The sequence below is a fragment of the Podarcis liolepis genome, assembly GCF_965112155.1.
Source record: "Podarcis liolepis genome assembly, chromosome: 3".
Lineage (NCBI taxonomy): Eukaryota > Metazoa > Chordata > Lepidosauria > Squamata > Lacertidae > Podarcis > Podarcis liolepis.
In genome coordinates, this window is record NC_139557.1 from 63,173,490 (window position 1) to 63,295,385 (window position 121,896).

Below are 121,896 nucleotides of genomic sequence, written 5' to 3' on the forward strand. Positions count from 1 at the left end.
CATTACTTCTGCTAGAACACGTTACTTTTTGCAATTTATTTGTATCAAAAATGGGATTTCAAAACTCGTATAAAAATGTTTACAGGGAGCTCCATTTATCAAGGATAAAATTATATCAGATATTGGGGGTTGGAATAGAAATGCAGCTCTAAAGCTTTCTTCCACCCTCAATTCACAACTGAGAAATGTAAAAGATACAAAATATTTTCCAGTGCTTGGAGATTGATTGACATGGGGCGGGAGGAGATTTATGTAATTAATTTGAAAACCTACAGAATGCCAGTATGCATTATACTTGTGCTTACAAAATGTTGCAATCCTTGCACTTGAATTTACTGTGGAGTAAGTAGTAACTATTTGAGCTCAGTAGTCATACTGGCTGCAACTCTTAAGCACTCTTCTGGCGCAAGCCTCACTGAAACTTTGCTTAGCTTAAAAGATTGTGTGCTAAATGTATAAATATTTATTCTGCACTTTTCCAAAGCATTCTCATAGACACTATCTTGCTGTAACTGCTTTTAGTTTTTTCTAAAATTCACATCAGACTGACATTAGTAGATAAGGATCCTGCAAACCTAGACTCTAAGGGTTGTACTGGTCTTAAAGTGTAAAAGGAATTTACTCAGTAAAATATCAAAACATAGAAATAAGCCACGCAGAGACACATCTTACTTTCTTATGAGGATATTACAAGGAAACTTGTATTAGCCATCAAAATACAATTTATTCTGTCTTCCTTGTAAAAACAGCAGCTGCCAGATCTGAAAACGGATACAAGACTAAAAACGAACTGTGAAATTTGGCTTAGTTATTAGAACAAAGCTAGGAATTCTATGTCAAATGAAAACAGGGCAATATAAGCATGCTCTTTCCCACAAGCCAGAAACGATATAGTTTTCTTTACTGAAAGCGATCTTTTCTATTAACTCCATATCAAACACGTTCGCCACTGCTGTAGATGGGGTAGGGTTTGATGTTGCCCAGGACTTCATCTTCCCAGTTGGGGAGGCAGCAGAAAAAGAAGGCACAGCCTATGGCAATCACAGTGCTTGCCCAACCAAAGCCATAAGCCCAGCTGAACATGTTGCTTCCTGTCAATGGAATGTCCTCCACAAACATCACTGGATAGATGACCAGGCCTATAATTTGGAAAGCAGCTGAATGGGGGAAAAGCGAAGAAAAACAAATTAGGAGTGAAATTAATAACCTTTTGTCCTGAGAAACTTATTTGGAGCTAACTGTATTCTTGTTAAATGTTTCATCAGTTACTACAATTACAGACTGGTTGCAGCACCCTCACGCTGGGCGTTCCAGAATCATTAACTATGTGTTATTTCTGAGCAGATGAAATAAAGAATGTTCAACTCAGTACTTGCCTTGCAAACTGGACACACTTAGCTTATCAACACCACAGACTCAAAGTGGTTTTAACAGTCACTCCCCCTTCCAAGAGAAGCTGGGAATTTTTTTGGGTTCTGTAACAGAGCATTCTTAGCACCTCAATACTACAGTTCCCAGGATTCTTTCTAGGATACTAGGAACTGGTATGGGTTTGCAGGGTCAATAAGTTTCCACAGTAGCAGCGGCGTAGCGTGGGTTATCAGCACCCAGGGCAAGGCAAGTAATTTGCGCCCCCTAGCCCGGGGCAAGGCAAGTAATTTGCGCCCCCTAACACCTAACCATGGTCATTAATACGCCAAGACGCGCGTCTTTGGGCGTCGCGGCGCAGCCTTCTCGGTCTCCCTCCCCGGCCCGGCTAGTCCCGACGCGGCTTCTTTCTGGCGCAGGGAGAGGGCAGCTCTGGGGCCAGTGCGTCGGCCGGCCTCCAGCGCGGGTGGGGGGGCCCCGTCGGGGCAGGTGGGCAGTCTTGGCGCGCAGGCACTAGAGCACCGCCGATGGCGCGTTTGGCGGGCTGCGCGCGTCCAGACAGTGACCCGAGCCTGGGCAGCGTGGCGCTTGGTGCCGGAGCCTCCGCCCGCAGCGCCCCGTCGGGAGACCCGGCCGGAAGGAGCCTCGAGCCGGCTGTCGGACGCGGTTGAAGCAGCCAGGGCGGCATGGCAGGCGGCGGCGACTCCTCGGCGACTCCACGCGGCCAGCCCAGCGCGCTGGCCGAGCCCCGCAGGCGAACGCTGCCCGTCGGTGAGGAGGGGCTGCCTGGCGCGCCCTCCGTGGCCCTGACGCGCGGGGACCGCGGCGAGTGCTGAGAGCCGCTGCCAGCTACAGCCTGCGCCCGAGGCTCTTCGGCGACTCCGGAGGCAGCGAGCGCGCCCCCCCAGAAGTTGCGCCCGGTGTGGCTGGCACCCCTGGCACCCCCCACGCTACGCCACTGCACAGTAGTGCCTGAAGATGCTAACAGTCGTGGAAATTCTTCACATAACTGGGAATTTATCCACACACAAAAACTCTGTATGTTGCAGTATAAAAAGGAAGAAGGAATGATGGGGGTGTACAAAATCAGGAAAATGTGTCAGCTGCCTCCACTTGAGGGTGCTGCATCTCAAGCAATGTCATGTAATGTACATGCATTTCCTGCTTTAGGAACACAATGCATTCCCTGAAAATTGTTTGTTAGGCGAGCATTCATATAATGTGTCCATGATTTCCATTCGCATAGCGAGTCAACAATGTGCATTGATTACTATGGGGAAATTTCTAATATACTCCTGACCCTAGGAATCTTGCACATAGCAAGGTTTGGGTACTAATTCCTGGTGTTCAGATAAGTGAATTTCGCATAGCGAGCGTTCCTAAAGCAGGACCTGTGTTTAAGGACGCTAGCAGCGGCTTCAGCCTGGCATGCAAGTCATCCTGTGAACACTCATGTCTTGAGTCACCTCAACACTAATACCTGAAACACATATAAGACGTATCTGTCACTGAAAATCAAGATAATTTAGTTCCTAGAAACAACAACATTTGACTGCTAAAGTACATAATAGTCTAGTTTGGCTGTAACAGTAAGCAATGGTTTATTAACGCATGCATGAGCCTGGGGTTTATCTATTCACCCTCCTGCTTGCTCCTCCAGGCCAAAGATCAGAAACTTTTACTTTCAGTTTCAAGTAAGCACAGTGAAACATTTGCATCCAAGCCATTTAGTTAAAGCAGCCATTATGTTTTTCAGGCAGATGCCTTTTCTGTAACTAGTCCTAGGCAGCCTGTGAATCTGCAGTGAAAACAAGTTACAAAAATTATCTCTGCTGCTACTTCTGCAATTAAAGAAATCACAGAAACTGTAGCATTATGTACCTGTGTAGCAGTTGTTCACCGTCTTTATTGGCGGTTGGTCAAGATGGATTTGGTGCAGGGGAAAGTAGTTCCTATTTCCCCCAACATGGAAAATGGCTTTCATACAGAGGAGCTCTATAGGTCAGAATCTGACACTAACAGAGGTTGGAAGTCAAAATTAACATAAATGTTGGTGGGAGTTTGGTGCCTTAAAACGTGTGTGTGTGTGTGTGTGTGTGTGTGTGTGTGTGTGTGCTGTTACAAATCTCAGATATGCATCCCTAAATATTACAACCTTGATTACTTCTGGACTAACGCAAGCATAGTCACTACTGATTAGTTTTTGAAATGAAAACAAAGTTTTCTCTAGGATCAAGAAGATTCTGGAAAATAAATCTAAGGAAAGTCACATTGTATTCAGTGTAAGCCCATTGTTTAAAAACAGTTTCTCTTAGCTGCAGTCTTACCAACGACGAAGAGCAAACCTCCAATGCCTCGAACAAAGTTGAACCGTAGAATATCAATGGAAAAGGCTATGACTGCCAGGCAGAAACAGATGCAGAGGATGACAAAGCCAACAAGGTATGTAGCAGCAGAAGCTCTTCCCCAACCTATGATTAGAAATAAAGAAGGGAAGAAAAAGAGAGGATATTATACACACACACACATATGAATTTAGAGCTTAGTGATGCATGCAGAGCACATATTTCACATTTTGCAAAATTTGAATGCAGATCCAAGGTAACACAACTGTGAATAGAATGCACATGATTTTTTTAGAGAAGGAGGACACGAATCCTGTTGGATTTATATACAAGCAGCAACCATTTTGTGTGGGGGTTCCATTCTTGTCCCCCATGTGCATCGGCAGCGAATGCATGACCACACGTTGTCGAGTTGCAGCTCAGCATCCAGAGAAAAATCAGTCTCACACCAAGATAGGTTCCGAATTATGGCTGCTCCTAGGGAAACATGGCAGCTCCTAGGGCTAATGCAGCACAGCTTTTATTGTGTGAAAATCAGAAAGATACAAGCCAAGTAAGGATACAAAAAATACAAGTCAAGCAATTTGTTCTAGCCAGCAGATAAAGACCTTCGTAAACCGTGCGAGCGATCAGGCCATGCTACGTTAGCCAATCATATAGGACAGCACGAGCTGTTCACGCGCTATTCATGCTCCAAGGATGCTTCTAGCTATGAGATCACCCTGTAACAATAAGAACTTTGCTCATGCTCTCATGTACAAGCAATCATTTTCCCACATGTCCCCTTTTCTTATTTATATTATTAGAGGAAAAGAGGGACCATTAGTCCAAATCGTACACTTCATTGCCTAAGCGTCTACACTTTGCAACATAAATTCCTCTTGTAACCCCTGTGGTGGGCCGTGGTCGGTACCACCATGCAGTGCATTGGGAAATCAAAGAGGGTATGCATTGAATGCAACAACATACCATAATAAAACCAACAATACATGCAATTACAATCAATAATACTTTTCTTAACCATAATCCATTAGGTAACCAAGAAGACAACCACTCCCATGGATCAAAACCTTCAGGTGGATTCAAAGGATTATGAGCTATCATCTGTTCCATATAATCAATAGTAGCAGAGATATTGGTCGATTGATCAGTTATATACATGCAGCAATGAGAATGAATTAAGGCACAAATTCCACCTTTAGAAGCAAGGATTACATTTAAAGCATAAAAAGTTTATAAAACAACTTCTCTTATTTCTGACATTTCTGTGTTAATCATTTTTAAAGCCAAGATAGTAAAATTAAACAAGGCTTCAGTGCAATTTGCCAATCTATGCAAATCACGATAATTCATGGCTGCACCTAAAGAAGGCAGAAGGGACCTAGAAATGGCTGTCCCTGTATATTGAGAAATAGGTGATTGTACTTCCCTTCTGTTACGCAAACGAACCTCTGGGAGCTTATCTATCAGGGGTATCAATATTCCTAGAGTGTAGGTTCCAGAAAAGGCAAAAGGGATTACTGCAAGCAACAAAACACAGGTGATAAACTTATACGATTGTCCTTCATATTATTGCTAATCTTAAATGAAGCATTTACTGGAATACTAGAATATCACCACCAAAAAAAAAGATTCAAAGCTTTGAGAAGCTTTTTAAAATCATTTTTCTCAGCAGCTAAAAGGCAATAGCCAAGCATATTTTTTTCGCTTCAAGCATATTCCACTTGCTGTAACTAAAAAGATTGCAACAAGGTCGAGAACAGAGCCCATTGTTCGCAGGCCATGTTAAAGAACCATGTTGCACTTGCTTTCTGTCCGGGAACCATGCCAAAGCACAAAAATGAAACAACTGGAACACACCGAAATTCCCTCACCCCCTCCCTTGCCAAGAGTCCACAATAGTTCCAAGACAGCCCTCTGTACATGCTCAGGGGAACACATCATAGGGCAGGACTCCTGAGGGAGGAGAAAAAAAAAGATGAGATCTGGGGGGTAAAATCCAAGTGATGTCAATAAGGATGAGAATGGTAAATTAGTTCAATGGCCACTTCCGAGCAACCTGTGTGATATTTCTTGGTTCAATTATTGGCATGTAAAAACCACAATCCAGGAGAAGTCACACAACTATTTCTGCAGATACAGGAGCCCATTTGCTGTAAATAAGTCTGATGTATTGCTCCTTGTACTGCTGAGTCAAAAGTCCAAGCTCAACGAAACGTGGTGACACAGATGGGATGGTCGCTATTAGGAGGCAACAAAACTGTAATGATGTTTGGTGGTTGAAGTGGCTTCCCAGGGAAAAGGGGGGCCAATGCAGTAGGGATGAAGATGGCCTTTCAGCGTGCCAGGAAACACTGGAACAGCTGTGGAAGAGCTCTTATAAACAATCTTCCATTGCAGAGGTGACTGTGATCTTGTCTGCTGGATCCTTATGTCCTTTAAGGGCAGAAAATAGTGGAGGCAAAGTGGATGTGGGCAGGTCCAAATAACTCTTTATCCGATTCAGCTGTCCAAGAATTTGTTGTAAATCCACCAGTTTAAGATCAGGAAACTGTAGTTGAGGCGTGACTGGAATGGCTGCAGATGCTGTCAGCTCATGTCCCAGGTACGCAATAGGTAAGGTCCGCTGGATTTTCTCCTTAGCCACTGTCAATCCAACAGGTTGTAGCCTTTGCAGGATTTTGGGACACGGCGGAGGACAAGGCTGTGGCTAGCAGGCCGTGGCTAGCAGTGCCCACTGACTGGCAGGCTGTAAGGATATCAGCAATGGCTATATTTGATGTTGCCATTAGAAGGCGCAGCGCTTGCTCATTTGCATTATCAAACACAAGTTGGCGTACAGTCAGTTCTTGTGCTGCCAGGTCCTGAACTTGCCGCTTGAAGGTATTATACAAGCGATCAACAAATTGTCCATAGGGCTTTGCAGGACCCTGTCTGATGCTTCCCCATCGGCCATCTCGCTCATTCCTGTCATCAGGGACAGAGGCCAGAGCCTCTTGGGCTGAGGCTGTAGTGGCCTCCCAATACTGAGGATGGAGAGTTAGCTGTTGGGCAGCAGTAAGAAAATTGCCTCCTCCCGTTAACCCATCGAGGACATCGGTTTGGGTCAGCATGACGGGGGCTGGGGGTGCAGGAGCAATCACACGAAAGAGATGTGGAGTATCAGAATCAAAAGGCAACAACGGAGCGGCGGCACGGAGAGATTCTTGAAGAGGCGTAGTAGGAGCGGTGCCAAATGCCTTGGGCGGAGGAGGTGGAAGAGCAGGGGGTGCTGCAGAATTTGAAGAATGCAGGGGAGTGACAGGAGGAGGCGGCGGTTTAGGAGGTAGGTTTGAGGCAGGCAAAGCGGGAACCGGGGGGGCGTTTGAAGAAGCTGTTCCAGCAGCCAGAAGAATGTTTGAAGGAGTTAAGCACGACATAGCTTTGTAGACGTTACTCCAGGCATGCAAAACCTTTACATCAATCTGCGGATGATTTTGAAAGAAGTGTCCAATTTTTTTCCAATCGTCTAACTCCCAGTTTCCGTCCTGGGGAAACCACGGACAGTGAGTGTCCAGGGCTTTTATAAGGGACTTAAGGTCAGCTTTCCGAACAGCAAGGTTGTTACTGGCCAAAAGGAATTTAAGGTCTTTTAAAAATTTTTTCTGTGGTGCAGAGAGAGATTTTCCCATGATTGCAAGAGTTGCAAAAAGAGCAGGGAGCACTTACCGAGGGATCCGTAGGAGGATGAGAGAGAGGCGCCTTTTTGCCCTGTCCGGGCGGAGATAAGTGCTGATAAGTCCGTAACGTAGTCCAGAATCACATTCACACGGGAGCTCTCACCGGGGATCCACTACGTGGATGAACGACGCGTCTGCAGCCCTTGCGGGGCGAGGTGAGAGCTGAACGTTGTACACACGGGAGCACTCACCAGGGATCCACTACGTGGATGAACGACGTGTTGGTGAGTGCTGAATAATGAAAAACAGGCAGTCACACGGGAGCACTCACCAGGGATCCACTACGTGGATGAACGACGTGTAGGTGAGTGCTGAATAATGAAAAACAAACAGTCACACGGGAGCACTCACCAGGGATCCACTACGTGGATGAACAACGTGTTGGTGAGTGCTGAAAAACAACGTGAAGTTCGAAGGCAGTCACACGGGGCACCAATTGTCGAGTTGCAGCTCGGCATCCAGAGAAAAATCAGTCTCACACCAAGATAGGTTCCGAATTATGGCTGCTCCTAGGGAAACATGGCGGCTCCTAGGGCTAATGCAGCACAGCTTTTATTGTGTGAAAATCAGAAAGATACAAGCCAAGTAAGGATACAAAAAATACAAGTCAAGCAATTTGTTCTAGCCAGCAGATAAAGACCTTCGTAAACCGTGCGAGCGATCAGGCCATGCTACGTTAGCCAATCATATAGGACAGCACGAGCTGTTCACGCGCTATTCATGCTCCAAGGATGCTTCTAGCTATGAGATCACCCTGTAACAATAAGAACTTTGCTCATGCTCTCATGTACAAGCAATCATTTTCCCACAACACGTCAATCAGACACCTGTAAAATGGTTGCTGCCTGTCTATACTGATATATAGCCTAGAATCCTGTTTCTTCACAGTGACCAACCTATGGAAAAGCCACAAGCAGGACATAATGGCAACAGCCCTCTTGCACCATCGCCCTCCTGCAGCAACTGGTATTCAGATTTGCTTTGATCACACTGCCTCCGATCAAAGAGATAGCATGCAGTCATCATTACTCATAGCCTTATCCTCCATCAGCATCATATCATTATTGTACATTATGTTGCTTCTCTGGGCACTGCTCAACTATCTAGGTGCATCCAGTGTTGCATATACCCTGCCTAAGACAGCCAGATATTGAGAAAAAGGGTGGCTTAGCTGTGCTTTAAGCTGGTAATGTGAACACAGCCTAAGAGTGTGAGACAATGGATTTACATGACACTGGAGGCCAGTGGTAATAACATATTCTATCATTTTATCAAAAGGTATTAAGAGAAGGAATGTATGGATTCAGTAATAATGTGGAAGCCAAAAAAACCTTAACTGCATTGAAAGTCCCAGATTGAAGCTGTTCAGTTTTAATGAGACAGAAAATGCACAAGTCAAGAAATGAGACTAGATCCAGAAGCTTGCTTAAATTAGAGCTGCAAGCTTTAACACAAGCCTTCATGTGCACTGAAGAGTACAATTCTGTGCCCATGTATTTAGAAGCAAGTTCCACAGATAAAGTTAAGTGCTGTACCAACATACCAAATATTCCTTTCCAATGTAACTTGAAAGTTTCCTGCTTGTAGATTGTGTCCTTTTGTTGCTTCTTGTTGAGTTAGACACCAGAATTATTGATGACTAGTCTGTTAATTGGCCCTTGTCAGATTTCATTAAGCCAGGGGCTTTAATTACCAACCTGAAGCACTAAGTTTGCTCTTAACATTTTTATATATTGGGAAACAGCTGACAGGTTCTAGGAGCCACAGGTGAGGTTGGGGGGCCAAAGATGGACAAACTACCCCAGAAAAAGCACCCCCGCCAGAGGTACTCCTCCTCCCCTAACACCACATGCTAAATGTGCTACATCTAAATGTAGAGGGCACAGAAAAGGCTATATAATGCCCAGCTTACACATAATGCTACACCACAGTTTAGCATTATGTCTGAACCCTAAAGTGTAGTTAATCTGACATGCATTTAATAAGGACAAGCCAACTTCATAAGCAACGGTTTGAAGTTGGCTTGTTTCCACTAACCATAATTAAAATTAACTGCAGTTTGTCCAGGTTTGGATATCAGAACAAGCTGCAGTTAGCCAAAACTGGAAGTGGAAGCTTCCAAAACCCTCACAAAGGTGCGCCAGAGGAAGAAAAGGTAGTATTCAAGCCCAGTACTCACTCCTATTATGCTAAGCCATGTGTATTATTACATATGGATTATTATTGTTATCTATATACTGCTTACTGCCAAAATAGGCTTCTAAGGATGGCATAGGAGAGCACACCTTAGCTTGTGTTGTGCATTTCTGTTTACACAACATCTTTAAAGGCATACCGCTTAATTGCATTTGTTCCAAATTGTCTCTAAGGATGATATAACCCTTAACCATTGTTAAATCTGGAAGGGAAAGATAGAAACTAAAAAGAGCTGGAGAGAGGAAGTGACTGATCCCACAGGTTGCCTCCAGTTTCAGTGCTTTAACCATGACCATCAGCTTGAGCAGTCGTTAAATAATCCTGCGTTCTTCCTGCTGTGTCTCAGAATTAAATCAGACGCAAGGGTTAGTAACAGGCAATTATTTAATAAATGAAAGGACAAAAGTAGGTTCAGCTATGTAGGTCTATGATGAATCCACTGATTAGAACAGTTTATAGCTATAAAGATGCTTCACACACAATAATTCAGGAAACTCTTAATTATAAAGCTTCTTTGTACCTCAAATGATTATGAATGCTGTGTCTGTAAGTTTGTGGTCCTGGGGAGATTGGAAAAGCTAATATGAAAACACCCAAGCAGCTGGGCTTGTTAAACTTTGATCCTGATCATAATTGTTACAGTGATGGTGCAACAGTAATAATAGACATAATTATTATCATTCCAGCGAGCAAGCCACTCCTAAAATCTCGATGTCTATTCAGGGCTCAGTCATTTATTTTTATATGATCACATGCCTTTGCCTCTGTACATTTTCCCTACCCTTCTTCGGCTTGAATAACCCTCTTCAGGCAGCATCATGCTTCACTGTAAACTCAATACGTCAGGCAGGAGTGGGGCTGTGCTGAACTGCCCCATGCCGCATCATGTCACCTACAAACTCCCCTGCCTGTGCCTCACATACACTCGTGGTCACATAGGTGGCATGGAAGCCTCCGAGTATTCAGCTGCACATGAGAAAGTCATCTCCCAGCAGAGATCTCCACAGAAATGACTACCTGGCACAGGGCCTTCTCAGCCCTGCTCCTCTTCATGTGCTGAGTATAATGTGCTGAGTACACATAAAAGTATAATGCCTGAATAGTCAAGTGCTAACCATGGTTAACATTATGGTTCTACTCCTTCCTAATCATGGTTTGCTAACCAAACTAGTTAAGAGGGGATACAGTCGTACCTCGGGTTACAGACGCTTCAGGTTACAGACTCCGCTAACCCAGAAACAGTACCTCGGGTTGAGAACAGAAATTGCGCGGCAGTGGCAGCAGGAGGCCCCATTAGCTAAAGTGGTACCTCAGGTTAAGAACAGTTTCAGGTTAAGAATGGACCTCCAGAACGAATTAAGTTCTTAACCCGAGATACCACTGTACTCTTAAGTATTAACTGTGATTAATATTGTTGACATAATGCTTAACCACAGTTTAGAGTTGCCCTGCCCAGCTGCAAGGGAAACAATAGCTATATATATATTTTCTATTGATGGGAGTTAATTTTGAGGGGGAAATACAGCCATACAGGAGAAGAAACTTGCCCGGTTTCTTCCCCATTTCTGCACTCCACGCAAGAAGCTTCCTTGGGCTGTGTTTTCATTACAAAAAAGAAAACCTGGGGAAAGAGATTCATTATTCCAAAGTTAAGTCTAATTTGCTTCTCAGACACATCTGAATTAAGACGCTGGCAATTTAGAAATCATTACAAGCAGAAGTTCCCTCCCATCCCTTCATATGGAGGGTGTGGCTCTTTTCCATACCCTCTGCAACACTCAAAACCAGCAAGTACAAGCTTGATCATGAAGCTGCAGCCAAGGACGGTTTGTATCAACAAGTATTCTTTCTTGAAGTTAAGCTTCTTTATGCTTGGGAAGGGTGGGGAAGAAGCACTAGCAGAGAAGGAGTTCAACCAGAAATCTCTCACACCACCATCATTCTGTGCAACTGCTTCACACGGCGTTCATTGCCATATTTTAACAAAGAAAACATAATGGCAAGCAGCAGGTTTTTGTGGCAATCTTACAAACTAACTTGATTATTCTGACAAGTCAATCTTAGTGAGTAGAGAGATTTGACTCCCATCCAGTTCCAACGAATTTGAAGCACACCACCCTTATTTGGAAAGCAGTATTTCTAAAAATCTACACATGTTCTCAGTCGGTACATAATAGATATGCTGAGGGAAATGACCTGAGAATACGTACCAGTCTCTCTCAAAATCCAATCTACCTGGCTGGCACAACAGCCTAACTTCTTCATTTCATAGCAGCTACCTGTCATGTTTTAAGCATCTCACTATGCATGGTGGGAACTGCTCCCCACCCCATAGTTTTCCCTACCTAGAAAATGGAAGATATTTCCAGTCTACTCTAGGTTACAGTAGACTGGAAATATCTTCCAGTTCTCACCATTTACTTCCACCTTCCTGACCTGTTGAAAGGTGCCAACGCAACATAACATTTCCTATGAAAAATTATCAGCTTCCAAACCACATGGGTGACCCTTGCTAGCAAGTTGTGTTTTGGGGGCTATCTACTTTAAAGAGTAAAAACTGGATCACATGCAATTCCGCTTTCAATACTCTTTGTGCCTGTAAAGGTTACACTGCTTCATTTCTAGTCAGTGCATATACTGTAACTTCTTGGTTAAATCTGGCAACTTTTTAAATCACAAATCTTCTGGTTTATTTTTGTTTCACTTTTGTTACACTATAGTCCCGCTGGATAGCAATAATGTGGTAGTTTGTGGGGACACATCACAGAACAAACTATAGTAGAACAAATCTACAAGTAATGTACTACTATCATGCCAAGAACATGTTGCAGAACACACCCACAATAAAACACCAATCTGGAGGGCCCAGGGTAAATTGGGATGGCAGGAGGAATGGGAAAATCTAGTCTGGTTGTAGCATAACAGCAGCCGGACATCTTCACACATGCCTCTAATAATGTACATGAAAGACTCTAAAAATGTCTTTCTTTAGAAAAGAAGCAAGTTAAGATGATACTTATCCAGCATCATCAAAAAAATTATTTTTATTTTTAAAAAACTTATTTAATATTCAAACTGTAAGCTCCCTATAAAAGGTTCCAACCCAGAACAGTTTTTTAAGCATGAGTGAAAAAGTGCCTCAAGATACGTTTAGGTACAGCTTGCAACTTAAAATAAACGAGGCTCTAATACAAATAAGCTGCTGCAATTAAATCTGCAGTAGTCTGCTTGAGCAGATGGGTTATGGCACACTGTAAAGGCAAAGTGCAGCTGTGACCATTTTTAACTTAGCAACAAAACAGCACAATAGGAGCGGTCTTATCTATGCTTCTCTAGCACTGCTATGGTTGCTTGTCTATAACCGTCAACTGTGTACAGAGAGCCAACAAGTATATAGTTTGCACATCCCTAAGGAGAGTTCTGACCTTCATCTGAACATGTTTAGGGTGGGGCCAGGCTTGCCACTCCCCATGAGTGTCAGTAAGGAGGCAGTTGCTGTGAAAGATGATTCCAGAGTTAATTTAAAAAACAAAGTCTCTAGTCCTTCTACAACCCAAGATAAGATGAAAAACATGGAGGCGGGATTATGGCCATTATTATTATTACCACCCTGCCCATCTGGCTGGGTTTTCCCAGCCACTCTAGGCGGCTTACAGAATATATAAAACATAATAAAGCATCAAGCATTAAAAATTTCCTGATACAGGGCTGCCTTCAGGTGTCTTCTAAAAGTTGTATAGTTCTTTATCTCCTTGACGTCTGAAGCAAGGGCACCCTTTCAGTGGTTTTAAGCAATGAATGAAGTCATGAAAAGGAGTTCTGTTTCCTGATGTTCATTGTTAAAGCTTTTTCTGTCTTGCCTGGTGAATATGTGCCCCTCAGACAACAATTCAGAAATCCAGGATAGCTGTGACTTGGCAGTAGTGTTCTTACACAAAAACAAATTGTGAAGACAATTCATGATCTTTCTAACTCAGCTTTCTATATAAGAGATTTCTAAAACGGGCTTTCCACTCCACACCCCACTACTGAATTTGTAAAGCATTTTAAAATGTCCACCAAAAGCAATTTAAAATGTATCTGCCAATGCAGGAAAAAGTCCATCCTTATTATACCCATATTTGCAGGGAGCAATTGTATGGCTCGGAGTATTGGTCATGGCAGCCTTGTAAAACACCCCAGTGTCGTTATATCCTTTTTGTTGCTGGCGTGGGAACTTTTACCTAGTTTCCTGGCATGCTTCCCCCTTTCACACCCTTCAAGAGAAGTGCAGCAGTAACACAACTAAGGGACCATTTCTTGTTTTCACTCCATTATAAGGATTGACACCTTCCCCCTGCACTTCTTCCACAGCAGCCATTTTCAATGGGCGGAAGGTAAAATCGTGTAAGGAGCCTGTTTTTAAGGGCCACACTAAGTAGCAATAAGGTTTCTCTTTTCCTAAAATCCAAGTGTTCACTGTTATATTAGTTCCTGGGCACCATACACCCCCCCCCCCGCAACAACGTATTACAAAGACTGCAAAATCTGGATTTTATTTTATTTTTAGTTCTTTTTGTTCAGTGGGAGCTGAACTTCTTGCATGACTTCTTCTATGCCCCCAATTTGAAGAATCAGAAACAGCTCTGCAGAGTCTGGCATTCAAAGAAGAAAGTCTCATAGGGCCTCCGTCAATCACACATATACTTGGATTGTGGCCTATGTATACGGCTGACATTTACTGCATTATACCCAAAGGAATAACTGTTACCTACTATTTGTGCCTATTCTGCTGACAGAATGCAGCTTGTCTTTCTTGAATGCTAAATTTTATATTTTTCCAAGACTAATTAGCATGTTCACAGCCAACATATTAAATTCTGAACGTTTTTACATGCTTTGAAAGAGTAATATACTACTTTGTGAGAAAGTGTTGATTTTAGAGCAGAAGTAAACCTGTATATGGAAAGTCACGTTCCAAAATTATTCCAACAGGTCGAGCCACCAAGCAACTCAGAAGTTGCCATGCGAGGATCCCTGTCACACAACGGACATCTTGTGCACTTCAAACAAGCAGGCAACAATGCCGCTGGACAAGTCTTCTCAAAATTAAAGAAAATAGCATTTGATAGCGTGAAGGGTGTGGCCTCATCCAAGGCCCTTTGAAATGAAGAGAATGAACGTACAAGTCACTGGCATAATTGAATAATGTCCTCTTCTTTTGTTGAAGTCTAGTTCTCATTACACATCAAAACAGTTAACTGAGCAATCGGAGAGCATGCAAGGCGTTGCTTTTTTAATTCTCATCCCTGCCTCTCCCGCAGGTCCTAGCAGTTTTTCTTAGTCTTTCCTCTCCCTGTTGCCTAATTCAATGCCAGCCCAGTTCCTATTCTGCCTCCCAGGCTCACCAAGTCCCAAACTTTATTCTACCGGGATCGGATAGTTTTAGTTTTAGTTAAAGGGCACAAATATGCCAACGCTTCTCACAACTCTCACAAGGCCCAGATACGAACAGCATTTCCTTAACAGCAGGCAACGTTAGCAAAGGTGACCTTTGTACAATGCATCCTGGGCCTCTTACCGGTGCATTTTCAGGCACCAGTTTAGCCACTTAGGCCAGAACTGATGATTTAGATTCCGCCCCCTTTCCCCCTCCCCAGTTATTTTAATTGTGCCTGGTTGTGCATGGATGGGTCCAGTCCCTGTGAAGCCCATAACCAGCCCATGCTCCCCATTTCGGATACTCACTATAATCCATCAGGGATCTGCACTCCCAGTTCAAATCATTTTCGTTCGCTTTCATGCAGTCCGACCAGAGAGAGGCTTTGCGCACGTAAGGCTGTTCGGCGGACTCGAGCCACCCCCTGCCAGACAAGGCGATGATGCCCAGGATGATAGCTAAGCCCAAGAGAAGGGGCAGGAGCCACCGGCACCTCCAGCAGGCCAAGCCGCAGCGAACCATCTTGGGCAGAAGAGGGGGAAAAGCGGAGAGGAGGAGAAGTTCCCTTGCACTGGGCCGGTGCGCGCGCGCGAGGCCGCTTTTAGGAGCTGGGCGCCTTTTAATCTCCGCGCAGGGAGGAGAGAGCCGCGCCTAGATTCCAGGCACAGAGGAGAGCAGGGGAAGCGGCGGCGGCGGCAGCAACCTGTTGAGCCAGAGAGAAACTTGGCTGATAAACAAACCTGGCTTCCAAGTACACTCCCAGGTTTTTAACCCTTCGCTGGCAAGCACCGCGGGGCGTGTTGGCTGAAGCGCAGCACGGCGAATGTTGTTCGAGGGGAGGAGATTCGAACTCGCTGCCAAAGCGCTGGTCTTGGTTTGAGGCAGGGGACACCGCCTGGCGGATACACACGGCAGCAGGCCCATTCCGGAACTAAGGCCCGCGGAAAAGCGCACTCTTTTCCTGGAGAAGCACTCCGTTTGCAACCAATATTGACTTCCAGGTAAATGTCACAGAATCATAGAATTGTAGAGTTGGAAGGGACCATCTAGTCCAGTAGTTCCCAACCTTTTTTTGGCCATGCCCCACCTAAGTATCTCTAAAATCCTGATGCGCCCCCCGCCCTGACATATTATTATTCAAAAAATGATCTCCTATTCATGTGGACGAAGCCTAAAAGGCCATTAACTGTTAATAACTTATTCTCGAATTGCCCCCCCCTTAGAAATCAAATTGCCCCCGCCCCACATTGGGAACCACGGATCTTGTCCAACCCACTGCAATGCAAGAATCTTTCACCCAACCCCGGGCTTGAACTCACAACCCTGAGATGCTAAGAGTTTCCTGCTGCACTGACTGAACTATCCTACCTTAAGAGCAAGCTGCATACAGTCGTACCTCAGAAGTTGAACAGAATCCATTCCAGAAGTCCATTCGACTTCCAAAATGTTCGACTTCCAAAGCACAGCTTCTGATTGGCTGCAAGAAGTTCCTGCAGTGAATCGGAAGCTGCAGAAGCCCCTTCAGACATTTGGCTCCAGAAAGAACATTCAAAACCCGGAACACTCCCAGTTTTTGATCATCCAGGTGCCAAAACGTTTGATTCCCAAGGCGTTCAGGAGCCAAGGTACAACTGTATAACCTTTCTCCCCATCTCCTTGTGAATCATTTCATAAATATATGTTCCCCAAGTATACTCATTATTTGAATGGTCCGTATTTCTTAAGCAGTATTGGACTTTTTTGGTCCTGCCTTCTAGGAGTATTGGGGTTGCTTTCATGTGGCTTCCTTGTACCATACATTTTGATATATTTGTCAGAGCATGTAAGGTTGAAGGTGAACAGCCCACGGTGCAAGCTGTGCATCAGGCAGGCAGAGCAAAGGCAGCATCCCCCTTCCCCCACCATTAACAAATCTCTCAGACAGCTTTTGGTAATCTCTCCATCTTTCGTACATTCCTAACCCATGTAGTCACCTTTTCAGCCTGGACTATCCAGCCCATACTCCCTAACCTTTAAAAGGTTTTGGCCTTCCCCCAACCTGGTGCCTTTGATATGTTTTTGGATTACAACTCCAGCCACCTGGGACTGGTGGGAATTGTAGTTCCAAACATCTGGAGCGAACCAGATTTTGGAAGACTTGGCATCTAATTTGAGCTTGTCTGTTTATTGGCCATGTTTGCATGTCCAGCTAAATCCACATTTTACCATGAAGGCAACAAACCTAATCTTTCCCTCTGCTTCTTGCAACCAGTACTGATGCACTCCTTATAGAAGAAATTGGGAACCATCTTTCCCCTTCTAATTCCCTTCACTGCAACTTAGCATGTTGTCTGAACTGTAAACTGTGCTTGATGTTAGCTGGTTTGTTTAAACAAGCCAGCTTCATAACCCATGGTTTCAAATTGGATTGTTTCAAACAAACCATAGTTAACATTAACCAGGGTTTGTCAGTCCAGATAACATGACAAGCCATGTTAAAGGAAGTGAAAGATTTTAAAGTCCTCATGGGCATGTCAGAGGAAGAGAGGGCAAAGGAGAGCTTTGCTAGTACAGTCCTGCCCTGGCACAAGGGCACTTAGGCAAGATTTTATGTAGCTCACAAATCTAGAATTTATTTTTGATCGCATTGCAATGGTCAACTACAAATTATATTTGATAGGGCCTACACCTTAAAATGATTTCCTTAACACCTCTTTTGTGCTTTTTGGACACCTACTGATCTGAATTTCAAGAAGAGAGAAGCATTGCATAGACCAGTACAGAATTTGAAACATTCCAAAATATCAGATGCTGGCTTGCAAATGCCTGTACTAAACATGACTATATTAAATTTTCACACAATACATAAGACTTTGCATATGCTTGTTGTAGCACCTCACGTATTCCTTCTTAAATGGAGATGAACCTAAACAGACTGAAAACAGTGACTCCACACAGAAAAATGCATCTAGAGAACTCACTCCTAAAAATAGGATTCCAGGTGGAAAAATCGAAACTTGAGACAGAGTTGTTAGAACCAAAGACCAAGGTTTTATCGAGAATGTATAACTTGCTGCTTAAGTGGAATACACAGGATGAGACAGTTAAATCAGCCATGATAAAGTGGGCTCAAGACATTGGTCACAATATTATGTCTGAAGACTGGGAAAGGTTATGGACCACCGGTATGAAATTTACGGCATGTAATGCCTTGAAAGAAAACATTATGAAAATGGTATACAGGTGGTACATGACCCCAGTCAAGCTCGCTAAGATATACCATTTGTCTGATAATAAATGTTGGAAGTGCAAGGAGGCTGAAGGAACATTCTTTCACCTTTGGTGGACTTGCCCAAGAGTGAAGGCCTTCTGGGAAATGATTTACAACGAGTTAAAAAAGGTGTTCAAGTACACCTTCCCGAAAAAACCGGAGGCCTTCCTCTTGGGTATGGTCGGCCAAAAGGTCTCAAAGAAGGATAGAACGTTTTTTATGTATGCTACCACTGCAGCAAGAATTCTGATCGCCAAACATTGGAAGACTCAAGATTTACCCACGCTGGAAGAGTGGCAAACGCAACTGATTGACTACATGGAGTTGGCCGAAATGACTGCCAGAATCCGAGACCTGGGAGAAGAAGCAATGGAGGAGGACTGGAAAAAATTTAAGAACTATTTGCAAAAATTTTATAAGTTATATGAACTATAAAATGACGCATAATTTGAAATGCTAGCCCCAGCAATGGGAGTGCAATATTTATGAAATTGGATTAATATTGAAGGGACCAAAGTTTAAATGTTAAAAAGGATAATACATTTTGTTTCTAGAGTAAATGGACAATAAGGGATTTAAACTTAAATTGCAAGTGAAAGTACCAAAGAAACACATGAAACAAGGTTACAATTTGCTGATAAATTTATTGTTGGGAATGCTTTGTGCGGGAGATGTGGGGAAGTCCGATGGAAAGTTGGAATAAGCTGTTGAAGGGGTATGATTCTCTCTATTTTTTTTTCACATCTTTCTTTTTTCTTTTTTTCTCTTTTTGTTCTCTGTCTGTATCTGAAAAAGTGTAATAAAAACTATTTAAAAAAAAAAAATAGCGAACTCACTCCTGTCTGGTCCCTTGTATGGTTCCCTTCATTCCTTGTTCTAAATATCTCAGTCCTACATCCAAAAAACAAAAAACTTCCCTAATTGGGTGGGGGGGACGGACTTCAGTGTAATACAACTATTGAGTAGAAGCATAAGGAAAGTCAGGGAGCAATGAGCACCTGGGAATCAGTGCCAGATCTACAGATATTGCTGTAGGGGGCAAAAGTCTGCACTGCTAGTGGCACCTGCCCTTTCTTGCCCCCCAGCCAACAGTTAGTAGCTCTTGACCTTTTTGTGGATTTTCCTGTCTGATGCCCCCTTCTCCTTCCTGTCTGATTACCCAGCTCCAGATCACTCTGGACCATCCAACCCAACCTGCAGAGATATGTGGCTGTCGCAATTCAATTTGACCGATGCCCAAATCCCTCTGAAGAGGCCCGATTTGGCCTGGGACTTGGCAGAAGACCTACTTAGCTACATTCTACTAATTCAATATTTTATTACTTCATTCTCCTGCACCTTAGGTAAGACCTCGGCATCTTCCAGATGTGGCTATAATCCCAAAGGAGCCTAGGGAGGATTGTCTGCTGCGGAATTTTATCAAGTGGAACCTGCAGCAAAATGTTGCCTTGTGTCTTCGCCACCCACTGATGCCACGAGGGACTTCTTTCCAAGGCTCCTCCAGCCACCAGGGAGTGTGTGCCATCTCCATTCTGAACTTGATAAGGAAGTGAAAGAAGAATTGGGCTCCCCTGAGCCTGTCATTAGGTAAGGAAAAACAAGATACACTGCTGCCTGCGATGCATTTCAGTGTGCGTCAAGTTTGGCCCTCAGGCTCTTTGCGTGCATGAGAAGCACTAACCTTCCTGTAACTGGTTTTTGATAAGCATGCTGGAGTGACACTTATTCAATTCATTATTCTGAATCAGATGCTTTTAAATTTGGTTTTGAAAACGCACGTGACTTGCGATCTTGGAGCGTTTTATCTTTACCTCTTAACACAAATGATGGCTTTGTGGCGTTAAAAATAAAACTGACCCAACTTGCTTACTGTGCAGTGGGTGGGTGCACAATCTCACTTCTGATCAGATCACAGTGGGAGAGTGAAAAGATAAGCCTCCTGTCTGTGTCTCCTTATGGACTGGGTTCCCCAGTATTTGTAATTACTGTGTTTAAGGAATAGCAAGATACATAGCTGCATCTACGTAATTTGTCCCTCAGGAAACCATGAACAAAGAAATGGACCTGCACTAATAATAATAATAACAACAACAACAACAACGGGCTCTGGCACATCAAGCGTCTAAATATCTTTGTCTTAAACCCTTTGCAATGCAAGAATCACAGCTAAAGAGTCTTGGAAAGTTGGCCATTCCAACCTCTCTTTAAAAACCTCCCCAGTTAGTCTGTTCCACTATTGAACAGCTCTTAACCATCAGCAAGTTCTTCCTCATGTTTAGTTGGAATATTTTGTCTTGTACTTTGAAAGCATTGGTTTGGGTTCTACTCTCTAGAGCAGCAGAAAACAAGCTTGCTCCATCTTCCATGTGGCAGCCCTTTAAATATTTGAAGATGGTCGTCGTTGAGCAGCCTCAGGCCCAGGACAGAACCTTGCAGTATCCCACTTGTCACATTTTTTTCCAGGATGGTGAGGAACCAAGCCTCATGAGGAGCAGTTGAGGCAGATGGGTATGTTTAGCCTGGAAAAGAGGAAACTGAGAGGAGATATGGTAGCCATCTTCAAAAATCTCAAGGGAAGATGGAGCAAGCTTGTTTTCTCCTGCTCTGGAGAGTAGGACTAAACATCAGGAAGAACTTTCTGACAGTAAGAGCTGTTTGGCAGTGGAACGAACTTCCTCAGGAGATTGGAGGTTTTTAAGAAGAAGTTGGATGGTCATCTACAATGCATGATCTAGTTGAGATCCCTGCATTCTAGGGCATTGTACTAGATGACCTTTGTGTTCCCTTCTGACTCTACAATTCTATGATTCTAACCACCGGTGAATAATTTCATTTACCAAATTGTTTAAAAGTGGATAATTAACTAAACTATTTTAATCCATTTCCAGCCTTGATTGCTTAATATGTGCCTGTCATTAGATTTGGTTGCAAGTAGGAGAACCTCTTACTGAATTTATTTACACTGCCCTCTGCTGGAAAATGCTCTGACTACTAAACACCCTTTTTGTGTTGTCTGTAAGCCAAGCCAATGTATATGTCACACAGCACTGGGCAAGTGTTTCTTCTGATGTGCTCATCCCACTCATACACGGCATGCACAGGTGAGGATTCACTGAGAGCAAAAGTGGCTGGAACTCTCCATGCTCACGTTGCCTCCTTGTCAATCAATCCACCGGTCCTATCATTTCACACCCAAAGATGCATGACTTATATTCAGAGCCAGAAACTAAGATACAGTAAGTGCAATCAGCTAAAGACAGGTAAGGCACAGGAAGGCCAGGGGGGCTTAATACCCATCTCCCAAGTTTTTCCTTTTACTGTTGAAGCATGGCACACCCTATTCTGAATTTTTATATGAAAAGGGCAGATACACGAATGACAGCCTTGTTGTCATGTCTGATTTGGCTACATGATACTCCTTTTTCAAGTGAATCACAATGAGACCTTTGGGATGGACTCTGCTTGCAAAGCTCTCCCATACACCCTTCATGAATCAGTGTTATTAAATGGGTGTAACTTGTTCAGGTGAAGAAATCTGTCAATAATGTCAGTGAGTCAGCCCTTTGGCTGTTGGTTAAATGGTTACAGCCAGATGCAAGCCAGCGTTGAATATGATGCTGCTCTTAACAAGTAGTCCAACCCTTAAGCAAAATTAGATCCACCCTTAGTAAGTTATTTTAAATCTCCCTTTGGCTTAAGACTAAGCAAACCTTTTCTGATAAGAACCGAAGTCATCCAAACTGAACTAAGCTGCTTTCAATTTTAGAAACAGACACCACAGTTATTGAACTGAACCACTTCAGACTGCAGTTGAGAGATCACCTGTCTGATCACTCTGTCATGTAATAAATCAATAACACCATTGCAGGTAGAAAAGTAGCTGGAACTCCTGCCCTTGGCATGCTATATTTCTGTGCGCAGTGAAGTTATTTCTGTTTTAAGTGTTGTTGTTTAAACTGGGGAAAACAATCAAAGAAGCAATTTTCCAGTTTCAGTTTCAAGTGGTACAATCCTTGGAAGGCTATAAATATGTCATTCCAATGTGAAGATATCTCTGAAATTACTGGACCTAATTTAGTCATGTTCATCAATTTCAATGGCTCTGCTCGGAATAAAACTTAGCTGGACACTCCCTTCTCTTTTCACTGCTGCTTCGGTTTTGTTTCATTGTTAGGATTCTTTTTAATCCTGAACAATTAGGATTTTAATTGTAAGCCGTTTTACGTTCAAAAGCTGACAGCCTAATTTCCAGCTGCAGTTCTGTACACACTTATCTAGGATTAAGTCTCACTGAACTCAATGGGACTTACAGCTCAGTAGACACATGAATATGATTGTGCTGCATGATTCCTTTCCGCTTTTAGCACAGCATACTAATGCCATCCTATCCATGTTCAGACATAACTCCAATTAAGTTCAGTAGGAACATAGGAAGCTGCTTCATACTGAACCAGACCATTGGTCCCGTCTAGCTCTGTATTTTTTCACGCTCTCTGGCAATGGCTCTCCAGGGTTTCAGGCAGGGAACGTTCTCAGCTGTACCTGGAGATGTCAGGGATTGAACCTGGGACCTTCTGCATGCAAGGCAGATGCTCTGCCACTGAGCTGTAGCCCATCCTCAACTCATACATGATTTTCAACCAAGTAGGTGTGTACACCACTGCTGCTTAAAACAAATTTTAGCAATTTGCCCTCGAAGGGAGCTTGAGGGTCATCTAGTCCAACCCCCTGCAATTGCGCAAATCTCAACTAAAGCATCCATGACAGATGGCCATCCCACCTCGGCTTATAAGGAAAGAGAGCCCCTAAATTATGGAGGGAGTATGTTCCGCTGTTGAACAGCTCTTACTGTCAGAAAGTTCTTCCGGATCTCACTTCGGAACAAATGCCAAACACATCTTTGCCACTAGAGGGCAGAAGATGCAATGTTAAGGAATTCTAGGAACAAAATCCAGCTATTGGCAATTCACACCTTGGTGGCTGTGGGCACCACAGTCTTTTTTTCTGAAGCCATTATTTAAATTATTTTTCTATAGTAAACAACAACAACAATGTTCTGAAGTCACTTACCAGATCAGGAAGTTTATCCTTTCCCAGTATATGCTCACAGCTTTTCCCAGAGGCCTTCCTTGTACTTTAAGTACCTGCCTTTAGCATATAAGCACTTCTGATAATAAACTCTTTTAAATATATCATATGTTTGAGAGGATGTATCTATTTCCCATGATAATCATTTCATTAAACACAGTTCTTACACTGGGGGGGGGGGGAGGCGTTATGTATTGAGAGTCACTTATCCAAATAACCTGGGTTAGAACTGTTTACACTGTTTGGGCAATCCGAAGTTTACCAGGCTGCCCTGGTACACAGACCCTGGACAACAAGCAACAGCAGAAGCAGCCCACCAGGCAGGGCAGAGTTGCTGTGTCAGCTTTCTAGCAGGTGGGTCACTGTTGCTTACTGGGAAGGGAAGGGTCAGGAGGTGTGACACCAATCTAGTGTACCTGATGACGTCCTGGCACCGTGCTAGCCTTTGGGCTGTCTCTCCCTTCTACCTGCCAGCAAGTTAACGTTAACAACTCCACCCCACCTACTGATCCACTTCTCTGCAAAAGTGGAACAAAGAAAAAATCCTGCTGCAACACCATGATGGTCATGTATCCCTCTTTACAGACAACTGTCTGTTCAAAAGGTGGCAGAGGACAGTCCTCTATTTGAAGGGCTGTTCTGTGCAAATTCAGTTTAAAGATACAAAGAACTCATAGAATTGTAGAGTCATAGAGTTGGAAGGGACCACGAGGGCCATCTAGTCCAACCCCCTGCAATACAGAAATATTTTGCTCAATGTGGGGCTCGAACCCAAAACCCAGCTCATTAGAAGAGTGAGCAGGGGCCTTGCACTCAGCATCTTGACAGCAAACTGGGCACACTCACAAAGGTCACTTGGTCGCAGGTGCCCCGCTGTGGAGAGCTGTATTGCATTTCCATTTAAATTGTCATAACTATTTCTCCATTTGAATCGATGCTGATAAAATTAGGATATGCAAATATAATGGAAATCTCTGTCCTTTTAAAAGCTATTTTGATGCTGCATTTTTTTGTGATGATGTGGAAGTGGTCACCTTATCCAACACATTGCCAAATTCCCTTAAGATCGTTTCATTACTTTCATATATGATGTGAATGGCAGACTAAAATATACATTGAAACCTCTAACTTACTGAAATGACTGTTTTTATGTTGGAGAAAGCTCCTAGAGCTATGAATGGCCTTTTAAGGTAACAAAATGCAAAAGCAAATTTATAATCAATGACCGTATACAATGCTCTTATCTGAACATGTGAACCAAAGCCATGTTTGACCAAAGGGACCCTTGTTGGGGTGTGGGCCTTTGGCAGGTGCCCAGGAGCTCAATTTCCCACCAGCCCCAGCCAGCATGGCCAATAGATAAGGATTAAGGGAGATGTAGTAGTACAACAAATGCCTAGAAGGCCACAGCTTCCTCATCTCTATATGAAGCATGAAAAGCCTAACCCCCACCTCCCCAAAAAAGAAAGCCATTCCTTAAAGAAACAAACCAGTCCTTTCATTTGCAGGATATACTTGGTCCGTGGTAGAGGCAATGTTGGATTTGTATATGTTTGCAGGGTTGTTTCGTCAAGTGGCAAAGGAGGAGGGGTGGGGAGGAAGGTTTTTTCTTAATAATAATAATAATAATAATAATGCATTTTGTATTTTTAATTATTATTTTTAATCAAATATATCAAGTGAAAAAGAGAGAGAGATAACCCTTTGGTTTCAAAACACTTTGTTTATTCAACAAAATACGTGACCCCAGACAACAATAACCAGAATTTTTTTAAAAAAACACCCAGTGCTCATCATCCCTAAGACGGTACCATCGCCTAGCTGTAAAAGATATTTGTAAAGCCCTTATTCCGATATCTTTGACGATTTCGCTCCAGGCAGGAGCTACGAGTCTCCTTTACGCGGGACTGAGCTCACTCACTTGCCCCTACGCAGCTCGCATAGGGGTTTTGCAGCCCGGCGGATAAAGCTTCCTTTTCCTTTTTCCGCAGGCCCGATTTCCCAGGAAACACAGCCCTTGGCACTCGAAATCCGTTCTCGATGCAGCCCCGCCTCTCCAAAATCTGTGTTTCCCCCTCTTTTTCCTATCTCTTGCTCCCGTTTCGCCCATCGCCTGGCGAGGGAGTGGTGGCCTCTGTTGTTGTTGTTGTCGTCCCAGCTTCCTCCGGGCGAATCTGATCCGCTCCGCCCCGCCTGATAGCCAGCACCGGCGACGGAGCCCCTCCTTCCCTCCTCCGGTTGGCGAAGCCGAGCCCGCCCAGCCGAAGCCTCCGCCGCCACCGCAGGAACCTGCTGCTGGAGGCGGAGGCAGGATGACGTGTCGCCGCCGTGGAGCTTTGCATGATTCACCGGCCGCGGCAGGCGGAGGTGGGATGCTGCGCGCTGCTCGCCCCGCTTAGAGGGCGCTGAGCGAGGAGGACCCGCGCCGCCCTTTAGCTCTGCCTGCCGCCGGCGCCTTGGCTCTCCTCTCCCGCCCCCGGCGCTGCTGCTGGATCGAGGATCCCCGGAGGATCCAAGAGGCAAGATGGAAGGAATCCTGAAGAAGCTGCAGAAGGAAGCCTCGGGGAACAAATACAAGGCGATCAAGGAGAGCTGCACCTGCGCCAGCGGTAAGGAAGTGGGCGAGAGATACGGGACTCTCCTCTCCCCGGCGCCCGAGGGCAGCCTTCCCTAGCTCCCAAGCATTGCTGGGTGGGCGCTTCGGATACCTGATCCGAGAGATATGACTCTGATGCCTAATCCCGTTAGCAGAGAAGGCATCAAAGCACCGCGCCGGTTTGGTTGTGCTTGTGTTGTTGGTTGCACGGGAGGGGGTGGTGTGTGTGTTTGCTTTCGGATGACCGGGACGGTTCTAATCCTGCATCCATCCCACTGGCCTTCGATCTGTTGGCCTTCAGACGGAGATCCCTGCAGGGCAACTGAGCCCAAGTGTTTGCCAGAGCTGCTTCTAGGATGTAGTGGGGTTCTTTGGCAGCTTCCCCCCACCCCAGTACATCTTTTATGCTATAGACTATTCTAGTTGTGTGATTTCAGCGGATCTTCCAAACCTATTGCAATAAATCTCCTTTGCTTTAACGGCGCTTGTCAGTCGGCACATCAAAACACCAGCTTTCAATTCCTGGCCGGGTTTTTTTAATCCTCCGCCCCAACTAAGCAGCGTTTAAAACAAACAAACCCTAAAACCACAAAAAAATGGGCTCTGGAATTGACTTCGGGTTGTGCTCTTTTATTGCAGAATGCTGAACTGAGCCAGGTTAGCTGTTTGCAAAATGGGCATAACCCTAGGTAATAGCTTTTTTTGTATTTTAAGGAAGTGTAATGACATAATGAGGGCAGCTAAATGAAGATTCAGATCTGCTGGGTAGGAAGACTTAATTGCTTCTCTCCCCTGACTGCCTAACCAGTTGCTATTTTTCAAACCAACCAACCAGATTTATTTCATCCACTTCACCAGGTTCTGTAGAAGGAGCCACATCCAGTGTTATGCTATGAGTTAAAAGGACATTTTAGTTCCTGCTCACCTTTTTATTAGCAGCAAGTGCTTTCTTCAAATATGCATTGGCAGTCTAATGCCATTTAAATCTGCCAATTGCCCTGTGGCTATTTTCCTGTGTATTATGGGTTGATCTGGTTAATATTTTCACAGTGAATTTTTGGTAATATTCCTTTTTTATATATTCCTCTCCATCTATGTATTCAGTACTGTATGATTTACACATGGGTTAGTCTAAAATAATGTCCTTCCACAAATTTGTACCAAAGACAGTGGTGGTGGTGGTGTTTTTATGTTCTGGAGTTAGCAGAAGAGAAAACAGCTTTAGTGGGCTATACGTTTGTGACTGAAGGGCATGGCCTTTTAGCTGGGGGCAAGGGAAGCTAGGGAAACTTCTTATTTTCACCAGGAATGTATAATGCCTGCTGAAGTCAATGGGAATTTTTAAAATGCTTAAGTTTGGCTAGTTCATGCCATAAGCAATTGTGATGTTGTACTGCTTCAGGTGTTAGCTTTCTTAATTTAACATGCTTGCTTAGTGAATGAGTGCACATACTTAAGAAGCTAGGCAAAGGTGCACTTCAGGCAGGTGAGCAGGAGACTCTTACCTTTAATGTAAGGGACACATGTACTGGGAAGAAATGGTGCCCCTACATTGTAATGGTGCCCATAAAATGTGTTGCTTAGGAAAAAGTGTTTTCTCACATCTCTCCAGTGGAGTGGCAATGAAGCAGCTCACCTGTGGGCAAACCTGCAGGTGTTTAAATGTATCTGTAAAAAACAACAACAACCCTTTAAGCAGATTTTTAATTATTGTTTAAAATGCATGGTTTATGTTAAATTTGTTGGATATTGTGCATGATTTGTATGGATAGTTGTCTGCTATTCAAGAGGGTTTGAAAAGGAAGAAATACAGTTTTGGAAGAGCGGGATAGATATGATAAGTAATCATGCAATAAGAAAGCTTAACTAAAGGAGAAAACTATAATGATGAGCACAGAAGCATCACAAAGAAGGTGCAGGAGTTTCCATGTCCTTGTGTGTAGGCCACAAGCTGAGTTGTTTGTTGAAAATTATACTTTTAAATAAGGCCTCATCTGGACTGAAATTTTGTGATCTGAATTGCAACTAATTGCACATATCGACTAATGCCTCCAAAAGCAATATGTACGTCTGCATAAAAAATACAATCATGCTTGTGAATATTCACAGGCACTTCATAGACTAGGAGTTGGAAGCTTCATTGCCAAGACAACTGCCTCAAACTTCCTTTGCACATTACATTGTTAATTTGCGCTTGTAACAAAATCTAGTAAAGGAAGCAATTTTTAGATGCATTGTATCAGTGACAGCCAGCACCTTGAATAGTGTTCATGAGGTGATAGGAAGCCAGGGTAGAGAGCACTATGCTGGCAGCGAGCCCCCACCTCTTTAGAGAGAAAGCTTTGCAAAATGCAACAGTCTGTCTGAGGCTCCTAAACAGTCCTCAAGGCCAGCCCCATGTACTTAAACTGGGTCGTTTCCCCCCCACACACACCTTGTGCTTGCTAAGTATTGTTTCCTTCCCATGCTGCCACATTTTCCCTAGAAAAAGCAAGTTATAATTATTTAAAAGACAATCTGTGTATAAAAGACATACCATACGTGCTGATCTGCTTTCACACTTATTCTGCCAGTTTCAGTGGGAAACAAGCAATCGGCTTTGGGCCACGAGAAGCGTACCAAGGCAGTGGAAAGAAAAGTAGAGTAATTCAAAAGGACATGTGAGCTAAGCCTGCACATAGTAACTCTGTGGTATTGAGTGTGCTGTTCTACTTGCAAAATGGCTCTGATGCCACAGAGGCACCTGCTAATCCTGATGTGGGAAATCTTTGGCCCTCCAGATATTGCTGAAATACCACTCCTATTATCCCTGTCCACTGGCCATGTTTGCTGGAGAGTTGTAGTTCAGCAACAGCTGGGAGGCCCAAGGTTCCCCACACCTGTATGCAAAGAAAGGGAGCGGATTTCCTCCACCTTCCCCTTTCCTTTGAAACCTGCTGCACCACCTTCTTCCCCTTCTGTATAGTCTCCCAGTCCTCTGGAACTGAATTTTGAGGCTGCAATGGGAAGAGAGAAATTGCTGGAAATTGTTTTCCCGATCCCTTCCATTAGTGGATTCCTCCGCTGCATTAAAAGCCATCCTGCAAGTGGAACAGTAACACTGGATTTCATCCTGTAAAGCAGGGTTGAGGAATCTGCAGCCCTCCAGGTGTTCATGGGCTCCAGAACCCATCATCCCTGAGCGCTGGTCATGGTGACTGGGGCAGATGAGAGTTGGAGCTCAATAACCCCAGGAGAGCAACAGGTTCCCTGTCTCTGATTTAAACAGCGGAGACATGTAGGCAAATGCCTTTCGGTATGGATACTATGGGTTAGCTACAAGCTACACCAATACAGCTCAGTGCAAAACCTTTGTAAATATGTATACAAATGAATCAACAATATGTGTATCTGCTTCAGGTTTATTATTATTATTATTAGTATTAGTATGTCAGGGAACTGACATCGGAGGAAGGGGAGGTGGAAGTACTCACAGAGGCTGGGAGGGAGTCAGCAGCTAAAGCAGGGACCAGCAGGGGGAGAGAGGGTACTCTGGAGGAGGATCTCATGAATGCTGAGAGAGACGCAGCAGCCAAAGCAGGAACTAGCAGGGAAGAGGGAGGGATGAGGGACACGTCCAGCGAGAACAGCGGGGAGGTGTCAGAAGCTCCCATAGGGAGACCCATGCTTTGCCGGAAGCTGCCACGTCGTGAGTCCAGGAGACGCGTTTCCGTTAAGGAGCTTCTATGCTGGAAGCGCTTCCGCAGACAGCCACTGTCAGACTCTACGAGTGATTAGAGCAGACATGTTTGAGGAGCTCTGTCACACACAGAGGTTTGTGGAGCCGCACAAACTCTGAGGGAGCACTATTTTACGCACAAGCAGCTAATCATCCCATCACATAGTATTAGTATTAGTATTAGTATTATTTCATCATTTATACTCTGCCCATCTGGGTGGGTTTCTCCAGCCACTCTGGGTGGCTTACAGCAAATATCAAAACTTAATAAAACACCAGACATTAAAAGCTTATGTCAGATGCTACATTTTTTTCTTAACTATTTGAGGTTCATTCAATGGTTTCCCACCCCAACTATATACTTTCGAATACATCTATCTATGCCACAGTGCTCCATATCATGCCCTGCCATCCTGCTTTATTTAATCTGCAATAACTAACATCTCCCAGTTTTAAACTCACAAGCACTAAAGCAGAATTGCTACGTTGCTTTTAAGCATGCAGTGAAAAGGGATAGACAAGACCATGACAGGGTGTTTGAAAGCTATTTGGCTCAGGGTCATAAGGAGATATTTTTGTAGCCTTATCAAATTGCATATGCTCCACTTAAATCTATGCTGACTGACAGTGACACTCCAGGGTTTTCAGGCAAGCATCTTTTCCAGCCCTGCCTCAAGATGCCAAAGAACAAGGGTCCCTCTGCATACAGAACATGTGCCCTGTCACTGAACTACAGCCCCTTACCATTCCAATAGTTTCTGCCTAACACATGAGCTTTAAGATGGTTTGAAAATTCTGTCATTCCAAATAACATGGAGGCAGGAAGGCATTTATCTCCTAGACCAGGGGTCTCCAGTGTGGCATCTAAGAGCAAAATGGTGCCTCTTGAGGTCTTTCTCTGGCACCCACAAAGCCTCTGAGCTCCACCACTCACTGCCTGCTTGGTCATAAGGTGGTGGTGGGTGGTTACCTTTTCCTCCCTTGTAAAGTATAGGCAACCCTCCATTTATGCGGTCATTGTGCCCTTGAGTGAAAGTGCATGAAGTGGAAAAAGCCTGCAAAGGCCCCATTCCACCCCTGTCCCCATTTCACTCTTTTAGTGATGTTTCAGTGACATCTTTATCAAGTTTCCAGGTCACTTCTGGGTCTGGTGCTGTGTGCATGTGAGCAATCATACACCTGTCTTGTGATGAAGAGTGGTACATCAATCTAACAGAATAAAAGAAAAATAAATATCTGTCACATCTTAAACAGGAGTTGCCTGTGCATGGAGCTGAAGGAGGAAGTTAAAAGCCCACCATTCGTTCTCACTTCCTCCTTTAGTTCTATGTGCTTCTCAAGGCTCAGATTAATTCTGTCAAATCCTACTTTTACTCAGATCATTTGGAAAAAAAATGAAGTATTGGTGTGCATACTGTCTCTCTCCATGAGGAGCAGAACTGAGGGAGAAAAATGACCAGAAAGGTGGCAACCACAACTCTCACTCAAAAATATGAATGTGCTCACAAGCACAAGAAAAGGTTGGCAACACCTGTCCTAGACCTTGCCAAACATTAAGCAGGTTTGTTCCCTTCATGGTCAGAAGTACAAGCTGCTTGTCTCTTGTCTTTCTCAAGAGAAACTTAAAAAAAAAAGTTGCTTCCTGGGCAGCTTGACCTGGCTGGTTATGTTCCTTCTACAACAATTAGTGAGCTGCATGTGAATGCTGTTTGACCATTGCATCTGTAACAATTATGTCTACACACAGTCACAACTTGATCAGCCAGTTTAAATGAAATTTGTACAAGAAGCAGAGCATGCAGGCAATTTATGTTGAAGTATACCAGTGCTATCAGCCCCCACATACCTCCCAAATGCCCTGGAAAAAATGAACATGTATTTTCATGCAAGATCTCAGAGGCTATTTTGGGTGCTGCACTCTTGCCCTGAAAAAAGTGCTTTCTTCAGGGCCGCAACCCAAAATCTCAGCCAACACCCAAAATTGCATGTTTTGGGGCATCACGCAAGATCTTGCCCTGAAAAAGCACTTCCTGGAAGACACATGTCCCAGGTTAGGGCTTGAAAAAGTTGGACAGTATGCCTTCATTGCCCTCTATAATGATTCTTCTCCCTTCTCTATACAGAAATGTTAGAATCCCCAGAGGCTGCTACGAAGATCCCTCCATATCAGCTAAGGTAGGAAATGTATACTGCCTTGGTTATAGATGTCAACAAAGATACATGAAGCGGCTGCAAAGCTTGAGACTTGCTTTTTGTTGAAACCAGAGTAAAAGCGCTACGATAGAAAACCTGCAGCATGCTGTAAGCAAGCCATACTAGGGGTGTCATCTATCATTTTCTATTTATCACTTACAAGTTATTTTTACAGATTTGTAGTGTTCAGAAAATGGTCCAGTTCCAAGAAAGCAATGTTGTCCATTTTGGTTGAAAATATGATTGTACAGGCAGTTGTCTATCAGGGTTCAATTTCTACCAGAACTATCAGCAACAAGACCTTTTCATCTTACTAAAGATACAGCTCATGCAGCTGAATGGTATTCATGCTGATAAACTTAGAGGCACTGCCAGAATTAAGGGCTCCCAGGACCAGGTGCTTTCCAAAAACACCCACCCCCAACATCACTTTTCCTTTAAATACAAGGGGGATGAAAGTTGTTTTAAAAGAAGAGTCTTGAATGCCTCCCCCCCTTCCTCCCTTTCCTTTTTGCACTGAGACATAGGCTCAGCTAATGTTGGCTATCTCCTCTTCTTGAAGTCAAACATGAACTGTTTCGTCTCTTGCATCTACTGGTGATGTCCAATTGAAACTGTTTCCTCTCCTCTAATATTCTACCTGGGTGCTACCAGCAGAGAACAATGCCCAATTCTAATTGGATGCCAGCAGCAGAGAGAACTGTTCCCCTCTTTTCCAAGTCTGCTGGCCAATCAAAATAGTAGGAGGGCCTAAGGAGACATGGAGAAGAGTTAGAGAAGCTTAGACTATTCTGCCATTCCAATTTGGCCTGGAGCTCTGCCCCAGCAGGTCTCACAGACACCATGTTGGGGACCCCCATCAAAACATATCTTTCACTTGGCTTTGCTATCTATAATAATCCATCTTTCTACTGAATACCATTGGTGAGGTAACTTAGGTTAAGATTAAGTAATGATAGACTCGGATTCTCTTTAGGATTTTGCAAAACTCTTTCATAGGTTTTTGGCTCCTTTTTCCATTCTGATTATTTTCTGCCATGGTTTCAGTTCATTTTCTTCAGTCAACAGAGGAGGGAAATTCATCTGCAGTTACACTGCTTTTTACTAGTGAAATCTTGCCAAATAGTGATACACTCAGTTTGGATCATTAGTCTGTCTAAATTTTGCTGCCTAAAAAGCTTTCTGTATTCATTTAAAACTTGTACCTCTAGACTTGAACTGATTGCTTTCTAATGTTCAGTAAATGTTATTTCATCAAAAGATATTGCCTGAAAATATCCAGCGATCAAATAAAAATATGAATAATAGTTTCTGAAAGCATGTTTTGCCCTATGAAAGGAAACTACAAGACTTCTAGCTGACAGTTTTTCTGGCTTCTCTTTCTCCTTATCACTGATGCTTGTTTTATACTATTAGTGTTTGTTTTTTTATAATGGTTTATAGTTCAGCAAACTGTTATGAAATTGTCATTGTCTTTTGGATAATACAATAAACTTATTGATGAAAGTAGAACTGAACAGAAGGAAATTTTATCCTATCCTTTGGGAGAAGTTTCATCACTACTTGATATTGCACAATGGAACTCTGGCAAACCCTGTAAAACCAGATTTTCTTAAATCTAGAACTAAGAATTGTCTTACTGAAAGTTTTCCATAAATGGTGTCATAGCGGGTAGTTCTGTTGAATTCTACAACTAAGTCATCTCTGTTTTGAGCCCAGAGTATAGCTTAATAACCTTCAGTACATGAGTAGTGTTGATTTCATCACTTCTTCCTTCTCCCATCTGATTTATTTTCCATCAGCTTTGTCTGGGAGTCTAAAGTAAGCAGGAAAAACTGATTTACTCCGCAGAGCACCTCTCATTCACAGAGGGTTAGCTTGATAATTGGTATTGATGCCAGTGGGTTTGCTGGCCATCTGGCATTTGTTCCATTGCACATATGAAGCAGATAACATTGTGAGGTCTTGTGTCACTGCATCTGGCTTAAGACCAAAGTTTTGTATTACTTTTGTTACAGATTATTGAGTTTGCTGACATGGTTCATTGTTGCCTCAGGAGAAAAAATGAATGTGTATTGTATAAACTCTTTCACAATCAAGCACTGCATATGGTCCAGTAGCATTAGCAGATAGTAAAGGTGTGCCTTGTTTATTCTCCCTGATGTTAACGATTCTTTGCCATCCTGCACTACTTGGTGACACCATCTAGAAGTTGCTGTGTGCTGACAAGCTGTTACTGCATGGTGTTAAAGGGAATGATTAAACTGGGGTAGAACAACTGAGCCAAGTGAAGGACAGAGAATAGCATTGTACCACAGAGTTGGTTATTAGTCTGTGTTTATAAACTAACTGTATCCAACCAGTGGAAGACTTTGGGCTCTCAAATTTCAGTGGTGCTAAAATTCGGCACCCCCTGCCTCTGGAGCACTCTGTTCTACAGCATTGTTTTGACACCCCTAGCAGCACAGCGCCCAGTGCAACTGCAATGGTTGCCCTGCCCTAAAACCTCTGATCCAACCCCAGTTTGCAAGTGAGATCCTTTCTGATTGGCTTATTTCCCTGCCACATTAAACAAGGCGCATTTGCTTTTTGGGTTCTAGTGAATGGATTTCTGTCCATTTTGAATACTGTTGGAATCAGCTGCATGAAATAAAATTCTTTACTTTTCCAAGACACTGGATTTCCCCACTAATGTTACTAGAATGTGTAGAAACCAAGAAAGTTTGAGTGCATCTTGTGTTGGAATCAGTAATGGATGGAAGGGCCGGGCATTGGTGCTTACCTGACCTCTGGCTGGCCACATCACTGCTCTACCAGAAGGCAGAGGGGGAGGCAGTGGTATGGTCAGTGTGGTTCAAGTGCATTGGTGGAACTAATTTGGTGCGCTCACCAGTTGGTTAACACCTTGCTTCCTCCTTTGTCCTCCCCTTCTACTTCCCAGTAACACAGCCAACTGGTCAGGTAAGCACTGCCACCCCACCCCACCCCACCCCACCATCCGCTTCTGGTTGGAGCTAGTAAGAATATAACAATGAAACCCTACTAAATAAAGCAGTGAAGAGTGACCTGCTTTTCTAGCACATAGATCCACCTGAGGCATACTCCTTTTTCATTAGTTTCTTCCATGTGATGGAAGAACATGAAGGACTGATTAGTAAAGCACCTGACTTTTACAAATGGTGCTGTGGTTTAAACCACTGTGCTGCTTGGACTTGCCGATCGGAAGGTTGGCGGTTCGAATCCATGTGACGGGGTGAGTTCCCGTTGTTTGGTCCCAGCTCCTGCCAGCCTAGCAGTTTGAAAGCACACAGTGCAAGTAGATAAATAGGTACCGCTCCAGTGGGAAGGTAAATGGCATTTCCATGCGCTGCTCTGGCTTCGCCAGAAGTGGCTTAGTCATACTGGCCACGGAAAAGCTGTCTGTGGAAGCAGACAAAAGTCGGCTCCCTTGGCCTGTAAAGCAAGATGAGCGCCGCAACCCCAGAGTCGTTCGTGACTGGACTTAACTGTCAGGGGTCCCTTTACCTTGCATGCATAGCTCTTGATGATGTGGAGTGCTTATATACATATGCTCCTTTTTCCTGCCCTAAATCACATCCCAAGCTGTTGTAGTACCTTCAGTAGGAAATCATTGTTTGGGGGGAGGAGTGAAATAGTAAAACGTAATGTGGGAAATGGGGCTGTTCTGCCACATGTCATTGTCCCAGTCCAGATTGAGTTTCTCTGCAGCTTTTTATCAAGAATGTAAAATGGCAGGTTCTGCTTAGGTTATTGTTAATGAAATGTGTAGTTTGGCCCTGAGAATGCCTGTGGATGTCCAGGAAAAGAGCCTGAAAGAGCCAAAAGGAACTCCAGTAATTGCTGGATGCCCTAAATTGTCAGTAGCACATTTGGCCAAGCAAGCATGGAAGGAGAATTGTGAATGAAGCCCCAGCACTGATTTATAATAATGAAGTGAAATGTATCCATTTAAGAAAAGGGAAAGATAAAAAAGAGGTAAGTCAGGTTTCTTACACGCTTATAACACATCCCTAAAACTGTTGTCTATGATGAAGCCCTGTTATACAATTGCATCATCAAAAAGAGACTTGCACCTAAAACAAATTATATCAGGCTGCACCACTGACCCAAAAGAGATGGTTCCTGACTTTGTCAATCTACTGTGGACAGAAGTAGAAGAGAAAGTGACAGGCTGACACTAGTTGTCAGTTCCAGCTGCCAGGCAGTGCCCAACATTAAAGGGGCCCGTCACGTGTGCATGACATCACACGTGCAATGCCACCCCCAACCCAGTTAGGCCTAGTCGGCCCACCCACCCATGCACCACAAGCAGCCTTACATATGTGAAAAGGATGTGAGGGGTGAAGATGCTTCACCCTTCGTGTTGCTGGCAGAGATTGCCAGTGCACCTTCCAGGAGGGTTCTCTGGCACGCGGTGAAGACTCTTCGCTGTGCCGCGTCCCCAGGGATCTTCAGAAGGACACGGCAGGGCCAAGCATCTTCATCCTGGTGCATCCTTTTGAGGATCGGCAGACTGGCTTCCTCCTTGAAAATATTGGGGTCCCTGGCCCTCTGTAGATGGCACCTCTGCTGACAGGTAAAACCACTCAAACCTGTCATGAAGAATCTCCAGCCCATTGTGGACAAGGATATTTCCTTTTCACATTGGGGGCTGGCCTGTGTTTGCTTACAGGCAGCCCCATCTGCTCACCAAGAACAGCAGGTAATGCAACAGAGGTACAGATTTGGGGATCAGACCTGCGGCAGACCCAGGTGCCAACCATGTCTCTGTATCATACACAACGTGAGGAGTTCATTCACCTTTTCATCTACTGGAGCGACATATCTGCCAAGAATGGCCGCCTGTGTTCTATGTAGGACAAAGAGATAGGCCTCTATGTAAAGGACACTTCACAATTGGCTATAAAGTAGCCATATTTTAACAAAGGAGCTTCAAAGGGATGTGAAGCAGCGGAATTTCAATACCGCAAATGGTGCAAGTGCTCTAACTTGCAGATTTAATCAGTACAATGGGTTTTTATCATACTGTGTGTGTTAATGTCAGAATGCCTGTGCTACCAACTACTGTATTTTTATGAATGACCACTGGTGATGATGCAATTATCACTGTCTGTATTTGTCTGCATTTTGTTTCCTTCTGACATCACTGTTTATAGTTCCCCCATCATCACCATTAATGTACATACCTATATTCCTGAAGTTCAGAAACCACTTCACACATCTGACAGTAAATCTGTTTGCCTTTAAAATGCCACAAAAATGTTTGTTCTTTGTACTTCTAAACCCTTTGAGAATCACTGGGCAACAATTTTTTGTTTTTTGAATGTTGTCTAGATTTCTACAACTGATTTAGGGTATGTTTGCACTGCTGAATCAGGAAATGGCATCCGTTTCTCTCCATCAGGTCAGGTTTTTGTGCTATGTTGATTTGAAAAAAATCAGATCTTGTGACAAAATCGATTACATTTTTGTGGCATTATCAGCTGATTTTTGTCAATACATATCATCCTAAATATGTTTTTAAGAGAAAAAAATGTTTTTCCAACAACATATATTGATTACCTGATAGAAACATTGATTACTGTAAACTGAATGGTGGGCATTGATAAAGGTAAGTACACGTAAATTGCATGTTGCTTCACCATTTTTCAAACTTCAGGGCTTGAACTTCCGTTTCTTGGAACTCCTGGAATGCTCAGTGGCAGGGAGGTCTCTCTTCAGAGTCCAACAGTAGTCAGCCATCATGACTGCGTCCCAGCGACCCTGATACCTGGTCTCCACCTCTTTCATGTCCTGATGGAATCTCTCCCCCTGCTGATCACTCATTGAACCCAGGTTCTCAGGAAACCGGTTCATATGTGAAAATAGGTAGTGCATCTTGACACTCATGTTGCAGCCCAGGTTTCTGAAAGCAGTCAGCATGTTGTTGACAAGTTCTGCGTAGTTTCTGGCCTTATTGTTGCCAAGAAAGTTCTTCACTACCAGAACAAATGCCTTCCATGCTTCCAGTTCCACTTCATTCATTGAGTTTCCGAACTCTGGATCTCTGATGAGCTGACGGATCTGAGGACCGTCAAAGATGCCAGCTTTCAAATTCTCCATGGTCAATCCTGGAAAAGCCTGGCACAAGTAAGTGAAGCAGTCACCATCCTTGTCCAGACCCTTGGTGAACTGCTTGATTAAGCCGAGCTTGATGTGCAGCAGTGGGAAGAGTATTCTGTCTCTGTCCACCAGAGGGTCGTTGATGACGTTCCTTTCTCTGCAAGGCACCAATTCCTCCCGCACAGGCCAGTCCTTCTTCGTGTAATGCTGAGCATGGTCCCTACTATCCCACATGCACAGAAAACATGGGTACTTGGTGAAGCCTGACTGTTGTCCCAACAAAAAGTTCACCATCTTCAGGTCAACACAAATAAACCACTTATGCTGATCATAACCAATTTTCTCCAGCACATGCTTCACCGCTTCATAGTTCTCCTTCAGTGTAGTCGAGTGAGCCAGGGGTATAGAGGCAAACTGGTTGCCATTGTGTAGCAGAACACATTTCAGTGATCGCTTGCTGCTGTCATGAACAGTCTCCAATCTTTGGGTTCGTACTGTGGAACTCCAAGCTTGAGCAGAAGCTGCGCAATATCTGCACAGTACACCAAGTCCTTCTCTTCTGAGAAAAAACGGAGGTACTCTTGATGCCTGTTGCGGAAGAAGCTGCTATGAGCACTGTCAGAGGGGAGGTTTTTTTCCTTCAATCTAGATGCCAACAGTTCAGCAGAGTCCTTTGACAAGCTGAGGTCATGAACTAGATCATTCAACTCCTTTTGGGAAAATGGATGTGGAGCACTTCTTCTTCATGTCCTTCAACATGTCCCTTTTGGACATAATCACCCAGAACTATCGGACCTGAATACTTCTTGTCATTAAAATAATCATTTCCAATCAAAACAATTATTCAACATGGCATTTTACCCCCACCAACTTCTTCTAAAATGCTCCACACAAGCGTACATGTGAACAAAAACGTAAAAAAACGACATGTGGCCATAGCTCAAAAACTTGACCTCATTGAGCAAAACCAATGTGATTTTTGGATTCAGCGCATCAGATTTGTCCTAAATCAACTGAAAAAACGCAGACAACAAATTTGTTGTTGACCAGTGTTATGTTTCAAGGCCACTTCGTCTTTCTAGCATATCCCACAACATAGCATTGTTGCTATTTTTATCATCCCCCTCCCCTGTTCATCTGTTCTTGAGAAAGAACACTGTGTTTTTAACACCCATTCTTCTTGACAATGCTATGTGGATTCTGTGTTTATCTAAATGATTCCGTTGAAGAATGAAATAAAGATGGATACAATTAGTTCAACTGTAAGTGAGCGATGGCCCTTCTAAGGGAGCTATTTCCCTTAGCCTATAATAAGAACGATTTTACTTGCTTTGGGCTATGATACTTATAACTGCCTATAGTTTATTCATGTTTGCTGTCAACACAAAAGCGGTTATGCCTGTCATAGCAGCTCTGATGTAATCCCACCCTAGGAAAAAAAGTCATGATTTCCTCCACCATCGTCCTTGAGTTTTTATCTATTCTAGGTTGCTAGTAGCAACACCTGAGCAACATTTGCTGTTAGGTCTAAGTATAGCCTATCAAATTCGAGGTGGAAATGATAGCAAGCTAATCACAAATATGTTTTCATGGCAAGCCCCAGGTGGTTAATATGGCATATATAAACTCCCAGGATTTGATACCACAACATTTTTTTTAAAAAAAATAAATTATATCAATAAGCAATTTTGTGAAGGGCCTGCCGGGTGTTGACTGATATACAATTCTTAGCCAGGCCCAAATCTTGACTGCTTGCCTTACACCTCAGTGAGAAAGCAAAGGATGAACTGTGCTGTGTGGCATTTATTTGAACATAATATCTCCCTGACTACCCAAATTTTCCATTATTTCTGGAGACAAACGACAGCTGTGCCCAGGTATACACAGCACAGCCTAATTAATTTGCTGGCTTCTCCCTGAAGTAAGAGATAAGGAAGCGTGAATTCCCATGACACACATCACACACCAGGTTGTGAATGCTTTCCAGAAAAAGAGTATTTATTTTCTATATAGCTTTTTAAAAATAGCTCTAGAACTTCCACAGCAACATCTCTGTTACTTCTGAATAATTCAAAGAGGTATGTTGGTCAAAACCTGAATATATCTGACCAGGTTTCAACAAACCTCCTTGCTTTGGCAAAGGTGGTACTGTAACTCTGCCGAGGTGGGGGGAGGGGTTGTCTCAGCAATTGCTCTGTGGTCCCTGCAACTTCCCCAGACTTGGGAAGAAGTCTGGGTATTATTTCTAAGTTTTGACCAAGCTGTCCAAAGAGTTTCTGCCAAGGCAGGTGAAACTGGCTTTTTACTCTTCCTGCTGTGGAGCAGAAAAGGCAGGGGTGGGGTGTACAGTGAACACTTTCCCTCCACCTCTCTGTCGGCAAACACAAGGTGCAGAGAGGGTTGGAAGTTGCTGCCTCAGGGTGCTCAGTTCACTTTGTGGCAGCAGCTCCCAATGGTACACACTCCCTACTAGTTGTGGGATGAGAGACTTGACAGATGGGGCGACTACAACTTTTGACTTGGTCAGCAGAATGTTTTAGAGCCCTGTATTTTACTTTTCTTCAGGGTTACACTCATAGCAGTACTGCATATTCCCAGCCATATTTTGTGCCTTTGCTTTATATTTTTAGCTCCATGCGGCATGCCCCAATTGAGAATTTTCATCATATGCTTATTGGTGGGGACAATGGAACTGTCTCATGACTGTGACCTTTAATAAGATGACGATATTACTTTTATTCAATGTTTAATTCTTTACAGACTGTTACTCCACCACTACTCTGCCACACAAGTAATCACGTAGACATCATTTCTTTTTAAGAAATTCTGCAAGCAAACTGGCAAGACTTCAGTTACTCCCTAGCACCAGTGTCCCACCTTTTCTATGTAAAGATGGCATGCTTGTATTTGTCTGTGCTAGAATGCCTGCCTAGTCAGCTATAAAAACAAGAAAAGGTATAAATAGCAGTGCCCCCCCCCAATTCCCTATAGAGATAGGATTTGTTGCTCTTGATCTTGAAAAGGGATGGACAGGTTAAAAGCACAAAGGGTTAGGATACACTAACTGTCGTGCTGTCAGTCCCTTACATCTGATGTGAAGGACCAAAAGTTACAAAGGGCATTTCCAGATCATTGGTGCTTTGTGGTGGAATTCAGTCACAAACCAACAAATGCAGGTTGCAAAATTTACCTGGAGCTCTTGCGCAACTTTCCACATCAGACCTTTTGCAGTAAGCAAAGTCATAGGGAAACACATTTGGAAATGTGGGATTATGTGTGCTAGATGCAAGAATGTCTAACCTCCCACCAGACAAATCAGAATGAATGCTGAATAAACAGGTCATATGGAAACAACCAAAATGTGTTCGGTTGTAAACTTTCTCCATCTCCTCTATCAGCCTTTGAGGACAATTGGGTTTGTTAATGTTCTACAGATGTTGTAAGAAAAAAAAGATTCAATTTGTGCCAATTCTCATTTCCATCTCAATTTTAATTCAGAGCTTGAATTAATGAGCCATTTCCATTCTCTTCACATTTGAAGTCTTTTACTGCCAGAATGAAGTAGTTGAACTTCCATTTTAGTATCGGCTTCTCACAGCCAGTGCCTGTGTTTCTGTGACCTTGTCTGGAGGACAACAGGTAGGGAAAGAGATGGTGGGCATTTTGCTGAAATACACAGTTGCTATGCAGTGAGCCCTAAAAGGCAGTGCTGGCTTTCAGTTGTACTAAAGCACTCACTGGCTCAGTTGCAATGGAATACAGTATGTCTGCTTCGTCTTCTACTGAAAATGTGGAAGTCTGGCTGATTGCCAGATGACAGATAAATGGTAGTGAATGGAACAGGTAGCTCTTAAGATACCATAGATGCAAATGAACCAAATTGGAGCATGCAGAAATGTTCGGCATCTGCACACAGGCACGCCTTCCCGCTTGCTGTTCCTTTTAGACTTGCCAAAGCCCCCTGAAAAAATTAGAGTGGTAGCAAGGAGTAAATAACATCATATCCTTAAACGTCTGGATTCAGCTCCTGAAATCTAAAGTCTATAGGCAGACAAGCTTACCAGCTCAAGCCAACCAGCCAATAGAGCATGAGACGCTTAATATGAGGGCCATGAGTTTGAGTCCCAGGTTGGGCAAAAAGATCCCTGCATTTCAGGGGTTTGGACTAGGTGACCCTCATAGTCCCTTCCAGCTCTACAATTCTATGACTCTGATATGCATTAAGTGGTGGGGAATCCAGGCTCCAGACGCTGGTCTTCTGGTTCTTCCCTGTTTCATCAAACAGCTGATCCGTTGTTATGGTAACCAAAGGAGTGTATGCTTTCTTTGCCCCCATTCCCTCCTTTCCCTGGAGAAAGTTAAGAAATGAATTGTCTCCGATTTTAACCATGGTTCCCTCCTAGCCAGGACTTTCTATTTGCTTCAAATTCTGGTTTCAGATCTTTGCTAGATGCATCCCTGTTCAGGTTAGTGCTGTTGCATCTCATAACTGCAGTTAAAAGTGGAATGGGGGCAATTTGCTCCAAAGAGAAGAGCTGTGTGGAAGGAATGTATAATCCTGCAGCCTGTTCTTGATCCTGTAACCACATCTAAGAGGCTTCTGATATTGGTCAGATCCATGTATTTGAACCACTCTTTTATTACTACTTTAACAGTCTTAGCTTCTCCTCAAAAAATCCCAGGCACTTTTGTTTGTTCAGGGGAATTTTGACTCTGCATGAGGGTAAACTACAGTTGCCAGGATACTTTGGGGGAGACCACGACTGTTAAAGTGGTTTAAATGTGTGGTGTGGATGTAACCATTATCTACAGGCTCCTCCAGTCTGGTGTTATTTTGCAGATTTTCTTGACACAATAATAATGCTTAATTAATTGCAATGGTTCACCAATGCTATCACATTATTGCTGCCCAGAGAGACTATATCACAGCAAAAGCAAGACAAAACAAACCAACTCAATGCATTTGTGCTTTGAAAAGTTACAGGATTTCAGCTGGACGTTACAGGATATGCACAGACTGCAAATGAAGCAGTATGACCACCCCAAAACTTTTGCTGGGACAAATAGCATTGTCAAAGGGATCACATATCATGGATGTTCAATGAACAGGACACCTGGAAGGAACCTGCAATTGCTTCTTTTATTACGTACTATGAAGAATGTTTGCATCAAACATGTAACAAACATGTAACAAACATGTAACATATGCTTCTGAATTGCTTTTCAAGAGCCAAATTCAAAAGTCACAATGTAGGCTTTCTGAATGCATAGTCCTAAACAAAGTTTATTTTTCTTTGGCCATCAGGGAGAAGTGCCTCCTTCCACTCCAGCTTGCTCTGGAAAGCAAGAACGTGAAGCTGGCCCAGCATGCTCTAGCAGGGATGCAGGTATATGGCAATGAGTTTCTGCCGCAGTTGGATGTGTTTGATGGAGGTGGATGGTGCAGTTCATGTACAGTGGTACCTCTGTTTTCGAACGTCTCCATTGAGAAATGATTTGAAATTTGAACACCGAAAACCCAGAAGTAAATGCTTCCATTTTTTTATGTGCCTCGAAAGTTGAATGGCTTCCGCTGAGGTACCACTGTATTTTTATCAATTTTCTCTGTAAATTTGCAGACCGCCATTTGCGCATTGGTTTTCGAACGTTTCTGAAGTCGAACGGTCTTCTGGAATGGATTACGTTTGAAAACCAAGGTTCCACTGTATTGGTAACTTCAGGACTGGATTATTGCAATGTGCTTAATGTGGGACTGCCCTTGGGTCTGGTCCAGAAGTTTCAGATAGTGCTAGCGCAGAATCCTGTGGCACGAACAGACTTCTGCCAACACATTACACAAATGTTAAAACAGCTGCACTGGCTTTCCATCTGCCACTGGGCCAAGTTCAAGATTCTTATACTAGTGCAGGATTTCTCAAACTTGGGTCTCCAGCTGTTTTCACTACATTTCCCATCATCCCTGACCAGTGGGCCTGCTAGCTAAGAATGATGGGAGCTCTAGTCCAACAACAGCTAGATAAACCCTGCACTAGTGTATTTAGGCCCAGAATACCTTAAGTACTGCCTTACCCAGTGCACTTGAGGGGAGCACTGTTGGTAGTTTCCCATAGGCCAGAAGCATGAGTTACCGTATTTTTTGCTCTATAAGACTCACTTTTTCCCTCCTAAAAAGTAAGGGGAAATGTGTGTGCATCTTATGGAGCGAATGCAGGCTGCGCGGCTATCCCAGAAGCCAGAACAGCAAGAGGGATCGCTGCGCAGCGAAATCAGCGATCCCTTTTGCTGTTCTGGCTTCTGGGATTCAAAATATTTTTTTGCTTGTTTTCCTCTTCCAAAAACGAGGTGTGTCTTATGGTCTGGTGCGTCTTATAGAGCGAAAGATTTGATATATCAGTTAGGAGTTGTGCCTTGGCTGTTGTGGGCCCAACTCTATGGAACTGCCTCACCACAGACACCATCCCTACTGAGTCTTAAATGCCTGGTCAAAACTCACTTGATTTCAGGAGGCCTTTGGACCTTGAATGTGTAGCTGATCTTTTACATTATTTCTGACATTTTAAAATTCTGAGGATTTTTGAGATTTACTTTAAGCTTTAAATTTTGTATATTATGTATTTCATTGTTGTAAGCTGCTTTGAGAACTGCATGATGAACAATAGGGTATACATTTTTAAATATAAAAAACAGAATAAGGTATGGGGGGGTGATGTGATTATTATACCAGCATTATGTATCAAGCAAATCAAGAATCCCTGTGATTAAGCAGTCCCATTCTCTCTTTGCAGAAGCTACTGTCTGATGAGAGATTTGTAACCATGGAAACAGACTCTGATGACAAGCAGTTGCTTAATCAAATGCTGAATGCAGTCAGAGTGACTCCTTCCCTCAACGAAGACCTGCAGGTAGAAGTTATGAAGGTTAGTATTTTTCAGACGTCAGTACGTACGTGGCTGCAGAGGAGACTTCCTGCCTGACTCAACTCTGCAGCTCTCTGGAGCCTCTCTGAATCCTTAGTAACATTTCTTACGTCATGGTAAGAAATCAGCTCTCATATTTTTGTTGCAAGTTGAACTCTGCTTTACCAACTGAAGTGTGGATTCATAGGGCATCAGTGTGTCAACATGACATTTATGACAGAAGATTTAAATTGTGACCACACTGTTGAGACAGAAAATCCTTTGGGTCCCCTGGAAGCTAGAAACAATGGCATGCAAAGAGTTTTGCATTTTTATGCCTAATGTAAAGAGCAGGTGTCTTTAGCAAACAGCATTGCCAGTAGCAGATGGCATAGTGGGGTGCCACCGTTCAGCTCACCTCCAGTCGGCTGCCATGCTGCAGCTTATCAGGGGGAGTATTGAGGTTGATGCAGTGCAAACACACCATCAGGAGCACCAGATTGGTTCTGCAAGTGTGCTTGCAGCTCACCACTTTGCTTTTTCTCTTCCATCTCCCAGTAAGCAGCAGGAACAAACTGGAGTTTGGGTGAGTTGGCCCCACCCCTACCACGCTGGCTGCTATTAAGCATTGCACTGTGTGATAAAGGAGGCCACATATACTGTTTATGTAAGGGCTGGTGGTATAAGAGATGTGAACATGTGGGGCGGGGGGAAAGGTTAACATTGTGGGGGTTTTTTCCTGGGAAGCTTTAAAACCCATTTGTGCTCAAAATACTCTAGTGCCAGAACTGAAGTGTGAGACTTGTAAATCCTTTGTATATTTAATGCACAATGCTGTTCCTAGAACTACACACACTTTAATTGCCGAGAATGAAATCAGGAGGAGTGCTTCCTTGGCAAGCAGCCTTGTGCACAGGAGATGAGGGGATGCCATTAGATCCTTGTTCCAACTGACTTTCGTCATGTCAGTTCCTTCCTGGAAAAGATATGCCTGACTGGTGAGAAGTAGTGTAAAGATAGATGATTTTTTAGCTTTGGGGTGCATAAGAGAAGGGTGTGTATGAAAGTGAGTGCTGAAAATGAGTATTCCTTAGCCTGTTGAATTTTTTTTCTCAGTTTTAAATCTATCACTGTTTCATCCCAGGAGTTATACAGGGGAGCTCTTTCTACACAAGGTTAAAGAAAGAACCTTGCAGGGTATCAGTGTGATTCTTTTAAAATCTGTTCATTTGGAATAATATTTAACCCTTGCATATTTATATAGGGTGACAAAGTACTGTTGTTCCTTGTTTTAGTTCATACTGTTATGGTGAAAGGCATGGTGGCAGGAGACTGAGGGAAAAGAGACATATTTCCATTATTTTAATCTATCTAGTCTTAGTAGCAGATTTGGCCAATTTAAGAATCCAATATATAATTCCCTGTAATACACAGTACCTCAGTCATCTGTTGGGAAGTAAAATGGGGCCAGCTAAAAATAATGTAGAGGTTTATGCAAACTTAGGTGATTCCCTGTGTTTGTGGAAGAGTGTTATTTTGTAAATGGAAAAGCAAAGGGATATTTAGAACCCAGGACCCCATTACAAGGACCCCATACACAGGGACTGCAAGGGCCTGCTGAATGCAGAAACAGAAAACAACTTTATGGCATTCTACAGTGATGTTTGGTGACAGGGGTGGGGAGACTTATACCCCAACACCCATAGCAATAACAAGCTTAAGATCATGTCCAGCAGCTAGACCCAAACCTAAATCCTTTAGCATTATTTAGCAAATTCCAGGAAGCAGAGAGAGGCTGGGAAAGGTGTCTTTTCCCCTCATTTTTCCTTCTTTTTTTATCCCAAAACATTCTCTCCAGTATGAGCCTTGAACAAGGCTACTGTTCCAGGCTACAGCCTTGGACAGGAGGATGTTTCTTAGGAAGTGGGGATACATGCATGCTGGTACAGTGGTGCCTCGCAAGACGAAAAGAATCCGTTCTGTGATTCTCTTCGTCTAGCGGTTTTTTCGTCTTGCGAAGCAAGCCCATTGGCGGATTAGCGGATTAGTGCTATTAGCGGCTTTTAGCGGCTTATCTGCTGATCGGATCAGCTGATAAGCAGCTTAGCAGCTTAGAAAAAAGGGGGGAAAGGGGGGAAAAACTGCAGGAACTCACAAGGCATTGTCGTCTTGCGAAGCAAGCCCATAGGAAAATCGTCTTGCGAAACACCTCCAAAACAGAAAACTCTTTCGTCTAGCGAGTTTTCCGTCTTGCGAGGCATTCGTCTTGTGGGGCACCACTGTATATTATCTATTTAATGTATAAGGAAATCCCTAATCCTAAAGGAATGTAAACTGTCTAAAACCTAGATAACTCCTGTGGGACCTGTTATATTTTACTAAGCACCATCAGCCAGTTACAACTTCAGAATTTATCCATTTATTTTTTGAATTTATATCCCACCCTTCAATGCATGAAGGATGAATAAGACATGAAAATGCATAGGTACACTCTATGGCTAACTTCCAGAATCCTGTTTGGAATGGCAGAGATTGAATTTCTGTTCATGATTATTATTTTTTTAAGGACATATGTTAGAATTAGGCTGTAGATTCTAAAAGTCTTCACTGCTATGTGTACTAAATGCTTTCAAAGTGGGTGGTGTTTGGGGTTTTGTTTTTGCATTTTTCTTTTGGTGCAAGGGGATTTTTCTGCTTTGTCCGCAAGAACATGTGCTTTCTTGACAAGAACAGCACCAAATTTAGTCAGGTCAGCTATGCGTGTGCTATCTGATCTTCTGCTAAGGCCAAGCATCCTTGTTTACTAATCTGAATGATGCGACTACTATTTGTTACCTCATAGCAGACCAAACTTTGGAAATGTCTCTCTGACTTGGTTTTGTAAGATTCTAAAGCATCTATAAAGATGTTGGGAAATACCAAACACTTTCTGCACCCAATAGGCTTTTGTTGTTCACACTTTGCACTGATAAAAAGTACCTATTACATTACCCCCATCACTAATTATTGTCCAACTCCCATATAATCTACTAATAGCCTTGTACCTGGCGTTGCTCAGGAATTCTAAGAAACTATACCAAAAATAAAGTAATGCAATTTTGAAATCAGTGGTTAAAATCAGTGCAGTTTTGAAAGGTCCGGTTCACCATCTTGATTTCAAATGGCATCCAGTTGTACCCACATTTATGTCTGTTCCTTGCTCTTTGGAACTATCGTGCAAAATTTAGTTTTGATATCCTAAGAGATGTCCAAATGCCTAGTGAACAGACAAATAAACAACTTTCCAAAATGTGTGATAGATAAGCTGTTATTTCACTAATGCACAGTCTAGATGTCATTTCCTGATCACAAACTACCGTATTTTTCCGTGTATAAGACACCCCCATGTATAAGATGACCCCTCTTTTTTCGAACCCAAAATTAAGAAGTTGGGCCAGAGCCAGAGCCTGAACCAGAACCCGGGCCACCCACACCAGAGTCCAAACCCAAGCCCAGGCCACACACACCAGAGTCAGAGCCACTGTGCATTCACAATCCATGAATAAGATGACCCCAATTTTTTACTTACATTTTAAAGCAGGCTTCCACAACCTCGGCCCTCCAGATGTTTTTTGGCCTACAACTCCCATGATCCCTAGCTAGCAGGACAAGTGGTCAGGGATGATGGGAATTGTAGTGTCAAAATATCTGGGGGGGTCGAGGTTGAGGAAGCCTGTTTTAAAGCAAAAAAAAATTTGTCTTATACACGGAAAAATACAGTACATTTAATAATGGAACCATGCACACTTAATAAATCTCCCATCCATCTCACGGATGAATTTCTCTGTTCTTCACTCAATGATTTTTACTAGAATAAGGATTACATCAGCACTGAAATGGGTGAATTTTGTGAATGACCAATAACTCAGAGATATACTAGGGAACATTGACAGTCTCCTAAATGAGGTTGTCAACATTCTCTAGTGAATGTCTGACAAATGAGGGCATAGTAATGCTGACATTAGCACAATTCATCTGGGATTCTCACTATTCAGATGTCAATGGGAACATTTACCAAATTCCTAGCATACTTTGTAACAAATATACACCTTTACTTTCATATTTCACTTTTTGTCAAAGTCTCATTTCCTTTTATTACATCATGTTGCAGTGCAGAGTTAAGGGTCTGTCATGCTGGCTGCTAAGGAAAGGAGCTGCTTCAATACCCTGAATAGTGGAAGCGTGTTATCAATGGGGTTTCTGAGAGATTCTCAGTCTCCTGCATCTAATTCATTGCTTGAAATGCAATAATTTAGCTTTCTCCCTCACTTTTACCTCAATGCTGATAAAAACCACTACATTTCTGTGGTTCTGGTTGCAGACATAAGAGTTTTTCCAGTGGAAAAAAGTCATCCCCAAATGTGAACCCTTTAGCAGTGCAGGAGAAGATCACAGAAGGCACAGAGAGGTTACCTGCACTTTACAGGTAGATTAGAATGGAATATTGGGTGTCTGCTTTCACTGATGTAGCTAACGGCTGCATTCCTCAAACCCTAAGCTAGTGGCCTCCCAATGTTCTGGACTTCAACCTCTATCACTGGAGAGTTAAGCATTGGCCACGCAGCTGGGGACTGATGGGAGTTGTAGCCCAATACATTTGCAGGGCACCCAGTAGGGGCAGACTGTCCTAGGAAATATGAAACTGCTGAGAGAGCTGCTGTGTGCAAAGAAAAAAGAGAGCTGGAAACAACTAATTAATCCCTGCTCAGCTAGTTCCCTGAACTACTGTCAGTAGTGACCTTTTCTAGTATTTATGAGGCTGTCTCCCCACTTTACTGTTAATTAAAGTGATAAAGAACACCAGGATTGGTGGTATGAATATTTCTCACAATATTAATAGACTTTGATCCTTGTTTTTCACCCTGACTCTAGAAAAACTAATCTTCATAAATTTAGCAGGTCTGTGTGGTATGTCATGCAGGAATGGAAACAAACAGAAGCCTTTTGTGTTGCTAAAAGAACACACGTAGGAAGGGATTAAAGAAGGACTGTTGATATCTGTATTGCCACCTGTTCAGTTTAGTGTTTACCCAACTGAGTGGTGGAATATACTTATTCCCAGTGAGCATTTGTTTTTGTGGTGCTTCCTTAAGGGAAACTACCATCTCCTTTTAATGAATAGTAAATATGTAACTTACCAAGCAGGAAACTGATGCTCTAGTTGTGGTTCCCCTTCCTCAATCTTTCCATAGATTCCATTTTGTGTGTGAAATTACAAGTGTGACCTGATCCTCCTAGGCTTGTTTAATATCAGATCATCCTGTCCATAGGGTATAACTGGTGGTAAATAGAGCAATCTATTAAAGTTAAACCTTCCTGGATTGTATCCAATGGTGCCTTTGCAGAAGCTTAATGCTACTTGCAGAAGGTGAGACACTTGGTTTTTTTTCCAGTTCCTCCACCGCCAATGTTTAATGTTAAGAAACAATTATAAAAGAGGCTCACAGATGGCAATCTTGTATATACTTACTTGAAAGAAAAAATCCCATTGTTTTTCTGCCTTCTATAGTTCCTACGTTCCTTGTATTGTCGTAACTCTGAATGCCAAATCTACTACCAGAGCCATTAAAGAACTCTGTTAAATGATTCTCCTTGTTTCATTATGACTGCTGTTGTTGCATATCAACTGACTTTTTAGTTGGAGTTTTCTGCCTTAGCACAGCAAATTAATGAAGGCTTTATTTAGAGAATGTACAACATGTCACATACTTGGTTATTCCACTCCTGATATAAGACTTTGCCCGGACGTTTGAAGCATTAATCACTCTGAATAATAGTTTCTAGTGGCAGCAGAACCTTTTTACAGTTCCACTGATTAATGGGAAACCACTATGTTCATCATCTTCATAATTAAACATGCCATGCTTATACAACACATCCAGAATTATGAATGTGTTTGCCCTTGTTTTGTTCATGGGGCACACAAAAAATCACTTGAACCAGACTATTGGGTTTTATTTCAACAATCAGAGACAACAATAACGAACTTTTATTGTCTCCCAGACTCTGGTCAATATTATTTAGGTTATTTATCTGCAAAAAGCTCAGTGGAAGCAGTCTATTGAGGCCTACAGAAAAAATGAAAATGGGCAGATAGCTGAAATATTCCATGTTGCACTCTAAGCAATGAGCAACACGTTGGCTAATAATATTCTGACAACATTTTTATAACACTATACTGTGTCAAAATACATAAACAGAAGATATACAAAATGTGCATGGAGTCACAAACTAATAAACAACAATTCAATGTTCCATGAACAGGAAAGGAAGGAGTGATAAGTCACTATTAAAGATCACTAAGATGGAGACAGAATGCCTTTCCAAAGTCAATATCCTGTAATCATGAGATGATGGGTGCTCCAAATGTAGCAATAGGGTACTCCAAGCACAGCAGCAAACAGTACAGTTCTTCCAGAATAATGAACTGTTTCAATGATAAGTCTTCATCAGCTGGCAATAATGTAAAATTAATTCCATTACGTTCAGTTGCAATACAGTAATTGTAATGACAAGCCTGCATATAAACAATAAAAAATACATACCAAATTAATTGCCCCCAAAGGTGCATCAAATGGCCATGGATCAGCAATCACTTGTAAGTGTAGTAAGCTGAACCTTTTGGGCTTGCCGATTGGAAGGTCAGCAGTTCAAATCCACACAATGGGGTGAGCTCCTGTTGATCTGTCCCAGCTCCTGCCAACCAAAGCACACCAGTGCAAGTAGATAAATAAGTACCGCTGCGGTGGGAAGGTAAACGGCATTTCCATGCGCTCTGGCACTTGTCACAGTCCTCCGTGCACCAGAAGTGGTTTAGTCATGCTGGCCACATGACTCAGAAAGCTGTCTGTGGACAAATGCCAGCTCCCTTGGCCTGAAAGGCAAGATGAATGCTGCACCCCATAGTTGCCTTTGACTGGACTTAACCATCCAAGGATCCTTTACCTTTTACCTTTTTTAACTATAAAAGGTTGCCTAACCCAGTTCTAGGGGAAGTGGTTTCCGTTCTGATAAAGATGGCATAATCTATTGTTTCTTTTTCTTGTTGATCTGAAAAATCTCATCAGCATATTATCAGTTGTGTGGTCAGGCAACCAAGGAGCAAAGCAGTAGTTTTTTCAAGACAGAAAGCACTCTGGCTGTAATTAAAACCCACAGCCTCATTACGGATCACTCATTAATGGAAACAGCATTCATCAGGGCATTTGCAAGAGGACAATCATCCTAATATTGTTTGCCTATTCATTTAACATTACTACACATAGCAGCCTTTCTCTTTTTATAGGTGAAATTTCTGTTTCATGCTCTTCTTTCCATTTTGTTGAGCAATTTTGGTGCCCTCCTTAAACTGCTCTGAGTTAGAGACCTTGCTCCGGGTATATTGTCTTTTTGAAAAGCAATATTTGTATTACGCACAATATGGCTTTTTTTTTAGTTGGCACTAGTAATCTGGAATGGGATCCCTAAGGTGATCCTGCAGACAACTTTCTTATTGTGTTTTAGCTGCACATTTTAAACCTTTATAATTCTGAGTTTATTAACTTTCTACTGGCTCAGTTTCTATTTTTTTAGGCCTTCTCAGGCTTTCTTAAACCATTCAGTTTGTCTTAAGAGAGAGCAGAGAAATAATACCAACAGAGGCCACTGAAATCCTGTTTTATAACAGGGAGGATTCTATTCTAGTCCTCTCTTCTCCAGATAATGTTTGGGTAGAATCCTTAAATTTCTGCTTGCCATTTTGCAGATACTTTCTTTAAATTTGCATATTACCACAGTTGAATAATATTTTAAAGCTTATGAAAAGACATTTACAGTATTTTGTGCACTGTTAGTTTGTACACGTTTTAATTGCTAGTCAATAATAGCTAGCATTTTTCCTGATAACCACAAATTTCCTATTTCTCACAACCCAAGGATTGTTAAAGTGTGTTAAAAGACATGTATGACCTGGTTTACTTTCAGGCTAACCTTCGCAGGGGCCACTGTAAAATCATCCTTCCACAAATCAGAGGCTAGATGGAGATGACCACAACCCAACATTCTGCGCCATCTCAGCTATGATTTGGCTTGCCCTAAGCTTGCTGGGAACTGTTGTAAAGCAGAATTCATACAATGAGTTTTGACAGATTTTTGGGTCATTGGGTTTGATACCAAAATAGACAGTTTCATGTGACATTGAACTTGTCTTTCTTATTACTCATGAATGAATGGAACCCAAGTCACTACATGTGATGATGGGTGGATATCCTTCAGAATATAAAGAGCTGGACATGATTTTTCCACCAGGTCAGACTGAGTAGTGACCCCCAGAAGGCGCTCCTTCTTTATTCCTATACTCTCTTCTGGGCTACATGAATTAATCTGTGGGATCCTGCCTTGAGGAGAGGTTTGATTTGCCCCTCTGGTCTGTTTCTGCCTTGGGATTCTGTGATTAGCAAAGGTAGGACATCTGGTGGACTTGCTTCTCGGTGAACTTCATAGCCTTGATCAGGGTTTCAGGGCACCTTCCTACTAAAGCTCTTGCCCTCTGTTGTTCCTTTGATTGCAGGTCCTGCTCTGTATAACATACACTCCAACATTTGAGCTGAATGGGAGTTCGGTACTTAAGATTGCTGAGGTGAGTGCTCTTTCTTCACTGGAAGCCAAACTTGGACTATGTTAATAAAATAACCTAGCAGTCTGCCACTAGGAGGTGCCTTTAGCAGCTAGGTCAGAGATAAATTACTCAAATGACAAGAGGACCAACTTAATTTGGACTTGTGCGTGAATTAAACCTAACTATCGATTGAATTTACACATTCTATGATTCTTTTTCAATGCTTTTTCAGTTCAGATTCAAATATGTAAAGATGATTCCAATTCGTAAGGCCAAATAATAAAAGAGGATTGGTGGGTAATTTTTAAAGCTGCTGTTAAACTAGGGGTTAGTTCCTACTAAAGTGTTAAGTCTGTGTTAGGGTCTGCGCAGTGATGCCTCTTGCTGTTCTGGCTTCTGGGATAGCTGCGCAGCCTGCATTTTCTCTATAAGATGCACAAACATTTCCCCTTACTTTTTAGGAGGGAAAAAGTGTGTCTTATAGAGCAAAAAATACGCTATATTAAAACTATCAGGTAACCATTCAGACTGGAGCCCTAGTAGTTTTCTTACTTGGAGAAATATTTTGGTATAAATGATACTATTTAGACTTGGGTGATTCAGAATTTAGACTGTCGTCAGAAATAGTTCTATGTCATTTAACTTTCATTTTTATTTATTAAATTTGTATACCACCCTTCATCTGAAGATCACAGGGTGGTTCACAACATAAAGCAAAAAAGATGAAATACATAATAAAATGAAAACAAAACAAACCAACAACCGCCCTCCTACTTCTACCAATTATAATTATGTTGGTAGTCTTATTTTATTACATCTATAATTACATTGCTTCTGCTGTTCCTTTCTCTCTTCCCAACCAGGTGTGCATTGAAACCTATGTCTCCAGTTACCATCAGCGGAGTATTAATACAGCTGTGCGGGCAACTCTCAGCCAGATGTTGAGTGATTTGACTTTACAGTTACGGCAAAAACAAGAGAATCCAGTGAGTTCTATAGCAACAACAATGGGTTGTGATTTCCTCACAATGCTACTTACGGCTTCATTCAGACAGCACTTTATTCCCTTTTCCCGATGTTTTCTTGCCTGATAATTTCCGTGCTTTATATTATCTTTCATACAGTGTAAAAGCCACTTCTGGAAAACTAGCATCCAGCAAAAGTTTATTGCTCCTTTCCATGTTATGGAAATTGCTTCAATGTTAGCAGCCAGAAACAAACTGTTTGCAACCCCATTAACTTGGAAAATCATAGGAGTTTTACATTACAATTTTATGTGATGAAAATCAGGGCAATATTCCAGCATATAGTTATTTCCTGCCATTTAAAATTTAACTTGATATGGCACTAAATAAATAAATAAGCCACAGTTCCATACCACAATACATAAACTCCATAATTCTCCTCTGGATCGGGTTAGAGTCTTGTCTCAGGAGTGGCTTCCTTGATTGCTCATATGTCTAGAAATAGAAAAGTGAAAAGTTGTTCTTCAGTAAACTGTTGGCTATTTGCAGATTAGTTGCGCTGCAAAAAGTGTGCTGGGGAGACCACACATTAGTAGGAACGCAGAAATAACTTTTGCTAGGTTTTAATAACAAAAACAAAGACTCCTTTTACAATATATCAATAAGCATGACCCATCCACCAGGGTACTGAGAGAGCTAGGTGCTGCTCTTTATATACAATACCCAACAGCTTAATTAACATAACTTAACAGCACCTGCTATACTGCTTCACAACTGTAAAACTAGGTCACATTATTTGCTCTGGCCCTTAAAGAAATACAGTGGTGCCCCGCAAGACGAATGCCTCGCAAGACGGAAAACTCGCTAGACGAAAGAGTTTTCCGTTTTGGAGGTACTTCGCAAAATGAATTTCCTATGGGCTTGCTTCGCAAGACGACAATGTCTTGCGAGTTCCTGCTGGGTTTTTTTCCTCTCCCCCCTTTTTCTAAGCAGCTAAGCCGCTTATCAGCTGATCCGATCAGCAGATAAGCCGCTAAAAGCCGCTAAAAGCCGCTAATAGCGCTAATAGCGCTAATCCGCTAATCTGTCAATGGGCTTGCTTCGCAAGACGGAAAAACCGCTAGACGAAGAGAATCACAGAACGGATTCTTTTCGTCTTGCGAGGCACCACTGTACACATCTTGTGGAACAATAATGAACCTTGAAATTTAAAGAGACCATTCAACACTTTCCCATACCTGTGCTAATGACAATATATTTCTTTCCTGAATAGATAGCTGAAAGCCAAGGAGTCCTTCAGGGGTGCAAGAGCCCAGGTATGAGTTCATAACTACTCAGAAACTGGTTTATTTCTCCCCTTCAACTTTCTCCCCCTCCTCCACATTATGCCTATGCAAAATTATTGTGAATTTTATTACAAGCCACCCCAGTCTCTGCCAAGCGGTAGCAAGGTTCCAGGGGTCTTGGCCTTTAACCAGAGTTTGTGTTCCTTTGGAATGAGACACGACAGAGGTGGCAGTGTCTCTAAGAAATGTGGTTTATTCATGCATATTTACATCTGAGTATTATGGAGAGAGAGTTCATAGCATGTACACCTCAAGAGCAGCTTGTCCTTCCAGCAGTGCTGCATTGGATCCAGAGGCATCCTAAGCACCATCCCTGTGTCTCTCTGTCTTTCATGCAGTTGTCCTTCAAGCCATGCATGGAGTTCTGCTCATTTCCTCCTTCCCAGCAACACTTGCAAGAAACAGCTCCTCCCCTTCCGTTTCCAGCATTCCCTTCCCCCAACAGTTGGTCGAATCGTTTTCCTCGGTAGATGTTTCATTCCATATTTTGCGCCAGAGCATTGAATTAGGGGCAGAGGAGAGTCCCGTCCACATATGCCCAGATAAAGCTTCTCTTTCAACGCCATATCCCATGTCTTCCTCATCATGTTCTGTGCAAAGTTTGAAGTCACTGAAGTTGGAGCTGTTTCTGCAGGTGTCAAACTTTGGTGTAGTTAGGTGTACACATGACTGCTGCTAATATGTGTCCTTTGCCCCTTTTGGAGATTCTACCACAGAGTCCCTTTGTGACGATGTTGTCTCTGTCTTCACGGTTCTCTGTGAAAAACTTCAGGCAGTTATCAGGTGAGTAATAGTTTATGAATTTAAACTAAGTGTTTAGGTAGAATCACTCTATGGTATAGAATCAACCTGAACACTGAAGCATCTATTTCAGACTTCTGGTACTTCTTGCCTTTTTAAAGAAAAATGCTGTTCTGCACGTACAGAACAGCTAGAAAAATATATAGAGATAATGTGACAGAAAAATGCATTTTTCCCATTCCTCCGCTCCCTCACTGGGCTACTTAATCCCATGTAGTGCTCTGCTGTTTCCATCAGCAATACAAAAATGGAAAATGGAAAAATTTTAATGCAATTTTTCTGTTGCAGAAACTCAGTAGCTTCAGACCTATGAATAAGTCCATTAGTAGGGATTGTGACACACCTTTCTAGACTTGCTGGTATTAGTTTTGGATTTATTACTCCATTATGGAGTTTTATTTTTTGTCTGTTGTCTACTTGTGTCCACCTGATGATTGACTTCAAAGACAGTAGGGAACAACAATTAGCTATCTTTCAAAAAAAATAATTGTTCCATTAAGCAGTTAACAGCAACTTAATCTTTTCATTTTGTGATAAGACAATGGTAATCCACCTTGAGTATTGCATGCCAGCGTGTAATTAGCACACATTTAAGTTAATTAGTCCTTGATGTGCTAGGCTGCGATATATGAACAGAATCATGGAAAAATTATATGAGAAGTGAATTGGGTAACAATAGAGTAACTCTGATCTACACTGCAAAAGTAGGCATTTCCCATTTCCCAGTAATTATCAGTACTAATGTGTCCTATATTAAGTTTAAGTAATTACTCGTACATCCAAATAACTGTAATTATTTGCATGTAGGATCTGTCTACTTTGTAATTGCAAGCAGTTTATTAGCAGTAGCTTTATTTATATCTATTGCATTTTGTGCTAATGGCACACATTCTTAATTACTGCAACAATCCTGTCAGTGAAGTAGTTGTTAATACTGAACAGCAGTATGCGTTATATATTCTTATTATACTTGCGAAGTGCCCGTTATTATACTGATCAGTGAACCCTTCTACATTAAATATGTTTTGGAGTTTTTACTAAAATTTTTAATTTATTGCTTCAGTATTTTTTACCATGCTCATGTGATTATTATTTTTTAGAATTCTGCTTGATCATTTTCTGAAGTGGGAAGTGATATATACATTTAATGTTTTCAACAGCCCTGAACATTTCCATGAGAAATTGAGATTTCTACTTAGGAGAAATTGATTCTGGATAATTGCATTCAGCTGCTTTCATGTCCGTTTTCTTCGCAGAGAATGTTCCTTTTGTATTTTTCCATGAAAGAGGAAGAAAAAGTATTTGCTTTTTTATTTGCATTATTGCATCTAGTTGAAAAGAACAATAAACTGTATGACACTTTGCTTCCATTTGTCAGTGAGAATCAGCAGTTGCAACTTCTCTTCCTGGAATGCATTCTCTCGATGCTGAATAGTTCCTCTCCTAATATGCACCATCATAAAGGATTCACTGACCTCATATGGTAAGTAAGTCTGCTTGGAACCTTTTGGAGTGCAATTCTGTTCATGTAGTCCTGACTGGGTTCATGGCTTACTCCCTGTTAAAGGAAGATTACATGCTTCGAAACAAACTGGAGTTTCAGTCTTACATAAATGTGCTTAACCATACTGGAGCAAATATGAAATAGTTTTATGAGTTGTAAACCCTGCAAGGACCCTCCACAAGTAGAAGAGGCTCTTCATGCGATACTACTGACCTTAAACTTATGGATGGCTCTAAACTTGGATAAACGTTATGGACCAGAGAGGTCAGTACTTTGTAGCACATAACTGCTTCTCCTCAATTATTGTTTGAATTCAAGAAGACTAAGCCCCCAAAGAGGGCTTTGGTAAATGAGAAATTGTCATGAGTATGTCATTCTCCATGATAAAAGTAACCTCTGGACCTCTTTGCCAGAGAGGCCCTTTCAAGCCTTTCCAATAATAATACTGTCTCCATTCCCAAGGGAATAGGTGCCCTCATTCATTCAACAGATGCTCATAATACTGCCTCTATATTAAAATTGTGTGTGTAGAATATAGACCGGGGTAGCCTTGGGTCGTATGATACGGTAAGCTAAATGATTATTTGCTCCTCTGCTTTATACAGTTGCACAGCACTGAGCTAAGTCAAGGTTTGTGTGTCATACAAACCAGGATGTGTGGTTAAGCTCTCATCACACTAGCCATCAGCTGCAGCCCTGTTTTAGATAAAACACTTAGCCAAACCTTGGCTTAGCTCATTGCTGAGTCAACATGTTCACCTGGTCCTGCTAAGTTATAGTTTGGCATACAGTGCCGTGCCCAATGTGCTCCCCTCCAGATGTTGTTTGACTCAAACCCCCATCAGCCCCAGCCAGCATTGCCTGTAGTCAAGAACGATAGCCGTTCTAGTTCAGCAATATGTGGAGGGCACCATTTTGGCTACTCCTGATATTGTGAAGTTTGACTTCAAAAAGGTGTGCCGGTAAATATATAGTAGCTACATTTATATCTGTATACATATTATAATTCTATTTACATATGTCTCTTCCGTGGTGGCGGTGGTGGTTCAATTTCTGTAGGCATTTTATGGGTGCTGAGTGCTTTACAATGATCTCATTTCTAAATATAACTGAAGTTTGTTGTCCAATGTGAGTACAGTGGTACCTCGGTTTAAGAACAGCTTTGTTTACGAACTATTCAGTATACAAACCCCGCAAAAGCGGAAGTAGTGTTCCGGTTAGCGAACTTTACTGTCAGGGGACTGCCATCGCAACGGGGGGGGGGAGGCAGGGGGATACAGAGAGAATCCTATGCTTCTGAGGAGCAGCCCCTCTTCGAGTGGTGGGGAAAGCCACACCTCCAGTGAAGCAGGAGAGGAAGGGGAAAGCCGAGCGAGGGCTCAAAGATGCTACTGAGAGCCGAAGTGCCTCACCTTTCCCAGCTGACCAGGAAACAGGCACGCCGTTTCCGTCACCCAGTTTGCGCAGAGGGGTGAAACTTAAGGAGGGGAGGCAGAGATTTGGGGTGTCTAAGTTCTTATGCTGGGGGGGGGACGACTGGAAGGGGCCACTCCCGGAATCTGCAAGTGACTAAGATGGACATGAACTTTGTGGTTCTGCACTGTAAATAGTTTGCACAAAATAAAAACCTGCAAAAGACAGGTCAGAGTCCTGCCTGGTTACTCGTGAGCAATCACCTCACCACCTGACATTACCTTGGTGTACAAATGGAAGCTGAACGGTGGAAGGGCACCGGTAGCGGGAGGCCTAATTAGGGAAAGTGTGCCTCGGTTTAAGAATGGTTTTGGTTTAAGAACAGACTTTGGGAACGGATTAAGTACCCTAAACCGAGGTACCACTGTAGTGTGTTGATTCCTCCCCTTTTGCCACCTATTTGTTTGTCTGTTTCGCTCCCACGCTGCTTTTCTTTTTCAGGAAGCAGCTGTGCCCAGCTCTTGTAGTAATCTTGGGAAATCCAGTCCATGACAAAACCATCACCTCTGCTCACAGCAACATCTTCCACGAAGCTGATTCTCCTTCCTCAGGGGTCTCCGATCACGGCAGAGGGTCAGGTTGCTCTTCCAATGCGCCTGCCCTTAGCAGTCCTGCTGCCCGGACAATCTATTACATTGCAGCAGAACTTGTCCGATTGATGGGATCGGTGGAGTCCATGAAGCCGGTCCTGCAGTCTCTTTATCACCGAATGCTTCTGTACCCTCCACCTCAGCACAGAGTGGAGGCCATCAAGATCATGAAAGAGGTGAGCTAACTGCAAATACCATTTTGTTTGTACCCATATCCACCCCATGGATTTCCTTTATTGACCCATCCACCCCCCGTTTCCTTTATTGACTACAAAGAGTTCATATTCAAAAGCAATTCTGTATGTAGATTGTTTTCGTATGAATCAATAAATGCAAAGATAAAAGAAGCAGGGGAGGGACACAAACCCAACCGTGACATTTCAAAGTAAAACACAAGTAATTAAAAAGTCTTCATTCTATGGACTCAAAAACTGACAGAATATGTGGAGTTAGATAGCTTATCAGAAAAAATAAAGAATAAACAAAAGCAGGAATTTGTCTCAAAATGGGAAGTCTTTAAAATATATTTGAAAAATAACTACAGCAGTTTAAACTCTGTCACAGCATTTGAATCATTTCAGTAGTAGCTTCAAGAAAGATATGAGACCTAAGTTAAATTAAGAATTAGTTAGATCATAACAAAAGTGTGTATTGGCAACAAGTAATATACAGTTGAAGTAAGGAACAGATGGGAGGTCGGGTCTACAGTCAGAAGACCAATTTTTGCCTTATTGTTTTGTAAATAATATTTTGCTCATTATTATTTTCATTTTCTGTTTTTCTTTTCTTTTCTTGGTGTATCAACAAAAAAATCAAATAAAAATTATACATTAAAAAGTCTTCATTCTAGAGCTGAATTCAGACAGTGAAGAACGGTAATCTGAGAGGACTCTCGGAGCAATTAGCTCCAAATTCCGGCACCAAAGTCTCTGGCCATCTGACCCCTGCCCCTCCCTCCAGTTTTGCAACATGTGAAGAAGAGATGCCAAGCAGGGCTACTCCAAACTGATCTCGAGGAATGGAGGTGTAGGGATGCTTTAGAGAGGTAGGCCAGGGCTGCTCTGTAACATTTAGGCCGTCAGTATTGGCAAGCTAACACAGGTTTTATCTGCTTTCTGAAACCAACTTATGTTAATAAATTGATGGGTACACCCTGCATCCTTGAATTAATAAGCTCAATGCATCCTGGGGCAGATCAGCTTACCGAAGAAATAAGGTTTGTTCCAGCACCGTGCATTTGATCTGTGAGGAGTTTTTTATATTTCATACAAATTTAGATACTTGGCAGTCCTCGGCGGCTCTGCGATTTGGCAGGCCCCTGCTCTACTGAACCAGAATGCAGGAAAAGGTCGATTTCGAAAAGGAAGTCCCACCTGGATCTTCTCAAACTGTATGTTCTATTAGGTTTCCTTAAGCCAATAATCCTTTTTTAAAATGCACGCTTTTCCAATTAAGAAAAAAAGAGAGAGTAAAGTGTGTCTTGTTTTTATTTATTGTAGTATCTTGGACGGGATGAGTGAAGCTTGCGCGAAAGGTGGGATTGAAGCCTGCTATGCTTCAGTGTCCTGTGTCTGTGCCCTCCTTGGCACCCTGGATGATCTCAGTCAAGGGAAAGGCCTCGATGAGGAGCAGGTCCATCTGCTTCTCCGACGTATGGACGAGTTAAAGGACGGGGGTGAGACAAGCAGAGATTCCATGGAGATAAACGATGCCGATTTTAGGTGGCAAAGGCGCATCCTGTCATCAGAGCATACCCATACCCCCTGGGAAACTGGCAATGAAAAGAGTCCTGACATTAGTATTAGTGTCACCACAGATACTGGTCAGACAACCTTGGAAGGTGAAATGGGGCAGACCACTCCAGAAGATCGTTCTGAAATTCGTAAAAATTCTCTCCAGTCACCGGCTGGACAAATGGGTAAAGAAATTCATTATAAAGACCCAGAATCAGAAACCATTGACCAGCCAGATGTTGTTCAACGGAGCCATACAGTTGTTTATCCAGATATAACTAATTTTCTTTCAGTTGACTGCAGGGCACGTTCTTGTGGATCCAGGTACAGTGAGAGCAATTTCAGTGTTGATGACCAAGATCTTTCTAGGACTGAATTTGATTCATGTGACCAGTATTCCATGGCAGCAGAGAAAGATTCCGGAAGGTCAGATGTTTCAGACATAGGCTCAGACAATTGCTCGTTGGCTGATGAAGAGCAGACCCCAAGAGACTGTCCAGGTCACAAATCCTTACGAACTGCTGCCCTTTCCTTGAAACTTCTGAAGAACCAGGAAGCAGATCAGCACAGTGCCAGATTATTCATCCAGTCCCTTGAAGCTCTTCTCCCTCGACTTATTGCTCTTTCTAAAGTGGAAGATGTTGATTTGGCCCTCCAGAACTTCGCTTCAACTTTTTGTTCAGGTTGGTGATCATTAAACAACTGTTCTACTTTTAAAAGACAAACTGAAGGCAACTCTGTTTAGGGAAGTTTTTAATGTCTGGTGCTGTATTGTTTTTAATATTCAGTTGGAAGCTGCCCACCCAGAGTGGCTGGGGAAACCCAGCCAGATGGGCGGGGTATAAGAAATTATTATTATTATTATTATTATTATTATTATTATTATTATTATCTTCACAGCCAGTATTAAATGGACAATGCAGAGCACTGCTGATTAAGGGTCTTTGATATGTCAAATACTCTTTTCAGATATTTTTGAGACAATCTGCATTCTAATCCATTTGCAGCCCTGTGAATTAATTCTGGAGTTGATGCAAGGCACGTCTGTGTGGCCTGGCTCCAATGTCACTATTTTTTTTCCTACAAAAGAATGAAAACGTATTTATTTAATTTATTTATTTCATAAGATTTTTGCACTGCTTGATTCTAGAAACTCACAAAGTGATTTACCCGAAAGATAAGGCAATGAAAGCAGAAAAAAATCACAACCTTCTTTAAAATATACATAAGTTAAAATACTAAAACAGGTTAAAATCACCTCAGCTTTCTAAACATTTGGGTAGGCTTGTCTAAACAAGAATGTTTTTAGCAAATGTTGAAAAGAGTTCAGTAAAGGTGGCTACTTGATCTCAATAGGCAGCATGAAAAAGTTATATATAAGAATCTGAACCCTTGTGGACTTCTTAGGAAAGATCTACAAACAAGGTACAAAATTCCAGTCTGCTGCTCATGGATTTTTCCAGCAAAATCCTTGTGGAATTTTCATTCTGACACAGCAGTTTCCATTTGTATTTCTGCATTTTTGACAAATCGGCCTATTATAACCTGTTGTATTATATTACATAAAACTGTTCAGCAAGCACAGTTTTAACATAACATTTCAGTCACACCACATTATCCTAGTGTCAAGTTTATAAGCTGTGTATACGATGTACATAACAGTAGGGTTACAGTAGTATATGGGGACTCTTGAATGCTAATCAATTTCCAGAGCAAATTATCCCATAAGCCAGAGGCTCAAATGTTTTAGTACACTTGACTACTGGATGTTCATGTTTAGCTTTATTTAAGAAGCAAGCTGTTCTCCACATTACTAATAAGCTGCACCCACTAATATGGTAAACTGCTTTTGTATGCAAAAGTGTGCCTTTATGATGTTTTGAGACCCTTCCTCCAATATATTCTGTAAAGATTCTGTGCAAAGCAAGGTTCTATGTATAAAGGTTCTATGTATTGAAACCCAAACAAAATCCAGTGCTTTATTTACCACACCAGTCTGTTTTAATGCATTGCTGACAGTGGCATCTACTTTCTTCATGGGAGTGGGTGGCGCTGTGGTCTAAACCACTGAGCCCCTTGGGCTTGCCAATCGGAAGGTCGGCAGTTCGAATCCATGTGATGGGGTGAACTCCTGCTGCTCTGTCCCTGCTTCTGCCAACCTAGCAGTTCGAAAGTATATCAGTGCAAGTGGATAAATGAGTACCGCTGCGGTGGGAAGGTAAATTGCATTTCTGTGCGCTCTGGCTTCTGTCACGGTGTTTCGTTAACCAGAAGCAGTTTAGTCATGCTGGCCACATGACCCGGAAAGCTGTCTGTGGACAAATGCCAGCTCCCTTGGCCTGAAAGCAAGGTGAGCGCCGCAACCCCGTAGTCGCCTTTGACTGGACTTAACCATCCAGGGGTCCTTTACCTTTACCTTTACTTTGTTCAAAATAGGGCAGTCTCCACTGGGGCTGTGGAAGGCACTTTGGCTAGTGCAACAGAAGTTTCTGATCATGTAGTTACAGAAATGTGAGTTACAGTGCAGTAACTGGTAAATCACCATATAAAAAGGAAGCGGCCTTGAATCTCTAAAGCAAGATTTCTCTTACAGGGCACTTGCTATAGCTCTCTGTTTTTTTGGTAGGTATGATGCACTCTCCAGGATTTGAAGGGAATGTTGCCTATAGCTTCCAGACACTGATGAATGCAGATAGTCTCTATATGGTCTCTCATTATACTCTCCTGCTCAACCTGAAGCTGTCCAATGCAGATTACTACCGAAAGAAGCCTGGCCAGTCCCCCGTGATCATGGTGAGTGGAATGCAGTGCTGGGTATGGTGAAGAACAACACACATTTGCAACTACCCTGACTTCTTATAGCTTGTTGGTCCGCAGCTCAGTGAATAAATATGAAGTACTCAGATTTGATGCAGGTTGAACCCAGGGGAGCATTAAATTGGAGCAACTGGGTCCAAAATCAGTTTTTGTCTTTTTCGTGGGTTTAAAGGGTAGCAGACTTCAGAAAGTAGAGAGGACAATATTTTACAAAAGCCATTCTTAAAAAATACTATGGGAAGGAAAAATGAAAATGTATTTGCCACCAGGCTCAAGGAGAGTTTTGTCCCCTGGTTCTTTCACCATAAGGAGAAAAGCGCTTCCTGAACCTCATCATTCTCCACTTTGCACAAACTATAGTTTGTTGTGTTTGGACAAGAACCTATGGTTTGCTAAGAATCAAAAGGAAGTTAGGGCAACATGGCGGGGGGGGTGAGAGAAGCCACCCTGAGGCTCTTTTTTGCACAAGTATATGACATCATGGTTTGGTGTCACATCTGAACTGCATCAGAGAGAAAGACGGGTGGTTATTATGTGTGCCGACAGATGCATAATTTTATCTATGCTTGTCACCTTGGTTTTATGCTCCTGATCATATCTGTATGTTTCTAGAAGTCTCTGAGGAAAAGCAACATGCCCAGTAATGCAGTGGTAGCTGAATTGTGCTGTTCCATTCTGCAGAAGGAGTTTATGAAGCAGGTCCAATCCAGTGGAGTTTTGATGGTATTTTCTCAGGCTTGGGTCGAAGAGCTTTACCATCAAGTGCTGGAGAGAAATCTTCTTGGAGAGGCAGGATATTGGGGGAGTCCTGAAGAGCACAGCCTCCCACTCATCACCATGCTGACTGGTCAGTATGATTTGAATACCAGGGCGATATAGAATTAAATACACATCTTTGGCTAAATGCATTGAGTGTCCAGAATACCCCAGTCCCAGTCAGCATGGCCAGTAGTCAGGGTTTTGTATTATTATGATGGGAATTGTTGTATTATCATAATGATGCCAGGTGACTGACCAATGGGTTGTCCTGCCCACCTGTCTGTTAACCAACCAGTAGGGCTGGGGACTTAGAAAGATCTGACCCACCAGGCCAAAAAGGATACCCACACCTGATTTTTATAATGCCATTTATGACTGCAGTAACTTACATTTTGCAGTTGCTTTTTTTAGTGGCTCAGTCTGACTTTACGGAAGTACCTCCATCTATTGCAACATGAAATAACAACAATAAATCATTATAAATATCAAATACCACAGCCAGAGCTTTCTTATACCACTTGTAAAATGGCCTGTATCCAGTGGCAACAGCAAAGCTTCTGTCAGTGGAACAGGCTTGAAGGTAATTTTCCTTCTCACCTGTAGCCTGTCCCCCCTCTGCCCATGTCCTCCTTAAATCTGCTGTGGAGAGTCCCCACAATTCTCTGGAGCAGATTTAGAGTGGGGGAGGGGACCTCAGGAGGAAAGAAGAGCCACTGAAAATGACTTCCCTTCCACTGTTAAAGGCTTTACTGTCAGCTGAGCAACACTGTTGGATCAATCTCATAGAGTGGAGACGTATCACACATTCCTCTGCAACTCACTTGAGGGAATTCATTGTCCCTTAGGTGTTTCCCCCCTTTATCCCATTGTAACTTCTTGTTGTTTTTCTTTGCAGACATTGATGGTTTGGGGAGCAGCACAATAGGTGGGCAGCTGATGGCCTCTGCATCCTCGCAGTCTCCTCTCACCCACACCCGGAAGCCAGATGATGCTGTTCTTGCAGGTAAAGGATCTGCATCAAGGGAACCATGAGCCACATTGGTATATATTTGTAGTATTTCAGATACACCCCACCCACCCCAAACACTTAACCTTCATATTTTTATGCTGGATGTGAGTTAGGTAAAGCTTCCTTCTCGGTTTCTGTATCTCTCATGTCTACGCACATGAACATATGCTGATCCAGGAACTGTGTTTTAAATAAATTATTATTTATTTATTTCATTTGACCCTTTTTACAAAAATAGCTGAAAGTGACTTACATAAAGTTAAAATGCAAAGATTCTATCACACACACAAGCTCTGACTGATGCTTGTATTTCCCAAGACTCCCAATAAACCATTTGTTTCTCCTTTCTGCTGCTTCAGGTACTGCTTTTGCCCGATACTTGCTAATTGGTTGCTGGAAGAATTTGATTGACACTTTATCCACGCCTCTAACCGGCCGCATGGCAGGCAGCTCCAAAGGATTAGCCTTCATTCTAGGAGCCGAAGGAGTCAAGGAGCAGAACCAGAAGGAGAAGGATGCCATCTGCATGAGTCTGGATGGACTGAGAAAGGCAGCTCGCCTTAGCTGTGCTTTAGGTATAATGCACTCATCAGCAGAGGCCCCATTTCTAATTGAATTTGGGCAGGTAGATGTCATCCTTGCAACACCCAAATGTGGCAGCTTGAAAAACAGAAGCAAGCAGTAAGCTGGGTTCACTTCCCCCTATATATTTCTCCTTATATTGCCAGTGTTTCAGCTGGTATATATTTATACCCCACCCATCTGGCTGGGTTTCCCCAGCCACTCTGGGCTGCTCCCAACAGAATATTAAAAACCCTATAAAGCATCAAGCATTAAAAACTTCCCTGAACAGGGCTGCCTACAGATGTCTTAAAGTCAGGTAGTTGTTTATTTCTTTGACATCTGATAGGAGGGTGTTCCACAGGGCAGGCGCCACTACTGAGAAGCCCCTCTGCCTGGTTCCATAACCTCACTTCTCACAGTGAGGGAACAGCCAGAAGGCCTTCGGAGCTGAACCTTAGTTCATAGCTGTCAATGTTTCCCATTTTTTAAGGGAAATTCCCTTATTCTGAATAGGATTCCTCGCAAGAAAAGGGAAAAGTTGACAGCTATGCCTCAGTGTCTGGGCTGAACGATGGGGGTGGAGACGCTCCTTCAGGTATACTGGGCTGAGGCTGTTTAAGGCTTTAAAGGTCAGTGCCCACACTTTGAATTGTGCTCAGAAATGTACTGGGAGCCAGTGTAGGTCTTTCAGGACCAGTGTTATATGGTCTCGGCCGCCACTCCCAGTCACCAGTCTAGCTGCCACATATATGGCTAGTGGGAGGCACAGAAATTCAATAGACCTGTTTCTTGCTGCAGGGGTTGCTGCTAATTGCGCATCTGCCCTTGCTCAGATGGCCGCAGCTTCATGTGTTCAAGAGGAGAAAGAGGAAAAAGAGGTGCAAGAACCCAGTGACACCATAGCTCAAGGTACGACTCATCAAGGGGAACAATGGTTTATCATTAGTGATGATACGTATTAAGATTATATGTAGTTGGAAGCCTTGTCAAATGTAATTTTCCTGGGCCTGCCTATAATAGGGGTGTCTCCCTTTAGGTCTACTGTAAAGATCAGCAATGGCTGCCTGCCTACAGAGAGGCAGAGCCTACCTAGATCTGAAAGTGGTTGGGTGGGGTGAAGAATCTCACTGCAGTTCTTGTTTATTGCTCGGTATTACCTGCTTTTCCTGAGCATAAGCAGCATAGATATCAATGGGGCTTATTCCCAGATAAATTTGTTTTGTATGGCAGCAAAGAACATCCTCAGGGTATCTTCCAGTTCTATGATTCAACATGGTTCTATGATTTAAATAAAGTAAGGCGCTAGTAGCTGCATAGGATGTGCAGAAATCAGTTGTTTCAACTATAGTGAACTCTCAAGCCCTTTCTACACTTTTGTTAAACACTGCCTGAAGAGAGGAGGAGTCAGGATTGGACCCACTCATCCTGCCCAGCCTCTGCACATTCAGCAAGAGGTGTGAAGCAGGCTCTCTACGCACAGTTCCCTCTGTGTAGACTCCTCCATGCAATCTGGAAACTTACCCAGTATTGGTTTCCAGTCATACATAACTCTTTCCTTTATACAGCTCCTTTCACACTTCCCACTGAACACGTGCAAGTTTGTTCCAGGGAGCATGATCCATTTTCTTACTCCCATGTATTTAGTGAAGGTAAGAAAAAAGACTAGGGCCTGCATGAAAGAAGCTGAAAATGAGTTTGTTTGCTTTTTTAAAAGGAAAAAAACCCTCTACAATAACAGTTCTCTCCTATACAGAAGCCTTTCTTGTGTTAGACGTAACAAGAGATTCTTTATTTCTAACATTTATATTTGTAATGGCACAGTGAAACAGAAGGTGGAGCAAAGACTGGAACAGATGGGGAAAGTACAAGGGGTCTGCCTCCACACAGCCCACGTTTTGTGCATGGATGCCATTCTTAATGTGGGGCTGGAGATGGGAAGCCACAATCAAGACTGCTGGCCGCACGTATTTAGGTATGGAATTGGAAACTGTATTCCATCTTCAGTTTGAGGCAGTTTAGGCTAGACTCCAACACAACATTTCTTTGAAACTGACAATACACGTTGATTAGCAGGTACCTAGTTTGCTGTTCAGTGTGTCTGGTGTACTTTTTTCGATTCCATAAAAGTAACCAGGCAGTGTGCTTCTACTGCAAAAAGAAAATGAAACAGTACTTTCCCCCCATTCAATGGGCAATAACTATTTAGGTAGGAGCTCAATACACATTTGATAGTTTACCGCATACAGGACCAACTCAAAGTATGGCTTAGTAGGCATGCGCAAGTGTGTAATTTTCCAGAGCAAAGATCATAGTACTTTGCTCCCTCCTGGTCTCTAGTTTATCTTCTGGTCTATAGTCATCAGTTATGGTGACTTTAGATAATCCAGACAATAATCCTTGTATTATTATGTATCTTATTTCTATATATTCGAGCATTGAAAATTCACTCTCTGTTATGCAACAGCTGCATCTAAAATGTAAATGTAACTTAAAATGTTTTTAAAAGTCAGTAATGTTGTAAGGAAAGTTTAAGTTTATGACTAGCTAGTCCAGTGACACCTTGCTTCCAAAAGAGCTTTTCATTTCAGGAGGCTTAAGACTACTGTAGATCATCCTCAAAGAGTAAATGTTGTATGCAGTGGAAAAGACCAATAAGGCCCTCTGTCCTTGTGCTTTGTTTTTTCAGAGTTTGTGAGTACATAAGCACACTGGAACATGCTCATTTCAGTGATGGGACATCTCAGCCACCGGTAACTATTACCCAGGGCCAGCAGGCCACAGACGGGCTTCAGGGAGATGTTCAATCTACAGACAGCACCCAGGAACTGATGCTAGATCAAGAGACTGCACTGAGGAATAATCCTGTAATCCAGCCAGTTTCCATTCAGGAGCTTATCAAAGAAAGCAGCAAGGGAAGAGCGTTTGATTTCCGTGGGGGCAGCCTGATGACTGGAAGCAACGCTGCCAAAGCTATCCTTACCCTCTCCACCCAGGCAGACAGGTATGGTTGGCATCACATTTGACAGTTGCTACATATTCTGAGTTTCTTCAAGAAAACATCATGGATGTGTTACTGTGAATATCTAAAATTTTCAAATGGTGACATTCTAGTGCAATGCTGCCAATACCAGAAAAACGTCAATGAATGTTGCAAAATATATACAGCCCCACTAATGGGCATGCAGTTTTTACTTCCCCCAGGTACTTGTGCTGGTTTACTTCCTTTCCCCCTACTTCCACCCCGGGCACGTTTGTTTGTATATTTTAAAAGTCAGACTTCATGTCCCCCTAGCAATGCAGCAATAAAACTGCTAGCACATTTGCAAAGCTAAGCAGGTTCCCATTTGGTTTCAAACTGGATGGGGGAACCGTGTGTCAAGATTCCTGCATTGCTGGGCTAGATGACTCTTGGGGCCCTTCCAACTCTAAAATTCTATGATTTGGTCAGATCAAGTGATATATTCTGCCTTTTTGCCTGAAGGCTATTTGAAGATGCTGTTGACAAGTTGAATCTGATGGCATTGGGAGGTTTCCTGTATCAGCTGAAGAAAGCCTCTCAGTCCCAGCTCTTCCACTCAGTTACAGACACTGTTGATTACTCCTTGGCAATGCCAGGTAAGCCTCTTAAGACACAAAGCATCCTATATTTATATTTATATTTATATTTATATTTATGTGTGTGTGTGTGTGTGTGTGTGTGTGTGTGCGCTATACCATGTATTCAATTTATATTATCAATTACTCTGCAGTGTCTTTTTTGCCTTGGTAGGTGAAGTAAAATCTACCCAAGACAGGAGAAGTGCACTCCACTTGTTCCGTCTTGGAGGGGCCATGCTCCGAATTGTAAGGAGTAAATGCCGCCCTCTTCTCCATCTTATGCGCTGCTGGAACTTGGTGGCCCCTCACCTAGTGGAGGTGAGAGAATTACAAAGGCTTCTTCCCCGCCCATGCAATTTCTCTGTGTACTGTAAAAATTGCAAAGGGCAACCACAATGTTAATTAATGTACTTGAAAAAGAGAATGTACAGGTGAACGAAGCACTAAGAAAGATTATACTCTGGAAATTTGCAGATTATAGCCATCAGCCTAGCACAGTTCTTAGACAGATCCTCATAAAAAACAGTTTTATTCATTTCTTCATGATAGGTTGGCCGTTTGTTTGTATGTTTGTTTGGTTGATTTATGTCGCCCCCTCTATCTCATGAGCTCAGAATGACATACACCCATTTTTCTAAGGGGATCACAGTCTAAGGAAATCAAATAGCTCGGGGAGATAAAGGAGGCAAAATAAAATTAAAATGGCATTGTAACATGAAATCTAGATCAAACAGATTTCCTCGTTGTACTTACTGTAGACATTTTTTTAATGCTAGGCCTCACCAGATTTTCTTTGAATTCTTCCCACCCTCCGCCTAAGTAACAGTCCTTGCCAGTTCTTGTCGAAAAGGCATTTTTTGCTTGACTGAAATCCTGCTTCTTACTCCTCTTGTTGCTGCAGGCTGCCTGCCATAAAGAAAGGCATGTTTCTCGGAAGGCTGTCTCTTTCATCCATGACATCCTAACTGAGGTTCTGACAGACTGGAATGAGCCCCCTCATTTTCACTTGAATGAGGCCCTCTTCCGCCCCTTTGAGCGTATCATGCAGCTGGAACTCTGTGATGAGGATGTCCAGGACCAGGCAAGCTAAACCTCGTTTACAATGGCAACAGCCTACCTTCAACTGCAAGACCACTTTGATTCCTATTATATGCCTAGCAATCACAATCCTTTCAGTTGCTTCTTGGGAATGGGAAATGGCAAGAGAAGATTCTGTGCAGGGCTTGTTTGTATTTTATACTGGAAAGGGTTTAGCATTGGGAGAATTTCATTTGAAGTGTCCATCTTTCAAGTTTCTGAAGCAGGTGTTGCTGGATTCCAATTCCCATCAGCCCCAGCCAGCATGTCCAATGGTCAGGGGTGATGAGAGGAAAGCCACAGTCTCCTCACCTCTCTTTTAAAGAGTGTGAGCAATAGCTAGCAACATCACCAAAGTCAGGAAGGGTTTTTAGTTGGATTTCAAGAGCCGGAACGTCAAATTATCATGCGCATCTGAAAAAGAAACAAAATTCTCTGTTTAATATGCATAGGATGTTGGCCTCACAATTCAGTGCTTATTTGTGTTGCCATAGTGCGGGTTATTTTTTAAAATTATAATTAGAAAAATGTTATCAACAATTGTATTGCTTTCTACTCAAGTCATGTAGGTCTCCTATAAAAAAATAAATAACCTGGTAGCATTATTCTGTTGCGTATATAAAATCAGAAGTGGCTCACCAGGGGTGGCAGAGTTAGCTTTCCAGCAGGTGGGCCACTGTTGCTTACCAGGAGTGGCAGGGCAGTGGAGAGGTTGACACACTGCAAAGAACACCCATAGGAGCACCGGAATGGCCCCACCAGTGCATTTACCCGGCTGCAACCTCCCCCAGCTCCTGATAAGCCACAGAGACCCTGCTCCTGGGAAGCTGCTGTAGTATCTCCACCCCACCTGCTGATCTGCTTCTGCATTTCTCACACAGTATATTATCTGTGCTGCATTATTTACTTCTGCAATGCTTTGTGTGCTCTGATTGTACCAGGTGATCACATCCATAGGCGAGCTGGTGGAGGTGTGCTCAACTCGGATCCAGTCAGGGTGGAGGCCATTGTTCAGCGCACTAGAAACTGTGCGCAGTAGCAGCAAGTCGGAGGTTAAGGAATACCTTGTTGGAGAGTATTCAATGGGTAAGACTTTTCTACAGTTTTCTAGATACCACTGTTTAGGTACTGGGTTTTTAAAGGGTCAGTGTTTGAAAGACAACACAATCCATATAGCAGACTATCCAAAAACATACTAAATAAATGAGTAGATCTGAGCTACTGTGAAGTTTTTGCATCACATGTTTAAAAATCATGTCAATATAATTTTTTTCTGTTCGTTGTAGAAAATGGATGAGCCCCTTTGAACTCACTGGGACTTCCTTCTATGCATATAGGATTGTGCTGTCAGTCACTAACCAACATAATTTGACTATGCTTGTCTCTAGCAGCTGCATTTAATAACATGAATGTTTTTATGTTGTAAACCACTTTTGAGATATTAATAGTAAGCAGTATAAAAGCATCTTCAAGGAATTTTCAAAAATACATATACCGTACTTTTCTCTCTATAACACACAGATTTTTTTCTCCTAAAAAGTAAGGGGAAATGTCTGTGCATGTTAATGAGCGAATGTGTGGTCCCTGGAGCCGATGGCAGGAGCGCAGGGGTAAAAATCCGGCAAAAATCCAATCGCGCGCGTCAGGGAGGAGGGAGCTCCGCGAGAGAGGAAGCTGTTGCTTTCCTGCATTCTGCCTCAGGGTCTTACTGCCCACCCTGTTCCGTTTCGGTTCCTGTTTGCTCAAATGGAACAAAGAGCAGGCAAATCCCCTCCCCTCCAGGCAAGCAGAGGGGAAAGGAAAGAATCGCGTCCTTCCTTCTAATTCCTCTCTGTGCTTATGCAGGTGGGAGAGAGAGGGGGGGGGCTGGCTTGGGTGGGTGGGGGAAAACTTTTGCCTTCCTTTCCTCCCTCCCATTAAACCCCACTCCTGCATTCTTAGCCAGCTGCTTCTCTGCACACCCCTCTTGTGCTCCTTGTCCCTTCTGTGTTTTTCCTTCCCTCCCCACTTAAAACATGGTTACAAAGCATGGATCCACATGGATCCTCAGGATCTTTGCATTGGGTCACCCCAAATTCACCATCAGATCACATAGCATGTCCATGGCTACAGCCTGCACCAAAAAAATCACGCACCCACTGTTGCCTGGGGCCACAATGGTGCAAAAACGTGGTTACAAAGCACAGATCCACAGGGATTCTCAGGATTATTGCATTGGGCTACCCCAAACTCACCATCAGATCACATGTCTGTGGCCACAGCATGAGGCACAAAAATGATACATCCACTGTTTCATTCAGAATTTTTTTCCCTTGTTTTCCTCCTCTAAAAACGATGTGCGTGTTATGATCAGGTGCGTGTTATAGAGCGAAAAATATGGTACTAGGTTTGTCTGTATCAACTGTGAGTGAGCAATGAATGCAAGATTTGGTTCAGTGGTCTGATTTGGCTCAAACTGTTTTGGAGGCTGCTCACTTCATTTCAGGTCTGAATCAGGATCTCACTTAAGGAAAACCAAAGCTTGGTTCTCAATGATTTAATACGGATACATACACAGACCCAATTGCTACATCTGCGCAGTTAGATGAAGGCCAGTGTCTCCAGTTGTACAGAAGACTTGTAAAGTCCCTGTGCAGTATGGCACCTGAAACCCCAAAATCTGGAAGATCCATTTTGACTCTGAAAATTTATTCCCATTTTCCTTGTAGTAAAGCCACTGAATACTGTGGGGCTTGCTTCCAAGCAAATATAGAATTGCATTGCACATTAATTTGAAGCAAGTTAAAAAATCATGGGCTTTTCCAGGTAATGTGTATCTGTATCAGCTAAACAATTATTCTTGCTCCCTTAGGAAAATGCCAGGCACCTGTGTTTGATGTCTTTGAAGCATTTTTAAATACAGACAACATCCAGGTCTTTGCAAATGCAGCCACCAGTTATATCATGTGCCTTATGAAGTTTGTCAAAGGATTGGGTAAGGAACCTTTTAAATACGGTATATCCATCTGTATGTTTACTTTAGGGTTTGATGTTTGTGGAGACAGATGCAAACAGTTTACTGAATGTCAACAAAGGCTATGAATGCATTTTAGAGGTATGAAGTCCTGGGATTTTTGTATGATTTTTGTAGGTATTCGTTCTTTTTTTTTTACTGCATTGGCATTTGCCAGGCATCCTCACAGTTGTGAAAGAGATTCTGCCTACAAAAAGTTAACTGCTCTTTCCTGGTGATGAGGGTGGAGTGGGGAACAGTGTCAAGGAGACCTTCATACAATAATAATAATGAAAAGCTTAAAGAAGTCTCACAAAGGGCAGGGCAGGAGTGATGTCCTGGCGACATTTCTTCCTTATGTTTCTAAGCTAGAAAAGATACTGTGGGGTTTGCCCCATCTTGCACAATGTAGTTGTTAATGTTATTATTATGAACCAAAGCATTCTCTGCATAGGAGGTCCTCCCACACCTCGTGTTAAAGCAGTTGGCAACCACTCCTCCTTGTTGCACATTAAGAGAACAAAACTGCCCCTGGGGTGCAGGGTCGCTGGGTGCTTCAATGGAAATGAGGCACAAAAGGGCCAACTTTGACGTGATCATTCTGGCCATCTGTATAGAGCATGGAAATATATGACAGGAGGAGTGGGATGGCCCTACAGTAGAATCCCTCTGTGCAGGCAGGACTGAACATACTATGTCTAACATTTTCACCAAGACATTTCTTCATCCTCCTCCGCAAGTTATTCCTCATAACTGCTGTGTGCACTTTGTGAATCCCTCTGGATTCCATAATCACCATACAGGGTCATAGTAATTAAGAGCATTCAGACCAGCATTATGTTCTGCTTAGACGTTTTCTTTCTTTCATCCCAGGGGAGGCAGATTGCAAGGAGGTTGGGGATTGTGTGCCAGGATCAGGATCCATGTCTACAGACTTGTGCCTTCCTGCTCTTGATTACCTCAGGCGGTGTTCTCAGGTGAGCGCAAGGATGCTAAAAGCTGCTTGAAATGGCATCCACAAGGGGGTAGAGGCTCCCTGTAGCGGCTCTTTCTTGTGTAAACAGGTTGGTCACTGCAGCATGCAGAAAAGCCCTGAGCCTCATGGTGAGCCTCTTACAATTTCTCTGGCTGACACACAGCAAATCTTTGAGGTTTCTCGCATTCTGGCAGTGTAGTCTATTTCTCTCTCTTGCCACAGGGAGCACAGATGATGCAATTACCAATTTCTGTGCTCTTTCTTCTGCCAGATCAGAAGCCATGCAAGTGTTCAAATACAGTGGCAACAGCTTTTCCCATCGCTCCTCTTACTGAGGAAACATAGCAAAGTGATTGGGCTATCAACGGCTGCTGGCTTCTCTCTGTTTTGGAAGAAAGAGAGAGAGAGAGAGATCACATGATGGTTGCCTAACACTTGCCTAGAGGCAACTGTTACTCACCGAAGGTGTTAAGGAAAGTGCTTGCTTACAGAGTTGCCAAGACCGGGTTTGTAAATACAAGGCCAGGAATCTTAGGCTACTTCCATCCTCAGGTTTTGATCAGGTCCCGTGTACAGTAAATCAACATGACCAGCAAATGACAGACACCCTGCATGATAGATATGTGGTGTCTCATGCCCATATGGGAGTGACTTGATTATATTATCTTTAGCAACCACACACCACGTTATCCTTCTGTTTCCTGGGGTTACTCCCACATTTCTGAGTGTAGCATTGAAGCCTGAAAGCAGAAGCCCAGACAAAATCCCTGGGCACACACATCCTTTCCTGTTAGAATATCAAACTATTTTAGCCAAATCGTTTTCTGTGTGAATGTTCTACAACATGTAGCTCTGAAACTGTCATGCCAGCACATACTGCGGAGTAGTCTCATCATTTCTCTCCCTTTTTAGTTGCTTGCCAAAATCTACAAAATGCCCCTGAAGCCTATTTTTCTCAGTGGGAAACTTGCCAACTTACCCCAAAGAATACAAGAACGATCCGCAAGCAGTGAAGATGGCATTGAGTGTGTCCTTTCTGATTTTGATGATGACACAGGTAAGCAAAATTACTGTTGTGATCCTAAAGAGGAACGTCCTTAAATAGCACTTACCAAATGGGGCTTGTCCCCATTCACATGGGGCTCTGGGGGAGCAGCTTTTGCTACAGCCGCAGCCCAGACCCAGGGGCTGACTTCTTCCTGCCCGGCCTGGTATCTTCCCTTCTAGCTTCCTAGGAAGGCCTGCCAAACAGGCCAGTCAGAACCCAGGGGCAGGGGGCTGAACTAGGCCCACGCCTGCTGTATTTAAGAGGACAGCCTCAGGTAGTCACCTTCTTGGGAGATTGTCACAGGATTCACCACCCACCTACCCAGGCTGTAAGTGGCCTGCCAGAAGATGAGCGGGCAGGCGAGAGTGAGGACCTTGCTATGCTTTATCCAGTTGGTCCAGGGGGTGTCTCTGTTTGGGAGTCCACACAGGGCCAATGGACCATAACACCCCTCCCAATGGCAGCCTGAGTGGGATCGTAGCTCCTAATCCATGTCAGGAGTGACCCCCCCCCCGACCAAGTTCTGGGTAAGCCCCATCCTGTTCATCAAACAGTTGGCAGGTTGCTTAATACTAGATGCATACCCAATGCCTTGGGACAAAACCTACTTGCATCTGTAATGAATGAGAGTTGTGGCCTATTTCAACCCAATACAAATCTCCTGTGTTTACGTCTATGGTTTGCCTCTTCCCCACGGCAATAATGCACCTGCGACAGCGATGATGTGTGATTTTACATCTTCACCATTCTGTATGCTGTGATCTTACCCTGTTCTGGGAGAGTCAATTCACAGATAGTTCTACCTCAAGAATGCAGTCTTCAACAAGACCCTCCCCCCCCCCAAAAAAAGGGTGCAGCCCCCTCACCTACATTCTGTACATTTACGCATTTCTATATCTAAATAATTTATAATCCTCCCACCATTCAAAAATATTGTTGCCATGTACGAAGAGAGAAGTAAAATGAAATGCAAGGCTAGAACAATAAGAATACATTAAAACCATCAGTAAAATCTGACAGGAAGATTGAACCAAGTGATCAGCATCTCTCAAGCACTTACAAAAGAAAAACGGAAGAGAAATGGGGCAGGAACTGGGAACCTAGCAAAATTAATTCCACAACCTATGCTACACACAGCTTCTCACATGCAGTTTTGTTTTGTTTTCCTAGGCCTTATTAATGTCTGGATCATTCTGCTTGAAGAGTTGACTACTGCCATATCCAACTGCCCCCGTCAACATCAGCCTCCCACCCTGGATTTGCTCTTTGAACTATTGAGAGATGTTACCAAAACACCTGGTAATTGGTTTGAATTTACTGACTACTACTAAAGTGTAGGATTCCTACCCCTGGGTCGGAGCAGGGATGGGTGGGCTCATTAAAGTCCATCCCATCCCATCTCCAGGCAGATTTTGAATAGAGTATCCACTTGAACTGCCTGGAAACACACAGTTAAAAGTACTACCTGCAATGTGCTCTGAGGATTGCGCCCTGCCTCTGCTCCCCCGGAATACAAGTTTTTTTCTTTAAACCTTTCGAAATGGCACTCACCTGCCTACAGCATGCCCATCTTTTGCATGGGGTTCCTTATCGCCACACACCTTGGACGAACTTTGTGCAAGTTCCCCTGGGCGCAGCAGAGCTCGGTGGCATTCCGTCACTCCCGGGGGAATTATACAGGGGAAAACATGGCTGCCTCCGTGACCACTTGATGGCTGTAACATAAGTTGAGTAAACAGACTCTCAAAGCTCTGATAGCACTTTTGTATCACCCCAAACACATCTACTTGATTTATTGCTGTTAACATTTTAGAATGGTTATATTTTGTTGCATTGTAACAAGGACACAGGGAGCTAGGCAATTTCATTTGTGGGGGCAATTTGAGAATGAGTTATTAACAGTTAATGGTCTTTTAAGCTTCCTTTAGAATTCACTTTTTGAATAATAAGAATTATAGGTCACCGGGGGCGTGGGGAGCCATGCCTGCTATTTATAGATCTGTTAATAAAGTAGCAAACCCACAGGAAGGGAAATACACAAGTGTATCATAGAGATGCCACCTGAGTGTTGACTTCCATGTTAAATGTGCAGGCATTGTACATGGGGCTTTTTTAAAAGGGGAAATTGTAATATGAGAAGCTGCCAGTAAATTACTGGCATGCCAATTATGAAAGAAGCTATGCAAATGGCAGGTGAAGTTCCATATACAGTAAGTGCACAGTTGTCAGTGAAACCCTCCTTGCAGTGTATCTTTGCTCTCTGGTCAGTCTCAAGGAAGGGAATCCACCATGGGTATATAGGATGCATTGTCCTGAGTTAGCCCTAAGCATCTGTCTGAAGGCCCAACATATTTATCTGTCTTGTGTTTTTATTCTCTAGGCCCTGGGTTTGGTATTTATGCAGTTGTTCACCTTCTGCTCCCTACAATGTCCCTTTGGCTTCATCGCAGCCACGGCGACCATTCTTACTGGGATGTGGCATCTGCTAATTTCAAGCATGCAATTGGCCTTTCTTGTGAACTAGTAGTGGAGCACATTCAGAGTTTCATACATTCAGGTAATTTTATGTAGTCTTATATGTTGCAACCCATTCTAACCATACACTTGTGGACAAACTTTAGTTTTGGCAATAACTATTACAGTGTGATCAAGACCTTTGAAACATGGATGAACTGCTATTGGAAGAGAGAAAAGATTATGGTAGAGTTAAAAAAAAAGGTGTAAGCTTTGCATATATACACTGGAATGTTTATTTCTCCAGTGAAAAGTGAAATGACTCAGCTGTCCTTGCTCTGTTTATATCAGGCTTCCTCAAGCTCGGCCCTCAAGATGTTTTGAGACTACAATTCCCATCATCCCTGACCACTGGTCCTGCTAGCTAGGGATCATGGGAGTTGTAGGCCAAAAGCATCTGGTTGAGGAAGCCTGGTTTATATGAAAATTTCAAGCACCCATTCACAGTGCATTGAAGAATGGGATTTGATTCCCAAATTAGATTTTGAGCCTCCAGTGCCAACCAAACATTCTCTCTGACCCCAAACCATCTGTGACTGTAAGGTACTCAGCACCATGGGTATCTGCATGGCAAGGAATGCATTGACTAAAGCACAGGCAGATGAGTCAAGGCAGTGATCCAAACACTACTCTGAAGAGGAAACATGTAACTAAGCCAGTGTTTCCCAACCTTTTTTGGGCAAAGGCACACTTGTTTCATGAAAAAAATCTCGAGGCACACCACCATTACAGCCCCGTGACATCAGCGCGCAGCGTCACGCCGGGAGGGACATGAATTGCTAGCAAATTACATAATCACCTCCTTGAGGGCTGGCTCATCTTCTCCGAAGGCAGAACCCCATTAATTAACAGCACAGACTCACACCATAGCCAAGATGAGGGGGGAAAACCTCAGTCATGCACAGTCATGCACATGTGGGGGCTAAATGAGGACGAAGACCGGGCAGAGAGCAGGGTTCAAATCACCCCACCTGGCCAGGACAATCCCTGGGTGCTCCCTTGGGCCACTCGCCTGACCCACCTCGCAGGGCTGTTGTTGCGAGGATAACACGGGGAGAACCACGCACGCCCCGGGAGCTCCTTGGAGGAGAAAGCGGGCAATGAATGCAATGCACGAAATATATGAGAGGCGACCAGGTTTTGCAGGTGAAGGGCCCCCGCCAGCCTCCGCTTCCAACACCCGGCGCAACGATGCCGAAGTTTCCCCCCGGGCTCGGCTCGGGGAGCAGCGCTGCTCCCCCCGGCTCCCCTTCGCCCTCCCGGCTCTCTCTGCCGCCCACTGGGGACCCCCCTCACCTGCCAAGTCCGGAGCGCCGGTGGAAGTTGCATGCATGCATGCAGGGCGCCGCGTTGCCATTGCATTGCACTGCACTCCATGCAACGCCTGCACGCATGCATTGCCTTGCACGCCCGCCAAGGGGTCTCCCCGCGGTCCGATGAGTCCCCTCCGGCGCGGATGCAGCATTGCAAAAATAAAAAACCCCCGACGCAGCCCTACCTGGGGGGCAGCCTCTGCCTCCGCCGCTCCGCCTCCGCGGGGATCCCCGGGCTCCATCCTGCCGCCCGATCTCCACGGGGGCGCAGGCAGGCTGCGCGGCGTCTGCGCGGAAGAGCCCCTGCCCGCCCGGCCGCCGCCGCTGCGCTCATTCCATGGCCGGGAGAAGAGCGCTTCAAACAAAACGCCCGGCCCGCCAGGCCACGCTGGGAAACGTAGTTCGCGCACCCCGCACGGGCGCGGAGCCCAAGGGCGAGGGGACTACGGATCCCGGCAGCCCCCGCGCCGGGGACGGAGGGGGAGAGGCCGGGCGCAGGGATGGAGGGACGGGTGGGCGAGCGAGTGAGTGAGTGGCAGCCGCCAAGCCTTGGCCGAGAGCCAGGAAGGGCCTCCCCGGAGGAGGAGGAGGAGGAGGAGGGAGGCGCAGAGAGGGAGGGAACCCCAGGGGTCATCTAGTGACGGCGCCCCAATCGAAAATTTGACTTAAAAAAAAAATCTTTCGAATTTTTTAATTTTTCCCACGGCACACCAGGCAACATCTCGCGGCACACTAGTGTGCCACGGAACAGTGGTTGGGAAACACTGAACTAAGCATCCTAGCTGAACTGGGGCAAAGGTTTTCCCCCAGTACTAAATGTCACAGCATTATAGTAAACTGCTTTGAGGGTGGTTGTTTTTTTTTTACAATCTAGCGATATATGAATTTTATTAAACAAGATAAATAAGAAAAAATAATACTGTGAAACTGTTAACGGATCTGAACATCATTGGTATTATCCCACTGCACAAAGCTAGATCCAGGCCAAGCAAGTAGCTCTAATTATACTGACTAGAGTATTAGCAATATCCCAGTTTATAGTCAGGTCAAAAGGCAGCATGCATGAAGAAGATGCCGTGTGCATTTATTTCTAAAAATGCAGTAGTTCCTCTGTGTTGTAATTCTATTACATTATGGTTAATATCAAAGCCAACAGCCTAATTTCCTCTTTAGATATTGGCTATGAGAACATGATCAACACAATGCTCAGAGACCTCTTCAAATTACTAGTAGCTTGTGTCGCAGAACCCACAGAATCCATCTCTAGAGTTGGGTGCTCCTGTATCAGGTAATATGGCTTTCATTTCTATATTCATTTTACACATAGGCCCAGTTTGCACTTAACACTAAACCTCACAGGTCCTTTTTTTGGGGGGGGGGCACACAATTAGACATGAAATACTAATGTGAAAGTTAAAATTACCTCTAGTTAAAGAAGGTATGGGTTCTAAAGGCTTCTGCAGAAAATTTTCTGACATTATTCTTTGCCAACTCAAAGTTCAAACTTTGAAAGCACCTGTCCACCCAGTAACTCTGCGGCTTTGAAAGCAGTTTGCGTCACATCCCTTCATACTTGAAGTATTGGGAGAAATACATTGGTTACTCCTTCAAACCTTACACAGGAAGTGCAAACAGAGCACGTTCAAGTGATGTTCCAAGGTGCCTTGATCTAAGCTTATATATTGGGCTTCACTTGGCTCTTCATAGATCTACATCAATAAGAAAAGTCGTTTTGGCTTTTGAGCTAATCCTAGTTTTGCAATCATGTTGTGAAATGGTTATTGGCTGGTTATCGGCTTCATGGTCTTTTCCCTTATCTATAGATATGTTCTAGTGACAGCTGGCCCTGTTTTTACAGAAGAAATGTGGAGGCTGGCATGCTGTGCGCTGCAGGATGCCTTCTCAGCAACTCTTGAACCAGTGAAGGTATCCCTTGCATTTAACCGGGTGCCGCAAGCATCTCTGCTAATATGCGGCTACTATTTTCTTAGACTGTTGCTCTCATCTATGATTACGTAGATAGCACCTTGGAGGGTGGGGAGCGTTGGTTGCTTGAACTAGCATCTCTGTGTGGATGATGTATAAGCAGCCAGCAAGATTTCTGCAATGACAGCACTTTGGGAAAGCGGCTCAACCATCACAGATGGCTTGATGGCTTATGGTCTCTACTCATATGGAAAAAAACAACATCTCTGCATAAGCTCAGGCAGGAGCTTGAAGTTAGCTCCACACACACTTAAGGCGATCAAATAAATGGGGTACAACCTGTGCACAACCCATTCTAGTGGGCACTTCCAGACTGTCACTAGTGAGCTCTTTAGAAAAATAACACACAAGTGAGCTTTTTTAAAAAAATAAGTTGAAAGAACATGATGATGAAAGTACATCAGGTTCATCAATTAGGTATGTGTGTGTGTGTGTGTGTGTGTGTGAGTGAGTGAGAGAGAGAGGAGAGAGAGAGAGAAGCCAGGGGTCAGCAAACTTTTTCAGCAGGGGGGCAGTCCACTGTCCTTCAGACCTTGTGGGGGGGCTGGACTATATTGGGGGGGGCAATGAATGAATTTCTATGCCCCACATATAACCCAGAGATGCATTTTAGATAAAAGGATACATTCTACTCATGTAAAAACACGCTGATTCCTGGACCATCCGCGGGCCGGATTTAGAAGGCGATTGGGCTGGATCAGGCCCCCAGGCCTTAGTTTGCCTACCCATGGCTTAATACAGCCTAGCACAATCTTTTATTTAAATCAACCCTATTGGCTGCTTAGCATTCAGAATACACACTGAACATCTGGTGCTGTTTCTCTGCAGAATCTGTTGGGCTATTTCCACAGCGGCTCTGAAAACTTCAGTGGGGATGCCTGTGAGGTGAAAGTGGCAGCCCCTTCCCTCTCTCCTAGTGCTGAAGCCGAATACTGGAGAATACGGGCCATGGCTCAACAGGTGAAGACTTTGAGAGATATAACGAGCAAAATGCATATTAAGTTAAACCTAGGCACTGGTGAAGGCTTCACATTTCTACAGTAATCAGTTGGATTTGCATGCTTAACTGTGACTGGGTTGTTTCCTGTGGGCTTTGCTTTTACAAACAGTTCATGGTGAGATTTCTTAATTGTTTTAAGCTGTCTTTTTTATACAATTTCAATTAAGGAACAGTCAGGTATTGATGCCAACATTAATTAAGCATTTTAAGATGGCTAGGCCTGATGCACCTCTGTTTAGTGAATGCTTCTTCTATTGCAGAGTTGATAATCTTTGGGTGGGCTGCACCATGAAACTTTTTTGTAATGAAACCTAATCTTCCTTTTTTTTCTTTCCTCACATGAAGCTAACTATTTAACTCAGCAGTGGGTTTATCTGGGCAGAGAGCATCACTTGCTGTGCTGGGTGTTGCCACTTTTAGAATTCCATTTACAGTCCTGGGTTAAGGATATATAAAGAACTGCCTTCTACCAAATGAGGCCTTCAACCCATCTAACCCCCTACTGCCTGCTCTGTGTTGTGAATGGATGCAGTTTATGAGCTCCTCAACCTTTTACACAGTTCTGCTGTGGGAAATCCAGAGTCTGGGACATCTACATGTGCAAATTGTGTGCTCTGCTGCTATGTTATGTCCCCTTCCTGAATTGGCCCAGGGCTTTAGCAAGTTGGTATTATTTGTTTTTATAGGTGTTCATGTTAGACACACAGTGCTCCCCCAAAACGCCAAACAACAAAGAAGGGTTTGAGCATGCTCAGTCCTGTGTGCTTATCATCGAGTTGCCTCCTGACAAGAAGCCCAATGGTCATACGCAGAAAAGGTAAGGTGACTTGTTTATTACAAGACCCAGAGGGCAAAGCAAGACATGAGACAGGTGCAGGGAATAAAGGGAAAGTCTGCACATCTATTTAAATCTGGGCAGGTTTGTTTCTCATGGCAAAGCATGAAAGGCAAGCCATGCTGACCCTCAAGGAGCACTTTTTCTCATCCTGTCATCCCAGTTTTGACTCAAGCTAAACACTTGCCATGATTGGCCATGTTGAACCTTTACCTTGGTCCCAGTAGCTTGCATTAGATGCAGGCCTTCATTGCAGATCTTAGACTCCCATCTGTAATGCAGAATACAAACCAGTCACTGTATATGGGGAAAGTGAAGGATATTTAGGAAAACATGGCTTCACGAGCAGTTATTGCAGAAAGCCACCAGCTCTTAAATCTGAATTGCTATAATTATTATTAAAGGCATTTTGTAACAACAGTGAGCAACATTTTAGGAATAGATATAAGCATTCTCTTTCTGGATCAGACCTAGCCCCAGCACTCTGTTTTGTAGCCAGATGCCTTACCAAATGATGTTGAATTGATGCTTGCCTCTGTTGCATGTCTGGCAATCAGTTGCACTGCCTCTGTTCATTCAGCTAGCATGGTTAATAATTGTTGTTAGGTCTCTCTTTGACGGCTGGGAGATGGTCAAGAATAGGGGTGAAGGGAAAACATACCGCCTCTTCTACAGCTGTGCAAACTCTCTCCCTCCCTGCCCCCCAATCCTTCCAGAGGGCTTGTCGTGACTGATTTTGGAAGTTCTTTAGAGTTACTTCTGCCTCCCCTCCCCCCTTAACTGCAGTAGCAAAGCAAGTGTCTGCTACAAGGTTTGCAGCACATAGTGTGGAAGATGAGGAACACAGGAAGAAGGTGCCTCATATTGAGTCAGAGCATTGTTCCATCTACACTGAATGGCATTGGCTCTCCACATTTTCAGGGGCTTCTCCCATCCTAACCTGGGATTGGACAGGGGACTGAACCAAGCACCTTCTGCATGTAAAGCGTGTGCTGTAGCACTGAGCTACAATTGTTCCCCTGGGGTTTTCCTGCTATAACGATTTTATAGCCTAATCAGTCACTCTTGAGCCAGAGAAAATAATGTTCATGCTGCCCATGTTGTGCCTACACAGAAAACACCATGATAAAAAATAGATGATGTATGAAGGGGACCTTACTGCCTAATTTGTTTTAGCAGCTTGTTCCATAGTAAAGTATGGCTGCTCCCTGTTGATAAGGCTTGCTGCAACAGTGAGTTGGTTGTTTGCTTGCTTGCTTGCGCCTGTCTTGCATGCACAGCTCTGTAACCTTTTGTAGAGTTCCTCTTTTCCTATCTGATTTTCTTTCCTTTCTTTTTTTTGAATGCCGCCCATCAATGCACAGGAAGCTTGGGTAAGGGAGCATTTCAGCCTAATGCAAAAGGCAAAATAAAAGTCCTTGATTTAATATCTATTCTCTTCCACAGAAAATACCGTTTTAGCTAGGCAGTCCTAGCAATAAAAGAAACTGCTGTTTGCCAACCGCCTAGGTTGAAAGGTTACATATTCCACCTCCTCCCAATTCTCAGGCTGGCTTTTGCCAAGAATTGAGCCAGTGCAGCTGTAGCTGCAACCGCTTGATGTGCTGGAACCTCTGTCTGAAATGTTCTTGGAATGGGAGGTTTCACTCCCACAAGAAAGTTTCATGTATATAGTCCCCTCACCACAGTGTTGTGTGAGTGCACGAAATATGGGGGACTCTCCTGCCCCCATGCACAATGCTGGCACTTTTCAATATGTCACTGTATGATTTGCATGCACTTTAAAAGGGAAGCACAGCCCCAGAGCCCCTTGCACCACTGAGCTGAAGTCCGCATGCAGCTGGGGCACAACACTTTGGACAGACATCCGTTTCTGCCTCGAGAATTTCTATAGTGGGTCACTTTTGATGAGGCCCATGAAATGAATGCCAGAGTGCAACCACTAGAGAGTGTCTCAGCACAAGAGAAGGATTATATTTTTCAAGGACATGGGCAGAAATGGAAGGCCTGGGGGCTGGAGGAAGAGATTCAAGCTCAGAAAGCAAATTTCAAGGTAGCTACATTTCCATGAGGCTGACGGGATGCAGAACAAACCAATTTGTTTGTTTTCATTCATGCTCAAATAATATATTCTCCACCTGAAAATGCTAGCTTTGTGTTCCTAATTACAGCTGCAATCCTATGCATTGTTATTTGGAAGTAACTCATTGGTACTTATTCCCAGGTAATTGAGTTTATGACTGCAGCCAAAGACTTAACCTTTTATTTTCTTTATGCACACAAAATAGAGAATAGCACACTGTCCAGACCATCATCTGACCCATATCTATAAACTTATTCATGGTGGTAAATAGGCCAAATATCCACTGTGGCTTGAATGTTTGGCCTTTCATTTGTATTCTTTGGTGCAATACCAAGATATACATACATCCATTTTTTTCCTGATAAATTCCCTTATAAAAACCCTGGGGTGTTGTTGTTTACTTTCCTCCATTTTCAAATAATGTTTTGTTTTGTTTAATGTTACATTGCTATAATAATGAATTATCCATGCTACAAAACACATTATATGAATGTATAAATGCTGAGGATTTTACATGATAACTCTTTAAAGCAAATATGGGGAACCTATTGCCCTTCGGCTGCTGCTGGACTGCAACTCCCATCATCCCTGAGTGTCGGCTACCTGAGCTAGGACTGTTGGGACTTGAGAGTCCAGTGGCGTGGGGAGGGGCACAGGTTTCCCAATCTCTAATGTCAAAGAATATGTCTCCTTGGAGGAAACGTGGCATATTAATATAATAAATAAAAAGATTTTAATTTGCAGGGAGTGTTAAATTCAGTATGGGTCAAAATTGTAGGAGAACGCAGCGAAAAAATGGATTGTGCATGTTGCCTGGACAATAATTATCCAGAGCAGCCTTTCCCAACTTGGTACCTTCCAGGTGTTCTGGACTACAGTCCACATCAGCCCCAATCAACATTGCCAATAGCAATTAGAGGAATCATAGTCCAAAATATCTGGAACAGTACCTGGTTAAGGAAGGCTGGCACAGAGATAGTGTTTTGAGGAATTTTTTGTAAGTAGCTATCGTAATGATTGTGATATAGTTATAAATTCACCAGCTGTAGTTCCTTGGAGGAGCAGTAGGATATAAATCCAAGTGATTTAAAAATATTATTGAGATACTCAGTGTGTTTGTCATTCCTTCCCCAACCCCTTCCACCTTTTGGCTGCATGAAGTATCCCTTTCAGAACAATTGTAGTGAGCCTGCTGTCCCACCAAGTGCTGCTGCAGAATTTGTACGATATTTTGCTGGAAGAGTTTGTGAAAGGGCCCTCGCACTCTGAAGAGAAGGCTGCGCACCAACCACCGGAAACTAAACTGGCAGGCTTCCTCAGGTACATTTCTATGCAGAACTTGGCTGTCATCTTTGACTTGCTGCTGGATTCCTACCGGACAGCCAGAGAGTTTGATACGAGGACTGGGCTGAAGTGCCTGCTCAAAAAGGTCTCTGGCATTGGTGGAGCTGCCAACTTGTACCGCCAATCGGCAATGAGCTTCAACATTTACTTCCATGCCTTGATCTGCGCTATTATGACCAACCAGGAAAACATCACTGCAGAGCAGGTGAAGAAAATGCTCTTTGAAGATGACGAAAGAAGCACCGATTCATCCCAACAGTGCTCTTCGGAAGACGAAGACATTTTTGAAGAGACGGCCCAAGTAAGCCCACCAAGGGGGAAGGAGAAGAGGCAGTGGAGAGCCAGGCTGCCATCTCTGAGTGTCCAGCCTGTCAGCAATGCAGACTGGGCTTGGTTAATCAAAAGGCTTCATAAGCTCTGCATGGAGTTATGCAACAACTATATTCAAATGCATCTGGATTTGGAAAGCAGTGCCGATGAGCTCCCGGTCTTCCGAGGAGACCCCTTCTTCATCCTTCCGTCCTTCCAATCTGAAACATCCACCCCATCTACCGGAGGGCTCTCTGGGAAGGACACCCCTTCGGAAGATGACAAAAGCCAAATTAGGGATTCCCTGACGGAGAATGTCACTCCCAAAGGAGGGAGTGGAGATATACTGCTGCTTCCGCCCTTGAGCCCCAAAACAGAGAGGAAAGACCAAGGCAGGAGAAAAGAGTGGTGGGAGAGCGCTGGCAACAAAATCTACACCATCGCCACAGACAAAACTATATCAAAGCTCATGACAGAATATAAGAAAAGGAAACAGCAGCATAATCTGGCCACTTTTGCCAAAGAGATGAAAGTCGACAAGAAAGGGGACCTGCTAAGCACGAGAGGGCCAGATTCCCCCCTCCCACAAAGGCCTCAAAATCTGGTTGATCAGGGCCAAATGAGGCACTCCTTCAGTGCAGGGCCAGAGATTTTGAGACAGGAGAAGAGGTCACGCTCTGGGTCAACGGTCAGTTCACTCAACATATCCGTCCGGGATGGTGAGGCACAAATACAGGTAAGAAAACAGGCCGACTGAGAAACTTAAAATGGAAGAAAATATGCCTTTTCAATTGCAGTAGTTGTTTTCCTCGTGTGGCATTAAGCAGAAAGCAGGTCTTCCGGAAATATGCATTCATTATTGTAGAATATAACACACACTTGTGCTTGCAGGGGCAGCCTTAAGCATTGGGCACTTGGGGTAAAATATTATGGTGCCCCATACAGCCACACCCACCTGCCCACTGACCCTTGCAACCTCTGGGCCAGAGCAGCCCATTATACCCAGTAACTTTCAGCCTCAAGAGGAGGTTTGTGACACTTCCTACAATAACTTGGCTTATCCAGTACTTTCCATTGCTGTCCCTTGCCTTTCTTTTAGTTTTTCATTTTAGTGTGTTTGCCATACCAGCTACTCTTTCATGCATCTCGGCCTTACCAAAATGAATCATCTGCATGGTGAACCAAGATGGCTTGGGGTGGAAAAGTTAATTATAGGACCAGCCCTCGGTGTCAGGCTGTGTTTTGAACCTTAAAGACTTTTTCATTGGGCAACTTAAGTTTGATGCTGACGTTTTTCAGAAATTACTTCATATTTACATTATGAGCTATATTTTTCATGATGTTTTTACACAGCTATATAGTTACAGATTTCTTCTCTCCCTGTATCATTTTAGGCATGGACCAACATGGTATTGACAGTTCTTAACCAGATTCAGGCCCTTCCAGACCAGATCTTCACAGCTCTCCAGCCAGCTGTGTTCCCTTGCATCAGTCAGCTGACTTGTCATGTGACTGACATTCGAGTTCGCCAGGCTGTGAGAGAATGGTTGGGCAGAGTGGGCAGAGTGTATGACATTATTGTGTAGTAGACACTGGATGCAGTACCCACTAGAGAATGAATTGAAGGCATACAAATATAAAGTGCAGTTACTGAAATGTTATCTTTTGAAAGTGATGAGGTAACTGTCTATTTGCTGGTAATTAGAAACTGGCAACATCTGTCCCATGCCGTTAACTGCTTAAGAGCACAGTTCAGTCTTGCTCATGCCTACAAGAGCATGTGGTAACCACAGTGTGCTTATACATCAAGTATCCCAAAATAATACTGTATATTAAATCTGAAAATGCTGTTTTAAGTCAGGCTGATAGATGAAAACACAGTATATTGATGTTGCATATTTTTCAAAGAGTGAAGTATTTCTCCACAGGGAAATGGCAGTGGAATGAAGGTGGCACAAAATGGACACCTTCACAAAAGTAGGCTAGACACAAAACAAGCAAAGTGAGAGCCTGCTTTCACAAACCTTCAGTGTGGCATCAACATCTTCCCACTCCAGTGCAATTTTGACTTAAGTACATTCTGAATGCAAGCTCTTTGATTTTCTGAAGAGTGCAACAGATGCATAGGTGTCTTTAGTATAGAACCTTTTTGTGCCCCCAAAACTGGCATTTGAAAGTATCTCAATTAAAAAAACAAAAAACAAATTGATGGAACTCAATAAGCTGTTTCAATAAATTGTTCATGTAAAACGTGACATGAAAAACAGATGACTCAAATTCAAAAACTGATACATTTTCAAAAATCACAGTGCACATTTCATTTTCTATCACACACCAGGGTTGTGGTGAGAATCAGCCGTGCACTGGCTTCTGAGCCACTTTTAATGTGATTTTGTGACATCCTAGATGTGGATGCAGTATGGTGTGATATGGCAAGAGCAGCTTGCCTAGTAGAGCATCGGTATTGCTGACCAAGAGGAGGGACGAGCAACTGTGTAGTTGGGGCTGTGCTGTCACACAGCCCTTATCACACCTTTCCTCTTCGTCCCAGAAGTGATAGCAACACTCCTACCGGAAGGCTGTTCCTGCAGTTCTGCCCCACTGGGGGAAGGACTGTTATGCTATGGTGCTGGAAGCTGTCTAGGGAGGAAATAGTTAATCCTGTATAGGATGGAACATGCCAAAAGCCATAGACTTCTAAGAGGTTTCGCCTCCTTTGATGTCAAGCCAAAGGTCTTTAAGTAAGGGGAAAGATCATAAATATGACTACAGAAAACGAAACATAAAGCTGCAACTTGCCTGTTTTCTACAACAGCTGCCTTGTCCCATTCCTACATTGCCCCAGAATTCCCTCTGTTGCCACCTCAATTTGTTTTACCTTTCTTCTCCATGAAAAGAAATAAAATAATTATGTAGGTGTCAGGGAACTGCCATCAGAGCATCAGGTGGTGGAGGGACTCAGGCAGGATGAAAGAGACTCAACTGCTGAAGCAGGGACCAGCAGGGGGAGGAGTGGGTCTCTGAGGGAATGCGAGCAGGAGGGAGGGCTCAGGGAGGCTTCCAGCGAGAACAGTGGGGAGGTATCGGAGTCTCCCATAGGGAGACCCACACCTCGCAGGAAACTGTCACGCCGTGAGTCCAGGAGACGCGTTTCCGTTAAGGAACTTCTTTGCTGGAAACGCTTCCGCAGACAGCCACTGTCGGACTCTACTAGTGACTAGAGCAGACATGTCTGAGGAGCTCCGTCACACACGGAGGTTTGTGGGGTCGCACAAACTCTGAGGGAGCACGTTTTCACGCACAAGCAGCTAATCAAACCCTCACAGCAGTCCGACAGTCTTTGTACGCTGCCTGTGCAAGAGAAGGCATCATGAGCGAACCAACCGGAACCGGAGGAGCAGGGGCTGGAGCTGGTCCAAGCTTGGAAGATAGATACCGAGCGTTGGAGGTTCAACTGGCCCTGCAGACGGCGAGGTTGGAGGAGAGAAGGGCTCAGGATGCAGACAAGAAGGGGAGAGCCACGCAATTCCCCAGAAAGGTACCAGGATTGGTGCAGAAATTTGGGGGGGACCCCAAGGACTACCATGCTTTTAGGACAGAGATGCAATATGCCCTTAATGTGCAGTTCGATGAGTTCCCTGATGAGGAATCGCGAGTTGCTTTTGTAATTGGGCATCTTGAGAAAGGGGCTAGAGACTGGGTTCGACCCCTAATGGCAACGCACAATGACATACTAAAGGACACAATGAAGTTCTTTCGTGCAATGGATATCATGTTTTCCAGCGATATTGAGGAAGGGGTGGTGCGCAGACAGCTAATGGCTTGTAAGCAGGGAAGTCGATCTGTCCGTGAATATTGGACTGAGTTTACCATGCTGATTCACAGACTGAGTTGGGATTTATCGGCGGCACCCGTTCAAATGCTATTTGAAGAAGGTCTTTCTTCGGGGGTGAAAGACGAGCTGGCACGGAGCCCCAGGGCGGAGTCTATGGATCAGCTGACCAAATCTGCGCTGACCATAGGAGCGCGGCAGGAGGCAAGAGCCTTGGAGAGGCGGGAAGGGAGAGGGGAACGTTGGAAGGAGTTCCGCATTCCAGACATTCCTGAGCCAGCTTTCCCGCCGGCAGAGCCGATGGAAATCGGAACAGCGCGCGCGCGCGCATTTTCAAAAACCAGCGAGGGAGCTAAGAAGGAGGGAAAGGGCCCCCGGAAATGCTATCTCTGCCAACAGCCAGGCCACTTTGCCAGAGTCTGCCCCCAGAGGAAGGAATGGCAAGGGATGGTGGGAGCTGTTGAGGGGGGAGAAGAAGGGGGAGCGGAGCAGGTAAAAGCCAACGCCTGGTTGCCACAATTGGGGCACTGCAGCCAGGCCAAAGAGCAGTGAAAGTGCCCGTGCCAGAAGCTCCTCGACCTGCTCTAGTGATTGAAGTGTCGCTAGAGCTGCAGAATGGGCACCCCCTAAAAATAAAGGCGCTATTGGACTCAGGCAGCTCCTGCAATTTTATGAGCAAGGAGTTTGCTGCTGAACACCAGATACAGACCATCCCTTTAAGCAACCCCCTGCAGGTGACCACGATTGATGGCAGGGAGTTGTTGGGAGGAGGAGTCCGCTTGCAGACTGTCCCAATGATAATGAGGGTGGCAAGGCACACAGAACTGATAGCGTTTAATGTGGCCACCCTGGGAGGCGCTCCCATTATTTTGGGAATGAGCTGGCTAGCTCTACATGATCCGCTGGTTGGCTGGCATCAAAGAGTGGTGTCCTTTGGTTCAGCACATTGCCTAGAACACTGCAAAGGGGAGAAGGGTTCAGCAGGGGCCCAAGCCACCCTAGCAGGGACTGAAGTAATGGGGAAGGTGAAGGTACCACCACAGTATGCAGATCTCAGCGACGTGTTCAGCGAGAAGGAAGCTGACCAACTACCACCTCATAGACCCTTTGATTGTCAGATCAATTTACTCCCAGGAGCACAGCTTCCCGTGGGCAAGTTGTATGCCATGTCAGACAGGGAAATGCAGGAGTTGCGAGGGTTCATTGACAAGAACCTGAAGAGAGGCTTCATCAGAGAGTCCAAAGCAGCAGGGGGGAGCCCAGTGTTCTTTGTGGACAAAAAAAATGCGGACAAGCCGAGACTTGTATGTGATTTTAGGCGGCTGAATGCAGTGACTGAACCGGTGGCGTTCCCTATGCCCAGAATTGATGATATTTTGACCAGGGTGAGGAAGGGAAAGATTTTCACAAAGCTGGATCTAAGGGGGGCGTACAACCTGATACGCATAAGGAAAGGGGATGAATGGAAAACCACCATGTTTACCCCTTTGGGGGCGTTTGAATACCTCGTTATGCCATTTGGATTACAAGCAGGCTCCGCGTGTTTTCAATCTTTTATGAACCACGTGCTGGGCCCTTTGCTCTACAAGAATTGCGTTGCCTTTCTAGATGATGTGTTGGTGTATTCTGAGAATGAGGGGCAACATGTGAGAGACGTCAGAGAAGTGTTGAGCAGACTGCAAGCCAACAGGCTGTGGGTCAAACTGGAGAAGTGTCGGTTCCATACCAAGGAGGTGGAATTCCTGGGGTACCGCCTGTCAGACAAGGGATTGGCCATGGATCCCAGCAAGGTACAGGCAGTGCTGGAATGGAAAACACCCAAAACCAAGAAGGATGTGCAGAGGTTCCTAGGGTTTGGAAACTTTTATCGTAAGTTCATCCGCAACTTCGCCCATCTGACGGCGCCCATCACTGACTGTCTCAGCAGTAAAAAGAAGTTTGTATGGACGGCGGAGGCGGAGCGAGCGTTTGAGGAACTGAAAAGGGCCTTCGCCTCTGAAGAACAACTTCTGCATGTGGATTTACGAAAGAAGCTAAGGGTTGAAACAGACGCATCTGACAGAGCCATAGGGGCGGTGCTTCTTCTGCAGCCGGGGAAGGAGGAGTCAGAGTGGCGTCCGTGTGCCTTCTTCTCGCGGAAGCTGAACAAATCCGAGAGGAACTACACGGTGTACGACCGAGAACTGCTTGCTATTCATGAGGCGTTCCGGAGATGGAGGCATCTGCTAGTTGGTGCACAACATAAAGTGCAAGTGTGCACGGACCATAAAAATCTAGAGTACTGGAGAACGGCGCGAGTGCTCAACCAAAGGCAGTTGAGATGGGCCCAAGAGTTCTCCAAATTTAACTTTGAGATTTGTTATGTGCCAGGCCCAGAGAATGTTAGGGCGGACGCTCTCTCACGCAAACCTGAATATTTGGAGGGGGAGGGAGCACCCGAAGAAACCCATATCATTCCAGAGGACCGCTGGGTGTGTGGGGCGACTTTGGTGGGGCAAAGGGAATTGGTAGAGGGTACGGTGCAGGATGCATACGCCCAGGGGAAACTCAGGGATCTCAGAGGGGAGGAAGACAAATCCGGTGGTTTTGAGGAGAGAAATGGGGCATTGTATTATAAGGGAGCGTTATATATACCTGAAGGGGAATTGAGGGAGAAGGTACTCAAGCAGCTGCACGATAGCCCCACAGCAGGGCACTTTGGGCAACACAAAACCATGTGGCTGGTTACCAGGGAATTTTGGTGGCCCAAGGTCAGGGAAGATGTGCGGGAGTATGTGAGAGGGTGTGAACAATGCCAAAGAGCCAAGGGGGAGAGGCAGGCGCCGGCTGGTTTATTAGAACCACTGCCCACACCTGAGAGACCGTGGGAAGCAGTGGCAATAGATTTCATGACTGATCTGCCAAGGTCTAGAGGGAAAACAGCCATCATGGTTGTAGTAGACCTGTTAACTAAAATGGCCCACTTCATAGCCTGCTCACATGCGGTTACAGCAGAAGAAACCGCCAAATTGTTTGTAGAGAATGTGTTTAGGTTGCATGGCGCCCCCTTGAGGGTGGTTTCAGACCGAGGGAAACAATTTACTTCCAGGTTCTGGAGGAAGCTCATGAGCTTACTGCATGTAGAGGTTAATTTCTCGACGGCCCGTCATCCTGAAACCAACGGGCAGGCGGAAAGAGCAAATGGGGTTCTCCAACAATATTTGAGGTGTTATGTTAATGACCGAGAGAATGATTGGGTGGAGAAGTTGGCGTTGGCAGAATTTGCCTACAACAATGCAGAGAACGTGTCCACGGGGATGAGCCCCTTTTTGGCTAATCACGGGTGCCATCCCAGAGCCTTCCCAGGGGGGGAGGGGGAGAACTGGAGCGTTCCAGCTGCAGAACAGTTCGTGGAAGAAATGGAAGCGATCCATCGCCAGCTCCAACTCAATTTAAACAGGGCTAAGGAGGAATATAAGAGGCAGGCAGACAAAAACAGAAGGGAAGGTGAAAGCATCAGGGTGGGGGACCAGGTGTGGCTGTCAACCCAAGGGTTGCCATTCAAAGGAGGTTGTAAGAAATTAAGACCCAAAAGGCTGGGTCCGTTTGAAGTCATACAGCAGGTCAATCCAGTGGCTTTCAGGCTCCGGTTACCGAACCACATGAAGCTGCACCCAGTTTTTCACAGGTCGTTGCTGTCACCGTATAGAGGAGACAGTGAGGGGAGGGTCACTAGGGGACCAGCAATGGAGGAGAAGGAACACAGCTACCATGTAGCGGAGATCCTCGATTCCAGGTGGAAGGGAGATCAAGTAGAGTATTTGGTAATGTGGGAAGGGGAACCGGAGTCGGAAAACACCTGGGTTAGGGCAGAGGATGTCAATGACGAGGTTTTAATAGAGACTTTTCATCAGAGGTTCCCACGTAAACCTCAGCCTGTAGCGAGGTTCCGAAGGGAATACTTTGCCACCACCGACGAGGAAGAGGAGTTGGAGGGGTTCCCAGATTCTGAAGAGGAGGAGGATTCAGCTGGCCAGGACGACGATCGATGGAGAGAATTGTTCGAGACGTCAGAAGATGAGGAAGATTCGTTTCGGGGTTTTAGCCCTTCACCTCCCAGGGGGGAGGAATTGGGAGGGGGTGAGGGGGGCCCTGGAGGGGAGGTGGATGTCAGGGAACTGCCATCAGAGCATCAGGTGGTGGAGGGACTCAGGCAGGATGAAAGAGACTCAACTGCTGAAGCAGGGACCAGCAGGGGGAGGAGTGGGTCTCTGAGGGAATGCGAGCAGGAGGGAGGGCTCAGGGAGGCTTCCAGCGAGAACAGTGGGGAGGTATCGGAGTCTCCCATAGGGAGACCCACACCTCGCAGGAAACTGTCACGCCGTGAGTCCAGGAGACGCGTTTCCGTTAAGGAACTTCTTTGCTGGAAACGCTTCCGCAGACAGCCACTGTCGGACTCTACTAGTGACTAGAGCAGACATGTCTGAGGAGCTCCGTCACACACGGAGGTTTGTGGGGTCGCACAAACTCTGAGGGAGCACGTTTTCACGCACAAGCAGCTAATCAAACCCTCACAGTAGGTTTGGAAGGTGGCACCCATTTTATGCTCTCATCTGTCCTGTGAGGCTGCTTAGTTTGAGAAAAGGGTAAAGCAGCCTTCATATCGGAACAGGGATTTGGACGGAGACCTTTCACCCTGGTCCTCTTAAATCTACTTCCTTTATCCAAGCTGTCTAGCCTACACAGTTAAATATATAGTCCATTAATTAGAAAAGGGCCTATAAAATATGGGTGTGGCCACCTTTATTTATATGCCACAATTATATGTTGCCTATCTCCAACTGCATTCAAGGTGGTCCGTAATTTTGAAAAATTGATTGCATTTTAATTGGTATGATGCAGAAGCGAAAGGGGACACAGAAAGCAGAGAAAAATAATTGCATTCAAGTACTCTGCGGGACAGTTCTGTGCAAGGACAAACCAAGTGGTAACTGTTCCTAGCCTAGCTGAAAGAGTAGAACTTGCTGTCCCAGCTCTGCCTCTGGTGCAGAATGGTGACTGAGGAGAGCAGCTCCCGTAGGGGAGGAGCCAACTGGGTTTGGCCCTAGATAAGCATATGGAGAGAGGACTTGCTGCCAACCCACCCAAGTGATAGCTGGCCTCATCCAACATAGGAGGCCTCACGTCTTAATTATTTCTAAAACACAACAGCTAACCCTCAAATCCGTTCGGCACATGGGCCCATACACATGTTCATCACATACCCGGGGGATCAGACCAGTGGCGTAGCATGGGTTGTCAGCACCCGGGGCAAGGCAAGTAATTTGCACCCCCTAACCCGTGGATTTGCGCCCCCTGACCCTAACCCCCAGATGCTGCGCCCGGTGCGGCCGGCCCCCCCTGCACCCCCCACGCTACGCCACTGGATCAGACTAAGTCTTGTCAATGATGACCTCAAAAACAGGGTGCACAGATTGCAAGGCTGATGCAACTATACAAGGTAAGCCTTGCAACAGCAGGTGTTTTTTTAAAGACCCCAACAAATTAATGTGTGATCTCAGGGGTCACTTGCAATGTCAAAGAAGGTGATGCTGAGGACAACTTTTGGATGGCACATCACAGCCTCTCATGCCAGCCCTGAATATTGGTCTCATTAATTGAACTGAAAAGGTGTGAGTCTTCATCAGCCTGATTTATGATGCATTGCAGTTTGCCTTGGACAAAAATTCCCTTACTCTTCGCTCTTTGTTTGTATGTTAAATGAATGGGAGACTATGAATGTACACAATCTCACAGCTGCTGAATCCTTGTAACTATATTATGAATTTCTTTGTCAAAGAAGCTGCTACTGTGCCCGAATTTGATTGTTTTGTTCTTTTTTTCCATTTTCCATTTAAATATGCAGTGTTTCTATGGCTCTTTGTGAAGTTGGAATTTTTTAGGGGAACATTTTCAAGTGATGCACGCCTACATTGTTTGTTAGTTGGATTTTATATGCAATTCTAGCTTGTCCCCTGTAAGCGTCTATTTAACGGAGTCATTAAATAGAGAGAGAGATATATACAACACTCAGGATTTCTGCATCTGTTCTACTGAATGCCAAAAAATAGTAATTCCTGGATTGCTAACAGAGGGGTGCCCCCCCCCCGGTACAATGAAGTATATGTTACATGTGAACCAATATTGTGAATTGCACACGTTGAGAAGATAAGTGTGGCATGACAAGATTTTTATGGCCATTATTACAGGAAAGACAAAAGTGGACTATTGTTACTTTTCTTAAGGAGCTGAGGCAGTACAGCCACCAACTGCAGAAGCCACCTTAAACCATTCCTGCCCAGCTGATCAGGATGTTTACCCCACATTGCATCCATCCTCTCTCTTTGGATGCCAGAAGCAAAGCAAACCATATAAGCTGGCCTTCAACATAAAGGTATGGGAAGTTTTGGCTGGTGAGCGGGGTAGAACAGGATAGAAGCACCACATAGGGGGGATTATCAAGGGGTTATGTACTAGGCAGAACAAATGGAAATTCATTTCGGTGACTTAACAGAACACAGTAGCATTATTAGGAGTGGAAGTAGTCTGGACTTTTCGGCTGACCTTGAAAAACTGCTACAGCCTTAGGTGATAATGAAATAAATTACACAGACTCAGAAGGCAAATGTCAAATCAGCCATGAACCACAAAGGCAAGTCTTATGGGTGTGGCAGTGTCCCTTTTGAGCTTCCTTCTCTGCCAGCAAAAGGCTTCCCAGTCACGTTCAGTGGAAGGAGACACTTAATAAGCTCACTGGCCAATTTGCACCTTCTGCTGCTATGAACTAGAAAGTTCTTATGAGCAAAGAGTTACATATGCATGGCTGATCTTGCAAGGCATCCATGCATCTGAGGACTGACTCCTCTAGTGGACATGGCAAGGCATAGGAACTCATCGAACCTTTGCTTTCTCCCACCCAATCTCAAAACAGGGGATCTTGGGCAATGCCACACACAGCATTATGTGCATTAAAGCCTGCACCATTTCACAATGAAAAGCTCCTGTGATTATATAACATGGCACACATTATTATTATTATTATTATTATTATTATTATTATTATTATTTTATTATTATTTTATTATTAAATGTATTAGTTGCCCTCCACCAGCAAGTCCCAGAGCACGTTACAACAATTTAAAATTCAGAATTAAAAACTGTTAAAAGAAATTAAAAGCCAAAGGAGTAGGGTGGGTCCTGAAAACAAATATCTCAGGTGTCAACGACCAGGGGGCAGAGGATGGAACTTGTACATTACAAAAATCAGAGCGGCAGCGCTGTGTCAGGCTCCATTCTGTGTAGTGCAACTTCTCTCATGTCCAGTGATCTCTGCTGTATAAGTATTTTTCTGCTAAGACCTGGGGGCAAAACTGAGAAAATGCTGTGAGCAGCAAGATAAGGGCAGGGTATAATACAAGTCAGAGGGAGAAGACTTAGCACAGGGCCATCATATTGGATCTTGCTTGTTCGTCTAAATATAGTTCTGCCCACAGAGAACACTCCATCTTAACTAAAATGGAAAAGATGCTGTACTACAGAACTGCAACGTCATTCTTAGAGCAACAAAGCTGCTTATTTATATGGCAAGAATCTCTTCCAGCAATGGTTACTGTCTGCCATTTGGGATACAGTGCCAAGCTAAATGGATAGAAACCACTTTTCTATTTATTGCTAAGAAGTGAAAGTCCCAAAGGACTGTTCGTTCTCTTATGCCAAAGATACAACTCGCTCAAAAGTGAATATAACAACAAAATTGACTTGGCTTTCATTATGGAGCCTTGCTCCATTTCACATATAGGAAGAAAATCACAGGAATCCAAAATGTATTGAATGCTACAAATGGGTAAACCCAACCTTTTTGCCCTATAAGATGGTTGTAGCCTTTTGCAAGCATAGTTCGCAAAGCACTGAAGGCCTGCAATTTGAGAGGAGGTTGGTAGGTAAGAATGACCAGGAAAGATGCAGTAGAGCAATGTATGTTCCCCTTGGTTCAATGTCAGTGCGCTCTGTATAAACAGAGTGGCCATATAGAGTCAGCATATGCCTACAGAACTATGAATATATGTTATTAAACTTTCCTTGAATCCTGCCCCATCTTTCCTTGTGATGTTAAATTAAAATGACTTCCCTAGTCCCCTTTCCTCTTTTCTTGTGAAACAGATTTGTTCCGTCCCCCCCCCCCCCGTGTCTATGTTGAACAGTTCGTTGTAAACCACTTTACAAAATGTATTTTGTGTATATTTTGTTAAAAGGGAATTCTTAAAGGAAGATATTTTAAAACAAATAAACTATTTATGTTGCTCGTGTTGTAGAATAAAGTAAATCCAAAATGCAACTACTTGGAGGTGTGTGCTGTTTTTGCCGTATCAGCGACGGGGAGCATATTATGCGGCAGAAGTTTATATGTATAAAAAGTTGACGCAAGGAACTTATTCTCCATCTCTGGCACACGCTGAAGCAGATGAACACTCAGAAAGATGACCACCACCGAAAAAACCCATGGTTCTCATTGTTTGTGAACACCCACAGAAAGAATGCATTGGCTTTGGGCTGATTGACAAGGAGGACTGTCAGTACCTCCACCTCATCTCATTATAATCTTTAGTGTGCTTTTTTCCTCTCTATGGCTTCTTACAGAGGAAAAGCAAGTGGGGAGATGACAATCCACCCTACTGAAGCCATTTCTATGGCAGAGAGTTACTAGAGACCTGCTGGGAGGGATTATTTTGATAAACAGGAAGATGGGCAAAAGCATTTAGGAAGCTTCTCTGTGGAAATGTATTAATAACTGCATGAGATTATGGCTCTGGAGGTTTGGGGGGCTCAATCTTGGGAAGGCTGCACCCCACCCTTCTTAAGCAAACTTGGCCCTCTAGCTGTTTTTGGACCACAACTCCCATGATCCCTAGCTAACAGGACCAGTGGTCAGGGATGATGGGAATTGTAGTCCCAAAACAGCTGGAGTTTGGCCATGCCTGACCTAAAGCTTGTGTTGTATATCACCATCATCTTTATCTATAGATTTCTCATCTGAGTGAGTTTGATTTTCTTTCTCTCCACCTAAGGACAGCTTGACTTATGCAACTGCGCTGTTCATTCTCTGTTCAGAAGAGCACTGCCCACTTTTCTTTACAGAAGGGAGGACCATACTGAATGAAGTTGTGCAAGAATATTATTCAGACAGGAAACACATACAAATGGAGGTCAGCGGAAGACGATGGGGTTGGCTGTTGACATTAAAGGGGTGCATCGCTTAACTTGTTTCCCCTTTCCCACCTATATACAGTAGTTCCCTTTTTAAAAAATAAAAGGCATGTCAAGGTTAAAGTGATTACTAATGTGGCCCTTATGAGGTACTATTCTGTAGAGGGGGCCTCTGAAAACAATTGGAGATGTCAAAGACTCCCATAACAGAAGCAAAAAAGTTTCATCTCTGAGAAATCATTTGCATGGCTGAATACCCACAGTAGCCAACAAGACTACACAGCATTTGATTTTCTTCTGGCTCATTCCCCGAGTGATTGCTAACCTTCCTGACATTTCATTTTACAGCTTCTTCATATATTTTTCAGAGGCCCGGTGTAATTACGATAATCTAGTCTCCTGCCTTATATTACAAAATCAATACAGTTTTACCCACTTGTCCCCTCTCAAAGTCCATGGCACCTCATTGTGGCTGCTCTCAGGCCTCGCGGGTGTGTCAGCAACTGCAGTGGACTGTCAAGAGCCGTGGTCTGTGAAGTGGATCACTCCCACGAAATGGAAGGTATTTGTATCAGGTTTCCTTTCTAGTTACACAAAGAACATTTGCGCTTCCTGCATCTGTTGGCTTGAGGTCAGAAAGTTTGTCATGGAAATAGCACTGATTAAAAATTTAGTAGTTCCAATTCCTTTAAAAAAAAAAAAAAACAATCTCAAGGTTTAGGTCTCCTTCAGCAGGATCAGTGAGCTCATTAAACAAGAAGAAAGGGGCTTGGAAAAGAAAATAATAATTCACTGCTGTAACTTTCATTAATTAACAAAGGAACAAAACTTCCCATTATCTAAAATTAATGAGACCACTTTGCCGAACCTTTTCAAGCAATCCATATGTTTTGTTTTATTTATAACTTCCTTGTTATTGTCATGAAGTCAGTGCTAGAGTTGTCATATTAAGCACCTACCCCAGCATCTGCAGAACACCCCACTCCACAAAATTTGAACCCAAAAACCTTATCATTTCAGCAGCCAGATCAAAATAGAACAAACAACTTCTCAAGATGCGCTAGAGAAACCCCTGGTATTGAGTAACTTGCAAGTTCTATAGCTTTTATAAATGGAAGGGAATTTTAACTATTTTAAGACATACTTTTTCACTGAAATTAAACCACAGAAGCCCCCATGCTTTGATATCAGCGAACCAACCAGGCAGTATCCCAGCAATATAAGGAAGTGAATTTGTTCAAGCACCACTTTGGGTTCTCACAGGTCTTACAAAGGTTTTAGGCTAAAAGACTTGATCAGAAATCTTTATAAAATCAAAATATAAAACAATACTTACAGGATAACAAGTCATGGAATGTGAGCATTGAACATACACAGAAAAAGCACAATAGTGGCAGCTGCAATAAGGGATCTGATGTGGGAACCATGGATTTAAGCTATGTTGTTTTGCTTCTGCCTTCAGATTTGCCCTCTGATCCCGATCCTGATTGCTCTTTGGTCAAGCTTGTTCTTGAACCCTTTATCTTGATTGCCCTCATATCTGATTGTCCTTTGGTCCTGGCTCTGGGCCAGACTTTTGCCCATACCTCAACCTTAACAAAGATTGTGTCAAGACATGACACAAAAGGGAAAATGTGGCAGGGAGAGAAGAAGAAAACTTGAAAACAATTGTTGGATCACTCTAGATCTTGTGCGCATCAGTTCCACCAGAAATGATGGCACTAAGTTCCACCTGCTCAAGCCACACCACTCTTATTCACCATCCCTATATGTAAGAAGTACTATTTAAAAACATAAATAAAAGTAGTAGAAATACTTCTCTAACTGTTCAAACCAATCATCAGGAAAAGATGCAGAATGATATGCAGAATAAAGAAACCATCTCCAGACTTGCTCATGTCAGAATTTAGTCTTTGACAAATGAGAATATCTGAGCAGTAAACCTTTCCCTAATACACTAAGGCTGAAGGAACATTCTGCTATACAGAGAAGCAGAGTATCTGGACTTAATTCATATTGCTTTCACACCATCTGCTTCTAGCTGTCATTTCCAGTTACCTACTCAGAGGGGTGCATTTTGAATAGCCTGGCAAGGATGCTCAGTTCTTGCAAGTTTCCACCAGCAATGAAGAGAGCAGAACTACTTCAAAAGCAAGATGTTCTTGCTATCTAGTGTTTGGGAGTCCAGTGCTAAATGCAACTATTGTTTTGAAAAATCACAGAAAGTAAGAAAGCATACTCCATGTAGCTGAACACAACATCTGACTAGCACGTGCTCCTCAGTACATCATGGTACAGAGTATTTTATGTTTCCCAGCCACAAGGTAAGAAGCAAACACAATGCAACTTGTTCCATAATAACCCCCAGGTTCCCTGACCAAAGCAGCTGAACAGAGCATTGTGTTAGAATGAGCTGAGTTTCAATAGCTTTCATTTCTACAGTAGAAACACCACAGGCAGAATCTAGTAGAATAACAGGTTTGCTAAACTGCAACCAAATAACTAAAAATGCTCTATTTTAAACAGTAGCTAATACTAAGCAGTATTAATTCCATTCTTAGAAAAGCGCAACGGGAATGTACTCTTGTCACCTCATGAATCATTTCACAAACACCATATATTGGAAAGCAGAAAATCTGTTGATAAGTTTCTCTCTGCACAATTATTTTGGAACTACCCAGAAACAAGCTGTATATACAGAAACTACTGCTCAAGTATATTCAAGAATATTTGTTCAAAAGGTATCAGTTGTTGCTATCATTTTTCTCTTTATCACCATCATTGTCAGTATTTTGTCTATGCTCAGATTCAATAATTGTCCAATTTTATTAAAACAAGTGTCCCTTGGAGGAGAAAAATAAGCCTGAGCAGCCTCAGCTAAAGTTGCAGTCCTATACATAAAGGTAAAGAGACCCCTGACCATTAGGTCCAGTCATGGCCGATTCTGGGGTTGTGGCGCTAATCTCGCTTTATTGGCCGAGGGAGCCGGCGTACAGCTTCCGGGTCATGTGGCCAGCATGACTAAGCTGCTTCTGGTGAACCAGATCAGCGCACGGAAATGCTGTTTACCTTCCCGCCAGAGCGGTACCTATTTATCTACTTGCACTTTTGACATATACGTTTGTTAAGAAACCAGAGGCTTTTCTTCTAGGAATAGTAGGAAATGAAATAAATAGAATGGACTGTAAACTTTTCCAATATGCAGTAACAGCAGCGAGAATATTATTGGCCCAAAAATGGAAACAGGAACAACTGCCAACGCTCGAAGAATGGAGAATGAAACTGATGGAGTATGCTGAACTGGACAAACTAACAGGAAAGATCAGATATATACAAGATCAAAAATTCATTGAAGGCTGGGGAAAATTTTCAGACTATCTGAAATGTTTATGTGATGAGCAAATAACGCTAGTGGGATTTCAAGAAGCTCTGTAAACGATAGAGGACTATTGTATTGATGAAAACTAAGTGTGTGAAGGTTTATAAAATGCAATATAAAATTAGGAAATGCGTATTTAAAAATTTGAATAATGGATGGTTGTCAGAGAGGTTGAAGGAAGTCTAAAAGAGAAAATATGTGATAAATTTAGATTGGACACTATAAATGTATATTGGAAAATATAAAAAAAAATTAATTTAAAAAAAATTTTTTAAAGAATTTATAATACATGAATATACAAGTTTGGCCAACAGATTTCAACCCAAGAAGAGTGCCCCAACAGCTCTACTGACAAAGTATTGGGCTGACAACCGCCCCCTGAAGTGGTAATACACATTCCTGTGCTCTTGGACCAATTTTTTCCACCTCTGATTTTGCTAAATTAAATCAGCAGCTAGAATCCCCAAGAGTCTTCCAGCGAAGGCTCTCTTTAATAATGCACATTTCAATTCAAAAACTTTCACTTGGATGCAGAGACCATTTGCTTACTGTTTCTCGCTGGTCTTAGAAAGGAAAATGATGTTCCAGTAGTTTGAGCATTGGCTGGCAGCCAGAATCCTTGAACCTCAAGGCAAGTTTTGGCACAGCAGCCTTGGGCATCATGCTCACAAGGCTCTTCTGCCCTCATCCTGCCTCTCAGGCAGGGATCTCCCCAACAGCAACACCTTTGGTCACAAACTTTGTTGAAACTCAAATAATGAACCACAATGAAGCCATACAATAAAATAAAACCCCCCTGTAATTTTCTAAGAATGTTATCTCCTGTTATTGTATTCTCTCTTCAAAAAATTAATAAACGTTGTTTACATATAAATTAACAAAATAAAAAACAGCAGAATATACAATTACCAAAACAAACAAAAACAAAACAAATGACGGGGAATACCATATAGCTATAAACTAACACAGGTCTTTACTGTGGACACCCTTTCCATACAGTGGCACAATAAGGGTGGGACCTTGGTTTGTCCTTGTCTTACCACTTGTGGTTTGGGAAAAACAAACCAGGAGCTTGGTTTAGGATAACATGACAATTGAGATGGTGACTTGATTTGTCCTTGGCATGACAGAAGCAGGAGCACAGGAACTCATTCACATTAAGCCATAGTTTGTTTTAAATTCTGGCAGCTGACTGCTTTATATCCATTTCCTCATGAAGCAACTGAATATGCCTTCTCCTAAGAAACATGGCCTGCAGATAAGCAATAAGCCAGGAGCAGCTACTTCACAAGTTCTGAAAAATGCAAGTTGCGTTCTGCTTCGAAACAATTCAAGTTTGATGTACTTCAGCAGCAGAGCACCAGCTCAGAGAATTACACTTTGGATTTTTAAAGTATATTACTGTTATCACCTGCCCTTCACCAGCTGGTCCTAGGGTGTGTTGCAGGAATCTAAAATTCAGAATTAAAAAGTTAAAGCAGATCAGTGTCCACAGGAACAGGGTGGGACCTGAAAACAAACACCCTAGGTGTCAAAGAACAAGGTAAAGAGGTGAAAACTAGCAGTCTGATATTTTCCCACACAATGACGGGAAATACTATAACAAAAACTAAATAAATAAAATCTGCCTATTTGGTGAGTTTGGACCAGTGGTACACTCTAGGACAGTGGTGGCCAAACTTGGCTCTCCAGCTGTTTTGGAACTACAACTCCCATTATCCCTAGCTAACAGGACCAGTGGTCAGGGATGATGGGAGTTGTAGTCCCAAAACAGCTGGAGGGCAAAGTTTGGCCACCACTGCTCTAGGAGGACTTTGCAGCAGATCTTCAAGGCCCTCCTCAGTAAAATGAGCAATGGGGAAAGCATGAACAGGACTGGCTTGATACGTTTTGAAATAAGTGAATTAACACAAGTTACCATGTAAAGGGAGTGTCCTCCCCCCAGACCATTTGGGGTGAGTGATGTAATGTATGTTGTCAACTAGAGAGCCCCTTTGCCATGGGCGTAGCCAGGATTTTTGTTGGGGGGCAGGCCTTTTGTTGTGGTGGGGCAGAACCTCAGTTAGCTATGTATTTTTATTGATTTTTATTAATTTGGGGAGCAGCTGCCCCCATCCCCTTGGCTACGCCCATGCTCCCTGCCTGCCTTGCACACATGCACGCACACACACACACACACACACACACACACACACACCCCTCTGGTGATCCCTCTTTAAGAGGCTTGTTATGTTTTGGAGGGAAACTCTTTGGGTGGTTTATGCAGGAATGTGAACCCTCTGCCAGAAGCAGACTGCAGGTGGGAGTTGCCTGTCTGGGAGCCAGCACAGAACAGGGCCATGATAAAATCAACGCTAAAACTGCCCTACAATTATAAAATAAACGAAACATTATATTGAAGAAATCTAATCTCTGTCTTTATTTGTGCGCCTGAGAGGACATCACAAAGGCCACTTGAAGTGAAGCCATAAATATGCTTTCTTTTTCAGAGAAAGGACTTTTCAGAGAAAGGATAAACACATTTTAATTTTAGATGCCTTTGAGGGGAAGGTATGTGCCTTTTAACTGGCAAATGGGACATTTGCTGCTATATTAGCTACATGACTTTTGTTATCTATTTAAAGCTTTTTGTTCATTATGGTTTATTGATGGGTTTTATTTGTGCTTTTGGCTGTTGTTACGTGATATAGCGTAAACCAGCCCAAGAATTCTAATAAAGACAATCTGGTGGTATTTAAAACATAAATAAATACGTGAAAGATCATGTTTTTCAGATGGATGTTACATTGAGAAAGCGCCTTGCAGGATTCTGTCAGGGGGTCGTGCAAACAGTCTTTGGCAGGGCAGAGAATTCTCGCTACAAGCAAAGCAGAAATCATAGTTTGGCTAAAGGGTATTCATGCTGAGGTCATGCAATGGTCAGGTTGCATCCTGTTTTGCGAACTATTGCCGCTAATGATGTTTAAAAGCACATTAAGTAAATCCATGTATAATAACAAACCCAGAGGGAGACTGGGCTGCATAACACATAAAGTATAGAAAAACAAATGGAAGCAGACATAAAGGGATTGGACAAATAGCAGGAATTAACCAAATGAGATTCAACCTGGAAAAATTCAAGCTAATACATTTAGGAGGAAATAGCACATCTAGGCAACTGGACACTAATGCTTTGAGGGCAGCATTTTCTCCACTGATAAAAGGATCTCGTTAAGCTACAGACTTGTTCCAACCCATAATGGACATTAAAAAAAGAAAAGAAATTACCAGTTCTGTCTAGAATTTGCCTACAAGGCTTAGTGGGGAAGACTGGATGTGTGTCTGAATTTTATCCTATAAAGCCTTGACCCACTTCACATGGATTTGTTGACTTACGAGGTTTTTTTTGGGGGGGGTGAAACACACACACCAATTGGCCCTGGTGCTCATAGTGCTTGATAGTGTGGAGCAGGAGCATTACCATGTTCTTCAGGTTCCTGGGGAAGCTGGTGAGTTTAAGGACCAGGAAAGATATAAAGGGTTTTTCTCTCTCCTCCTTCTGCCCCTACTCCAGTCATATATAGCATTAGAGGTTTTACAGGTGCAAACCTTAATATTTTACAGTGCATCTAGAACTTCTCTCAGTTATAGACAGGATTGGAAGAGACATTTAAAAAGGTAAAAGACACCTGACAGTTAAGTCCAGTCGCAGAAGATTCTGGGGTTGCGGCGCTCATCTCGCTTTACAGGCCGAGGGAGCCGGCATTTGTCTGCAGACAGTTTTTCCAGGTCATGTGGCCAGCATGATTAAGCCACTTATGGTGCAACGGAACACCGAAACCAGAGCAGTGCACGGAAACGCTGTTTACCTTCCTGCCAGAGCGGTACCTATTTATCTACTAGCTTTTTTGGCGTGCTTTCAAACTGCAATGGGAGCTCACCCTGTCGTGGGGATTTGAACCACCGACCTTCTGATCAGCAAGCCCGAGAGGCCCAGTGATTTAGACCACAGTGTCCCTGGAAGAGTCATACCAACCTGTTAATTCTTTCCACAGGGGAAGGGGGCGCCACAAGTATGAGAGACTACTGCTGCTGCTAACCTTTCCCTATTGAGCTTGGGATGCTTACCTGGATAGGCTTTCCGAGAATGAGGAACTCCAATCACACAGGGTTCCCTATCCCATGGAAGCCTACGCATGCAGTTTTGCCACAGGGCCCCACTCAGCAGGAGCAGGACAGCCCCACAAACAGCAAGGCTGACTTACACATTTTAATGCAAGTGGGGGAAATGCATACTGCATTACTATCTAAAGAGAGGGTTCCTGTGAGACCATTAAGTCTAAAACCTATATGGCTCTCTTTTGCAGACATCCATGGAGAGCTTAATGCCAGAGGCAAGGCAAATAGTGCAGCTCTCACTCCTTGTGAGTTACAATGCTTCCCTTCTGTTTTCAAAGTGGTAGCCTCAGTTTAGGGTGTATGTACACATTTAAAGTCCATTCCAGGCAGCACAAAACAAGCAGGGAATACTTCCCCTTCCTTTGTTTAATAATCTTGAGGTTTACTTAGGGCAAAAATGTGTGCCATATATTGTTTGCAGAGTTCAATGAAAGCAAATGTATAGAATTATATAGTATTGTTTCTTCTGCCCAAGCAGCTTGTATTCTCAGGCAAGCTTTCCTTTCAAATTCTTCCAATTTCAGCTCTCGAGACTCCATAAAATGCAATTATGGAATTATATCTGCTGATAATATGCTTGTGTCCAGTGCAGTTGGATCTACCCTAATGCAAAAGAAATTACTTTTAAAAGATAATTGCTAGGCACAGTAAAATGGTTGTACTTAACCCTAGTTTGTACAGAAGCTACATGAGAGAAGCGACAATGCATTTATATTATATTATATTATATTATATATTATATTATATTATATTATATTATATTATATTATATTATATTATATTATATTATATTATATTATATTATATTATATTATATTATATTATATTATATTATATTATATTATATTATATTATATTATATTATTAGAATTGTCTTCCACTGCTGCACAACCTGTCCATTTTCTTGTAAACTGGTTTATCCAAGTATTCTCATGGGTGCATGGAAAATTCAGAATGAGTTATATTTGTCACCAATCCTTATCCCATAGGGCAGGCATGCAAGTCTAACTGAGCAAGTGTTTTTGTTTTGATTATTATTATTATTCAGTTAATAAGAGGTTGCTACCTTCAGTTTCTTGCAAAGCGTTGCCTACCTTGCCTTTACATCCATCAGAAGTGCTATCGATTTTTAAAATGTCCTTTATTTTCTTTTTTAACTATTCAAATATTTATAACCCACCTCACATCAAGTGATCTCCTGGCAGAATACAACAGTGAAGCACAAAATAAAACAATGTAGGGGTCCTTCTCTGGATCCAAGGCTTGCACCTTGTTCTCATCTCCCACATAGCTGTCCTAGGAGTGAGTGCTCCTTCTGCTGCAATAATGGGAAAGAGCAGACAAGATATGGCGCCATGGCAGAAACCCAACTGGCTAGCAGCAAGCACAGCAAATAGAGAAGCCTCAACGATGGGAAAGAAAACAAATAAATAAGGCAATACCTTGGCTTCTTACTATAATACTACTCAGCAGCAAATTAATTATTCATTATGACATATTTACTTATGGCTTTGATATTAAACTGCAAATTACACATAGAAGGTCATTGGGATAAAGCAGAGGGCCCACCTCTGTGGCCGAAGGGTGGAGAAAACGAACCCCAGGCAAAAAGTCATGGAGCTGCCCAAATAAATATTGCTGCTTCTCAAGATTGAGAAAGCACAGTGGCCATATATAGAGCCCACCATGTGCGACAATGTGAAAAAATAAAACCCTAATAGCTTTTCCAGCATGAAGATTAGAATGACCATGCTTCTTCATCTGCATAAATATACCCGGGAGAGAAGGTTGACTGCTACTGGAAACCTAGGTGTGTGGAGGGGAGGCAAAATAGTGTTACAGACATCGTGTCTCAGAGAGGATGCAGAATATGGGTCAGCCTAGACAAAGCTCCTATGCTCTTTAATACAGTACTAAAATGGTACAAGGGTATTTAATTTGGACATGAAAACAATCAGGCAGGGTCTTAGAAGACTCGCAGCATGCAGTAGGCAAAATGTAGTTTGAGAATTAATCTAGGGAAATTCAAGGAAGGACAGTAAAGCAAACCATAAACAATAAGGCAACAATGTTATTTGGACAAGACAGGCTATGTGCTAGGAAGGGTGTGTGTGTGTTGCATTGCTTTCTGCAGTTATCTCCTGTACAAAAAATTGTACAACAAATCTCCACAAATAGCTTTTGCTCCCAGTGTTTACTTTGTTCAAGAGCTTTGTGGTTCAGATCTTCACACAGGCTGAAACAGGACATTACATTGCTTGACTTTTAAACAAAGATTGCTTCATAGCTTTATAAAATTATCTTGTTAAAAGATACTTTTCCTTAACAATATTGTGGATCAACTGAGATTCTTCCATGGTGGCTGGAAATAGTTTGATTTCTCCACTTACCACTTTTCAATTAGTTTTTTTACTATTATGAAATAGCACATTATTTTGCCACAACTTAGGCACAAAAGCAACTCAAGCCAAGCAATAAATTCAGGGGGCCAAACACCTTTAAAATTCTACTTAGGCTGCAGTCCTGTGACCACTTGCCTAGGAGTAAGCACCACTGAACTCAGTGAGATCTGTTTCTAATGAAGCCTGATAAATTGCACAACTAATGTTCTAAAATAGTCATAGCCAATTGTCCTAAACTTATTCATATTCAGACAAGAATATACATGCACGAAAGAAGACTGTGATGGCCAGTAGGGAAACAGAGTCCTAACATGGCAGAATAGACTGTATGATGTTCCAATTGCAAGTGGAGCGCCACATTTTTAATGCCTCTGTCCATAAAAAAATAAACACAGCTCTGTGTGAAGATCTATTCAGGGGGAGCCCTTGGGGAGGCGCAGAGGGGAAGTGAGAAAACATTTGAAGTGCTACCCTCACCTTCACCTGCAGTCTGAAGGTGGTACAGTCCACAAGATTCTACCACCTCTCTCACCTTCATGCATATAACCAGACTGCATACCAACATTTTGACATAGCTGAGAGTCACAACATACATGTTGTTCTCACTACCAACATCCAGCTACTTCTGCAATCCTCCTCTTTGTGGACATCAGACTGGTCCTGCCATGAGGCAGAGTGAGAAAGCAGGTGCTGGCAAGTAGGGAGCAAGTCACCGGTGGCAGCCTCTGGGAAATGTCTCCTGAATCCCTTGACCAGCCCCTTCAGTTGGAGGACAAAACTATGTGGGCCACACAGCTTGCCCTGCACCCCTTAAGCCAGGCATCCCCAAACTTGCCCCTCCAGCTGTTTTGGGACTACAAGTCCCATCATCCCTAGCTAACATGACCAGTGGTCAGGGATGATGGGAATTGTAGTCCCAAAAATAGCTGGAGGGCCGAGTTTGGGGATGCCTGCCTTAAGCAGCTCTTTTCAAAAGCTAAGTAGTAGTCCCCTATTTAATCACTCAAAAAAAGTGCTTACATACTTTTTTTAAAAAAAGTTATCATCCCAGGTGAGTGTTGTCAAGATTACAATATTGCTTTAGGGCATCAAACAGAACCAACTTTAGTCCTCTTCAGACATGCTCACATAACTAGGAACAGAACACCCGCAAAACAAGGAATAAAAAATAGCAGTTCTAATGCCTTTCACTGATATTTCTATACAAAGAAAGCACTCTAAGAAGGAAGATAATTCCTACTACCTTTAAAGTAATTACTAGCATCATAGTAACTGGATGACAACATGAACCATAAGCCGATAACACTTTTAAAGAAAAGGGGGGGAAACCCCACTGCTGATCTCTACATACTTCTGTGAACAGAGCTGTTCTTGTTTTTTTTTTTTAAAATAATTACACTAACCGATTTAGGCCTAATGATGTTTATCCTAAAAAGCAAGGGCAGAATTAAGCACAGCTGATGTGTTGTTAACCTTTATTGAAAGTAATCATATATTCTCTGTGGCCAAAGCCTTTTCTGGCAGCAGCCTCTCTGCGGATTTATCATTAACATCTACATCTAATACTCCTAAATAATTCAGAACACCTTTCAGCCTTATGCCCTTGCCTGCCTACCCAGAAACCTCTTTTGCTATTTACATTACATCCAAGTGAAAATACAAAATGTGACTGTTTGTTTGTTTTTACTTCTACTACTATTACTTTGTAGAGGTGCAAGCACTTCTCCCCCTTTTAAACATGGATTACTCCCTGCCCCCACCCCAAAAGGTATTTATTAAATCTCTAAATTTAGAAAATTACCCAGAGTTAGAAGCATGTGGTCTCAGATTCTTATGCAAATTCCCCTTTAATAATCCTAATGCAAGCAACCCTCCAATCAGAAGAATGCTGTCCCATCCCTGATACCTGATGCCAGCTTTCTGGTAATGTAGGCCACTGAAGCAAATCCAGAGAGATTGAGTTGGAAGACGGAGGAGCATCTGAGATTCATTTGGTTACTGTGCTACCTCGCTATCTCTCTCTCGCTCCCTCTCTCTCTCTCTCATTGTTGCTTCCACCCAGGAAGACTTTCAAAATGGGTTTTAGCTGAGACATTTCCAGCTGTGTCGAGAGTAAGGAGAAGGGGCAACGTTTAAGAGAGACCAAAAAGCAAGGACCTAAACTGAAACGGCACAACGAGGAACATTCATGAAAGCATGAGGTGGCTCTTAGACAGCAGCTGGAAGAAATTTGGACACGCTGACAGAGGAAACTATGACTGGTTAACTAGTGAGCCAGGTGTCCCATTGCTGGAAACACAGCTACAGGTCTGTATACAGCTCTTTCTGCTCCATTCAAGAATTTACAATTTCTTCTCTTACGAGAGATGACTAAAAGACAGTTTTGATAGAATTTGGACCATGTAATATCAGATAAGCTGACTTTCAAGGGTGGGGAGATGCACTCTTCGTTTTATTCTCTGTTCTAGGGCCTCGTTTTTCTGTTCAACAACTTGAGAGAAAATGGCATTATGTAGACAGAGATGCTAAAAGTTTAGTGCAAAACTGATAATGGGTTACAAAATGAGATAATTGTTCTTTCATCTGTCGTTTACTTTCAAAATGCATCCCTCCTTGTCTCTCCTCCCACCCCAAATCTCTCTCTATCTCCCTTGATCGGGTCTCTGCAAACCCTTCCACAGATGTTAGACTGAAGTGCTGAACTCTTATTCTCTAAGCTGCGCAAATTACTTCACAGAGTGTAGGGAACTGGCAAGGGGAGGGAGCGGGAGACGCCTGTCAGAAATGAAAACACTGCCCTGAATGTAAAGAGAGAGAGTTCATAGATAATGAAAGAGACTCAAAAGGTCACATTTAGCCCCGGGGTAAATTAATATCCAAGGATAAACATTTAATACAGAAGAAATAACTTTGTCCACACTCCCTATAAAAGGTACTAACCATGCTGATTAAAAATAAATAAATCTGTCTTAGACCAGCATGTCTGCAATTAAGTCAATTAGCAGTGCAATCCTATGCATGCCTACTCAGAAGTAAGTCCCACTGAGTAGATCCATTTGTGACAGGACCAAAACAATAGATTGTATATGACAATAAACTGATTTCTGCTGCTATCGCCTCAACCAAAACACCCCTCAGTTAAATGCAAATATTCAATATGTGGGATTTTCTAGGCTCACTCACACATCCATTTGTTTTTCATTCACCAACACTTGATTCCATTCACTTGGTGGAACTTTTGAAATATATTGTGTACTTAGTACTTTTGAAATATATTGGGTCTGAGTTGCCACTGAATGATACAGAACCTCTGCCTGTGGTGATAAATGTGACAATTCATGAGCATATTCACATCATTTACCTGATGCGAAAGTCAACGGGATTTATGAATGTGCATTTGTGGACTGGACCTCTGTTAAAAGTCACATCACATTAAATCTTGCACTTTGCATACACAAATCATTCCTGCTTTTGAACAAAACAATTTACGCTTTACGCACATTTCTGCTTTTAATTATTAATTCCAAGTGGAACTAGCCCCCTACCCACAGTGGTCACACAAGCAGATTTTTTTCAGAGGAAAAACTAGTTAACAAAGAAACAAAATTGTTTTTCTTACCTCCATAACAGGACTAATACATTCATGAATGTGTAGAACAACTTGCAAGAGCAGAGAGTCCCATGCAGACTTGGGGATAAGCACTCTGTATAATATGGTATCTGAATTCTTACCCTCTCCCCTCACTGAAAGTGCCCCCTACCCATTCATTAGCTTAGGAGTTCCAGTTAGAGAAAAGTTTGAATTGCATGTGTTTTTAGTTTGTCACTTTTGAGTATTACATAATACGCAGCATTATAATTCTGTGACCAGCTAATAGCTCCTAGTCTATATATATTTCCGTATATAGGGGTGGTAGAGTAATTCAGTTGCAAATTTGCACTTCCCAAAACAATACATGTACCAAAATAAGTTGTCCTTTGAAATTTGCACTTCTCAGAATTTTGCAATACAGTTCTCCAGTCAAAAATGTGTACGAAACACTGTACCTTAAGGAAACATATGCATAAAAACACGTGTTCATAAAAATAACACACAGCATGTGTTATCTTAGGGAAAATTCCTTGGAAAAATGTGCTTATTAGGGGGGAAATTGCACACAAATGCTGACGAATTTTCTTGAGGATTTTCTTTTTTAAAAACGCAACGCAGAAAAGTGGTAAACTGAACTTGATGCTGGAAAAAGGAAAACAGAGAGAAACAAGAATTGATAGCTAGCCTGTTCCTAACTGTAATTAAGCCCATGTATGCATTATTAAAATAATAAAATATTATTCCCTTACCTACCCCTGCCTCCATTTTCCTCCTCTTCCTCTGTTGTTTCCCTGTGCCTGTTTTAGATTATAAACCTCTGCCACATATGTTCTTTGTAAAGTACCATGTATAGAGATGGCACTATATCAATAGATAATTAGGAAATTGGGCAATTCAGCTTCTTTTACCAAAATGACATGTCTCTTATCGCTATATTTTCCCCAAATTCTTTTGTCAACCAAAAAGCATAACCAAAGCATCATAGCTGTCAACTTTTCCCTTTTTTTAAGGGAAATTCCTTTATTCCGAATAGGATTCACTGCAAGAAAAGGGAAAAGTTGACAGCTATGCAAAGTATTAGGAGGGATGCCTGATGTAAAATAAAGAAAGAACAAAATGATAAGATTTGTTTCGTGAAAGAGAACCTAGGTTAAAAATCCAGGCAATTTTATTTTTTTTGAGAAGTGAAAGATATTTGAGAAAGGTATTGCTTCTCTTAGTGTACATGCACATTTCTTTTTCCACAGCGTCACATATGATTTTGTAGAGTTGTGAAAAATACAAAAGCCTGCAAATGTTCACTAAAATCTATTTACCACAGTTCTTAAGTGGAATGAGTGTACTTATCGCACTCACACAGTGATTTCCCCCTCCCCACTTTGTCTGGGGAAAAAAATGATCTGTCTCCAGCCTCCATTATATCAGCCTCCCAAAAGCAACATTTTCAGTCATCAGCACGCTGACTATGATAAAGTTTTCTGCATCTATAAAGCATACAATATTCAAACACATCTGACGACTCATATTGAAAATCTATGCAACAAATGCTTTCACTACTCCCGCATTTGGAAATATTGATTCTGCTTTCCCTAGTGAGGTATAAAAAACAGAGGGTAGAAGGCGCACTTAAGAGTCATTTGGAATGCATCCTGTTTGTGATTCAGCCATTAGACTGCAATTTGTACTAAAATGGAATGGAAGAGAAAAGTCACAGCTTTCCTTTATCTCATCCACCTCTCCCCACTACCACCAACCATATTATAAAGCCTTTATTTTAAGGAAAACTGTAATTGATCTCACAATTCATTGTGCCAGTTATTTACTACTACTTTTTTGCAATTTCCTGGTATTACAGTAACCAAAACTACAATGTGCTATAAATGTTGAACATGTATCAGGTGGGGATGCCCATCTCATACTTTTATTTGAAGCCTTTTAAAACTCCCACTTCCTTCACCATGACCCAATGGCCAAAGGTTTCTTCATCACAGCTTTGCTATCTCTGCTCCACTCTTGGTGCATAATAAACTTTTGGCGGGCACCAAACCTTAAATCAATATTAATTTCATTATTCTGCTATTTCTATAAATTTCCCAAAAGTGTTAATTAAAATGAGTGTGATTTTACTTCATTGTATGTGTGTTTTTAACTGAGTCTATAGCAAATGAGTCTATAGCACTTTACTCAAAAACAACCATGAGCACTAGTTTTTCCCTCTCTATACAGTGGTACCTCGGGTTAAGTACTTAATTCATTCCAGAGGTCCATTCTTAACCTGAAACTGTTCTTAACCTGAAGCACCACTTTAGCTAATGGAGCCTCCTGCTGCTGCCGTGCCGCCAGAGCACAATTTCTGCTCTCATCCTGAAGCAAAGTTCTTAACCTGAAGCACTATTTCTGGGTTAGTGGAGTCTGTAACCTGAAGCGTATGTAACCTGAGGTACCACTGTATTGAGTTCCTAGTGCAATGGGAATGTGAGAATGTTCACGCTCAGTGCTATTTTTCTAGAAAAAGAGGTGCTAGAACTGTTCTTGAACGCCTCCCTTGTTCTCTTACAATGGCAATAGCACCCACCTGAGAGGTGCCGGAACTGAGTTCTGGCTGAAAAAAAGCCCTGTTCACGCTGACTTGATTTCATGATGCCTAAGTGCAAAAGGCACTCTGATAGCAAGGAGAAGACTTTCCTTCTTAGTGCACATTGTGCATATTTGATACAATACTACAATAGAACTCCAAAAGAAACTACACACAATAAAGATATCTATGTGCTGCCTTGACCTAGGAATGAATGTCCTGAATATATGCTTTGAAAAGGAATGAGCCCTCGTGTGTTTACCATGTGTGCACACAACAGGAAGCTGTGACTGGCTTCCTAGCACATGCACTGCAGACACAGCTGCATTCATCATAGGTAATATTGTGTATATTTTCTCATATGGAATTGACAATCAGGCACTGGGCATACCAAAATCAATCATTTGGCTTTTGAAGGCATGACATTTGTTCGAATGCAATGTGCACTTAGACACAACCAATGTATTCTAGAGTGCTAGCACAGACTTGTGTCTATATATGGGAGGGAAAGCAATGCAAAAGCAGCTGAACTTATTTACATGTCATGAGGCTTAGGGGTTGTGGTCTAAGATTATTGTGCAGCAAGAAATGCGAGGAGAAAAATCAATAGCATCCTTCAGCCTGACTATATATCTTCCCTGGTCTTTCCTTAATCCACCCTCATTCTGTTTATTCCATACAAGATCATCAACAGTTATCCCTCCTGTTTTTTAAGCCATATTGCTATCCTTCAAAATTATTTCCAAATGCCTCTTCCTCTGTGACCCGACTTTCCTCTAAGTTTATGTCACTAACTGTCAGTCTCTCTATGCCTTATTTCATTGGTCACTAAGTTTTCTCAGCAACCACTGCATCACCTCTATGTTCTGCATTCTGATAGTACTAAATACCAGGAGGTATTGCCTACAGGAGGATTGCCTATTGCTGAGCATTAATGGAAAACCAAAGCAGTTTGGGACCATTTGCCCCAACAAGCATCCTCAATGTGACTCCTCTCTGCCAGAAAGGTTGTTTAGGCGAGTGTGAGCTGGCATTCTGAGGATAGACAGAATTCTATTCTATTCTGTGGACAGGTACTCTGGAAGACCATCCCAACAGGTGGTGTGCACTCACAGAACACTGGCTTCCTTCTCAGACATCAACACACATGTCCTGTATCAGGACTGACTGAGAAGAATGGACAATGACTTGTAATGGTCGGATCACTTCCTGTTGAGATTTAGGCTTTCAGCACCCTTTCCGCCCCAGCAGAGGTGCAGAGCCATAGCTAGGTGATCTTGCACCCCTGGCGGAACTGTCCAGATTGCGCCCCCTAGCCACAGACAAACTAGCTCTTCTTTCCACCACTCCTCCAACCCCCAACCCCTTCCACCCATTTAATTCACCCTTGATTTAAAACTATTTCTTATCAGGCAATAATCAATATTTATATTGATGGACATATTTTAGCCAATTTTGCACCCCCCCCCTGGCAGGGGCCCACCTCACCACCCCCTAACTACAGCCATGCAGAGGATGGTTTGCCCTCGGAGGCTGGTGCATCCAGTGGGTTTCTGGATGGCTCTGGGAATGCCAGAAGTGCATCATTTGGCCTTTTATGTTTAGCACACCTCCAGAAGATAGCAGTGTGGGACATTTTCTGGGTTTGTGGGCAGAAAGATCTTCACAGAAGCAGTTTTTTAAAATAAATATTCAATAGAGAAATATGGCATGTGCTCAACAGCACTCTCATTTCTCACTGAAAACAAGACCTGGGGCTGCAATTCTATACACATATTTGTAACTAAGCCCCACTGAACTCAGTGGGACTATGTCTGATTAAATATGCATAGAATTGCCATGCAGAAATGTTTAACTTGTGACTCAACTATACAGCTGCAAATAAAACATTTAAGTGTGTTGTAAAGTGCATTATACAAATGTGACACTAGATGGCGATGGTGAGCTATGGCAAATTCAATATTTTTTTCAAAGCAGTTTTGTTTGTTTTTTAAAGCAGTTCCACAGCATTTTTTATATGTGTCTAGATTCCACTTTGGTATGGATTGTGCCTTGCTATTTTTCTTGACCTGCTATATTTCATTGCTTGCGGTGCAAGATTAAAACTCCCTTTTTAGTAGAATAACCAGTAGCTATTTCTTCATGTCCTCTAGCGCAACCTGGTTTTGTTTCTGTGCTGTAACCTGAGCTGGTGATAAAGTGAGATGTTGGCATTCCCAAATGCCTGATACATTTTTCTTCTCTTGGTTGCTGTTTCAGAGTCAGCACAAAACAAGCTCAACCAAAGAAGACATTGAACCGTTCTTATGCATCATCCTGCCAGCTACCATGATGCTCTTTCTGGCATTCCTGTTGCTCTTCCTTTACAGACGCTGCCGACGTCGCAGCCCTCAGGCTCAGATCTTCAGTATTGACCTCCCAGAGTCCCTTCCAGAGCATGAGGTGACTGACTTTCTCTCAGTGCTGCCCTGGAGCAGTGAGCAGAGCTTTCATTACTCCACTCTCCTCCCTGAAACGGCCTTTCTCACTGTATGCTTGCCTCCGTCATACGAGGAGGCTACCATGAAAACCTCAATGGAAGAGGACCACATCCAGCTCTTTCAAGATCCAGTGCCTCCTTACGAAGAGACAAAACAGCAGTAAAAGCTACGGAAATAACTATGACTGCAGTTCTCGTGGTTTTAAAAAAGGGGGGGGGGACTCCAAACAAGGGAATAGCTACAATCATAAAGGAACTTTGACCGGTTAATATGCCTAATTATGCCATTTTTAAACGGCACAGAAAGCAAAACAAAAAACTCTACAAGATTGTTGTGTAGGAGAAAACTATGAAATTAATGCTGTACCTCAGATTTTTCTGCACTATTTGACATAAGCAAAGGTGTTTTGGAAGGCTAAGTCTGAGCAATGTGGACTGTAGCAGCTGTGGTAAAAAACAATTATGCTGGGGATTATTTTTACACAGAGAGACACACACACACCAATAACTGAAAGGGCTTTAACGTTTTTTTAAAAAATTGCACTAACTTGTTGAAGATTTTAACGAATAGTCAAAAGTCAAAATAGAGGCTGCAATGACAATTAACATGAATCTGAAAAGTGAGGGCTGAAGATGCCTATTTACCAGTTAATAGCATCATTATGTTTGGCAGTGGGCTACAGGCTTTCCATTGTTCTTCTGACAGCTGTGAAGTCTGAATACAAGTAAAAACGACCCAGAAAGGTCCAGGCCTTCTATGGAAGACAGACTTGTGGCAAGTAATGACACAACAATGCAGCAATGCGATAGGGTCTACAGAGTGTACAGAACGGTTTCACGTTGTTTTATACTTTTAATTAAAGAATACACAAGTCATGTAACCATTCAGCTCTGAGTGTGTGGTGGATTAAATCTAGTAAATAAAAAAAAAGGTTGGTTTTTTTTAAATCACCTTTTGGTTTGCTTCTGCTCCCCACCCCCTTTCAAACAATGAGTCCTGCACTGGGAGAAAGGCGGGACATAATATATCTCTGTCCCCATAGGGGTAGATGGTAAGCACAGAAACATAAACTATATAATTCATCCGATGGTGGTACCATGCCAGATAGCTCCCTTTTTGGCTGAAGAGTAGGATAAAACTCATAAAGAAATAAAAACAAACCTCTGTCAAGGATATATCTGAATGTGCAGTCCAGGGTTTGTGTGCAGTTAATTAGGGAGTTGGATATGAGGATAGTTCAGCTTTCATTGCCATCAATAGTGAATAGCATATATTCTCTTTTTCCCTTTATGAGAATTTGCAGAATAAAGTCAGTACGTTTTAGCAACCATGCCACTCCCAGTGTTATATTCCCCATCTCCTTCGTCACATTACACCCTTATGTATTTGATTTCTTGCCATTTAAATTTTTACCCTTTGTGCCCATCTTCAATGAATCAATCAATAATTTTATTCCTATGCCACCTTTCCACAGTACAAAGCATGCTCAAGGCTGCTTACAACGTGAAAAAATACACAATTACAACATAGCAAAAGTATTCATAAACAAAACATCAGAAAATGCACAACCAATTGGAACATCTTCCATGCAAATCACAATAAGAGCTAAAATAAAGATACAATATATATATATCACTAACAGCAACAACTCCCCACCAATTCCTTAAACAATACCCCAGCTCAAGATTCTTGATGTTTGGGACAAATTAACGTGTGTGAGAGAGTGAGAGAGAACGCAGTCTACACAGCCATATTCATAAATGTGAATATGCAGTAACTAACAAGATAGCTGAATTCATGGATTTCATAGGTCAATTTGCACAACTAGAAGTGGTATCTAAAGTTAGTTATAGTCAGTTGGATATCATTCCGGAGCTTTAATGCAGTATTGATTAATGGAAAGTTTTTATTTGATAACAACAACCTCACATGGCCATGTGCATTGAACCAGGGACAAATAATTGCCTGGTGAATTAATTTTTACCTCAGATGACCTATGTGGGTGCTGATGAGCTATGTGGATGCTACATTCACACCCGTTTCAAGTAAACTTGAATCCAGATAGAGAAATCATT

The 121,896-nt window shown here is 43.1% G+C and overlaps 3 protein-coding genes across 4 annotated transcripts in view; 2 read left to right on the forward strand and 1 right to left on the reverse strand.

The window, feature by feature from the left end:
- LOC310704559 (p53 apoptosis effector related to PMP-22-like) overlaps window positions 1-15,982 on the reverse strand; it is an 18,286-nt gene extending 2,304 nt beyond the window's left edge. Inside the window, exons 1-3 of the mRNA XM_083498216.1 lie at window positions 15,356-15,982; window positions 3,696-3,839; window positions 1-1,157 (exon numbers count right to left, since the gene is read on the reverse strand). The exon at window positions 1-1,157 is cut by the window's left edge and continues 2,304 nt beyond it. Coding sequence (XP_083354342.1) covers window positions 934-1,157; window positions 3,696-3,839; window positions 15,356-15,569 — 582 coding nt within the window. The 5' untranslated portion in view covers window positions 15,570-15,982 and the 3' untranslated portion in view covers window positions 1-933. The remainder of the gene's footprint in view (window positions 1,158-3,695; window positions 3,840-15,355) is intronic.
- A 9,116-nt stretch (window positions 15,983-25,098) lies between these two features.
- On the forward strand, window positions 25,099-100,366 carry ARFGEF3 (ARFGEF family member 3). 2 transcript variants are annotated; one of them, XM_083498019.1, is made up of 36 exons: window positions 25,099-25,994; window positions 31,823-31,874; window positions 43,321-43,402; window positions 44,801-44,932; window positions 53,499-53,567; window positions 54,410-54,532; window positions 55,785-55,827; window positions 56,562-56,640; window positions 58,037-58,141; window positions 60,077-60,401; window positions 61,503-61,615; window positions 61,725-62,641; window positions 64,585-64,751; window positions 65,388-65,622; window positions 66,430-66,537; window positions 66,903-67,118; window positions 67,906-68,016; window positions 68,929-69,079; window positions 69,794-70,108; window positions 70,589-70,722; window positions 70,877-71,022; window positions 71,606-71,785; window positions 72,723-72,867; window positions 74,633-74,755; window positions 75,647-75,750; window positions 76,662-76,806; window positions 77,968-78,096; window positions 79,178-79,354; window positions 81,798-81,912; window positions 82,448-82,550; window positions 83,439-83,570; window positions 84,297-84,427; window positions 87,690-88,917; window positions 89,576-91,097; window positions 96,573-97,272; window positions 97,424-100,366. In XM_083498019.1, exons 1-34 carry the CDS (start codon window positions 25,910-25,912, stop codon window positions 89,765-89,767), a joined length of 6,612 nt encoding a protein of 2,203 aa, XP_083354145.1. In that variant the 5' UTR covers window positions 25,099-25,909; the 3' UTR covers window positions 89,768-91,097; window positions 96,573-97,272; window positions 97,424-100,366. The 2 variants fall into 2 exon arrangements, with proteins under 2 accessions (XP_083354145.1, XP_083354146.1); XM_083498020.1 differs by having other exon boundaries at window positions 65,457-65,622.
- A 12,549-nt stretch (window positions 100,367-112,915) lies between these two features.
- Window positions 112,916-120,744, forward strand: SMIM28 (small integral membrane protein 28). Its single transcript, XM_083498222.1, has 3 exons — window positions 112,916-112,942; window positions 113,237-113,481; window positions 119,601-120,744. Exons 2-3 carry the CDS (start codon window positions 113,371-113,373, stop codon window positions 119,982-119,984), a joined length of 495 nt encoding a protein of 164 aa, XP_083354348.1. The 5' UTR covers window positions 112,916-112,942; window positions 113,237-113,370; the 3' UTR covers window positions 119,985-120,744.
- Window positions 120,745-121,896: the final 1,152 nt, after the last annotated feature.

Coding starts and splice junctions, on each gene's coding strand:
- SMIM28 (XM_083498222.1), top strand. CDS start 113,371: ATGAGGTGGCTCTTAGACAGCAGCTGGAAGAAATTTGGACACGCTGAC. Junction 113,482..119,600: donor TGCTGGAAACACAGCTACAG/GTCTGTATACAG, acceptor TTGCTGTTTCAG/AGTCAGCACAAAACAAGCTC.
- ARFGEF3 (XM_083498019.1), top strand. CDS start 25,910: ATGGAAGGAATCCTGAAGAAGCTGCAGAAGGAAGCCTCGGGGAACAAA. Junction 82,551..83,438: donor CAACTCTTGAACCAGTGAAG/GTATCCCTTGCA, acceptor GTTTCTCTGCAG/AATCTGTTGGGCTATTTCCA. Junction 83,571..84,296: donor TACGGGCCATGGCTCAACAG/GTGAAGACTTTG, acceptor TTGTTTTTATAG/GTGTTCATGTTAGACACACA.